The sequence below is a fragment of the Balaenoptera physalus genome, assembly GCF_965194825.1.
Source record: "Balaenoptera physalus genome assembly, chromosome: 14".
Taxonomy (NCBI): domain Eukaryota; kingdom Metazoa; phylum Chordata; class Mammalia; order Artiodactyla; family Balaenopteridae; genus Balaenoptera; species Balaenoptera physalus.
Window position 1 is genome coordinate 77,876,327 of NC_138893.1, and position 111,786 is coordinate 77,988,112.

Here is a 111,786-nt window from a genome sequence, read left to right on the forward strand (position 1 = left end):
ATCTGAAAGGCAGTGTTATGACAAGAGAGCAGTTTCAATGTGTTCTCTTTGCATTTCAGTGGAGCGATAGTTTATTTAAGATTGTGTTCAGAGAGATAGGTAAGCTGCTAAATGAAGAATGTGGTAGTGTCTCCCATCTCCCTCCACAAGCCTGACTTTCCCACCAAATTGTAGGTGGAGAAGCCGAAACCAAGAGCGTGAAGACCTGCTGAGCCTCTGACAAGTACTGACAGGTTCAAGGGACCAGGGAGAAAAAGAAATCCCAAACAGTGTGACATTTAATACATTCCCTCTGCCCAGCAGAGAAATGTGACCCCAAGACTAGCAGGCACCTAACAATCTCAACAACCAGAGAGGTCAATTTTCCTCCTAGAGGGAGGACTGATGGAGCAAGTAACCAGAAGAGTTCACTCCATTACTGTCCCATCTGGAGGTTGGTCTAGAAGAATTCTGTGGAAACACAAAGACTGGGAATTAAGCATCGATTTAGCAATCACAGTGAAAGCTCAAGTTTAAATGTACATTTTACACTTAAAAAAAAATGTGGGCTTCTCAGGTTCATATTCATAAATTTTACTTTTAAAAAATAAATTTTATTTCCCCAGTGGAGAAAATAGTTTTATTTCATTTTTTTCTTTTTAACTTTATAAAAATTTATGATCATTATAAAGAAGTTTGTGATGCAGAAAAGTATAACAAAATATAAATTCAGCAGTATTCCTATCACTTAAATGACCATCATTCTATATATTTCTCTATGCATAGACACACATGCACACTCTAAGATAATACATTTGCTATGCCAACACATTATCTTTCTACATTATTGCTTTTAATGGCTGCATAATAGTCATAGTGGAATGTTTCCATGATGAATTCCAGTAATGCCTTTTGTACTGACTATCTATCTTTTATCTATCTATCTATCTCTGAAATATACAAGAAATTGAATACCAAATCAAACTACTCTTTTTGTAGTCAGCTCTCAAAATTGTTGTCAGTCTATGTTTGTGTGTTTTTGCTTTTGTTCTCTGAAGTTGTTTGGGAAATGTTCAAATCTTTAAGAAAAGTTTAGATGCTAAGCAGATTGGAACCTGGGATAGAATAGCACAAGATTCTGGAGTTCATTTGGCCACTTATGTAAAACAAAACCCTTAGATGGAAAGGTGGGCAGGCAGGGCTTGAAAAAGTTCAGAAAGGTGGAGCTCCTCGCAGGCCCCCCTGCCCTTTTCTCTCTGATGCTGCCCCCTGGTGGTGGGCTATCAAGGTTGAGCCCTGCAACCTCCAGTCATGTCTGTCTTTTCGCCTCTTCCCCTTCCCTTGGGTTCTTGAAGGGCACTACTTAGGCAGGAGGAAGAAATATTAAAAAGGAGAGAAGCTTCCTTTTTAGTCATGTAGATTCTGAGTCTAATAAAATAGTTTTCGAATAAGGAGAAGAAATCCACCCTTTTTTACAGCATTCTTTCAAACCCCTCTTATTTCTCCCACCTCTCTCTCTCTCTCTCTCTCTCTCTCACACACACACACACACACACACACATTCACACGTACATACCAAAATCATATGATCATTTAGCTGTACCACATTCTCCCTATTGGTGGACATTCTGATTGCTCCGGGTTTTTCATTTTTATAAACTTATTTTAATGAACAACTCCGTACGCACATCTTTATACAGCTTGATAAATTAAAAAGCTCTTTCTCATGTCTTACTTACTTTGTGAGAGCAGAGGGGCTGCCATCAGAAGCTGGAAGAGCTATTTCCAAAGGGAATTCTTCCAGACCGGGGGCAACAATGACCAGGTGAAAACGGGTGGCACAAAGCGGCCAGAGGTCCACTTCTGCCAGAAGGCCCCACAGCCCAGGGCTCAGCCTCTGGGGACGCGGTGCTGTGTTAGCCCTTGGAGGGCGAGCAGAGCGGCGGCAGCAGCCATGAGGTGGAAGGGAGCAGCAACTGCTTTGGTGGCAGAAACCTTCAAACCACTCCTCAGAGAGCAGAGGCCTGGGGAGCAAACTCACTGAGTGGGAGAGGCATTACATGGCATCGTGCGTGAGCTCACCTGGCATATCACTAGGGATGACAAAAATAATCTAGGGAAGAGTCTGAACTAATAGGTGGAATAAGGCAATAAAATAAAATATGCATAATCACTTTTAATGCAATGGTTTTCAGAGGCCAGTTTAAGCTGCGGAGACATGGCCAAGAGCTATTGTGTATTGTGTATACTGCCTCATGGAAACCCCAAAACAACTTTACGTGGTGAAGCTTATTAGAATTCTAATTTTAGGAAGGGCAGGCATATGGGGCATGGAGTGTTTAAGTAACTTGCTCATGGCCATACAGCTAGTAAGTGCCAGGGTGTGGATTTGCACCCAGGTCTTGTGGAGGTCAAAATTCTCGCTCTTAATCCTTAGGTTATGCTGCTTGCTTTCCAAATAAATAACAATTCACTTGAGATGAAAATCAAGTAGAAATTGGCCAATCTTATCATCAATTCTTTATTTTTGTTTTGTCTCCATTATTCACTGAGAGAAGGAGTTACACTCATCTCATTTATCCGTTAGGTACCCATACAGTCATTTGCTTTTTCTTCTGGAGTTTCTGAAGTACTTGATGCATCTTTAGACCTGATATTTTGTTATATTTTTGGTTGATAATCTCTTAAGAAATAGCCTTTTAGATAATTTCACCATCATCTTTTATCTCTAAAGAATAACCCTGAACCATAGTAGGAAAGTTACAGTTACCCATAAAATAATCACTTTCAGGAAGGAATTTGACTCAGATTGGTGGATATCAGGAGCAATTCAGTTTTGATGAACAGCCTCCAGCATACTTGTCTCTTGTGATAAAACTTCCTCATGAAGTATGGCTGGATTCTTTTATCTCTTCTCCATGGTGTCTGTTCACCGTCTTTACCTCGATATTTACCTCTCCCCCTCTCAGCTACTGTCTTGTCTCTGAAGGAAGAAACACTGTGGGAACTTGACCACTTTTTCAAGGAAAGTCTTTGGGAATCACTCCTTGGGTAACTTCATCCTGACTGACCTCATTCTCTGATGCTGTGACTTTCATTTCTGTTTGCTGTTATCTATCAGCTTTGTTAACCTTAGTCTGGAGTTACCTCTCGTGATAACTTCTGAAAAGGTTTTTTTTGAATCACTAAAGGCAAGTAAATTAAACTTGAAGTGGAGAAAATCTTCATGCCTTCATGGCTTTCCAGAAATGGGTCATAGAATACAGAAGGAAGACCTAAAGCTTTAGCTTGGGTGACACTGATTACAGGGTTTGCACTACAAGATGACATCTGTGGAACTACTTGGCCTGGATTTACTTTACTTTGGCTATCTGTTTTTCCTGAAAAGAAATGAATTGAGATAATGGAGTTTACCTCAGGAGAGGTCATTTCTGCAGCAGAGAATGTGCAGAGCACTTCTTTCTGATGGGCTACAAACATAGGGCATCGTGAGCTCGTGTCAGCTCAGCCTTGCTCCAAACTATTCCCAATTCCTAAGACGTTTTGTCTTGGCTACTTTTTTCTAAAGATTTTCTTCCTTTGAATAGTGTTTGCCAGGGAACTTCACTGAGTTAGATCCTCTCCATAGATTTTCTGACAGCATTTGCTGGGGAGAATTTTGTGGCTCAAAGTATGCATTACTTGTTCCTCTCCTAAAGAATTGCTTGCAAGATTTTTATCCTGACTAATCATACGCTTGAAACTTTTTTTAATCTCCAGATGGCATTATTTGACTAGACTTACCTACTATTATTTGTGATGACTTTTGCTGAGAAATTTGTTCTTTATTTAAGGTTCTTTATTTGGTTTGGTAGCTTTACCCATGACAATGATAATTCTTTTGATATTTTGTGTTGAAGGGATCTAGTGATGAATACTAATGTGCCGCAAGGCATGTTCTCAGGAATATCACCCTGCAGAACCTCTTCAGTAAACCTGACTACTGACTGTTCTGAGGAATAATCCTAACAACCTCTGCCGTGGGGCTTGCCCTTAAACAACTGTTAAATTTCTCCAGATTTCAAGGTTTTCTTTCTTTCTTTTTTTTTAAATTAATTAATTTATTTTTGGCTGCGTTGGGTCTTTGTTGCTGTGCAGGCTTTCTCTAGTTGCAGCGAGCGGGGGCTACTCTTCGTTGCAGTGCACGGGTTTCTCATTGCAGTGGCTTCTCTTGTTGCGGAGCATGGGCTCTAGGAGTGCGGGCTTCAGTAGTTGTGGAGTGTTGGCTCAGTAGTTGTGGCTCACGGGCTTCGTTGCTCCTCAGCATGTGGGATCTTCCCGGACCAGGCTCGAACCCATGTCCCCTGCATTGGCAGGCAAATTCTTAACCACTGCACCACCAGGGAAGTCCCTCAAGGTTTTCTTAGTTTTATCATTTCTCATTGAGTCAACAAACCGTTCTTCAGATCCTGCCTCTTTTGAGGGTTTTATTCTAAACATCTTGACCTTTGGGCATTATTTTTCTATATGACCTTTCTGAACATCTATTCTGGCCAATCCTCTTGATAGAAACTTCTCTTTCTAAGGCCAGCAACTGATTTTTGAGGCATCTCATAAACACTGGTTTTATACACTGATTGCGACAGTGATGAATACTGAGGAATTTTTCCCCTGGTTAACTTTTCTCATGAAATTGCTTTCTATTGGCCATTATTCATGAGGATTTTCCTTAGCCAGGCTCATCTGCAGAATTTATCTCCCCTAGTGATAATTCTTGCAAAGTCTCTCCTCAGCTAGTTGTGTCCATGTAGTTCGTTTTTCAGACAAATGATCTGGAGGTAATTCATTCTGGCCCATTATGGTCTTCGAACATGTCCCCAGTGGTGACTTTTTTTGGGCTGTAGGGAATTATTGCAGTCTGGCTTAAAATAGACTTGTGTTTCATCATTAGGGGCAATGATTCCTGACCAGTTTCTCCCTTCTTGGCATTATGTATGTGGACTTTTCTTTTCTGGTGCCTCTTGTGGAGCAATTTTTGTCCCAATAACTGGTATCCGTGAACTGTATTTCTCCTGAAATTTTTGATTATTTCATTTCACTTTAGCTAAACTTATCTACAGGTGTAATATTTCTAGACAATATCTTTGGATGCTATCTTTTTAGTCCTGGAGGTCATCCTTTTTGACAATGGCAACCAACTTTTTTTTTTCTTTTCTAATAATTTCTTTGAGGTGGGAAGACCCAAGAAATCCCTGACACTAGGGTGTCAGGATGACTTCTGACCATGGCTTCCAAAAGTCTGCTTTCTGGGAACACTTAATGGGACTTTCTGCCATCTGTGACGTTCAGACTTGCCTTTTGTTGAAAGGCATCAGAAGAAGTTTCTTCTTGACAAATAGAACTCAAACATGAACACAGAAAGACCCAGAGAACTTTCCCTTTAGTAACATGAGACATGCAACAGGGTTCAGAGCTGTTCCTTGAGGAACTGTTGGCGCAAGCATTGAACTCTCTTCATACAAATCATAAATTTTAATCCTGCCCAGAAAATCACTCACCAGTTTTTCTTTGCTGACAAGCATCTTCTTTTTTTCTTTTTCTTTTTTAATTTATTTATTTTTATTTATTTATGGCTGTGTTGGGTCTTCGTTTCTGTGCGAGGGCTTTCTCCAGTTGTGGCAAGCGGGGGCCACTCTTCATCGTGGTGCGCAGGCCTCTCACTATCGCGGCCTCTCTTGTTGCGGAGCACAGGCTCCAGACGCACAGGCTCAGTAGTTGTGGCTCACGGGCCCAGTCACTCCGCGGCATGTGGGATCCTCCCAGACCAGGGCCCAAACCCGCGTCCCCTGCATTGGCAGGCAGACTCCCAACCACTGCGCCACCAGGGAAGCCCAAGCATCTTCTTATAACCACATTTTTAGTTGATTTAAGCCATTTCATTCTCAAATTCTGAAAATATCTGGTTGTGACATCACAGGTTTTGCATTTGTTCCCCCAAAGTCATTCTTCGTGTTCTCTTTCCAAAGATAGAAAAGTGAGATTTATCCACCCCACAGGATATTATTCAACCGTTTGAAAAATATTTACAATCTACATAAAAATATAACAATGATATTACTAGGTACTAGTTATTCAAAAGAATATTTTCACTGGATGGTATTACTCTGTCACTGGGAAGAGCTTTAGTGATGGACTTTACCACTTATATGGTTATCACAGTGTCCCTAAAGGGTCTAACATGAATTTTTGAAGTATCCTGTTTGGGATTTTAAATGTTTAGAGTGTTGGTTAATTTTGGCTGATAATCAAGACAATAAAATATGAATGAGTGAGCTTAAACGCATCTGGATGACAATGATCATTTGAAAGCTCTTTGAAGATTTGATTTCATCTGAGAGGTAAGAAAAAGACTGTAATTGACTTGAAGCAAAATATCCACGGACAGAGGAATTAAAATTCCTTCATTAGAAAGTGTTAGGCAGCACCGCCTGGCGGTCAAGTGTGTGGGCTCCTGACAGACAGACCCGACTGCCACTGCCTTGCTCTCTGACCTTGGGCCAGCCATCAACTTCTGAACCTAAATTGTTTCCTCATCCATAACATGGGGATTATTCAAGTATCCAACTTGTGGAGTGTTGTGAGACATAAATGAGGTAATGCAATTAAGCACTTAGCATAGTGCCTGGCTCATATTCAACATCCAACATAAGTCAGATATTATTATTGAAAATGAAGATCATGCTTTTAAACTATGTCCCTTTCTTTCTTTAAACATGTGTGGAGGAATGAACTTGAGTGGAAAGTGGGGATTTCCATATTCCCTTTTGAAGGGTACGGAAAGTCTGATGAGCACATACCCTTCGGGGGAAGATGTGCTCCATCCTAGACCCCAGCTCTTTGGGAGACACCCTGATTTTAAAGTCCCTTCAAAAGCAGACATTAGGGCTTCCCTGGTGGCGCAGTGGTTGAGAATCTGCCTGCCAATGCAGGGGACACGGGTTCGAGCCCTGGTCTGGGAAGATCCCACATGCCGTGGAGCAACTGGGCCCGTGCGCCACAACTACTGAGCCTGCGCGTCTGGAGCCTGTGCTCTGCAACAGGAGAGGCCGCGATAGTGAGAGGCCCGCGCACCGCGATGAAGAGTGGCCCCCACTTGCCACAACTAGAGAAAGCCCTTGCACAGAAACGAAGACCCAACACAGCAAAAATAAATAAAAAAAAAAAAAAAAAAAAAAAAAGCAGACATTATTTTGGGGTGAGTTTACTCAGCCCCTTAATTTCCCCCTAAACAAATAAAAGCTGGAAGCCGTTTTGGACTTCTCTCCCACTCACTGTAGATTCCTCTCAGATCCAGCCCTTTCCCTGCACCCTGAGCCTCTCTGGCAGTTCCTCACACACACCCTGCTTATGCTTCAGAGTCTTCACTCCTGTCTTCGTGCCTTTGCACGTGCCCTTCTGCTGCTCTGAAATGCTCTTTGTGGTGTCGTTCACCTGCCTTTGTTTACGCCGTCATCTCTCCCTGCACTGGCCCGTTACTGTGGTCATTGAACGTTTCCCATGCACTCAACACTGAATGCCTTACTGCTTCTGTCCATCACAGCTGCTCTTGATCGATAGACAGGATAAGTGAAGAAAGCTGCCAACCACAAGAGCTAGAGGGTGAGGAAAATAAGAGAGTCTTTCTTCAGTTGCTTGTCAGTTGCTCAGCAAGAGCAAAGCAAGCCTGGTCAGAGGTGAGACACATAATGTAAGCTTAGAGGGAGAGGCGAGAAAGACTAGAACCTGAGTGAAGGCATTCAGCTCCCTTTAGAAGGAATGTGTGCATCAGGAGGGGGCAGCACAAGCCCTGGCAGTGACCTCCAAGCATTGCCCTGCGTCGGAGGGGAGAGGGCTTGGTCATTTCACTTTGCCATTTTCAACCCCTGGGCCAGGCTAGCCCTGGGAAAGCCTGTGAGAGTCTGGTAACCAGTCATGACTTGGTCTGTCCTGGACTGCAGGGTAGAGCCATCTCAGCCGGGAGAGGACGAGGCTTCTGAGCCAAGTGCCCTTAACCCTTTGTTTCTGAGCCTGCTCTTCTGAGGACAGTGCTGGTGAGTGAGTTCAAGCCCTCCCTTTGGAACCAAAATGTTGGGATTTGAGCACTGGCTCTCCCCCTCCTAGCCACACGGGCTCAGGCAGGCTACCTAATGTCTTTGTGCCTCAGTTTCTTCACTGGTAAAATGGGGATAATAACAGTATGTATTTGCAAAACATATATCTGATAAGGGTTTAGTATCCAGAATATACATAAAGAACTTTACTATTTTTCATGTATGATTGGCAGAAAATAAAAGTAAAATAACTAGCTCAGCCTGGAGCCACAACTAAGGAGCCCACCTGCTGTAACTAAGACCCAGCACAACCAAAAAAAAAAAAACTAGCTCAGTGTAGCAAGAGTATAAAGAAATGGCCACTTTCATGTAGGAGTGTAAATTAGTCTAGACTTTCCAGATGACAACTTGGCAAAATTGATTGCAATTAAAAATAAAAGTTTATTTTAAAAATAAATAATAATAAATAAATAAAAGTTAAAATACGTTATGGGGATAATTGAAGATGTTTGAAAATGGACTGTACATAAGGTAAGCATTTTACAACTTTTAAATTTTTAAACTTTTAATTTTGAGATAATTATAGATTTACATGCAGTTGTATGAAATAATATAGAGAGATCTCATGTACAAATGGTAACATCTTGCAAAACTATGGAACTACTATGATACTGACATTGGTACAATTTACCAATCTGGTTCAGATTTCCCCTGTTTACTTGTACTTATTTGTATATGTGTGTGTTTAATTCTAAGCAATTTTTTTCAGATATGTAGCTTTGTGTATCCATCACCACAATCAAAATATGAAACAGTTCTATCATCACAAGAATTCCTCTTCTTGCCCTTTTATAACCACATCCATCTCCCTCCCTCCCCAACCCCTGTCCCTAAGCCTTGGCAATCACTAATCTAGTCTGCATCTCTGTAATTTTGTCATTTCAAGAATGTAATATAAGTGGATTCCTATAGCATGTAAAAACACTTAGCATAATTTCCTTCAGATTCATCCAAGTTGTTCATGTATCAATATTTCGCTCCTTTTTACTGCTGAGTAATATTCCATGATATGAATGTACCACAGTTGGTTTAACTATTCACCCACTGAAGAACACTTGGGTTACTTCCAGTTTTTGCCTATTATGAATAAAGCTTTTATAAACACTCACATAAAGTTTATATGTAAACATAAGTTTTAATTTTTCTGGGATATGTGCCCAAGAGTACAATTGCTGGGTTGTATGGCAATTAATTATATGCTTAGTTTCATAAGAAACTGCTAAACTATTTTCCAGAGTAACAGTATCACTTTACATTCCCACCAGCAAAGTATGAGTGACCTGGTTTCTCCTCATCCTTGCCATTGACATTCGGTATTGTCATTATCTTTTAACTTTAGCCATTATGACATATGTGTAGTGATATCATTGTGATTTTAATTTGCATTTCCCTAATGGTTACTGATGTTGAACATATGTTCATGTGCTTATTTGTCATGTGTCCATCCTCTTTGATGAAATGTCTATTCATTCCTGTCTTTTGCCCCCCAAATGCAAATTTTTTTTGATTTAGCAATCCATAGATATATCAGTGGAGATGTACTCAGATACGTGTACAAGAAAGTTCACTGTAACAATTTTTTAGTAATAAAACAACAACAAAAAAGTCAATGTAAAGAACATTGGTAGTGATTGATTAAATTATCACCGCCCAGTGGTATAATCCAAAATTGGGGCCAAATAATGTAACAAAGGCAAAAAAGCATGGAATCCTTTAAAGCAGGCAAAGGTTACACTTCCCTCACACAGATTGTGATGTCCAGGAGACAGCAGCTCCCAGATGGAGGACAAGCTACCTGGACTTCACCTTCCCACTGAGGTGCTGCAGATCCACCAAGGAGTCCACTGGGTCTTCTACAAAGCTGTTTGCTCTGTGTGGGGTTTTGGGATTCCTTGACCTTTTTCAGCTACTCCGGAAAGTCTGGCTGCATGCCTTCCCACCAGGTGCAAATTAGATGCAATGACCTCAGCACATGCCTGGAGTGCATTACTAAAGATGGAGCGGGTCAAGGTCACTCAAAGTTTCCCAGGGTTGCCCTCTGTAGTGGAGTCTGGCTCCATTTTTTTTTTTTTTTTTTAGTAAATTTATTTATTTATTTATTGGCTGCATTGGGTCTTCGTTGCTGCACGCGGGCTTTCTCTAGTTGCAGCGAGCGGGGGCTACTCTTCGTTGAGGTGCGCGGGCTTCTCATTGCGGTGCCTTCTCTTGTTGCGGAGCACGGCCTCTAGGTTCGCGGGCTTCTGTAGCTGTGGCTCGCCCGCTCTAGAGCGCAGGCTCAGTAGTTGTGGCGCACGGGCTTAGTTGCTCCGCAGCATGTGGGATCTTCCCAGACCAGGGCTAGAACCCATGTCCCCTGCACCGGCAGGTGGATTCCTAACCACTGCATCACCAGGGAAGCCGTACATTTAAAAAAATAAAATAAAATGTTCTTGCATCTCAGGTAGAAAAAAAAGAAAAAGAAAACACGTTGCCTTTTCATTACCACAGGAACTACCTCAAGTAAATGAGGAATCAATTATACAAATTATAGTATTTCACATTTCTTTGCCCATGAATGGTTTGTTCCTCCCAATCCCACTCCACCTTTTTTTTTTTTTTTGCCACATGGCACAGCTTGTGGGATCTTACTTCCCCGACCAGGGATTGAACCTGGGCCCTTGGCAGTGAAAGCGCCCAGTCTTAACCACTGGACTGCCAGGGAATTCCCCTGCTTCCCCCATTTAAAAAAAAAAATTATTTATTTATTTATTTATTTATGGCTGTGTTGGGTCTTCGTTTCTGTGCGAGGGCTTTCTCTAGTTGTGGCAAGTGGGGGCCGCTCTTCATCGCGGTGCGCAGGCCTCTCACTATCGTGGCCTCTCTTGTTGCGGAGCACAGGCTCCAGACGCGCAGGCTCAGTAGCTGTGGCGCACGGGCTTAGTTGCTCCGCGGCATGTGGGATCTTCCCAGACCAGGGCTCGAACCCGAGTCCCCTGCATTGGCAGGCGGATTCTCAACCACTGCGCCACCAGGGAAGCCCCTCCCCCATTTTTTATAAAAGAAAATGGCTACTGTAACCTGCGTTGGAAGATTTCACTTTCCTCTAGCACAGTGGTTCCCAAATTGAGGCAATTTTGTCTCCCAGGTGGGGTGACCAACAGTCCAAGTTTGCCCAGGTCTTTCCTGACTTTAGCACTGCAAGTCTGTGTCCTTGGAAACCTTCCAGTCCCAGGTAAACTGGGATCATGGGTCACCCTACCCCGAGGGGACATTTGTCAGTGTCTGGGGACATTTTTGATTTTTAAACTGGGGTATATGTGTGTGTACTACTGGCATCTTTTTTTTTTTTTTGAAGTGTAGTTGATTTACAATGTTGTATTAGTTTCTGTGCAGCAAAGTGATTCAAATATATATATATGTATATATATATATATCTGATTCTTTCGCATTATAGGTTATTACATGATACTGAATATAGGTCCGTGTGTTATACAGTAGGACCTTGTTGTTTATCTATTTTACATATAGTAGTGTGTATCTGTTAATCCCAAGCTCTTAATTTATCCCTCCCACCACTTTCCCTTTTGGTAACTGTAAGTTTGTTTTCTATGTCTGTGAGTCTGTTTATGTTCCGTAAATAAGTTCATTTGGGTCATATTTTATTTATTTATTTTTCTTTATTCTTTATTTTTAAAATTTAGTTATTTTATTTATTTATTTTTGGCTGCGTTGGGTCTTAGTTGCTGCACGCGGGCTTTCTCTAGTTGCGGTGAGTGGGGGCTAGTCTTCGTTGTGGTGCACGGGCTTCTCATTGCAGTGGCTTCTCTTGTTGCAGAACACGGCTCTAGGTGCATGGGCTTCAGTAGTTGTGGCACACGGGCTCAGTAATTGTGGCACACAGGGTTAGTTGCTCTGTGGCATGTGGGATCTTCCCGGACCAGGGCTCGAACCCATGTTCCCAGTGTTGGCAGGCAGATTCTTAACCGCTGTGCCACCAGGGAAGCCCCTGGGTCATATTTTAGATTCCACATATAAGTGATATCATCTGATATTTGTCTTTCTCTATCTGACTTAACTTCACTTAATCTCTAGGTCCATCCATGTTGCTGCAAATGGCATTATTTCATTCTTTTTTATGGCTGAGTAATATTCCACTGTGTGTGAGTGTATATATATATATATATATATATATATATATATATATATATATATATATACACCACATCTTCTTTATCCATTCATCTGTCATTGGACATTTAGGTTGCTTCCATGTCTTGGCTATTATAAATAGTGCTGCTATGAGCACTGGGGTGCATGTATCTTTTCAAATTAGAGTTTTCATCTTTCCAGATGTATGCCCAGGAGTGGGATTGCTGGATCATATGGTAGTTCTATTTTTAGTTTTTTAAGGAACCTTCGTACTCTTCTCCATAGTGGCTGCACCAATTTACATTCCCACCAACAGTGTAGGAGGGTTCCTTTTTCTCCACACCCTCTCCAGCATTTATTATTTGTAGACTTTTTGATAATGGCCATTCTGACCAGTGTGAAGTAATACCTCATTGTAGTTTTGATTTGCATTTCTCTAGTAGCATCCTGAATGCTACTAACATCTTACAACATACAAAACAGCTCATTACAACAAAGAATGTCCAAAATGTCTGTAGTGCTAAGGTTGTGAGAGTCTGCTCTAGCATTTGACTACTCTAAGTGTGGTCTTTGGACAGACGGCTTGGGCATGGTGGAGAAAACTGTTGGAAATGCAGAGTCTCAGATCCCCCCTGAATCTAGTAAATCAGAATCAGTGACATTCAACAAGCTCCCCAGGTGATTTGTATGCACATTAAGGCTTGAGAAGTGCTGTTTTTACACTTATTGTTTATTCGTTCTGATTGTCAGCGTGACTGTATGGTTTTCCACAGGCTCCAAGAGTTCTGATTAATTATAAGCACCAGTTTCTGAGGAGAGAGCATTTCCATCTCAGGAGAGACCTCGGCTAGCCAGCCACACCCATGAGACAGAGAGGATGTGCATTCCAAAGTTCTGAGCGTTTCCCTTAAGCTTGGCACATGTTGGGTACTGCATGTAGCAGCCTTGGATTGATTTATGTGTGTGAGTGTGGGGGAAGGCTGGGGGAGATTTCACCCTGAAGAGGGTAGTAGTGAGATCTTTGATATACTTGATCTGCCCATCCTAAGACCTAAACATATGGTTGGGGAAGACAAGCCCTTGTCATAGATATTCCATGTGGGCGGCAGCGCTTGCTGCAGCAGGGCCAACTTCATGAGCGTGCAACCTGTACAGTCACACAGGACCTGAATTTGGAAAGGCTGCACACTTGGTTTAATGCTCTGCTGTCATCATCTTAAAGCACATAATTTTGATCGAGGCAGCCCACATTCTCATTTCGCATTGGGCCCTGCATATTATGTAGCCAATCCTGAGCTAGTGGAATGGGTCAGGGGTCTGGAATTGCAACCTAACCCTTGTGCCAATCAAAACTGGCTAGCTCGTCATTTTCACATGTCTGCTATGAGTTGCGAGCCCTTATATAAGTTCATTCATTTACTTATTCAGCAAATATTTACTGGCCACTTCTTGTGCAGTGGACACTCTTTTAGGTGCTGGAGACACCAAAGTAAACAGACAAAATCCCTGCCCTCATGGAGCTCACATTCTCCTGAGGGGGACTGACAGGGAAGAGGGCATGAAATGTTGTGGGCTGCAGTACAAATAGGATGTATATATAGGAAATGTAGATAGGATGGCTGAAAAGGCCTCATTGAAAAGGCAACTTTTGAGTGAAGATCTAAATGAAGAGAGTGTCAACTTTAATAACAGAATAGACAGTTATTTTACCAGAAACATTATTTATTAGGGAATAGCAGAGGAATTGCAATTCAGATCATAAGCAAATCCAGAGAAGAAGGAAAGGGAACTTGCTTTTATAGAGAAAACGGGGGAATTGGGAGGGGCTGTGATAATCAAAGAGTCCATTGGAGGAAGCTGGGAGTCCAAAGTATGGAGGCTTCTCATTGGTTGTGTTACTACAGTCTCTTACTGGCTGGGCTGCCACTGGGTGGAGAGAAGTTTTATTCCCCCTGCTGGATAGTTAAGTAGAGGCACTTCAGTCGGAGATGTAGGCAAATTTTGTCTCTTCCTACTTGGAGCAATTGGTGATGCATGGAGGGGCATGAGAGCTCCCCCTACAGTCCTGTCCCAACTCCAACTTTGGCTGAGGTTTCTTTAATTCCACAAGAGAATCTGCAGAAATCCAGGGGTGTGGGGAGATGGGAGCTTTCCAAGTGGAGAGAAGAGAAAGCAAAAGTTCTGAGATTGAACCATGCCTGGCATGTTTGAAGAACAGGAGGTTGGCATAGCTGGCATGGAGAGAACAATACGGAGAGTAAAAAGGTGGTGGGGAATCACTCTTATAGTCTGGTAGGTCATGGTAGGGGCCTTAAATGTTTCTGTGACTGAGATGGGAAGCTGCTCATTAGACATGATCTGACTTAATGTTTTACCAAGATCATCCTGACTTTAAAGTTGAGGATAGACTAGAAAGGTCAAGGGCAGAAGAAGGGAGTTCAGTTAACAGGCTATTGTAATAATTTAGGCAAAAGATGATTGTAGCTTAGGCATTCAAGTGGTTGAATTCTGTCTTTATTTTAAATGGAAAGCCAACAGACCAGATTTAGGGCTAACAAAAAAAGAGTAGAGCCAAGGATGGCACCACGAGTTTTGACTGAGCAAATTTTTAAAAATGGTAGAAACTGATTCAGGGAGGATAGAAGGGATTCCATTTGGATTGCAGTTGACCCTTGAACAACATGGGTTCAAACTGCACAGGTCCACTTATATGCAGATATTTTTCAATAGCAAATACTACAGTACTACACAGTCAGTGGTTGGTTGAATCCGAGGGTATGGAGGAACCTTGGGTATGGATGGCCAACTATAAGTTATATGTGGATTAAGCCCTGTGTTGTTCAAGCATCAACTGTAGTTAGGTTTGAGATGTCCATTGGTTATCCAAGTAGAAATGTCAAACAGGCAGTCAAGTTCAAGGAAATCTTGATTAAAGATATAAATCTCAAGTCATCAGCATATAGATGATATTTGAATGAATACAGATAGAAAATAATTGAAAAAAATGTCAAACTTTTAACTTTTACTGTCATTGGAGCTGTTTCAAAAATAAGGACATGTGTAAACACTCCAAGAGGCCGGATTGCAAAATTCAGCTAAAGTTAAGATATGAACACATGAGATGGATGTGTTTTCACTGTCTAGTCTCCAAAAAAATGATAAAACAAAAGGAAAAAGTCTCATCAGTTTGGTTACTTATTTTTTTTTTTCTATAAGTGTATTTTATTTATTTATTTAGGTTGTGTTGGGTCTTCGTTGCTGCGCACGGGCTTTCTCTAGTTGTGGCAAATGGGAGCTACTCTTCGTTGCGGTGCGCGGGCTTCTCATTGTTGTGGCTTCTCTTGTTGCAGAGCATGGGCTCTTGGCACACAGGCTTCAGTAGCTGTGGCACGTGGGCTCAGTAGATGTGGCTTGTGGGCTCCAGAGCGCAGGCTTGAAGTTGTGGCACACAGGCCCTAGAGCACAGGCTCAGTAGTTGTGGTGCACAGGCTTAGTTGCTCCATGGCATGTGGGATCTTCCTGGACCAGGGCTCGAACCCGTGTCCCCCGCATTGGCAGGCGGATTCTTAACCACTGCACCACCAGGGAGGCCCTGGTTACTTATTTTAAATCCTTATTATGAGTTATTTTATCCTATAAGTAGTTCAAATCTTCACATGATTAAGGGGTTTTCATGGCTATCAGGACAGGTCTTGGGCTGGAGAGTCCCTGCAGACACCTCCTTCCACAGCCTCTCATATCTTGGTTTAATCCACATAGTTAATCATCTTCAAGTAAGAGCTCTTCTAGCTGGCCATCTTCTCAGCTTGCAGCTTTGAGAGAAGCATAATTAGAATCATCCACCTTCTATAACCTAGGGAGGAGATTTGGAGCCAGGATGCATTTCAGGAGCAATTTCATGCTGAAAAGCCTGGTAATTTATGTCTTGTGGAGTTTCAATGTTCCAGTCAACCTGGACAGATGGCTCTGAAGAATGAATCTGTTGAGGCATTCCTGGAATCATACTGGAAGTTCCTGGCAGGGATTCCTGCTTCAAGGCTTCCTTCTCAAGGGGTTTTGTGTTCTCCTGCATAAACATGGTCTTCTTTGTGGAACTCGCTACAGGTATCAGTGGCTAAATAGAAAACAGAAGAGAAAAAAGTCATTAGCAGAGACTAAACATACTGGGCATGGCAAGAATACAATATTGCCATTTTCATGCCCAAGACTGAACAAAACTGAAAAAGACCTAATCCAGCAAAGCATAAAACAAATCTGATTGGATCAAGATAATTCACCAATAATTTAACTGCCTGACAGAACAAAATTCAACACCTTTTAAAGGAAAGCTACACAATCTAGATGCCCTATAAAGTATCATCTACAATGTTTAGCATACAGGTAATAATTACTAGACATGTGAAGAAGTAGGAAAATGTGAACCATAATCTAGAGAAAAAGTATTTAATAGAAAGAGACCTCAAAATGACAAAGATGATGAGACTGGCAGGCAAGAACGTAAAACAGTGATTATAAATATTTTTTTAAATTGAAAGGAGAAAAATGGCCATAATGAGTGAAAAGATAGGGTATATCAGCAGAGAAAATGGAAATTATAGAAAGGAACCAGATAGAAATTCTAGAATTGAGAAAATATCTGAAATGAAAAAAATTCATTGAATTCCTAAATAGGATTGGACATTGCAGGAGAACAGATCAGTTAACTTGAAGACAGATCAATGGAAATTATCCAAACTGAAGCACAGAGGAAAAAAGATGGAAAAAATGAATGCAGTCTCAGTGACCTATGAGATGATATCAAGCGTCCATGTAATTGCAGTCCCTGGTGAGGTAGGAAGCTTGGAGCTTGAGCTCTACTGGCCATCTCTACCCCCATCTTTGTCCATTGTCCACTCAACAGTGGACCCTGTGGGGCACTGCAGCGAGCTCTGTGGAGTACTTGCCCACATGATCTTTAAGACCCTCTAACTCCAAAGTGCTATGAATCTATGCAGCAAATCTGTGTATTGTTTCCATAAAAACTTATTTCTAAAACATCTGTATGGCTCAGATCTTTATATCACAGGGATTGCTTTCAGACTTAGAAACAGAATAATGGTTTACTTACTCAAAGCTGCCTCTGCTTAATGAAGAGGAATCAATACAAGGGCAACTTTTGCCAGCTTTCTTCTAGGTCTGACTCAAATGTTATCTCCTCTGTGAGTCTCTTCTTGATTCCCATAATTAGGTATGATCTCTACCACACATAGTGCTCTGTTTCTACTCCCCTTTTGACACATCCACTGGACCAGCAGTATTCAATCTGGGGTACTAAAAGCAATGATGGTTTTAAGATATTAAGGAAAATCTTGCAAAGCTTTTAGTATAGGCGTAAAAGCCCATCAGCTAAATAAGCAGGCCTGCTGAAATCCTATGCAACCTATCCTGGGCCTATTTCAGATAAGTTTTACAGCTCTGGTGATGAAATCTAAAGATGACAGTAGCAAGGAAAAATTTGCTATTCACCTTGAGCCAACAAGAAACCAGAACTTAGAATCTCATCTTATTTGATGTACCTCCACCTCTTCGCCCTTTATCTAGCTCTTTCAGTTTATACTAGGAGAGCAACTTGCACTTGGATGATGTGGCTCCCCCTTGCCACATAAGCAATAAGCTTTGTTTTACATCACTGTCGGGTTTTCTCTATTTCCTTCTAACAAAGGGAATCGATTTCCATAACCACAATTTGCACATGAACTCTTTCCTAAAGCTGAGAACTTGCACATAGTGCAGGCATCAGGCTGGCTCTCATTTCCCATCTTCCCTTACAATCGCCGATTGTCTCACACTTGGCAAAAGAAGAACAAACCTTTTACTCATCCAAATCTTGCTAAGAAATACTGCTTCAGGGTATAAAACCTCCTGAGTGTAACACAAAGGGACAATTCAAAACGTTGATGTGAGCGAGGTGTTCTTTAACAAAGGCATCATAAAACCAGGGTAGAGTTTTGGGAGTCTTTCCCTGCCTTATATATTTATATTTCTATTAACAGTGAAGCATGGTGTTAGGAAAGGATTAGAGTGGGCAGCAAGGTGACGACGACAACTTTTGCTTAATGATCTCAAGTCTATCATCTCCCAACAAGTGTTCCAAGAATGAACTGTTCCTGAGGGAGAGTTCCTTCAACTACTATTTTCAGACTGTAGTAGGAAACTATCTTTCTTTTGATTTATTTATAAAACATCCAGACTTAAAAATATAAATCTATTAATTATGAGAAAATCTGAGAATATTGATATAAATGTACATAAGCTTAATATTTTCACCAAAGTTGGCTTTGAAACTAGCAAAAGCTAGTAAATTGTATAGGATGACATTAAAGATTTTCATGCACAGGACAGATAGTTAAAAAGATGCCAGATATCAAGTTCAATAAGTGAATTCACTCTCCAGGTGTCATGCACTTTGCAGAAAGCACAAAATGACACAAGGTGTTTTTCAGAAGACTGTGGCAAAAATTGTGCGGGATAAAAGATATGCTTGTCAGACGAATGAATACACAGTTGTTTCCAACTATTCTAAGTTAATAATTCATGACCGCTATTAGAGCAACACAGAGGAGACATCTGTGGCTTGATACATAAATAAATAGCATATATTAAATTAAATACTTAAGTAAATAGTATATAATAAATTAAATAATATACCTGAAGTATTAACCAAAACCATATTTGGTTTCTGAAAAATATTGAGTAATTTTTGAAAAGGATTCAAAGGATCTTGTATGGAAATATATTTGTTCCAAGTGACACATTAGATTTTTCTTAAAATCTGATTTTTTAAACCAGTAACATGTAATTTATTCCCTGACATCAAAAATGGAATTGCCTTTAAGCATTTTGTTTGTTCATTACAAGGATTTTATTGACAAGGATTGTCAATACGATTGATTTACATACAAACATATGAATATGGAGGGGAAAGTAGGCTTTGCGAGCCTCAGTGCACTTTGCACTGTGGTTGAGCTGTCTTGCAGATTTCCTGGTACCCACCACGGGATGACACTTTTCACACTTCTGTTGAATCTCACACTCTTCTTGCATCAGCATTTCTGTCACTCTGGTTTCTTTGAGGCTATTTTCATATTCTTCCTGCAGCTGGATCTTCTCTTGCCTATCCTGGGGCGATATGACAGAGTGGAATAAGGTCAGTCCTCAGAAGCAGGGACCCTCCCAGGACAGGCCCCGGGCCCTTCAGGCCTCCTGACTTTGCTCCTGTAACTAACTAGCTTCAACCTGCTAGTATCTCCAAACCCACCAACCCCACAACTTCTCTGAGTTGGATTCTCTCTTCAGCCCCCAGACTCCCTATACTTCAGGGATATCTGGGCCTAAGCCATCCTCAAAAGTGGAATAAACCATGACACTCCCCAAGCCAGCTCCAGAGTGGTGCCTTGGATTTCAAATTCCTCTGGGAAAGCTGAAAGCCCTCCCCAAGTCGACCCAGTGCACACACACACCTTTTCTTTTGCTATCGCCATTTTCTTGTAATGGTAAAGCCAGTGAGCCAGGTACTCTATGGGGTCACTGGGCTGAACCTTTGCCACCTCTGCCAGCGCCTGGGCCAGGCAATTTCCAAAGCACCTCTTCAGGTATTCGGTTTCCATCCTGGTGGGTTTGGAAAACGTCAAACAGGGTCACACTATTTTACAAATCTAATTGGACATAAAAAATAGACACATTCTAACCAACGCAGATTCATTTCAGGACAAATATGAGATGTTTCTGGAGCCCATCTTTCCCAAAAGAACCAATAAATACATAGGTACTTACCAATAGCTCTTAATTCAAATGGACTTTTTTCTAAAGCTCTCCAGCTCTCCAAGGTCAGTAAATAGGTCCCGGGGCGCATCAGGCTTGAAAGGAGCTTGATGGATTGGTGCTTAAAAGTGGCTAAGGCCTCCACTACATGACTCTACCCTTGAGTAGGGAGGAAATAACTGAGCAGGCAGGAGGGCCCAGGAGGGGCTCCAAGCACCCAGCAAGCTGCACTATTGTGAGGTTGGGAGCTACAGTCATCTGTGACGTAGATAAGACAGGCTTATCTATTTCACAACGGACCACTGAGAAGCCCTGAGGAGGAGAGGGAGGGAGAATGCCCAGCACTGTAGCTAGAAACGATTCCGTTTTCTATTGCTTAAGCAAGAAACTACTTTAGGTTGAGTTGAGCCCCTGGATTTACTCTTAATCAGATGTCATGAATTGGAGGGAATGAAGCCTGAGTTAAACCATAAGTTAGGAGTGGAGGTGTAGTGTAGCAGTAGGAATGTAGAATTTGAGATCAGACAGACCAAGTTCCAATCCTGGCTCTGCTTTTTATTAGCTGTGTGATCTTCAGCAACTTACTAAGTCTCTCTGAGCCTCAGTTTCCTGATCTGTGGAACAGAATAACAAAAATATGTCTCATAATTGTGAGGATTAAAAGAGATAATAAATACATGTGAAGCACATAGCCTGGCGCGTAGTAAATGTTTAATAAATATTAGCTGTTACAGTGGAAGATTGCGACATGAAATGGCCTAGCACCTAGCCTATTCCTGAACATCTCCATGTTCCTGAAGCTGACATATTTTAACTCCAAAAGAGCTAAATAATAAAGTGAACAATAAAGGCTTAGATCAATTCCTAACATTTTCTGGAGGCATTTTTCAGTTTAAGAAGGGAAAGATAAGTAGATAGATAGATAGATACGAATACAGAAAAAAAAAATTCCCAGCTCTTTCCACTGCAAACACCTAGAAGCAAAAACACCTCAGTAGCAATGAACACACAGAATTTGCTTTTTTAAAAAAACTGAGGCATAGTTGATTTACAATGTTGTGTTAATCTCTGATGTATGGCAAAGTGATTCAGTTATACATATATATGTATTCTTCTTTATGTTCTTTTCCATTATGGTTTATCACAGGATATCGAATATAGTTCCCTGTGCTATACAGTAGGACCTTGTTGTTTATCCATTCTATATATAACAGCTTGCATCTGCTAACCCCAAACTCCCAATCCATCCCTTCCCCACAGAATTTGCTTTTATTTATTTATTTTTAACATCTTTATTGGAGTATAATTGCTTTACAATGGTGTGTTAGTTTCTGCTTTATCACAAAGTGAATCAGCTATACATATACATCTATCCCCATATCCCCTCCCTCTTGCGTCTCCCTCCCACCCTCCCTATCCCACCCCTCCAGGTGCTCACAAAGCACAGAGCTGATCTCCCTGTGCTATGTGGCTGCTTCCCACTAGCTATCTATTTTACATTTGGTAGTGTATATATGTCCATGCCACTCTCTCACTTTGTCCCAGCTTACCCTTCCCCCTCCCTGTGTCCTCAAGTCCATTCTCTACATCTGCGTCTTTATTCCTGTCCTGCCCCTAGGTTCTTCAGAACCTTTTTTTTTTTAGATCCCATACATGTGTGTTAGCATATGGTATTTGTTTTTCTCTTTCTGACTTAACTTCACTCTGTATGACAGTCTCTAGGTCCATCCACCTCACTGCAAATAACTCAATTTCGTTCTTTTTATGGCTGAGTAATATTCCATTAGAATTTGCTTTTAAATAGGCTTCACCACTTAAAAAGAATCAAGGTTCCTTGGAGAAATGACTAATTCCAAGATCAGGGCAGGAAATGTCTAATAACCCTGGAATGTTTTGTTGTCCCAGAAAGGAAATGCTACAAAATAAAATGGTTGGGGACACAGAAGCCAGCTTGAAGGGGCTGCTACTAGCCAAATCTGGGGCAATTTGGCCTCCAAAATTAATAATGACTGTAATGGATTATAACCAATTGAGTAAAATAAGAATCCATGAGTCCATGTAGGAGTAAACAAGTGAATGGGAGAGCAGGCAAGTTCTTTCTTAAAGTAGAATGCCAACTAATAAATGTGGAAAGAATAATGGAGCTAAAGAAACATTTTGAAACCATCACAGTATAACTGAAGCAGCTATCAACAAGCACTAAAACTTGGTGAATATTTGACAAGGAATAGGATATTTATATATATTCTCAAAGTTTCTCCCCACAAATTATGGATTAATTCCAAAGTAAACATAGAAACTTTACAGTGGTGAAACCTGGCCGACACAATGTTAACCAATTGATCAAAGTAAACATCACCAATAAAGGGACAAAATAACATCATGTGTCTCCTGATGCGATGCACTTCTTAGTAGGACATAATACATTTCTGTAGATTCCTGCTCCAAATGCAAAACTAGAATCTGATTGAGGAAACATCACACAAAGCCAAATTGAGAGACAGTCTACAACTGGCCTGTACTCTTAAAAATGTCAAGATCATGAAAGACAAAAGAAGATGAGGCCAGGAGTTCCCTGGTGGCCTAGTGGTTAGTATTCGGTGCTGTGCTGTCCCTGCTGTGGCCTGGGTTTGATCCCTGGTCGGGGAACTGAGATCTGCAAGCTGTGCGGTGCGGCCAAAATATATAAAAAACAAACAAACAAACAAAAGATGAGGCCCCAGTCCAGATCAAAGGAGCCTAAACAGCCATCACAACTACATGCAACACATGATCCTGGGTTGGATCTGGAACAGAAAATAGAATTCTGTAAAGGACGTTGTTGGAAAAACTGAATGTGAATTGTAGATTACATAATAGAATTGTATCAGGGTTAAAATTCCCGGTTTTGGTAATTGAAATATGAGTAAGGAAGAAAATGTCCTTGTCCTTAGAAAATACAGTGTGGTAGGGCTGAATAATGACTTTCCAAAGTGTCCACATCCTAATACTTGGAATCTATGAAATATGTTAACCTTATATGGCAAAGGGGACTTTGCAGATGTGATTAAATTAAGCATTTTGCTTGGGGGAAATTTTACTGGATTATCCAGGTAGGCACAATGTAATCCAAGGGTCTTTATAAAAGGGACACAGTAAAGTCAGACAGGGTAGAAGGAGATGTGGTGATGGAAGCAGGGGGAGAAAAGGTGATGTGATTCAGGGCCATGAGCCAAGGAGTGTGGGTAGCCTCTAGAAGATGGAATAGGCAAGGAAATAGATTGTCTCCTAAAGCCTCCAGAAGGAGCCAGCCCTGCCGATACTTTGGTTTTAGCCCTGTAAGATTCATCTTCGATTTCAAACTTCAAAAACTGTAAGATAATAAATGTGTGTTTAAAGTCACTAAGTTTGGGGTAATGGTGGAGGGTGGGGATGGGATGTGTGGTGGCTCCTTCTGCCAATCTGTGGCCCACCTGAACCAATGCACCTGAATAAACTATCTTCCACACCCCTTCTACTCAAAGTGTGGTCCACTGTCAGCGGCACTGCTTCACCTGGAGGTTGTTGAAATGCAGATTCTCAGGTCCCACCTCAGACTTACAGATTGAGAGTCTGCATTTTAACAAAATCCCCAGGTGACACACAGTTACAGATGTCCTCTGCCTTTATCACAGTAGAACTACCCTTCCCAGAGGGTGGAATCACCAACTCTGCATTCCCAGGAAGCCTCTTCACTGCCTGGTCCTTGGTGGCGGCCACTCTGCAGTAGGTGTGGCAAACCCCTTCTGGAGAAAGCATCTGCACATTTTCAACAATGGTCTCAACAAAATACACTGACCTGACTGTCACTAAGACTTGATGTGAAAACAGCAGAGCCAGAAAAAAAGAGCCACCATGTGAATGAAGCCTGGAGAGGGAGGAGCCAAAGGGATGCATTTTATAGCCCACTCCCCGCCAAATCAGGCCACACTCACCAGTGAGGAGGGGTCTATTTTTCAGTTTCCCAGGGCTCCTCTGAGGGTCTGCTTATACTGGACCTCCTTGCTCATGGCCTTGCATTCAGTAAGCGGGGCGCTAAGTATAGGGATTGTCTTTGTTCCCACCACATCCTTAGTGCTGGGCACTCAGTACTTGCTCAGCAAATATTTCTTGACTTAAGCAGTGAGGGCTCTGATGCTTGAGGGCCCAGGCAAGAGCTCATGCTCCCTTCCGTTTGTCAGTGCCCACGCTGGCACTTACTAATTACCTCAACTAATGGTTAATGAGGCATCTCCTGCCCAGCACTGCCCCACATAAATTGAAACAGACCATGGGAAATGCTAGCTGAGGACTATGCACAAACCACTAGCCCAGGGAAGACTGCAAATGGCAAAGGCTAAAAGGCTTCCTGGAGGTGGGGGTACCTGTGCTTGTTCTGAAAGGAATGCCAACTAAAGAACGTCCCCAGCCAGCTGGCTATACTAGGCTTGAGTCATTAGCCACTGCAGTTGTTGAGTCACTAACACACCCTGGAAGGAGTTTAGGGTGGAGATCAGGAATGTGGAACTCTGCTCTCCGGGAAAATTGACAGAACAGACCTTCAAGTAGAAATTTTCAAGAGGAAATTTTATAAACCCAATTTCTTGCATCTTCCCATACTTAGAAAAGCACTAAAATAATTAAGCTATCTGTGCCTGGTGGCTAGCAGTGACCTTTTACCTAGATATGTGTTTGATTGCAGGTATCCCTTCTCCAAAAATCACATATATGCTGACCTCCCCCCTTACCTCTTCCAAGCAGAAGCAGTTTCTCAGAGTTGTCAGAGCAGCTGTCTCCAGGGCTAGAGTCCTCAGCTAAGTCCCCAAATAAAACTGAACTCACAGCTCTCAGATGTGCGATTTTTTTCAGTGGACAGGAACTAAGCAGAAGTCACCAGCAAATGCAAAGGTGCTAAGTTGGGAAAATACCAGGCCGCTCAGGTAGCTAGCCTCCTCTGGCGTAAGGCTGTGGGGCTTCACCTACAGGTAGTCTTTGCGGCTACTCCCCCCGCCACTCCCCCCACCCCGCGCAGGCCAGCCCTCTGCCCTTTCTCTCTCCCAGTGTGCGCCCACCTGCCGGCCCCGCTCGCTCGATTCCCCTTTTCAGCTGCCCCCTCCTCACAGCCTCTAGGTTGCACGTCTCTGTTCACCTACCCCGGTGTTCCCTGCTCTCCACCCGGCACCTTGCACACCCCGCGCGCCCCCTGCTCTCATCTGCTCGTCCTACCCCTCCCCGCTCCGCCCGCCTCTGCTCTCTGCAGCACCTCCTCCTCCGGGCCCCGCCTCCGATCAACCCCCGCCCGCGCGCCCCCTCCCACGATCCCCGCCGGGCGCAGTCGGCTCAGCTCTCCGCGGGCGCCCCTTCCTCTCTGCCCCCGGCCGTCTCCCGCACCTGGAGCGCGCACGCTCGTTGCCTAGCGACGGGACGCGACTCGCGGGTAGGTAGGCGCGTGCGTCAGCCGCCCGCATTTAGAACGCAGGCGCAGTCTGGGAAGAACGGCTCCTGGTGCTGGGCTGGGTTCCGGCGGACGGAGGCGGTTTTGACCGTTGGACCTTGCGAGTGGTGTAGGGCTCAGGCGACGTCCAGGCTCCAGAGGCGAGAGAGGGTTAGCTCAGCGCCAGACTCCGTGGACACCTCTGCGGCTGGGTCCTCCTCCTCGGTGGTGAGCGGCGCCGCGCCATTTGGAGGGGCAGGAGAGGCGGGCACCCTTCCGCGAACCCGGGATGGAAAACCAGCCGAAGCGCTCGGAATCCAGGGTTGCCAGATAAAATTCGGCGTACGCAGTTAAAAATGAATTTCACAGATTTTGTGCTTTTTAGCACAAATATAGTATAATACAAAATTAGTCCTTGTTTATCTGAAATTTAACTGGGCATCCTGTATTTTTTTTTTTTTTTTCATCCTGTATTTTTATTTGCAAAACTGGCAACCCTACCCGGTCCCTTCCTTTCCTACTCGGCCGGCTTTCTCCCAAGCATGAGCGAGGAACCGCCTTCTGTTTCTTCTGACAGTTTCTCCAGGCTTGAGGCAGCTGTTTCTGTGGGAAGGGGCTTTCTTATGTATGAGCCAAGATGCCTGTTGCTGTGTATGAAAAATAATATTCCTTACAACAGGCTTTTGAGATGGGTATTGTCGCTGTTTCATGGGCAGGAAACAAGCCAAGCGAGGTAACGAGTTTCACCTGGGTTCCGCTGTTAACGAGATGCAGCCTGCGTAGGTTTGAGACCAATCCTACTTGGGAGGTTTCTCCTTACGGACCACGGACCCTTCCCATGTGTTTGTTATCTTTCTGGAGTAGCAGCAGGAATCTGTTCCCTTTTTAATTGTTACTCTGTTTCAGATGACATTGAGATTTGTCTTTAGAGTATTATTGAAGAAGTACAATGAGGATACTGCGTTCCATACTCAGTTGTAATAATTCTTTTCTCTGTGTGGTTAAGACACACAGCTTGACAGGGAATTAGGTTCGTTTGTGCCGGTTTTTAGTTTGTTTTTATGACTACATTTATGTATACACACATACACATTCCTTTCCCCACTGCTGTTGCTAATACAAAAGACGGCATACTATACGCAAATTCTTCATCTTGCTTTTTTTCACTTCACATTGTGTTCTAGAGATCACTCCCAGTTTTGGAGATCTTCCTCATTCTCTTTTTATCTGCACAATAATTCATTGTGTAGCTGTATCTCATCAATCCTTTAATGATGAACATCTGGATGGGGTCCCAATTAGGCTATCCTTAGTAATAGTGCAAAACAACCCTGTGCATATATCACGCATGTTTTTGCAAGATAGGATCCCAGAAGTGAGATTGATCAGTCAAAGGGTAAATACATACGTAATTTTCTAGATAGTTACAAATTTTTCTCCATGGGGTTATGCCATTTTGTACTCTACCACCATCATATGAGAGAGAGTAGTATTGGGGTCTATGGATGAAACTCAGGAGGTCATTGTTTCTGAAATTTTGTGCAGAATGTTAGGTGGATTTGTCCAGGGACAGGTCTAGACACTGGCAGTCTGTTCCCTATAATTGCTCATGCCTGACGTGTAATAGGTACTCAATATATATTTGTTGAATAATGAGTACATTTCATCAGATTCTCAGAGGAGTCTGGATTCCATAAGGGTAATTCGAAGGTGATCAGTTTTTTCAAAGCACCTTAAATAGAGTAGTTACTGCATTTCCCTTTCTTTCTTTCTTTCTTTCTTTCTTCCTTCCTTCCTTCCTTCCTTCCTTCCTTCTTTTCTCTTTCTTTCTTTTTCCCTCCCTCCCTCCCTTCCTTCCTTCCTTCCTTCCTTCCTTCCTCCCTCCCTCCCTCCCTCCCTCCCTCCCCATCTCTCTCTCTCTGTCTGATCTGAGATGATTCCTGTCCATATTTGTAAATAAACTGGGACATTACTGAGAGAGTGGAGAAACTCATTCACTTGCCACCATGGAGAGCCAGCTGTGTCCACGCTGTAATTGAAACACGCTTTTTGAGGAGCTAGAGAAGTTTGTCCTCTAGCAGGAGGACAGACATGTGCATACACAGATAATTCTCAGATAGTGTGACAAGTACTGTGTGAGCTGCTTGGGGAAGGAGGAACGTCTTTGTGTTGCCTGGGAGACGGTTGTATTAGCCACAGCGGTGAGGAATTAGAGATGATTGATACCTTGCAGATGAGGAGATATTTTCCAAGCTGAGAGAAAGTGAGGGGGCCATTATGTGCAAAAGTCATGGAGATGGAAACATGCAAGGTGTGAGCAGCAGAATGGCAGGATGTTCTGTGTAGTTAGAGCCCAGAATATGTTAGAGGCAGAAACGATATCTAGAGGTGAGCCTGGAAACAGAATTGGGGCCAAAGCATGAGGAGCTTCATATGCTGTTCTTTGAAGGTTGAATTATTTTATTCTTTGGCCTTGAGATACTTGGATTTTTAAAAAATTTGAGGTGGTCTTTTGTGATATTTTCTAGAAACGACTCTCATGGCTCGGGAGGAGCATCTTAGTAAGTCACTTAGGGTAATGACTCTGGAATCAAGAGTTGGGTATGAATCCCTCTTCATTATACGCCACCTGTGTGATCCTGGGCTGTTCACTTATGCTCTTTGGGCCTGGGCGACCTCATCTGCACAGTGGGGCTAATGATACCATGTTCAGGTATGTTGTAAGGATTTAGTAAGACATGCATCACTTGCCATATAGTCGTCTCACCATCACTAATGACAGTAACCCTTTTCTGACTCTTGGACTCCAGGGTCCTTCAAGTTTTTGAAACTATTTTAGTTGTAGTGACTTCTGTGGAGGCTTTTTGGAAACTGCTAGAAGTGTCCTGGAGCCAGCTTGCTTGTGCCATCCCTGATGGCAGGTGCCCATGACTGGTGACAGGATGTAATGCTTTGTTGGCCTCACTGAACTCTACTTTGATTGTGCCTTCATTGAAAATTTCCTGCACTAATGCAAAACGTTTATCTTTTAGAGGTTTTTATTTAGCAGTTAGAAATGGAGTCGGCATATCTTCAAAAGAATCTTGGGACCTGTCTAACTCAAGGTCTTGCAGAAGTGGCAAGGATGCGCCCAGTGGATCCAATAGAATACTTAGCATTGTGGATTTACAAGTATAAGAACAATGTGACCGTGGAGCAACAAGTAAGTATGGATCTTCTTTTTTTATTTTTTATTGAAGTATAGTTGGTTTACAATGTTACGTTAGTTTCAGGTCTACAGCAAAGTGACTCAGTTATGCATATATGTGTGTGTGTGTGTGTATATATATATATATACACACACACACACACACATATTTTTTTTCAGATTTTTCCATATAGGTTATTACAAAATATTCAGTATAGTTCCCTGCACTGTACAGTAGGTCCTTGTTGTTTATTTTATATATAGTAGTGTGTATATGTTACTCCCAAATTTCTGATTTATCTCTCCCCTCCCAGCCTCTCCCTTTTGGTAACCGTAAGTTTGTTTTCTAAGTCTGTGAGTCTGTTTCTGTTTTGTTAATAAGTTCATTTGTATCATTTTTTAGATTCCACATATAACTGATATCATATAATATTTGTCTTTCTCTGTCTGACTTAATTCACTTAAAATGATAATCTCTAGGTCCATCCATGTTGCTACAAATGGCATTATTTCATTCATTTTTATGGCTGAGTAGTACTCCATTGTATATATGTACCACATCTTCTTTATCCATTCATCTGTCAGTGGACATTTAGGTTGCTTCCATGTCTTGGCAATTGTAAGTAGTGCTGCAGTGAACATTGGGGTGCATGTATCTTTTAGAATTATGTTTTTCTCTGGATATATACCCAGGAATGGGATTGAAGGATCATATGCACTCTATTTTTAGTTTTTTAAGGAACCTCCACACTGTTCTCCATAGTGACTGTACCAATTTACATTCCCACCAACAGTGTAGGAGGATTCCCTTTCCTCCACACCCTCTCCAGCATTTATTATTTATAAACTTTTTGAGGATGGCCATTCTGACTGGTGTGAGGTGATACCTCATTGTAGTTTTGATTTGCATTTCTCTAGTAATTAGTGATGCTGAGCATCTTTTCATGTGCCTTTGGCCATCTGTATGTCTTCTTTGGAGAAATGTCTATTTAGATCTTCTGCCCATTTTTTGATTGGGTTGTTTGTTTTTCTGATATTGAGCTATATGAGCTGTTCGTATAGTTTGGAGATAAATCCCTGTCGATTGCATCGTTTGCAAATATTTTCTCCCATTCCATAGGTTGTCTTTTTGTTTATGGCTTCCTTTGCTGTGCAAAAGCTTTTAAGTTTAATCAGGTCCCATTTGTTTATTTTTGTTTTTATTTCCATTACTCTAGGAGATGGATCCAAAAAAGGTATTGCTGTGATTTAGGTCAAAGAGTGTCCTGCCTATGTTTTGCTCTAGAAGTTTTATAGTATCCAGTCTTACATTTAACGCTTTAATCCATTTTGAGTTTATTTTTGTGTATGGTGCTAGAGAATGTTCTAATTTCATTCTTTTGCATGTAGCTGTCCAGTTTTCCCAGAACCACTTATTGAAGAGACTGTCTTTTCTCCATTAATTGACCATAGGTGCTTGGGTTTATTTCTGGGCTTTCTATCCTGTTCCGTTGTGGATCTTCTTTCATAAAATTAGGGGAGTGAAATAATTGGTCCAGCTTCTTTGCTTTTTAAAAAAAGTTCAATATTATCATTTCTTTCTATTATAAAAATAGTATGTTTATTATACAAAACTTGGATAACATGAAAAAGTAGAAAGAAGAAAATAAAGAAGACCTCTATTTAGATTCTTAGGTATTTTTAGGTATTCTAGTCTTTTTTCTACACATTTGCCTGGAGATATTTTTTTTTTACACAATTGTGACTGTATTTGCTGTGTAATTTTAATTTTGTGCTCTTTGTTGAAATAAAACACACATTTCCCCCAATTATTATACACTTTTCAAATGGATAGACTATAATTTGCTTAATCCTTTCCCTACTGTTGGAGATTAAGATGCTGTTAAGATTGTTTTTACAGATTGTTTTATCTGTAATTAGTCACATGATGTTGTTTTTTTTTTTTAAACCATGTTAGAGACAAGAGGAAATGGCCCAGTTGGAGCATGAAAGAGAATTAGCTGTGATGGAGCAGGAAATGATGGAGAGACTTAAAGCAGAGGAGCTCCTGTTTCAGCAGGTGAGACAAGAGAGTTCAGTGGTGGTTGGAACTAGTGGAGTCACCCTTGGTGTGGTGCAACCCAAGTGTTGAAAAACTCATCTCTTGTTGCTTATATGTAGCTTTCTTATATCTTCATCTTTATGTCTGTATGTGGCTTCTTTACTGGAGAAGAAGCAGTGGTGAGGTAGGAGGAAAACCCAGAGAGTCTGCTGTCACAGAAGCCAAAGGGACAGCGTCTCAATGAGACCTGAGTGGTCAGCCATGTCTGTGGCTGGTTGAGTGGGAACAGAACTGCCAAGTCCCATTTAAGGCCACTGGTGACCTTGGTGGGAGCAGCAAATGTGGGGTGGGGTAAAGCAGGGGAGATGGAGATGGTGAGTACAGGTAATGCTTTCAAGGAGATTTTCAGGGAAGGAGTTTTCTTTTGTTCATTTGTTTGGTTTTTTTAAGGAACAGAGTGGAGGGGAGTGGTTGATGTAAAGAAATAAAGGGAATGATTACTAGAGTCAACTTTTCATGGAGACCAGAGGAAATTGGCTCTGGAACACAGGTTGGGCAGGTGGAGGGGCCCTTCTTTGATTCTTTGATTCAAGGAAAGAGGAGAGTACGGCGTTAGGTACATGTGGTGTGTAGGTTTTGTGGCAAAAGTTGAAAGCAGTTTCTGTGTGACTATTTCTTTTTTATGAAGTAGGGACCATGATCATCTGCCCAGAATGAGGTGGTAAGGTAGGAGGTGTGGGGAGAGTGGGGAAGGTTTGAAACAGTGGCTTTGGAGAGGTAGAGTTGACCAAGGAAACTTAGCATCCCTCAGTAGCACTGAATTCCCTGAGACCAAGCAGTCATAATGGGGCCTTTTGGTTTGGTTTTGTGATGATGTGATTTTCTCCACCTAGGCCTGGATATTTGAGTGAGGATGTGGGGGAGACAGACCCTTTGACTGAAGTGAGTTTGGGTTAGCAGGATTGGGGAGCTAAAGATGTTGGTTTGAAAATGGTTGAAGAGGTGGGCCATGGAGTATAAACCAGAGAGGGGAAAGTTCTAGAGTGACTTCTGGACTAATTTAATTTATGGAGCTCTTCTAAACCAAGTTGGAGTCACCCTATACTTCTATCATATGGTACTTAACTCTAGAGTCTCAACTCCAGTTTACATATTATAAAAAGGGAAAGAAGCCTATTATTTGCATGTGTGGATAAAAAAGGAAAATGTAGACATAGAAACTAGCTTCTTTGTCTTGTCTCCCATCCTTGATACTGGAGTAGATCATTCTAGGCACCTTAGATGGATATGGCTATTCTAGGCACCTTTACTGCTTCTGAGTCTTCATTTTTCAGTCATTTGGCTTATTTTTGTGGGGGAGGTTGCACAGTGTTGAGTTGGATGTCAAATGACCGTCCAAATGGGCAAGTGTCCGCTGCAGTCGCCCCAACTTTGAGTGAGGATCTGCCCTGCCTCTTCCAGCTCCTAGAGCTGGCATCTGTCCCCTGTCTGTCAGAATAAGGAGAACTTCTCAGCAGTTCTCCTTCCCTAAGATAGTTAGATCACAGATATGGAGCTGTTTAATTTGCTTTGACTCATCTTCTTTACCTTACTTAAATAAAATTTGGCAATACTAGAACCCAAACATTTTTCTAGCTGTATCAGTATGAAGCCATCCCCTGTGCATCAAACCCTAAGCATTGTATTGGGGGTGGAAGACAGTGATATCCTGCAGAAGATGTGATGGCCCATTAAAGAAGTGGATTGGTGGGCAGAGATAGATGAGAGGAGGAGAAGGGACGAGTGGACCAACAGATGAAGAGAAAGAGAGAGGCCTCTCCGTGTCCCCCGAGTCAAGTGAGCTGGAAGGTCAGGACTCTGGTCACCTGCCTGTTGGTTGCAAGAGCAGGTGTCCTCATAATCAGTACCACTGAGTTGAAATTCCTTGAAATTTTAGGCATTCTTCAGCAAGCCTGGGTCCTTGTGAGCAGGGAAACATTTTTCTTGATGTTTTCTGCTTAAGAGTTCATTTTGGAAGTACTAGCTTTTGTATTTGTTTGAATGTTTTTCTAATGGTTTTACACATGTGTGAAGAAAGCGACTGGGTTTCGAACATTTCCTGAAAATGTTAAGAAAATGATTATGTTGACCAATGTGGTTGGTATTTAGCAACTGCACTTTGTGTTTTTGTTGAGAGATTAATTTCGCTTCCTCTACAAATATCTGAAAGTTGATTGAATGATAACGTTCCTGCATTTCGGCTACCTAGCCCATCACGTTTTTTTTTTTTAAATTAATTAATTAATTAATTAATTTTTGTCTGTATTGGGTCTTCGTTTCTGTGCGAGGGCTTTCTCTAGTTGCGGCAAGCGGGGGCCGCTCTTCATCGTGGTGCGCGGGCCTCTCACTATCGTGGCCTCTCCCGTTGCGGAGCACAGGCTCCAGACGCACAGGCTCAGTAGTTGTGGCTTACGGGCCTAGTTGCTCCGCGGCATGTGGGATCTTCCCAGACCAGGGCTCAAACCCGTGTCCCCTGCATTGGCAGGCAGATTCTCAACCACTGCGCCACCAGGGAAGCCCTATCACTTTTACCTTAGTGGGGATGATATAGGAATATGAAGAAATTACCTTAAACAGCCCTTTGTGAATAAATATTAATCACTGTTTATTATCTCTTTGTAAAAATGTATTTTTTTTTAAATGCGTTTAAAAATATAGTTTTAAAGTGCTGTTAATGGAATGAGCTTATATTAGGTTGTTTATGGGGTGGCACTGGACTGATGGTGAGAAATTATTTTCTAGCTGAGGTTGACAAACTCTTTCTGTAAAGGTGGATATTTTATGATTTTCAGGCCAAGAAGCAAAATTGAGGATATTATGTAGGGATCATGGTATACTATGTAGCTATAACAGGAGAGAAAATAAATTTCTACAAATGTTTTATTGATGAAGTAAAAATTAAAAAAAATCAAATACAATTTTTTCTGCAGTGTAGGCTTATTATTGAGAAGAATTACATTCCCTTTTTTAAAAATAATTAATTAATTAATTAATTTATTTTTGGCCGTGTTGGGTCTTCGTTTCTGTGCGAGGGCTTTCTCCAGTTGCGGCGAGCGGGGGCCACTCTTCATCGCGGTGCGCTGGCCTCTCACTGTCGCGGCCTCTCTTGTTGCGGAGCATGGGCTCCAGACGCACAGGCTCAGTAGTTGTGGCTCTACATTCCCTTTTTAAAGATAACGTTTCACTTAGTTGGAGTTCAAAGATAATGTTCCCTATCATCAAAATGTATTGAAAATATGTATCTGTTAATGCTGATCTATAATGAGATTTTATGTATGTCATCTTTGAAAAATGTCTTTTCCCTCATAGGTCCTGCCAAATATTGATATCAGTCCATGTGCCTATAGTTTTGAGTGTATTCATCTCTTGGAAGGCACTCGTAGAATTCTATTAGATTTTCCTCTTGATATTTGTCTTTTAGCCACTACCTGGTAGATTAATCCCTTCCAGTTGAAGGTTGGTGAAAACTTCTCAGTTACACAGTTAAATGGATTTTGAAATGTGGGAATTTCCTTTGCACTTACGTCGAGGCCTAAAAACACTCTGGAACTATAGTTTGAGCTTGGAAAATGTATCTGTCACAAATTTGTGTGGGAATGGAAATCTCGTTTCTGACAGCGCTGGGAGTGTATAAAGCAGCTTGACATTGTGATTCAGAAAATTAGTTATTGCTGAAATGACTTTCCTGCAGTGTAAGTTTTACATATGAGTGCTGTTTTGCCTTCTAGGCAACTTTTAGGTTAAATTGATTAAAAATCATTATTAAGTCTGCAGCGGAAGCTAATTTCCAAAGCTATTTAATGTTTGATAATTGTAGTTGAAAATGGTCTTCTCATTAAGAAAAACGTCAGTCTTGTCCCTGAGCTCAAAAATTCACAATAAAACATTACCACTGTTGAGCCGTGGAACTATGGGGTGGTAGGGCAAGTCAAGATATATTCAGCTTCTATTTCTGACAGAAATTCACAGAAATGATGCTTAAGTTCATAAGGGTAAATGAAGGTCACTGTTGACACCGTTACTGAACCAAACTTGGGTCTGCTCGCCCAACGCACAGCAAAGCCAAATCTATTGACAGTGGGTTGTAGTGAAGGAAAGTACAGAGTTTATTGCAGGGTGCCAAGCAAGGAAGTGGGAGACAAGCCTCAGATCCACTCCAACTGAGTCTTTGAGTGAGGGGTTTTCTTAAAGGGGAAGAGCAAAGAGGCTAGGATTAATCTTGTGATGTTTCTGTGACATTTCTTTTCTTTTTTTTTTAACTGAAGTATAGTTGATTTACAATATTGTGTTAGTTTCAGGTGTACAGCAAAGTGGTTATATATACATATATATGTATATATCTGTGTTCTTTTTTATTCTATTTTGTTATAGTTTATTACGAGATATTGAATATAGTTCCCTGTGCTGAACAGTAAATCCTTGTTGTTTATTTTATATATGGTAGTGTGCATCTGTTAATCCCCTACTCCCAGTTTAATCCCACCGCTTTGGTAACCATAAGTTTGTTTTCTATGTCTGTGAGTCTGTTTCTGTTTTTTTTCAGTTTCCACATATAAGTGATATCATATGATACTTGTCTTTCTCTGTCAGACTTACTTCACTTAGTATGATAATCTCTAGGTCCATCCATGTTGCTGCAGCACTTCTGTTATATTTCTTAGTCATTGATTTTTTTCAGTCAGTGATCGATTTTTTCAGTCATTTTGAACTCAACATTGACTCCTTTGGAAGTCAGGATGTCTCCAGTTTACAGTTCTCCAGCCAGGTGGTCCATGGCTTGGAGGGTCTGTTAGCTCATCTTGTCCTAGAGAAACAACCTGAGTTTGTACATTAATGATGATATCTATAATAGCAATTTTAGTACATTAACGATGCTATTGACAACAGCAATTTTAGTCATCTGACTGGTTGATTAGTGTTCAATTAGCACAGGATAGGGGTCAGAGGGGACAAGAAAGGGAATAAAGTTTTGGATAGAGAGATTAATCAGAAAATAAGGGAACTCAGCTTTAGGGGGGACTCAGTTTCAACACTGCTGGCTCAATAACACATGATAGAGTCAAATATTTTCTGCAGAGTAGCTGCTGTTGAATCATAAAATGAGAACTCATAGGTTTTAAACATTGTGTTTTCACCAACTTTGTAAATTTTGTCCAATTAAGCCTCTTTCTGTTCCATACACACTTTTATCACTGTTGGTTGTAACACATCTGAGCAGATGTCACATCTGGTTGTACTGAATTAATGTTCCTCAGCGTCTTTGAAGATGTTCTTGCCTGTAGTACTGTTCATGAAGACTGCTCACAGCAGTTGATTTTTCAGTCACTGCAAACTCAGCATTGAGTCCTTTGATAAACAGCAACTAAGCAGTGTTGGGAGCATTTGTCTACTCATCAAGAGCCAAGGAAAACCACTCAAAACCATTCGCCTTGTCTTTTTTTTTTTTTTTTAAATTTATTTATTTTATTTATTTATTTTTGGCTGTGTTGGGTCTTCATTGCTGGGCGTGGGCTTTCTCTAGTTGCGGCGAGCGGGGGCTACTTTCTGTCGCGGTGCACGGGCTTCTCATTGCGGTGGCTTCTCTTGTTGTGGAGCACAGGCTTTAGGCGCGTGAGCTTCAGTAGTTGTGGCACGTGGGCTCAGTAGTTGTGGCACGCGGCCTCTAGAGCGCAGGCTCAGTAGTTGTGGCGCACGGGATTAGTTGCTCCGCGGCATGTGGGATCTTCCCAGAGCAGGGCTCGAACCCGTGTCCCCTGCATTGGCAGGCGGATTCTTAACCACTGCGCCACCAAGGAAGCCCTACCTCGTCTTTAATTGACCATTGATTTTGCTCCCTGTGTAATCGACTCTTTGAGCAGCTGTTCTCACCAAAAGGATAATAATCTTAAGCTTATGTTTTTTCTGGACATTGAATTCTAACTTGTTTTAATTGAATCACCAATGATAAATGTATTTCTTTGCTTGGCTAACAAAAGAGCCACTTGGGATCTTACTTTCGTCGCACCCTCCTTTTTTTTTTTTTTTTTTAAATTTTTATTTATTTATTTATTTATTTATGGCTGTGTTGGGTCTTCGTTTCTTTGCGAGGGCTTTCTCTAGTTGCGGCAAGTGGGGGCCACTCTTCATCGCGGTGCGCGGGCCTCTCATTATCGCGGCCTCTCTTGTTGCGGAGCACAGGCTCCAGACGCGCAGGCTCAGTAATTGTGGCTCATGGGCCTAGTTGCTCTGCGGCATGTGGGATCTTCCCAGACCAGGGCTCGAACCCGTGTCCCCTGCATTGGCAGGCAGACTCTCAACCACTGCACCACCAGGGAAGCCCGCAGCCTCCTTTTCATTTTTAATTTTTGTGAAGAAATTATGCTCTCATGAAATAATTCTGTTTTAAATTTCTTAATATTTCTGACCTTTGCATTCATGTGAGTTGAGAAGATTGTGATGAGTCTTTACTCTGGTAATGCTGATATTTACTGTATTCTTTTAGTACAGTGTCGTTGCATGAGAAACACTGTCCTTTGCTGTTTAATCTGATAATAAAGTAACCCACACTCCACTGTGTCTTAAAAGGACAACATTCAAAATCCACTTCTTTTCTTGTTTTGTTATGATGGGTAATGCACTGATTTAAAAAAAAAAAAAAAAAGTCCCGGTATAGTGGTACCGTGGCACTCCAAACGCTGTGAGTTATAATGGTGTCACTGAACTTGTGGTGTGCTGAGCAGCAGTGCAAGGCAGTGAGAGTACCACCTGTGGTCTCTGTTGCATATCCTCAGCTGTGCTGTCATGGGGCAGAAGCAGTCACAGTAAGTAAGTGAGTGAGCGTGAGCATGGCAGTGTTTTAATAGAGCTTTATTCATAGACACTGACACTTGAATTTCATATAATTTTCATGTGCAATGAAATATTATTCTTTTGATATTATTCAACCATGAAAAATGTATAAAAGCCATTCTTCACTCGTGGGCTGTACAAAAACAGGAGTTGGGTCAGGCTTGGCCCAAGGAATTTAGTCTACCGACCCCTATTCTCGCGTGGCTAGAATATATGTTGAGTTGGGACCAAATATGTTGTTGATTATCTCTGGTTTCAGATAATATACTTAAAATGTTCTTATCTACTATTTTACAACCAAGGTTTGGCTATTTGAAGATCCATCTGTGCTTAAAGAGATTTTATCCAAAAAAAAAAAAAAAATCACTGCAGTCTCATTTGTAGCTTCAGGAAGAACAGAGAAAACGACTTGATTTTGTACAAACAGTGCTTTTCTAAAATTAGCAATTAAGGAAGCTTCCTTTTTAATTTTATACTTCAGGAAATATTTGTAAAAGCTAAAGTACTGGGTGGCTGTGACCATTTATTTTTGTAAGTTTCTGAAATTTAGGTGGGCATAAACTTAATTATCCTGGGACACTTCAGAGTAATAGAGTGAATTCCTTGCAATTGATCTGACTCTAATATGACTTATTTATTTCTAAATATTCAGCAACAGCTGGCGTTCCAGCTGGAGTTGGAAATGCAAGAAAAAGAGAGACAGAGAATAGAAGAACTGCAGAGAGCTCAAGAACAATTTGAGAAGGTAATTTGAAGTTTTATAAATGTTTGTTTTATTCAAAACCTCTGAGAATCCTCAAGCTGTTTCTTCCAGCTGTTATAGCAGGGGATTCATAGTCTAAAGACCTGCCAGGAAGGTCTAATGTTGCCAGGAAGCCCTGGTCAACATTTTAGTCACGAGATAGTTGTTCTTAATTATGGTAGCTGATACTGAAGGTGAAGTTCTTTGTAGTATTGGGGGTATTCTGATCTCTGAGACAATAGTTTGTTTCTTTTCTTCATGTTAGATGTATTATCAACAATCCTTTACATTTAAAACTATGTTTTGGGGACTTTCCTGGTGGCACAGTGGTTAAGAATCCGCCTGCCAATGCAGGGGACGTGGGTTCGATCCCTGGTCCAGGAAGATCCCACATGCGGTGGAGCAACTAAGCCCATGCGCCACAACTACTGAGCCTGCGCTCTAGAGCCCATGAGCCACACTGCTGAGCCCACACGCCGCAGCTGCTGAAGCCCACGCGCCTCGAGCCTGTGCTTCACGAGAGCAGCCACCACAATGAGAAGCCCGTGCACCGCAACGAAGAGTAACCCCTGCTTGCCGCAACTAAGGGAAGCCCGTGTGCAGCAACGAAGACCCAACGCAGCCAAAAATATGTATATTTATGTATGTTTTTATTTGGCTTTTTCATGTCTTTCTTTAAATAAACTATTCAGTAACTTATGTCAAAAAAGTCCATCTCCATTGACTGTGTCTGTGTTTTTTTTTAATAAGTTTATTTATTTTATTATTTTATTTTATTTTATTTTTTTGGCTGCGTTGGGTCTTCATTGCTGCGCGTGGGCTTTTCTCTGGTTGTGGTGCATGGGCTTCTCATTGCAGTGGCTTCTCTTGTTGGCGGAGCACGGGCTTCAGTAGTTGTGGCACTTGGACTCAGTAGTTGTGGTGCACGGGCTTAGTTGCTCCGCAGCATGTGGGATCTTGGACCAGGGCTCGAATCCCCTGCCTTGGCAGGCGGATTCTTAACCACTGTGCCACCAGGGAAGCCCCCAGACTGTGTCTGTCTTATGTCAAGCCTCCTGCTTGGCCATTGTTTCCTTGTGTCCGAAAAGTATGTGTCGTATAGACCAAACTTCTGCATGACTGAGTTATACTTTTCAACTGGATATTTCATATTGTTTCTTATAGCTAGTATCTGTTACTCAAATGTTACTCCTCTATTTATTCCGTAATTAAAATTTTAAAAAGAAGCAGGTTTTGTAGAAGATGTTTATTAATGGCTTAGATGAAAGCATCATTATTTAAAGCAATTTTAAAAAGTAGGAAAGGTAAATTAAATTTTTTTAAAAGATGAGATTTAATTAATTAGTTAATTACTTTTTTAACTCTTGAGGTAAATTCTTTTCTTCTCATCAATGTACTATGCTCATCATTCTATAATAAGAGATTAATCTATTAAGAATTGTTCTTTACAAAGTGAAATCGTTTAGTCCTGTTGTAGCCCAAGTGTCGGAAAACTACTTTTGTGAGTCAAAAGGATAAGATTTTAAAAGGATAAATTCAAATCTCTGTATATAGTTTTTTTTTTTTTTTTAATTAATTAATTAATTTTATTTTTGGCTGTGTTGGGTCTTCGTTTCTGTGCGCGGGCTTTCTCTAGTTGCGGCGAGCGGGGGCCACTCTTCATCGCGGTGCGCGGGCCTCTCATGTCGCGGCCTCTCTTGTTGCGGAGCATGGGCTCCAGACGCACAGGCTCAGTAGTTGTGGCTCATGGGCTTTGTTGCTCCGTGGCATGTGGGATCTTCCCAGACCAGGGCACGAACCTGTGTCCCCATAGTTTTAAAAAACACCGATGCTGATCTATTTTTGTCTGAATATGATAGGACACATGGATACCCATGCATGCACACACACGTAAATGCATACCCCCTTCCTCTTCAGTTAAGATTCCGTGATCGCAAAAGAAAGAAGAACCAGAATATATCAAGAAGACGGTGATCAAAATAATAAGAGAATTGAAAATATTTTTTATTGAGATGCCTGATAGCTATATGTGAGTGCTGGGAAGTCTGTGATTTATAGAAGGGATTGGCTCCAGAGGGTCCCATTCATGTTACTGTATGGCCATTACCAGACTGTGTGATCAGAGCCACAGTAACTTTAATAAGTCATATTCCTACTGGCTTATCACCCCCTCTCTTCCCTGCAACATACTGCTGCTTGACCCCTTGCTGAGAGACAAATTCATCCATGTCTTTTCGTCCTCACCTTTTTATGGCTTCAGAGACATAACTTAAACTATCATTTGCAAAAGGAAATTTATTGGAAGGATCCTGGGTTGAAGAAAGGGTTTTACAACTAAACTGTGAAGGGCTCTGGTTGAGTTGGGTCTTCCAGACCTTTGGGAGCAAGAGAATCAATGCTGCCAGGGCTCTTACCGCTGCTGTTGTCTCTCACTGTGGCCTGGTTTGCTGCACACGGGTGAGGATCACGGTCCTTAATAGTTCCTGGGTCTTGTAACATGGCTCCTACTGTCTGAGAGGAATAGATTCCTTTCTCTTGGGTTTCAGTTAAGAAAAGAATCTTGGGGAAGGATTCTGACTGGCTTAGTTTGTGTCAAGTATCCATCCCTTGGCTGGGGAACAGAGTCCTGTGAGAATATATGCTTTCCCACCAGAGCCATGTGGTTGTGGGATAAGACATGCCCAGGAGAAGGGAATGATCTTGAGAAAACCATATATGTACCATATATGTCCCCAATAATCAGGGTGACTGTATATATGGTCACAAGGTCACTAATCTTTGAACAGCTGAAATGAATCAGCTCAGGAGCAGTTAGGTCAGCCTGCTGCCTTAGAATGAAAAGATTGAGGCCACAGCAAGGTTTGACTTGGTTAGCAGAGTCTACATTTTCACGTTCAGAAAGGAGTCTCCCGTGTGTTCAGAGCATTAGAGAGGGCATTGTCCGGGTACTGTGGAGACGTGCCATGTGTTGGATAGTGCCTTGGGCCAGATTAATTCCCTCAGAAATATTTGCTTCTTTTTTACTATGTATAAAATTGTACATAACTGTCAGTTCTTTCAAAATCTCGTATTCTAAGAGTTTATTAAAATTTTTATTTTGTCACTTTTCAAATTTGCTAGTAATTTGGCTTCAGGGTTAGTGAAATAGTCTTTTTCATTTTTTAAAAAGTTCTATTTAATTATAGACAAAACATCGTAGTCACCTCTTAATAGAGTATTAAATGAGACTGTATCTGCAGTTTTGTATTCACATTGCTCCTTTAAGAGGGACAGCATTTTAGCTGTTAAATTGATCATAATGTAAAAATAAAATGCTTGAAAATTAAACATGGAATCAAAATGAAAAGTATATTCAAAGTATTTTTCTTCATTTTTATGTATTATAGGAGTTGAGAATGAGTATGGAAAATATAGCTAAGGGTGAAGATATTTCACATGGAGAGGTGAGAAGAAAAAGTTACTCTATGTTATGGGAAATGAATAAGTATCCTGGAATATAAAGCTTAATTTTGATGCATTAATAGCTAGATTTTTAATAAGGAGATTATCAAAACTGATAGTCCAAGTACATAGTCTACTAATAACAAGTCACAAATATGATGTGCTTTAAAGCAAAATCTCAAAGTGGGTAGAACTGGGAGATTCGGTTTGTTTTTGTATTTTTAAAAACCAGAATATTGTGAGATTATTGACCACATGATTACATGCAATGATATGTTTTAAATTTCTGATGTGTTTTTTTAAACACGTTTTTGCGTTTATTCCTGGAATTCTCTTGTCATTAACAGGTATTGGTTCGTTCCATTAATTGACAATGTTGAATTTTGATGTTGTAATACAGAAGTGTCTTAGAAAAACTGAAAGCAAATTAATGTATTAATCTCAAAATCATTTGAAAGTGAAAATGAACTCTATGATTGTAGGATGGAACCGACTCAGGCAAAACACTAGCTGAAATTAGTGATCGATACGGAGCGCCGAACTTGAGCAGAGTGGAAGAACTTGATGAACCGATGCTATCTGACGTGAGTATCCTTAGGAAAGTGTTTTGTGAAAAGCAGATTTTTTTTTTTTTACTTTGGGAGAGCCTAGTGTATCTCAGGCCAAGGTTGGATGGCAAAATGGGCCTTTTGTTTCCTAGAAAGAAAACCAGTGTTCTGGGTGCTGACTTATCCCTAATTGGCCTTCTGCCCTTCTGTGCACTGTGCTACTGGCCCTGAGGGTGAGGGCGGGCACTTGTCTGGCTCCACACAAATGTGTGGGCACTGATGGGGAGGTCACTGGGCATTAATGTGGAGGGAGCAGTGTGCCCTCCTGTGCAGAGGGTGATGTGTATATTTGGAAATGAGCCTTTGAAAATTTCAAAATCTCTTCAAAATATGTATTTAGAATCGTGGTGAAATACATAATCTTTAAATTAAATTTTGGGGGGCCAACATTTTGGTTCTCAGTAGCAAACCATGGAGCCAAGTAAATATCCTAATGAGAGTGCATGCTTTTAAAGTATATAAGTCCATTTGCTTATTTAATAAACATATAGTGTTTCCTATGCACCGCGTAAATTGTGCCCGATGCTTTTATGACCGAAAACAGGTCCATCTTGACCTTGTCTAGGGCAGAAACAGACAACTGGACAAGCAATTGATAGTCATTGTTAGAGTGAGCAGGTAATGTCTGGTCCAGAGCAGTATGCTTGGAGAGCGAGAGGAGGGGCTGTTGATAACTGAGGCCCATCAGCAGCTGTAACCCGGGACTGCCCTGGCAGAGGGCTGCACTGAGTCACCTGCATCAGTGGGCACTGACAAAGCAGGACAGCCACCCAGTTGAGGACCCTTGGTCAGGGAAGGCTTCCTGGAGGAAGTCAGCTTTGTCACTCAGTGGTGGGATGGGAGGCTGGGAAGGGGAGAAGAGAGAGTGGGAGACAGGGAGAGATCAGAGCTGAGGCAGTGGAGAGCAGGGGCCAGACCATGAAAGGACTTGTAATCTGTGCTCAGACGTTTATATTTTATCCTAAAGGTAGTGGAGGCCAACATGATCAGAACTGTGTTTTAGGAAGGCCATCTGGCTATAGCGTGTAGAAGAGAATGGAGTGATCGATTTGAGGAGACCCACCAGGAGGCTATTTGTAATCTACAGAGAGATGGCACTGATGGCCTGAAGTAGTGAGTGGTGTTTTTAAGAGCTGTTCAGAAAGTGGAGCTGGGAGAATTTGGTGCTAATCGGTCAGTGGATACATTTTTATTTAATGGCTGCTGTGTTTTGGTACCACGCAGGGAGCTAGAAAATACCAGTGAACAAAACAGATAGGGTTTTTGCCCTTTGGGGACCATGGGCCAGCGGGGAAGGTGGTCTGAGAGGACAGAGCAGGGAACCCTGACCTAGCCTGGGTGAGTCTTCCCCAGGAAATGACGTTTAAGGAATTAGCCTGAGATGAACCCAGTGGATGGAGAGAGCAAGATACTTTCAAGGAATGCAAATAGTCCAGTATTTTGGCTGAGTTGTATGGAGCTAGGAGAATGGTGTGATTTGAAGCTGGAGAAGTGGATAAAGGCCAGATCACACTGGGCTCTGTGTGTCCTCTTAAGGATTTTGGACTTAAGTGCAGTGGGAGTCATTGAAAGCGTTTATGTAAGGATTAGATATGTGTTTTTAGAAGGTGGAGAGAGGATCTGAGTGGACAGGAATGGAAACAGGAGACCACTTAGGAGGTTATCACAGTCATCCAGATGCAAGATGACCAGGGCTAGGACCAGACAGCAGAGATGGGGACAGCTGAGTAGATTTGATATCAGCTGGGAAGATAAGGGAGAGAAAGAAATCAAGGATAAAGCCCAGATTTCTGCCTTGGGCAACTGGACTCTTCACCATTTTTTGAGCTTTACCATTCGTTAAATTGAGGAACATATGAAGAGAAAGTAGGTTTTGTGAAAATGATGTCTTCAGTTGTGGACATGTTGATTTCAGGTCACTCTGAGGTATGCAGGTGAAAATGGCCAAAGACCCCTTGAAGTATGTTATGGGTCTGGAGGGAGGAGAGAGGTCCAGGCAGGAGAGATGAATTCAGCAGTCATCAGCATATATGCTAAGTGAATCTAGGAGAGTGAGTCAGGTTACCTGGCTCACATGAGAAATTTCAACATTTAAGGGATGCGTACAGGACCCCTGCAAGAAGGATACTGATAACAATAAGAGAGAATAGCAAGAGAAGTAGAAGAAAGGATGGGTTGATAAATACATTCAGAACACAGTTAAATTATTATTATATTGACTTTGGATTTTATTTGAAATAATCTGAAACTATCAAAAAGCTTCATTTACATAGTCACATAGAAGTTACCTAAGCTTTAATTTTCTGTGGCTTGTACATTTCACAGTTCTAGTTGTATTAAAGCATATTTACTTCTTGTTTTTAGGTTGCATTAAACATTGATCAAGATTTGTAGGATCAACCAACCAAAGAAAATAAATTTTTTCTTCTTTCAAGTTTCAAAATAGGAGGTCCCCAATTGTTTTTTTTCCTGCCAAACTTGAACTCTGATTTTCCTCCCTCTAAAGACAGCTTTATAAATGGGCTTCCAGAGTGGCCTTAAAATATTGTTTTGATTACTTGTATGACACCATTTTGATTACTTGTATGATGCCAGTGAGAGAACAGGAGAGAGTGTTTCCCAAAGCAACCAAAAGGGGCAAATGGGAGACGAGCTGAAAAGAATGTGTGCATCTATGTGAGAATAAGATTGCCTGAGTTGAAAGTTACTGGTTCTATGAGAAGTGAAAGAGGCTGCCACTGTGTAGAGCTCAGGAATCGTCAACATGCTTTAGATATGGTGGTTCCTCCTGGGAGTGCACTGCAAAGATTCCCCCAGTTTTCTGGGGAGTGATGCTTTGTAGTACCACTTTAATCCATGCTTATTGATGGGGCTGGGATGGGGAGGGATGCAAAGGTCCCAGGAACAGGGTAGCATTGTTTTTTCTGGAACAGTCACTGGGCAGAGGGCCTGTGCTACTGTTGAAAGGAAGATCTTAGTGGACACAGGCCATGCAAGGTGCTTCCTTCAGTGGATGCTGGGTGGTCTGTGGACCTTGACTGCACTCTTGGCCTCCTGGAGGTTTCAGGTCTAACTTTGAGCTTTAGGGAGAACTTTGCTTCTTTTATAAAATTCTTCCAAACCTAAGTCTATGTTATGAGTCCTTTCTGTTCCTTAAGGAATGGTGGAAGCATAAATGCCAGGAAGAGGCTTCTTTAAAAAAAAAAATTCTGTTTTTGGTTATAACATACCTTTCCCGAGGCAGTGAGAACAGAACAGCCTAGTTGCTTAAATGGGAAAAGAAAAAGGGAAAAAATAATGGGAAAAATATCTATTTAGTTAAAAGAAATGTTATATCAGTTCTGTACATTTTATAACAAGGTTTTTTTTTTAATTTTATAAATTTATTTATTTTTGGCTGCGTTGGGTCTTCATTGCTGCATGTGGGCTTTTCTCTAGTGTAGCGAGCAGGGGCTACTCTTCATTGTGGTGGGCAGGCTTCTCATTGTGGTGGCTTCTCTTGTTGCGGAGCATGGGCTCTAGGCGCGCGGGCTCAGTAGTTGTGGCACATGGGCTTAGTTGCTCCGCGACATGTGGGATCTTCCCGGACCAGGGCTCGAACACGTGTCCCCTGCATTGGCAGGCGGATTCTTAACCACTGCACCACCAGGGAAACCCAGTTCTGTACATTTTTTTTAAATACATCTTTATTGGAGTATAATTGCTTCACAATACCATGTTAGTTTCTGTTGCACAACAAAGCGAATCAGCCATAAGCATACACATGTCCCCAGCTCCCCTCCCTCTTGAGACTCCCTCTCATCCTCCCTATCCCACCCCTCTAGGTCACCGCAAAGGACCGAGCTGATCTTCCTGTGCTATGCTGCTGCTTCCCACCAGCCAACTATTTTACATTCAGTAGTGTATATACGTCGAAGCTACTCTCACTTCGCCCCAGCTACGCCCTCACACCCCATGTCCTCAAGTCCATTCTCTATGTCTACATCTTTATTTCTGCCCTGCAAAGGTTCATCAGTACCTTTTTTTTTTTTTATTCCATATATATGAATTAGCATACGGTATTTGTTTTTCTCCTTCTGACTTACTTCACTCTGTATGACAGACTCTAGGTCCATCCACCTCACTACAAATAATTTCGTTTCTTTTTATGGCTGAGTAATATTCCATTGTATATATGTGCCACATCTTCTTTATCCATTCATCTGTCGATGGACGTTTAGGTTGGTTCCATGTCCTGGCTATTGTAAATAGTGCTGCAATGAACATTGTGGTGCATGCCCCTTTTTGAGTTATGGTTTTCTCAGGGTATATGCCCAGTAGTGGGATTGCTGGGTCATATGGTAGTTCTATTTTTAGTTTTTTAAGGAACCTCCATACAGTTTTCCATAGTGGTTGTATCAATTTACATCCCCACCAATAGTGTAGGAGGTTTCCCTTTTCACCACACCGTTTCCAGCATTTATTGTTTCTAGCTTTTTTGATAATGGCCATTCTGACCAGTGTGAGGTGATACCTTTGATTTGCATTTCTCTAATAGTTAGTGATGTTGAGCATCTTTTCATGTGCCTCTTGGCCATCTGTATGTCTTCTTGGTGAAATGTCTATTTAGGTCTTCTGCCCATCTTTTTAACTGGATTGTTTGTTTTTTTGATATTGAGCTCCATGAGCTGTTTGTATATTTTAGAGATTAATCCTTTGTTGTTTCATTTGCAAATATTTTCTCCCATTCTGAGGGTTGTCTTTTTGTCTTGTTTATGGTTTCCTTTGCTGTGCAAAAGCTTTTAAGTTTAATTAAGTCCCATTTGTTTATTTTTGTTTTTATTTCCATTACTCTAGGAGGTGGGTCAAAAAAGGTCTTACTGTGGTTTATGTCAAAGAGTGATTTTTCCTTTGTTTTCCTCCAAGAGTTTTATAGTGTCTGGTCTTACATTTAGGTCTTTAATCCATTTTGAGTTTATTTTTGTGTATGGTGTTAGGTAGTGTTCTAATTTCTTTCTTTTACATGTAGCTGTCCAGTTTTCCCAACACAACTTATTGAAGAGGTTGTCTTTTCTCCATTGTATGTTCTTGCTCCTTTGTCATAAATTAGGTGCCCATATGTGCGTGGGTTTATCTCTGGGCATTCTATCCTGTACTGTTGATCTATATTTCTGTTTTTGTTCCAGTACCATACTGTGTTGATTACTGTAGCTTTGTGGTATAGTTTGAAGTCAGGGAGCCTGATTCCTCCAACTCCGTTTTTCTTTCTCAAGATTGCTTTGACTGTTCGGTGTCTTTTGTGTTTCCATACGAATTGTAAGTTTTTTTGTTTTAGTTCTGTGAAGAATGCCATTGGTAGTTTGATAGGGATTGCATTGAATCTGTAGATTGCTTTGGGCAGTGTAGCCATTTTCACAATATTGATTCTTCCAATCCAAGAACATGGTATATTTCTCCATCTGTTTATGTCATCTTTGATTTCTTTCATCAGTGTTTTATACTTTTCTGAGTACCAGTCTTTCGCCTCCTTAGGCTGGTTTATTCCTAGGTATTTTATTCTTTTTGTTACAGTGGTATATGGGAGTGTTTCCTTAATTTCTCTTTCTGATTTTTCGTTGGTGTATAGGAATGCAAGAGATTTCTGTGCATTAATTTTGTATCCTGCCACCTTACCAAATTATTGATTAGTTCTAGTAGTTTTCTGGTGGCATCTTTAAGATTTTCTATGTATAGTATCATGTCATCAGGAAATAGTGGCGATTTTACTTCTTTCCAGTTTGTATTCCTTTTATTTCTTTTTCTTCTCTGATTGCCGTGGCTAGGACTTCCAAAACTGTGTTGAATAAGAGTGGCAAGAGTGGACATCCTTGTCTTGTTCCTGATCCTAGTGGAAATGCTTTCAGTTTTTCACCATTGAGTATGATGCTTGCTGTGGGTTTGTCATATATGGCCTTTATTATGTTGAGGCAGTTTCCCTCTATGCCCATTTTCTGGAGAGTTTTTATCATAAATGGGTGTTGAATTTTGTCAAAAGCTTTTTTCTGCATCTATTGAGATGATCATATAGTTTTTATTCCTTAATTTGTTAATATGGTGTATCACATTGATTGATTTGCATATATTGAAGAATCCTTGCATCCCTGGGATAAATCCCACTTGATCATGGTGTATGATCCTTTCAGTGTGCTGTTGGATTCTGTTTGCTAGTGTTTTTCAGGATTTTTGCATCTATGTCCATCAGTGAAATCGGTCTATAATTTTCTTTTATTTGTTATATCTTTTTCTGGTTTTGGTATCAGGGTGATAGTGGCTTCACAGAATGAATTTGGGAGTGTTTCTCCCTCTGCAATTTTTTGGAAGAGTTTGAGAAGGATGGGTGTTAGCTGTTCTCTAAATGTTTGATAGAATTCGCCTGAAGCCATCTGGTCCTGGACTTTTGTTTGTTAGGAGATTTTTAATTACGGTTTCAATTTCATTACTTGTGATAGGTCTGTTTATATTTTCTAATTCTTCCTGGTTCAATCTTGGAAAGTTGTACCTTTCCAAGAATTTGTCCATTTCTTCATGGTTGTCCATTTTATTGGCGTATAGTTGTTTGTAGTAGTCTCTTATAATCCTTTGTATTTCTGCAGTGTCAGTTGTGATTTCTCCTTTTTCATTTGTGTCCTCTCCCATTTTTTCTTGATGAGTCTGCTTAAGGGTTTATCAGTTTTGTTTATCTTCTCAAAGAACCAGCTTTTAGTTTTATTGATCTTGGCTATTGTTTTCTTCGTTTCTATTTCATTTATTTCTGCTCTGATCTTTATGATTTCTTTCCTTCTACTGACTTTGGGTTTTTTTTGTTCTTCTTTCTCTAGTTGTTTTAAGTGTAGGGTTAGATTGTTTATTTGAGATTTTTCTTGTTTCTTGAGGTGAGATTGAATTGCTCTAAACTTCTCTCTTAGAACTGCTTTTGTTGCGTCCCATAGGTTTTGGGTCGTCGTGTTTTCATTGTCATTTGTTTCTATGTAGTTTTTTATTTCTTCTTTGATTTCTTCAGTGATGTCTTGGTTATTTAGTAGCACACTATTTAGCCTCCACGTATTTGTGTTTTTACAGTTTTTTTTTCCTGTAATTGATTTCCAATCTCATAGTGTTGTGGTCAGAAAGGATGCTTGATTTACTGAGGCTTGATTTGTGACCCAAGATGTGATCTCTCCTGGAGAATGTTCCATGTGCACTTGAGAAGAAAGTGTATTCTGCCACTTTTGGGTGGAATATTCTATAAATATCAATTAAATCTATCTGGTCTACTGTGTCATTTAAAGCTTGTGTTTCCTTATTTATTTTCTGTTTGGATGATCTGTCCATTGGTGTAAGTGGAATGTTAAAAGTCCCCTACTATTATTGTGTTACTGTCAATATCTCCTTTCGTGGTTGTTAGCATTTGCCCTATGTATTGAGGTGGTCCTATGTTGGGTGCATAAACATTTATAATTGTTATATCTTCTTCTTGGATTGATCCTTTGATCATTATGTAGTGTCCCTCCTTATCTCTTGTAATTGTCTTTATTTTAAAGTCTATTTTATCTGATATGAGTATTGCTACTCTAGCTTTCTTTTGATTTCCATTTGCATGGAATGTCTTTTTCCATTCCTTCACTTTCAGTCTGTATGTGTCCCTAGGTCTGAAGTGGGTCTCTTGTAGACAGCATATATATGGGTCTTGTTTTTGTATCCATTCAACCAGTCTGTCTTTTGGTTGGGGCATTTAATCCATTTACATTCAAGGTTATTATCAATATGTATGTTTCTTTTACCATTTTCTTAATTGTTTTGGGGTTTTTATTGTGGGTCTTTTTCTTCTCTTGTGTTTCCTGCTTAGAGAACTTTCTTTAGCATTTGTTGTAAAGCTGGTTTGGTGGTGCTGAATTCTCTTAGCTTTTGTTTGTCTGAAAAGCTTTTGACTTCTCCATCGAATCTGAATGAGATCCTTGCTCGGTAGAGTAATCTTGGCTGTAGGTTCTTCTCTTTCATCAGTTTAAGTATATCCTGCCACTCCCTTCTGGCCTGCAGAGTTTGCACTGAAAAATCAGCTGATAACCTTATGGGGATTCCTTTGTATGTTATTTGTTTTTCCCTTGCTGCTTTTAATATTTTTTCTTTGAATTTAATTTTTGTTAGTTTGATTAATATGTGTCTTGGTGTGTTTTTCCTAGGGTTTATCCTGTATGGGACTCTCTGTGCTTCCTGGACTTGGGTGACTATTTCCTTTCCCATATTAGGGAAGTTTTCAACTATAATCTCTTCAAATATTTTCTCAGACCCTTTCTTTTTCTCTTCTTCTTCTGGGACCCCTTAATTCAAATGTTGGTGCATTTAGTGTTGTCCCAGAGGTCTCTGAGATTGTCTTCAATTCTTTTCATTCTTTTTTCTTTATTCTGCTCCTTGGCAGTTATTTCCACCATATTGTCTTCCAGCTCATTTATTCGTTCTTCTGCCTCCGTTATTCTGTTATTGAGTCCTTCTAGTGTATTTTTCATTTCAGTATTGTATTGTTCATCTCTGTTTGTTCTTTAGTTCTTCTAGATCTTTGTTAAGATTTCTTGTATTGATTGTCTAGATTTCTTGTATTTTCTCAATCTGTGCTTCCATTCTGTTTCCGAGATTCTGGATCATCTTTACTGTCATTACTCTGAATTCTTTTTCAGGTAGATTGTCTATTTCCTCTTCATTTATTTAGTCTTGTAGGTTTTTACCTTGCTCCTTCATCTGTGACATTTTGTTTTGCCATCTCTCTTTTTTTTTTTAACGAGTGGGGTTGTGTTCCTGTCTTACTGGTTGTTTGGCCTGAGGCTTCCAACACTGGAGTTTGTAGGCTGTTGGGTAGAGCTGGGTCTTGGTGCTGAGATGAAGAACTCTGTGAGACCTCAGTCCTATGAATATTCCGTGGAGTCTGAGGTTCTCTGTTAGTCCAGTGGTTCAGACTTGGAGCTCCCACTTCAGGAGCTTCCGCCTGACCGTGGGCTCGTGAATCAAGATCCCGCAAGCTGTGTGGGGCAGCCAAAAAAAAAAAGAGAGCAATGACAAAGTAAAAAATAAAATTAGACTAGGAAACTAACAGATATGTTAGAAAGAATGTAAAAATAAAAATATAGATGAGTCAACGACCAGAAGGTACATCAGTACCACAACAGTAAAAAAGAGGAGGAAGGAAAAGAAAAAAAAAAACACACAACCAAGGGCAGGGGGGTGGGGGAAGGCCTTGGCTGTGGAGGGCGGGGCCTAAGCAAGGGCAAGGTTTGGGCAGTGGGTGGGGCCAGTGCTCAGGACCCACAGGGCTGGAAAAGGCCCTGGGGGCTGTGGGGGGTGGGGCTTAGGCTCAAGGCTCAAGGGACAGAAGGGACCCAGGCGTGCCCCCCCACCCCTGGTCTCGAGGGCAGGGGACCTCACCTGGGAACCCAGCAGGCTTCCTGGGCTCGAGTGGGCAGGGCAAATGCCCTCCTCTCCTCTCCTGCTCCTCTGGTCTGGGGTCTGGGAGGGCCCCTCCTGCCTTCCTCTCCTGATCCCCCCTGGGCTTCCCTCCTATGCCCCCAGGACCAATGCGGCCGGGGAGGTGGGGAGGGGGGCCTTGGAAGGCAGGGGACTGGCCTGGGATCTCCGCAGGCTCCCCGTGCCTGAGTGGGTGGGGCAATCGCTCCTCTCCTGCTCCTCCCAGAGGGTCCCTCCCACCTCCCTCTCCTGGTCTCCCTGCCTCTGTCCTATACCTCCAAGGACCCATGTGGCCTGGAGGGGTGTTTGGAGGGCGGGGGATTGGCCTGGGAGCTCAGCAGCTGTAGACTGGGCTTGGGCCCAGTCGCTGGGCCCAAGTGGGCAGGGCAGTGGCCCTCTGCTCCTCTCCCACTCCTCCTGAGGGCCCCTCCCGCCTGCCTCTCCTGATCTCCCTAGCCTCCCTCCTATGCCCCCAGGACCCGTGTGGCCTGGAGGGGGCTTTGGAGGCGGGGGAAGCAGCTTGGGAGCTCAGCAGACTCCCCGGCCTGAGTGGGCCAGGCAGTCGCCCTCTGCTCCTTTCCTGCTCTTCCCGGAGAGTCCCTCCCACCTGCCTTTCCTGATCTCCCCAGCCTCAGGGGTGCTGATCTTGTCTGGCGTCCACTTCTCCTCCCCCCTGGGTCCCCCTACGTCCTACCGGTTCACTCTGGGCTTCCTCCTGTCTCCTTGGGATTCAGAGTTCCCCACCAGCAGCCAGCAGGCACCCTAGTTGTGGGGAGACGCTAACTCCTTGTCTTCCTATACCGCCATCTTGACTCCTCTCCAGTTCTGTACATTTTTGAGAAAAAAGTCTCAGGTGCCCTGGAGAGATGACTTCTGTGTCAGTCAGTCTACCAGGCACTGTGCCCCCCACATGGATGCCCTGCATTCACTTCACCCAGGTAGGAGTGTCAAAGGCAGCAAGAGAGTATCCTTCAAGGCCTCAGCCTCAGCCTATGTGGTACCATTGTGGAGGGCTGGGTGTGGAAGGGAAGGTTCAGAGGGCATCTTGGGCTCAGCACAGCCCATGCTGGTCTGCAAAGGGTGCAGTCTGGCTCTGGGATTTGACAGCAAGAGTCTCTGAGTGTTAGCCAACACTCAGAGTGTTAGTCACTCTTGAAGCATTGTGGTTCTGGGCAGAGGGTAGTCTTGTGTGAAGAGCTCCCAGCCAGAACTAGGCATAAGTGAGGAGGTAGAATGGGGTAAGAAAGGAGATGAAACATGTTCAACTTCTGTCTGGAGAGAGAGCGCTCATGAGGATTTAGCTGGTGATCAGGGTGCCTGGGAAGAGGCTCCCATGCCCACAAGGAGATGACTCACAGATAGAGCAGATGCCCACTGCCTGCTGGGACTGGAGCAAGCCTGTTGTCTTTGGGCAGACACCTATGCTGAGTCTGGATCTAGGCCTTAGCGTTTTTTGCCAGTGGCAGCAAGACTTATTTTAGATGGCTCCTGTTCTGGTGGGCTTTTCTGTAGCTGGGTGACATCCTGGTCTTGGTTGAGGTATTCTGGATTTCCCTGTGGATCTGGTTCTTGTGGAAGGGAAGGATAACAAAAGAGGAGGAGGAAATGGATGAAAGAGTGGAGAGACCTAAAGGATCTAAACATAGGTAGTTAAACTACATCTCTCACTGCAAAAGGTGAGACAGAACAAACCATCAAAATACAGGTGCACCGAATAGACAGTTTTTAATGTATTTTTTGTTATTGAATGAAAGATTCTTTAAATTCTGTAGTACTTTACAATTTTCAAAAGTTTCACACAAATTATTTTGTATAATCCCATAATAACCCTTTTTAAAAAAATCCCCTACCCCTATATTGCCTCTCCCCACTGGTAGAACTAGTTTGTTCTCTGTATCTGTGAGTCTGCTTCTTTTTTGTTTTATTCACTAGTTTGTTGTATTTTTTTAGATTCCACACGTAAGTGATAACATACAGTTAAGTAGATGTTTTGGCTGAATCTTGAATGACCAAGTATTAATCTCACTGTTCAGCCAAAGTCAAGGCTGAAGTTATATGTTAACTTATGAGATACAACAATTTAAAAAACTACACTTTCATTAAAATTTTGGTAGTTTAATATTATGGTGCTGGAGCAGTAATTTCTCAACATTTTTAACTGCTGTGGAACTTTTGTGGTCACTGTGCCACACATTTGTGATACTATGGAAATGTTTATTCTCTGCTAAAATGGAGGAGATACTTTTCAATACTTTTTTTCTCTAGTATGTTTTTTTCTTTAGACTCTCTATTCTTTGTGTTTGATACTTTTGGGTACCTCATTTTTCTCCAATCCCATTTTCTTCTCTGTAGATGCTATATTTTTAATTTTGTTTGGATTGAAGATACTTTATCCTGGATATAGCTGTATATGATTTTTTGGGGGTGGTAACAGCTTTATTGAGAGAAAGTTCACACACACACAATCACCCATTTAAAGTTTACTATTCATTGGTTTTTAGTACATTCACAGATTTGTGCAACCATCACCACATCAGTTTTAGAACATTTTTGTAACCCCAAGAAGAAACTCCATACTCTTTAGTGGTCACCACCCACCGTCCTTCCCTCTAAACTCTAGGCAACCACTAATCTAGTTTTTCTGTATTATTGTACATCAGAAGACACAGTATCTGACCCACTATCGGTAAAGCTAAGATTAACCACTGGGTTAGAGTGATGACAGTCTGTGCTTTCCAAGCTTTTGTGGCTCCCCTTGCAACTCCAAAGTAATTTGTGTGGTGTTACAATATGACCGTCCAATTGTAATCATTTTAATACCAGTTGCTAATTTTTACCCACATCAAAATTTGCATTGGAGTTTGTGAAATGCATTTTGTTAATTCTATATTCATTTTATTTTTACATTTAGCATTCTTCTGAAAAGCTTTTCTTAATCATTGGGAATTACTGGGTTACTCTAAAATGTAATTCCTCCTGAAAAGCAAATGTTTCTTTTCCCTTAATTACTAATGTTAAAAGTAAGGAGTTTTTGAAGTAGTTATGAATAGTGACAGTTTTTCTTTTCTGGCTTTCTTTTAATTGATTGTCATTATGGACTCATGGTATTTCATTTAGTGTTTTTCATTCCATTACAATTTTTTTTTTTTTTTAAAGAGGGAAGACCTTTTTTTTTAAATTTATTTTTATTTATTTATTTATTTATTTATTTATTTATTTATTTATGGCTGTGTTGGGTCTTCGTTTCTGTGCGAGGGCTTTCTCTAGTTGCGGCAAGTGGGGGCCTCTCTTCATCACGGTGCGCGGGCCTCTCACTGTCGCGGCCTCCCTTGTTGCGGAGCGCAGGCTCCGCAATTGTGGCTCACGGGCCCAGTTGCTCCGCGGCATGCAGGATCCTCCCAGACCAGGGCTCGAACCCGTGTCCCCTGCATTGGCAGGCCGATTCTCAACCACTGCGCCACCAGGGAAGCCCCAATTATTTTTTATTGTCATAACCTTGGTAAGCGGGAGCTCCTTTATTCCTTATTTACAGTATTGTCATTACTCAGGACCCTGAATAACTGATAATATTCCCTATTCTACAGATGAAGAAACTGAGGCACAAAGAGAGGAGTTTTGTCTCATTTTATACAGTTGGTAAGTGACAGGGCTGACCTGGACTTAGCCTTTTTTGGGCCCCAAAGTCACAGTGACAGTATTTTCTGTCTCTTCACTATACGGCTTCTGGGTAGGGACAAGAAAATTGAAAGCAATAATTTAAAAAAAGATCTGAAGCAATTATATTTGTATAGATCAATGTTCATAGAGAATTAGGCTTTTTAAGTATATGTTTTATTTCTTACTGTGGTAAAACACACATAACATAAAATTTACCATTTTAACCATTTTAAAGTGTACAATTTAGTGGTATTAAGTACAGTCAACTATCACTGTACTTGTTGTGTAACCATCACCACTATCTAGTTCCAGGACTTCTTTATCATCCCAGATGGAGACTCCACACACATTAAGCAGTTACTCCCCATTTCCCCCTCCTCCCAGCCCCTGGCAACCACTAATCAGATTTCTGTCTATGAATTTACCTGTTCTGGAAATTTCAAATAAATGGAATCATAATATATGGCTTGGGTTCTGTCACTTCCATAATGATTTCAAAGTTCATCTAAGTTGTAGCATGTATCAGTACTTTTTTTGTTGCTGAATAATCATTTATTGTATTGATATACCACACTTATCCATTCATCAATTCATGGACACTGGGTGGTTTCTACCTTTTGGCTGTTGTGAATAATGCTGCTGTGAACATGTGTACACAAACTTTTATGTGGACATATGTTTTCAGTTCTTTTGAGTATATACCTAGGAGTGAGTCATACAGTAAATTCTATGTTGAAGTTTTTGAGGAACCGCCAAACTATTTTCCACAGTAGCTCACCATTTTACATTCCTACCAACAATATATCACCCCCACCCACACTTGGTGTTTTCCATTTTCTTTTTTTTGGCTGTGTTGGGTCTTCACTGCTGCACGCGGGCTTTCTCTAGTTGTGGCTACTCTTGATTGCGGTGCGTGGGCTTCTCATTGCGGTGGCTTCTCGTCATGGAGCATGAGCTCTAGGCATGCAGGCTTCAGTAGTTGCAGCATGCGAGCTCAGTAGTTGTGGTGCACGGGCTTCAGTAGTTGAGGTGTGTGGGCTCAGTAGTTGCGGTGCATGGGCTCTAGGGTGCATGGGCTTCAGTAGTTGTGCGTGGGCTCTAGAGCACAGGCTCAGTAGTTGTGGCACACGGGCTTAGTTGCTCCATGGCATGTGGGATCTTCCCGTACCAGGGATTGAACCCATGTCCCCTGCACTGGCAGGTGGATTCTTAACCATTGCACCACCAGGGAAGTCCTTTCCATTTCTTTTTCTTTTTCTTTTTCTTTTTTTGTGGCCATCCTAATGGGTGTGAAGTAGTATGTCAGTGTGGTTTGGTTTGCATTTCCCTAATGACTAACGACTTTAAGCATGTTGACATGTGCTTGTTGGCCATATGTACATCTTTTTTGGAGAAATGTTCATTCAGGTCCTTTGCCTATTTTTAATTTTTAAATTTGGTTGTTTGTCTTTTTGTTGTTGAGTTTTAAGGTTTTGGTTTTTTAAAATATATATTCTGGATTCTAGACCCTTACCATTTATATGATTTGCAAATATTTTCTCCCATTCTGTGATTTGTCATTTCACTCTCTTGATAGTGTCCTTTGATGCCCAAATGATTTTCATTTTCACGAAGTCCAGTTCATCTATGTTTTTCTTTTGTTACTTGTGCTTTTGGTGTCATATGTAAGAAGTCATTGCCAAATCCAAGGCCATAAAGATTTACATCTATAGTTTCTTTTAATTTTAGCTTTTATTTGGGTCTTTGATCTGTTTTGAGTTAATTTTTATATATGATATGAAGTAAGGGTCTGAGTTTCATCTTTTGCATTTGCCTATTCACTTATACCAGCATCTTTTGTTGAAGAGACTGTTCTTTCTCCATTGAATGGTCTTGGCACTCTGTTGAAATCAGTTGACCATAATGTATGGGTTTACCTCTGGACTGTCCGTTCTATTCAATTGATCTATATTACTATTTATATGCCAGTACTACCCTGTTTTGACTACTGTAGCTTTGTAATTTTTGTAAATTTTGAAATTGGGAAGTGTGCTTCCTCCAACTTTATTCTTTTTCAACATTGTTTTGGCTGTTAGGCCCCCTTGCAATTACATATGAATTTTAGGATTGGCTTTTTCATTTCTGCAAGAGAGGACATTGGGATTTTGATGGGGATTTCACTGACTCCTTAGATAGGTTGGGGTGTATTGCCATCTTAACAATGTTAAGTCTTCTAATTCATGAATGTGAAATGTTTTTGTTTATTTAAGTTTTCTTCATTTCTGTCAACAATGTTTTGTAGTTTTCAGTATACAAGTCTTGCTCCTCCTTAGTTAAATTTATTCCTAATTATTTTTAATGCTATTATAAATGGAATTATTTTCTTAATTTCCCTTTTACATTGTTCATTGCTTGTGTATTGAAATACAACTGGTTTTGTTTGTTTGTTGGTCTATTGTTGAATTCATTTATTAGCTTTAGTAGTTTTTTCTTTTTGTGATTCCTTAGAATTTTCTATACACAAGATCATGTGATTTGCAAAGAGAGATAATTTTACTTCTTCCTTCCAATTTAGGAACCTTTTTACTGTTTTTTATCCCCTCTAATTGCCCTGGCCAGAACTTTCAGTATAATGTTGAATAGAAGTGTTGAAAGCAGGAATCCTTGTCTTGTTCCTGATCTTAGGGAAAAAGCTTTCCATCTTTCACCATTAAGTATGATGTTACTGGGGTATTTCATACATTTTTTTTATCCAGTTGAGAAAGTTCCTCTGTATTCATGATTTGTTAAGTGGTCTTATCATGGTATGATCTTTTTTATGTGGTTCTAGAGTCAATTCACTAGTAATTTGTTGAGGATATTTGCATCCATATTCAAAACAGATTCTGGTCTGTAGTTTTTTTGTGATGTCTTTGTCTGGCTTTGGTATCAGGTTAATACTAGTTTCATAGAATAGGTTGGGAAGTATTCCTGTCTCTTTTGTTTTTGAAAGAGTTTATGAAGGATTGATATTTATTATTCTTTAATTGGTACAATTTTTAAAAATTGGTGTAATTCACCCATGAAGCCATCTAGGCCTGTACTTTAATTTGTTGGGAGCTATTTATTACTAATTCATTCTCTTTACTTCCAGGATTTTTGTTTCTTCTTGAGACAGTTTTTATAGTTTGTGTCTTTCTAGGAGTCTGTCCGTTTCATCCAGGTTATCTAATTTGGCAAACAGTTAATATACAATTATTTATAGTATTCCCTTATAATCCTTTATGGGGTGTGTATATCTTTTTAAGTTATGTTTTCATATTCTTTGAAAAATACCCAAAAGTGGATCATATAGTTTTATTTTATTTTTTGAGGAACCTCATACTGTTTTCCATAGCGGCTGCACCAATTTACATTCTCAAAAATAGCGCACTGAGGACCACTTTTCTCCACATCCTCACCAATGCTTGTTATTTCTTGTGTTTTTGATAAAAGCCATTCTAATGGGTGTGAAGTGATATCTCACTGTGGTTTTTATTTGCATTCCCTGATGAGCAGTCATGTTGAGCACCTTTTCATGTTGGCCATCTGTCTGTCTTCTTTGAAAAAATGTCTCTTTGGAGCCTCTGCCCATTTTTTTTTAAAATTAATTAATTAATTTATTTATGGCTGTGTTGGGTCTTCGTTTCTGTGCAAGGGCTTTCTCTAGTTGTGGCAAGCGGGGGCCACTCCTCATCGCGGTGCGTGGGCCTCTCACTATTGCGGCCTCTCTTGTTGCGGAGCACAGGCTCCAGACGCGCAGGCTCAGTAATTGTGGCTCACGGGCCCAGCTGTTGTTCCGCGGCATGTGGGATCTTCCCAGACCAGGGCTCGAACCTGTGTCCCCTGCATTGGCAGGCAGACTCTCAACCACTACGCCACCAGGGAAGCCCTGCCCATTTTTTAATTACTGTTTTTTGCCATTGAGTTGTATGAGTTCTTATCAGATATATGATTTTCAAATATTTTCTCCCATTTGGTAGGTTGCCTTTTCATTTTGTTGATGGTTTCTTTTGCTGTGCAGAAGCTTTTTAGTTTGATGTAGTCCCATTTGTTTATTTTCGCTCTTGTTGCCTTTGCTTTGGTGTCAAATTAAAAAAATAATTGCCAAGACTGATGTCAAGGAGCTTACCACTTTGTTCTAGGAGTTTTATGGTTTCAGGTCTTATGTTCTTTAATCAATTTTGAGTTAATTTTTGTGAGTGGTGTAAGATAGTGGTCCAGTTTCATTCTTTTGCATGTGGCTATCCAGTTTTCCCAGGACCGTTCATTGAAGAGGCTGTTCTTTCCAAGAAATATGTTAATATATAACACTCTGCTTTAAGATAATACCTACTTAATTTTATTTATTTACAAAAACTTTGCTGCTACATAGCTCTGTTCCCTCACTCCTCTTTTGTGCTATTATTATCATAGAAATAACATCTTACAATTTGTATACCCATTAACACAGATTTATAATTGTTGCTTTTAAATAATATAGGAGAAAAAATGTTACAAACAAAAATACATTTATATTGTCTTTTATATTTACCTACATAATTATGTTTATCAGTGCTCTTTATTTCTTCACAGAATTCAGATTACTGTCTAGTATCCTTTCATTTCTGCCTGAAGAATTCTCTTTAGCATTTCTTGCAGAGCAAGTCTGCTAGCAGTGAATTCTGTCAGCTTTGTTTACCTGGGAATGTCTTAATTTCTCATTCATTTCTTTTTTTGGGGGGGGGGTCTGCCTAACATTTATTTATTTATTTACATCTTTATTGGAGTATAATTGTTTTACAATGGTGTGTTAGTTTCTGCTTTATATCAAAGTGAATCAGCTATACATATACATATATCCCCATATCTCCTCCCTCCTGCGTCTCCCTCCCACCCTCCCTATCCCATCCCTCTAGGTGATCACAAAGCCCCAAGCTGATCTCCCTGTGCTATGCGGCTGCTTCCCACTAGCTATCTGTTTTACATTTGGTAGTGTATATATGTCCATGCCACTCTCTCACTTCGTCCCAGCTTACCCTTCCCTCTCATTCATTTCTGAAGGATGGTTTTGCTGGACATAGAAATATTGATTATCAGCATTTTCTTTCAGCATTTTGAATATGTCATCCCCACTGCCTTCTAGCCTCCAAGGTTTCTGATGAGGAATTAGCTGTTAATCTCATTGAGGATCCCTTGTATGTGAAGAGTTGCTTCTCTATTGCTGCTCCCAGGATTCACTCTTGGTCTTTGGATAGATTGACTATGATTTCTCTCAGTGTGCATCTTTTTGAATTTATCTTACCTGGAGTTCACTGAACTTCTTGGATATGTAGATTAATGTTTTCCATAAAATTTGGGAAGTTTGGAGCCATTATTTCCTCAAATACTTTTTTAGCTTCTGTCTCTCTTTCCTTCTGCAATTCGATTATGCACATGTTGGTATACTTGATGGTGTCCTATTTGCCTCTTAGGCTTTGTTATTTTATCTATATTTTTTCTTTCTGTGTCTCAGAGTGAATAATGTCAATTGACCTATCTTCATAATCATTGATTTATTCTTCTGCCAGCTCAAATCTGCTGTTGAGTTCCTCTCATGAATTTTTCATTCTAGTCATTGTATTTTTCAACTCCAGAATTTCTATTTGTTTTCTTTAGTTTTATGAATGGTTTATTTTAACTCTTTGAACATATTTAAAATAGTTGATTTAAGGTTTTTGTCTAATAAGCCCCATGCTTGGCCTTCCTCAGGAACAATTTCTTCCTTTTTTTTTTTTAATTAATTTCTATTGGAGTATGGTTGCTTCACAATGTCGTGTTAGCCTCCGCTGCACAACATGACGAATCAGCCATACACATACAGAGATCCCCTCCCTTTTGGGCTTCCCTCCCGTTTAGGTGACCACAGGGCACTAGGTGAGTTCCTTGTGCTCTACAGCATGTTCCCATCCGTTGTCCATTTTATACATAGTATCAATAATGTATATGTGTCAACCCCAGTCTCCCAATTCCTCCTACCCCACCCCTTTCCCTCTTGGTATCCATACATTTGTTCTCACATTGGTGTCTCTATTTCTGCTTTGCAACTAAGATCACCTATACCATTTTTCTAGATTCCACATATATGCGTTATTATACGATATTTGCTTTTCTCTTTCTGACTTACTTCACTCTGTATGGCACTCTCTAGGTCCATCCATGTCTCTACAAATGACCCAATTTCATTCCTTTTTATGGCTGAGTAATATTCCATTCTATATATATACCACATCTTCTTTATCCACTCCTCTGTCGATGGACATTTAGGTTGCTTCCATGTCCTGGCTATTGTAAATAGCATTGCTATGAACATTGGGATGCATGTGTTTTCTTTGAATTATTGTTTTCTCTGGGTATATGCCCAGTAGTGGGATTGCTGGGTCATATGGTAGTTCTATTTCAGTTTTTTAAGGAACCTCCATACTGTTTTCCATAGTGGTTGTATCAATTTACATTACCTCAGGGACAATTTCTAATAGTCCTTTCTTTTCCTGAATATGGGCCATACTTTCTTGTATCTTTGCATGCCTTGTAAGTTTTTGAAAACTGGATATTTTAAAATATATATATTGGCAATCCTGGAGAACAGATTCTATCCCCCTTCCCAGGATTTCTTATTATTGCTATTTGTTCTTCTTGTTGCTATTTGTTTGTTTAGTAACTTTTCTGAACTTTGTAATGTCTGCATGTTTTATCATATGTGGTCATTGAAGTCTGCTTGGATTGCTTAGTGGTCAGCCAGTGATTTGACAGAGATTTCCTTAGATGTCTGGAACCAATAGATCTTCCAGACTTTGTTGGTGGCATACATTCAATGCTTAGGCATGTATTGGGTTGACCAAAAAGTTCATTTGGGTTTTCCATAAGATGTTACAGAAAAACCCAAATGAACTTTTTGGCCAACGCAACAGTTTACAACTCTGCTTTAACCTTCACTTTCTGATTGTGTTGAGGCCTCCAGTTCAGCCAGAGATGAGAGCCTAGGGTCTTCTTGGGTCTTTCTCAACTGTGCACATAGCCTTAGGCATGTGTACAACCCTGCAAATATGTGTGGCCTTCTCAGTTCCTAGCAATATGCCAGAGATTTTGAAATCCCCTTATGGAATCTCATTCTCAAGCTTTTCCACTTAAGTTTTTGGTCATTTTGTTCTTTGTCCCAGCTGTTATCACTGTATCAGGCAGACATGATGTTAAAAAGTTGATGCTGATTTTTGTTGACAACACCTCTGGGAAAAAGGCTGGTTGCAATGGGTGAACTCTGAGTTATGTCAAATATAGTTTTTCAAGTGGGATTTTCCATGGAACTTCCAGACAAGTCAGATAATGACTGTTTTCTGGGAATTGGGCTTTAGAAGAGTTCCATCCTGATTCTGACTTTTTTATTGGCTAGCAGGTCACTGATTTTCATCATGGTTTCAACATGAAAGCCCTGTTGGTTTTCAAGGCTACCATAGACATGGGAGTAGGGGAATGGGACTAGAGAAAAGTAAATAGCCACAAAGCTCATGCTGTTCTTGAGATTCAGCTGTTTTTCTTGAATAAATATTCCCTGTATTGTTGCAAGCCTTTGGTTAATTTTAAGAGTTCTGAAAAAGTCGATATTGACAGTTTGCACCATTACTATCATTGCTTTTATGGAGGAGAGGATTTTTGGAGATCCTTATTCTACCATTTCTGCTGACATTATTTTACCTTCATTTTTAAATTATTTATTTTTATTCTTCTGCATCCTAGTGAGATAAGGCCAAATGGTACATTTCTTGCTAACATTAAATGAAATCTGCAATCATCTATCATGTAATGATATAAGACACAAGTCTTTGAATTTTGTATATAAATATATTTTCTGGATTTTTACCTTTGTTTTTGAAGGAGTTTTCCACTGCTTATAGAATTGTAGGTTGACAGTTTTTTCTCTTTCAGTATTTTAAAGATGATTCCTTGCTGTCTTCTCATTTGCATTGTTTTTGATAAGAAATATCATCCTTAACTGTTCCTATGTAATATGTCTGTTTTCTCTGATTTTAATATCTTTATCACTGGTTTTGAACAATTTGATTATAGTGTGCCTTGGTGTAGTTTCCTTCATGTTTTATATGCCTTAGGTTTGTTGAGTTCCTTGGCTTATAGGTTTTTATCAAATTTGAAAAAAAATTTAATCATTATTTCTTCAAGTATTTTTTCACTATCTTCTCTCCATTGGGTGAACTGAGCTCTCACTGATGCTTTAATTCCTTTTAATTTTTTTTCTCTCTGTGTTTCATTTTTGAAAGTTTCTGTTGCTGTATCTTCAAGTAAACTTATCTTTTTTTTTTCCTGCAATGTCAAATCTGCTGTTAATCTTGTCTGGTATATTTAGCATTTATATTTATTATTTTTAAAAATGTCATCCATCCTCTACTTAATATGTTCATTCTTTCCTCTAGCTTCTAAAACATAGAAGACAATTAGAATGACTGCTTTAATGTCTTTGGTTACTAATTCTGTCATTGTATTATTTCTGAGGCAGAGTTTCTTTCTCATTATAGGTCATTTGTTTTTCTCTACTTCTTTTTATGCCTGGTAATTTTTAATTAGATACGAATTTTATCTTCTTAGATGTTGGGTATTTTTATTCCTAAAATAAATATTTTCGAGTTTTGTTCCTAGGTCCAATTAAGTTACTTGGAAATAGTTTGATTTCTTTTCTGATCTTAGTTTTAAGAAGCTTTGTTAGGTGGGACTAAGGGAGCATTCAGTCTAGGGCTAATTTTGCCCTACAATTAAGGCAGCCGTCTCTGGGTGTATGCTACCCAATGCTGAGTGAATTATGAGAATTTCCACTTTGGCTGTGGGAAGATAAATTATTTTATTGTATTTTTATTTTTTTAGTAAATTTATTTATTTATTTTTGGCTGAGTTGGGTCTTTGTTGCTGCACGCAGGCTTTCTCTAGTTGCGGTGAGCAGGGGCCACTCTTCCTTGCGGTGCGCGGGCTTCTCGTGTGGTAGCTTCTCTTATTGCAGAGCACTGGCTCTAGGCACGCGGGCTTCAGTAGTTGTGACACGTGAGCTTCAGTAGTTGTGGCTCACGGGCTCTAGAGTGCAGGCTCAGTAGTTGTGGCCCATGGGGTTAGTTGCTCCGTGGCATGCGGGATCTTCCCGGACCAGGGCTTGAACCCATGTCCCCTGCATTGGCAGGCAGATTCTTAACCACTGCGCCACCAGGGAAGCCCTATTTTATTGTATTATTTTTTTTAATTTTTATTTACTTATTTATTTATTTATGGCTGTGGTGGGTCTTCGTTTCTGTGCGAGGGCTTTCTCTAGTTGCGGCAAGTGGGGGCCTCTCATTATCGCGGGCTCTCTTGTTGTGGAGCACAGGCTCCAGATGCACAGGCTCAGTAATTGTGGCTCACGGGCCTAGTTGCTCCGCGGCATGTGGGATCTTCCCAGACCAGGGCTTGAACCCGTGTCCCCTGCATTGGCAGGCAGATTCTCAACCACTGCGCCACCAGGGAAGCCCTTATTGTATTTTTAAAACCACTTTATTTTTCCAATGAAAATCTATTATTTTTTAAAAATTATTTATTTTATTTATTTAATTTTATAGGAGTAGAGTTGATTTATAATGTTGTTAGTTTCAGGTATACAGCAAAATGATTCAGTTTTACATATACATATATTCATTCTTTTTCAGATTCTTTTCTCATATAGTAAAACCACTTTATTGATGTGTGATTGACAGGAAGAGAAATTTTTCCTGGCTCTCTTTGAGCCATGGTAATGCCCTCTAATCACTTCAGGGGGTTCTTTCCTTAGCTTTGTGTCATTTCCTCATATACATGCATCTATCACTCAGCTGAAGACTCGAGGAGGACCCTCTGTAGGTACCTCTGTGCTCTCAGCTCCTTCTCCTTAAGTCGGGGAGACCAGCAGTCTTCGTATACATTCCACCTCCCTGCACTGTAGCTGGGCAGCACTCTCAAGGAAGTACACTGGGGCAATTGTAGGGAACACTTTAATTGTTTCTCATTTCCCAGGGGTTATTGTCCCTTGTTGCCGTACGTTCACTGTCTTGACAAGTATTGTTTCATGTATTTTGTCCTGGTTTTAATTGTTTCATGTGTAAGTCCTATCCCTTTTAGACCATCCTGGCTTAAAGCCAAAGATCAAACCCTATAGACTTTTTCTCATGGAAAACTATTCCTTTGCTATACTCAACTTTCCTAATTTCATGAAGTTTAATGCGATTATTTTCTGAGAAGAACTTCGGTGGTCCTGGAGGTACCTAATGACTTATATCTCTTATCCTGTTTGGAACCAGGCATAAAGGGCCAAATGCGAGTCAAAGAATCAACTTTACAAATGTTAAAACTTCCACAGAGAGTGCACTTTGGACACTGGGCCCAAACTGAGTATTTTATTCCTACTGGCTAGTCTCAGGAAAAGCATTCGGGGAGCTGCAGTTCTCTCTGTGTCAGGTGGAGAGCCCGGTCTGCTCTGCTTCTCAGAGGGGAGATGGAAGCATGGAGGGTCCTTGGTCGGTTCTGCTTGCTGAGACATTCAGGGGCAAGAGCTCAAAGGCCCGGTTGAGCCTGGGACCTTTACCCCAGACTAACTCATCCTTCTCTTGGGAGAAGCAAGAGAGGAGGGTGCAGAAATAGCCTGGCCTCCTCGTCTGCCGCACCATTCTTTTCTGGGAAATTATACTGTATTAGTCGTATTTTGGCCGAAAAAACTAAAAAACCCAGACTCAAATGGCTTTATAGATTGAATAACTTAATGTCTCCTACGAGAAGTGCAGAGAATGGGCAGGTCATAAACATGACAGATCAGGGCTCTAGCTCCCCCCCCTTGGCTCCGTCTTTCTCTTCTATTGGTTTCATCCTCGGGTTGCTCCTTGCATGGCTGCAGTAAATAAATCCAGGTGTTATATTCAGACACAACAGCATCTTGTGTAAGAAGTGGGGAGAGTCTTCCTGGGTGGTAGTATTTATATTCCTGGAGACTCCTCAGCAGACTTTTCCTGTCTCACTGATTGTGATTGCACTATATGCCTATCATCTCCAATCTCATTCCCAACAAAGATGAGTAGTCATCACCCAGAGTACTTACACTATCATCTTATTGATTCATTGGTTTAGATTCATTTATTCTCAATCTGCGTCAAAGAGACGTCACTAGTTACAGGGCTGGGCCAGGATGAGGCAAATGCGGTAAAAGTTTAAGTGCTGACTCTGTAATTACAGGAACCTGAGTGACTGCCTCTTAAATTTTGCCCCGTAGGCACTCTGTTTGCCTTGTCCTAGTCCTGCCCCTGCTAGTTACTGTGGGAAATAAGAATAAGGCATGACTTTTGCCCTTACAGAGCTTTTTTGTGGTTGAAAAGCGTAACTTGTGTGCACATATAATTTGAGGCAGTATGTATGAAGAACTATTAATTGTCACAAATAGGAGCTAAGAATTTAGAGGAGACTATGATTTGAGCAAGCTTTATGAAAGGGAGAACCTTGAAAAAAAACCTTAAAGGAGAGGTAAGTTTTGAACACGTGAAACCCATGGGGATGTGAAGGAAACTAGCCAAAGAGAGGGCTAGAGGGACTGTTAGGAGACAGATCATGGAGGCCTGGGCATCAGCCTCAAAGGTCTGGACTTGCGACACGGGAGTGATGTGTAGGAAGACCCGTGATGGCTTTTGAGGACTTTTTACAGTTTTCATTAAGGATGTGGAGGTGAAATTCAGATCATGTGGTTAAGGCGTGAATTTTGGTAAAGAAGGGAAAGATTGTAAAGCTATTCTTTGGAGAAATTTGGTGATGAAGAGGAAGTAGCTTGAGAATTTTACAAGGTTGAGAAGGAATTCTTTTTTGGGGAGAGATTAGGTTTTGTTTGTGTTTTTGGCAATAGGAATGTTGGGGAGTTGAGAGAGAGAGGCTAAAACTGTGGTTCAGGAGGGTTAGAGCAGGGTTCCAGAAGAACTGGGTGTGGAACAAAGTCACAGAGGGAGGAAAGCACTTTGGGAATTACTCTTTTCTGTCATCCAGGGGTGGGAAATATATAGAGATATTTTGAGGGAAGGGGATGAAATTTGGGACAGTGGTGCATTGCAGAATTTGCAACATATACCTCTGATCCTCTTGGTAAAGAAGGAGAGAAGGGCAGAGGTTGGTCAGGTACTTGAATGGGAATGGATGAATACAATAATTGTTGGACAGCTCTGTGGGCCCTAAGCTGAAATGAATTAAATGACTTAATTCATGTAAAGCTTTTGTAGCAGTGCCTGTCATTTAGTAGGCACTCAAGTAGTGAAGTTGTTACTACTACCATGTTATTACACGCTGGGTACTGGGCTAGGTAAGTAGAGACCTCATCAGAGCTCTTAAATCATGTTCTCCAATAGCCCGTAACAAACTCAGAGGTAGAGCAGTCAGTGGCTAATGGCGATGCCTTAGAGCTGAGGGTTGGTAGACTGTCACAAGACCGTGGGGTCTGGAGTCCAGCGAGAGCAGCAGTGGAGTGTGCGGCTCCCAGGCCCACTGTCAGCTGGATGACCGCACTGCGGCTCTAGGGCAAGAGGTGAGTGGCCTTGTTCAAAGCAAATTCCCGGCCAGGAACAGAGCAATAGTGGGAGGGAGATGGGGGCAGGGGGCCAAGGTAGGAGAGGAGAGAGCAAACAGCACAGCTCATGGTAGAGGATTTTGCAAAGATTTGGCCCAGCCAAGGAGTCAGTGTTTACCAAGGAGCTTGACTATAAATCAGGAACAGGACCAATGCCCATTGTCCAGCCTAAACACACACTATCAGGATTGGGGCAAGATAGAAGTGGGCTTGTGAGTGGGTGTTAAGGGCTCAGGTGTGAAGTTGGTGAAGGAGAGAGAAGGGGGCTAGCACTGAGCCCTTCTTAATGCTGAAGGCTCTACTGAGGGTTCATGGGATTGTTGATAGGAGCCTGTATTTGAATGTATTAGAGAAAGGAAGTTTCAGAAAGTCACTGTTCCGAGCTGTCCAGCTAATGTGCTGGAGCTGGCCTCATTGCCCAGTTCTGTGTGACATATTTAAACTGCTGAATGTATTTGTGTGTGCTAAGAATGTTACAAAAACAGCTGTGTCTGAAACATAGTTGACTTTATTTTCCTAGACACTCTCTCCCCTCTTCACCTCTGTAGTATCACAGGCGGCTTCATTACTGTCCAGGTGCCCAGTTTATCAGGTGGGAGTCTTCCTCGACCCTCTTGTGGTTATCATGCTTCTTGTCCAATACAAGGAGCCTGATACTCACTCCTCTTTTCTCTCATGTTCCGAAGCCACCGGTGATAGGTTTTTTAGCTCATCACCTTAGTGTCACTGTCGTCAGTCCCTTATCAGATTATAAAAGACCAGCTTGTTTAACACATTGTTCAGAATCATGTGCCGGGTACCTCCAGATTAAAGATGATAAGGGCTTATCCTAATTGCAATCAATGGCCTCCCCCCCCACTTTACCTGACTTACCTCGTTTCAGCAAGTCTCTCTAGGTTGGCTCCCCTCTGAGGACTTAGCTGGTCTCTGAGTGCACAGACTGGTGTGAGAGGTGCTCAGTGCCACTGCAAAGCTCTCCCCCGCACGGTGAGCAAGGGCACGGGCAAGAAGGTAAATCATGATGGAAGCAGCAAAGGACCAGTTGGTAGTTAGCGGTATGAACTTTTTACGTGGACAGAAATCGCTTAGAGCTTCATGGAAGTGAGAGATCAAAACATACAAAACACATAAAAAACAAAGAAGAAAGGTTCAGAATTGATTGTGGGTGGGTAGGGGGAGAAATGTGAGCAGAGAAATGAAGGCAGGAATGCCTGCAGGCTGCCTGAGGAATAGCAGATCCGTGCAGGGATGAAGTAGGAGGGAAGTTCAGAAAAGTTGATCTGGATCAGATTATGAAGCATATTAAAGTCCAAGCTAAGAAGTCTAGGCTGAGAGTGAGAACGGAAATGAGAAGTGTACATTGAAAAACTTTATTAGGAACAGGGCATGAGAAAGTGGTGTTATTTGGCAAAGAGATGTTTTAAGATGCTTAATTGGTGGTGTTTAGGATGGTTTTGGCTTAGGATGCTGTTGTCTTAGTTTAGGCTTCAGGTAATGAAGGTCGAGACCTGGGTTGTGGTAGTGGAAATCCATCAGTAACATGTATTGTGTACCTACTATGTGCTAAGAACTGTTCTAGGTTCTCGTGGGGAACATCTGTGCTAGACGTGGTTCCTACTCTCAAGTCACTCACAGTTTAGTGGGGAATGTAAAGCAAACAAGTGTAGACATGGCACATTCTGTAAGCCAACTTGGAAGCTGATTGTGTGGATATGAAGGACGTAGGAAGAGCCTGGGGCCTGGAGTAATGGTGGGGCCATTGAGGGCTTAGAGGGATCATGCAGGAGGTGTAGGTCAGGGGCAGGAAGGGATGCCTGGCAGCTGGGTATGTGGCAGGGTGTAAGAGAGAAGCTCAGAGCTTCTGCTGCTGCTCTCACTGACCCAGAGAATGGGATGGCAGGGACGCCCTTGTTTGGGGGACGCTAGAACTGACATAATTGATACATTTTTCAGAGCCATATAATTAATGAATATGAGATGATAACCTTATTCTCAAGTGTCATACCCATTAAAAAGATTCAAGTACAGACCACTGAAAACAAAAATAGAAACAAAAAGAACAAGTTTTAAATTTTTTGTGAAATTTAATTAAACCAAGAAATCAGGTATTAATACATTGAATCAAGTTTGTTTCGAATTGTGTATTAAATTGTAACTATTACTACTACCACTAGGTGTCACAAAGATTCCGTTTTTAAAGGCCCTACACCTCTTGAGGCTGTGGCTTTGAAACATTTCTTTTTGTACAGAAATACGGTTTTCTAGTATTAACAAGTATAATGAAATGCTACTTTAAAAATTTTTAATTATTATGCGATACCCCAAATATGCACAAGAATACACAGAATAATACAAGCAGTATCTTTTACCCCAACCCAGATCTAACAAATATAACTTTTTATCATATATTTGACAGTTAAAAAAAGACTAAAATCTTACAGTTGATGTTCTTTTTGTCCTCCTCCATCCCATTCCTCTCATTTCTTGCCCATGGATAACCATTACCTTGAGATCAGTAGCTGTACTTCCCAGGTACATCCCTGATGTTTTCACACAAATGCTAATTTATTTATTCAAAAATAGCATCAGTATTTTGGGGTGAGATTTTAACAGTGTTAAATGGTATCATACTATAGGTGTCATTCTGCAGCTTGCTTTTTTTCATTCATGTTATATTTTCAAGATTTATCCTTGCTGATTCATGAATATCTACTTCGTCTATTTTAACTTCTGTATAGTGTACTGTTGTACCTGTTCTTCTACAGGCAGCTGTTTAGACGATTTTAAATGCTTTATTTGTATACATATGTCTTTGTATGTACCTCTTTGTGCAAATGTGTGCCTTTGAGGAAATCTGATTGTCTGCACACTGTCCTTTGACTCTCAGTGACATGCTGTCCTGGTAAACCAAGGTCTGTCTGTCAGACCACCTTCCCAGAGAATGTATCACGGACCACATCCCTGGTATTCTGACACAATGTCCTGTTGAAACAGGTAAGGACGAAATGTGTGAGAGCTTCTCTGGGGCAGTGGTTCTGAAACTCGAGCATGCATCAGAACCTTCTGGAGGACTTTTTAGAATGCACCCCCAGTAAGGCAGTTAAGTCTGGGCTGGGGCTGGAGAATTTGCATTTTCCCTGATGATTAATGAGGTTACAGATCTTTTCATGTTTATTGCACAATGGGTTTGCTCTTCTGGGAGTTGCTTGTTCATATTGTTTGCTTATGTTTGTTATTGATTTATTTGTCTTTTTCTTATTGATTTTCTTTGTTGGTTGTATGTGTTGGGAAATCTCTCAGTTGATGGGTTGCCTTTTAACTTGGTTTATGGTGTTTATTGTTAGGCAGAAATGTTGTTTTATTTTAGTTAACTGTACCTTTTTTTCCATTCATGTTTTGTGCTTTTTTTGGTCTTTTGTTTAACAAATTAATGAAGCATTATTAATTCTGAAAAACTTATAAGATGCCCAGTCTGATTTAAGGATTATCTTTAAAAATTATTTCCATGTATTTTAACTTAGATTTTTTCAAATTAATTTCCTTCAAGTATAATCAGTAATCAAACCGACAATTTAAAAATCAGGCTAGGGACTTCCCTGGAGGTCCAGTGGTTAAGACTCTGTGCTTCCAATGCAGGGACGTGGATTTGATCCCTGGTTGGGGAACTGGGACCCCACATGCTGCACGGTGTGGCAAAAAAAAAATCAGGTTAAAGCATGATTTTACCAGTTATACTGAATAATAAAAACAATTCTAGTTTGTAACTTGTCCATTGATGATATTGCTGAAATGATATTTTAAGTGCTAAAAATGAGCTTATTGCCGTTTAAACTTACTACTTCCACCACTGCTAATACTTTTGGCCATTTTATTTGATGATTAAACAGTTTTTCCAAGGAGAAAGGGAGAAGAGCTTTGGAATCAGAGGACTCCAAAGTATAAGTTAGTGTAGGAGAAGTTACCAGGTAGGAGGGGTGTGGTGTGTGACTTCCAGGCTGGTGGCAGTTGGCTGATGCGATTTTCCATGTCACAAGAAATGCTTGCCTACTCCAGAATGTCCCCTGTGTGGCTACACTGGCCGGAGCAGCACCAACTAGATATTTATTTGCATCAACATGATTTTGAAATTCAGTTTTCTCTGATGTTACTGGCTCATTCATTCAAAAGGAAGAGAGCACTTACTATGCGCCAGGCATGGTATGCAAGATGCTTTGCAGTATGTCTACTCCCTTTGTAAGGCAGGGATTATCCTTATTTTACAGAGGCAGAAATGGAAGTTCAGAGAGTTTTTAAAGCTTCTGAGACTCGCACAGCTAATCATTGAGAGAGCAGAGATGCAAACCCACATTTCTCTGACTTTAGAACTTTCTTGCTACCACTGTGTTCTCTCAGTAACATTCTATCTGAGCCCACTGTTTGTAGGCATTATTAGCTATTCATACTTTAGTGTGACTACTTTGCTAAATATTAAGCAGGTTATTCTGCAGAACCATGAAACCTAGCTGAATTGGATATACTGTGGGAATAGATGAGCAGGTGGGCTGTCACTGGAGGCTTTGAACTTGGCCATAACACCTTCTTAGAGCCTGAAATACTGGTACCCAAGGCCAGACAGGAGGAGGTTCACTTGCTTTGTCCTTTTTCCTAGGGTAGTGCTTCTCAAATTTTAATTTCTTATAAATTAATGGGGGAGAGGGGATTCTGTTAAAGTGTTGATTCTAATTTCCGAGTCTAGGATGGAGCCCCACATTCTGCATTTCTCACAAGTGGGCAGGTGATGCTGAGGCTGCTCGTTAGGGAACCACACTGAATAACAAAGGCCAAAGTTATACTCAGAAGGTGTGTGTGGAGGAGAACGGACTGGAGAAGAAAGAAAATGTGTTTGGTAGGCACATGGGTCGCTGGAGGAGTTTGAGGGCCGAGCAGCAGTGCAGCAGTTTTAAGGAAGGTGATGGAGGCTGCCGCCTGGGTGGGGGATGATGGGGGAGGTGGGTGGTGGGCACTGTGCCTGCAGTGCCTTTAGTTCATGCTGTAGGTTCAGAGCCCAGGCTGAGCACAGTGTCACTTGCTCCATTATGGTGTCTGGTGATTCACTGGACATGGTGCTGCAGTACAAGTGATCCTTATGGCTCAGAAGCCAGCAAAAGCAGATCACACTGAGCGGTGGAAGTAGAGATGTGTTTGCTTCATTGTCCAAGGACCCTTTGGTGTAATTCTGGAGTATTCAATAGCAAGCTTTCTGCATTTGAGGCTGAGAAAGGCTTTTTTCCTGAGCTCTGGTAGCAGAAAGTATTACAGTAGCTGGCAGCAGCTAAATAAGTAACCACACTTTGTGGGTAATTACTTTTTTATTATCTTGAATTAGGAAAAAAATGAAGCATTTTTAACTGGCAGCACAGTGTGGGAAAAGGAGAGAATATTTGGAGTTGGAAGGACTGAGTTTGAGTATGGTGTGACTTACCAGTTGTGTAACCCAAAATAAATCACCGAATCTCTCTGGGCCTGGGCTTCCTCCTCTGTTAAATGGGGACAGTACCCTGCTGAGTCATTGTGAGAGCTGACTGAGCTGACACTTGCAGGGCTGCTTTGTAAACCGCAAGACTTTCTATATGTATTTATTAATATGGAAAATTGGCATCAGAGACATCAGAGACAGAGTAGGAATGGGAGGCTGCTTCCACATAGGTTTGTGGGGTTTTTTCACACAGGTTTTTTTTTTTTTTTTTTAATTGAAGTATAGTTGATTTACAGTGTTGTGCCAGTCTCTGCTGTATAGCAGAGTGACTTAGTTATACACATCTTTACATTCTTTTTTATATTCTTTTCCATTATGGTTTATCCCGGGAGATTGGATGTAGTTCCCTGTGCTATACAGTAGGACCTTGTTGTTTATCCATTCTAAATGTAATAGTTTGCATTCACAAAGGTTTTTAAAATCTGTTTTTAGCCCCCCAAATGAGATAATTTTATAGACATTTCAAAACATGAAATACTTCTGACCAAATTTTATTTATTTTTGTATTGGAGGGTCAGTTTGGCCTAAATTACCTAAATAATTATTTTAGTTTCTTATGCCATTTAAAATATTTAGACCTCAACAACACTATTCATTTATATAAAAATATTTTCTACAGTAAACAAGAGAAGGGCAAAATATCAAGAGAAGACTAAATCCAGATGACTTCATGACTGTAATTTTCTTTCTCTACAATTTTTGCCTCTAAAATGTTCACCCTCCCTGTTTGGGTGTTTGAGATGGGGATTTGTTTAGTGAAGAAACTGTATTCTGGGAAAAAGGTGACGACTTCTGTCTCTGCCATACCCTTTGGCTGTATTGTGAAACCGTAGGTCAACGATTTAACTCCATTAAGTAAATTGTGGACTGAGGTCATATAGTTCACTGTCAATCCATACACTTCCCAGATTTCCCACCAGTGTTGATGAGTTTATGGTGAGTTGACTTAGAGGGAAGGACATGATATTTTAAATTTTTATAAATGTAATAAGGTCAATTGGGATAACCTTCAGTTTTAATTTATTTTTTAAAATTTTTATCAGAGTATAGTTGCTTTACAATGTTGTGTTAGCTTCTACTGTACAGCAAAGTGAATCAGCTATACGTATACATATATCCCCTCTTTTTTGGATTTCCTTCCCATTTAGGTCACCACAGAGCACTGAGTAGAATTCCTTGTGCTATACAGTAGGTTCTCATTAGTTATCTGTTTTCTACATAGTATCAATAGTGTATATATTTAACCTTTCCTTGTGCTATACAGTAGGTTCTCATTAGGTATCTATTTTCTACATAATATCAAAAGTGTATATATTTAACCTTTCCTTGTGCTATACAGCAGGTTCTCATTAGGTATCTATTTTCTACATAGTATCAATAGTGTATATATATAACCTTCAGTTTTTAAAATAAAACTGATTTATAATGACTGGCTACGGCCATGATGATTCTATTTCAAGATGGAAGTTATGTGCATACGTGTAGTCTTTAGGGGTAAGCTGACAGATGTCTAGATACATCCTAGCTATCTTCTAAGTTTAGAGTTGAGAGGTGATGGCTAATTCCTTGAAACCATGTATAGTATATTTAACATTCATATTGATTGCTGTGAATTGATTCATAGATTTGACTCAATGTTTTTCTACTTTAAAAATACTAAGTCATTCTACAGCAAAGCTATTTTTAGCCCAGCAGAGAACTCCGTAGAAGCACTCTGAATTCGTGATTCCCTAACAACAATTGGGCTTGTGTAGTCCGCCCCTTCCTTCCCTCCACCAAGTTTACGCTGAGTTGGGAGATCAGCTGGCCAATCATATGCTGCTCTTCCATCCCACCCAACTTCCTGCTTTTTCCTCCGAAATTACTGGCTAATTTAAACACACCCATGTTGCCTCCATTTTTACTTCAGTTGGATATTTACCTTGGCGAGTGTGTTTGCTTACATAAAAAAGAGTAGTGTTTACTTCGTGATAACAAGAACCTTCAGAATATTGCTTTTTTTTAATATAGAATCACATATTTATAGAAATCCTTACAGAAATGGCCTTTTCAGGGTGTGGGGTTATTTTCATATTTTATATCTGTAAAGACTGCTTAAACTTTCTGGAGGCTCATTTAATTAATACATCCTGACCTGTTGAGTAAGACCTGGGGAATGACGTAAAGGCAGATACACTAGCGTTTGCAGGGTAGGAGACTGACACAGGTCCCTGAGAGCACCCAGTCCTCTCCAGAGCGCCAGCACGCACTCACCTCCTGGCAGGGTCTGACTCATCCTGGGAGCACACAGTGCTTGTGTTTATTGTCGTTACTCCTCTACTCTGGCATCCCATGCACTCATCCAGGTCAGACGCTTGGAAGTCATCCCTGAACCCTCCCACCCTTTTGCTTCCTACATCCAGTGAGGTGTCAAATCCCACTTCTGCTTTCCGCCTATGCCATGTAATCTCTCTGCCTCCGGGGCAGCCCTCTCTAGTCTGGTCACCATAGAACAATAGCAGCAGCTGGCAAAATGGTTTCTGTAAAAGTCTGCGTCTGATCATATGCCCCATCCATGCACATCTTTTGCTTGAAACCCTTCACCGGCTTCCCCTTGTCATCAAGAAAAAGTCTAAACTCCTTATAGGACCCACAGAGCCCTTCATGATCTGGCCTCTGCCACCACCTCTAGTCTCCTCTCTGACAGCGCCCAGCCCACGCCCCAGTGTCACTGAACCGCTTGAAAAATCATGAAGGCTTCACACTCTCTCTAGCTTGTGGGTCTCGGTAAATGTTCTTCCCGTTGCCTGGAACATTTTCTCCCAGTGTCTCCTGGAATATCTATGTTTGTCCTTACTGTGGAGGGCCTACCCTATTCCTGATATACAGTAGGTGTTTAGTTCATGTGCAAAGAAAGAATGTGTGGCGTGTGAGCATGGGAGGAGGGTGGATGCGTGGATCCCTGTGTAGCTGAGGTGGAGCCTGTCCTGGTCATGCTGCCCAGCTGCCTTCCTGCCACTGCTGAGACTGCACCCAGGAAGGCATGTTGCTTCCTCTCCATGTCTTGTCCCTAGCACAGTCTGGCTTGCAGAGAGCCAACAGCTAGCCTGGCCTTCTGGTGTAAGCCTAGACTCAAAGTAATTGTTCCTGCTAAGGCCAGGGGCTAGGCTGCCTGCTAGGGATTTGCCTTATTTGGCTGCAGAACTGCCTATTACTCCTCTTTGGAAATCCTGCTCTTTGATTGTCAGTTGACAGATTGTATGGTCTTCAGCCTGGGCTTTTAACTTCTCATAGATTTTTCTTCTACAGTGAAGACTCAAGAAGATAATTTTTTTTTTTTTAATCACCTGGTAGAGGTATTTTTTTTTTTTTGAAGTTTTAATTTATTGATTGATTGATTGCTTGACTGCTATGTTGGGTCTTCGTTTCTGTGCTAGGGCTTTCTCCAGTTGTGGCAAGCGGGGGCCACTCTTCATCGTGGTGCACGGGCCTCTCACCATCGCGACCTCTCTTGTTGCGGAGCACAGGCTCCAGACGTGCAGGCTCAGCAGTTGTGGCTCACGGGTCTAGTTGCTCCACGGCATGTGGGATCTTCCCAGACCAGGGCGCGAACCCGTGTCCCCTGCATTAGCAGGCAGACTCCCAACCACTGCGCCACCAGGGAAGCCCTGAAGATAATTTTTAATTTTGAAAGTGGTGACTTTTTTTCTGTGGCTTGGCAACCACTTATTATTATTTTTCATTTTCTGCTGCAAACTCCTTGATGGCAGGAATCGTGCTGGGTTTTGTTTTGCTGTTTGTATCTCCAGAGAATAGACTAGTGCCTGGGACATGACATAGTAGGTGCTCAGTAAATAATTCAGTGAGTAATGTGAATGAACATAAGAGTGAAGGAGCCAAGGTAAATATTTAGTTTAAAAAAATTTTTAGAACACTTTTTAAAAAAATAAATTTATTTATTTTATTTTTATCTGTGTTGGGTCTTCGTTGCTGCACGTGGGCTTTCTCTAGTTGTGGCGAGCGGGGGCTACTCTCTGTTGCCATGCACAGGCTTCTCATTGCAATGGCTTCTCTTGTTGTGGAGCATGGGGTCTAGGCGCATGGGGTTCAGTAGTTGTGGCACAAGGGCTCAGTAGTTGTGGCTCATGGGCTCTAGAGTGCAGGCTCAGTAGTTGTGGCACACGGGCTTAGTTGCTCCGCGGCATGTGGGATCTTCCCCGGGCCAGGGATTGAACCTGTGTCCCCTGCATTGGCAGGTGGATTTTTAACCACTGCGCCACCAGGGAAGTCCCTAGAACACTTCTGGATTTACGGAATTATTGCAAAGTTAGTACAGAGTTTCTGTGTATTCTGAACCCTGTTTCCCCTATTATTAGCATCTTACAGTGTTATTGGATCTCTTTCTGAGCTCTTCCCTCGGTGATCTTTCCAGTTTTTTCCCCACTCTGGGCCTCCCCTTTTTGGTCTTTTGTCCAGAACGCTGGGTTTCAGTTACCCCACTCTGCTGTACACTTTGTAGGCTAAGCCTGTATCTGAAGCCAATTGGCAGAAGATACACAGAGAAAAAACAACAGGGATTGGTTCCACTTTCTTGGGATCACAGCTTCTCCATTCAGAGAGAAAGTTTCCCCTCCCTCAGAATTTTAGTTGTCCGCGGGCCTCCACTGCCAATTTTGTCACCATGGAATTGTCTGGGGGCTGCGGCTCAAGAGAGTGGAAAAAAGAAAAAGAAACCCAAAGGATTTCCCTCCACTCTTGCAAACTTAGGAATCCCCGTTCCTGCTCTTGATCAAGTCAATAAAAGGGCCTCTCCCAGAGCTTTCTCTGTGTGGGCCCTGGCACCCACTTCTGAGTTTTGCACTGCCTTGGGTCTAGGATACAGGAAGGGGAAAAAAAGGGAACCTCACTGCCTTTTTGGTCTCTTCCCCTATTTGCCTACTACTGTTTACTTTTCAGAATCCTCAAACAGCTACTCCATGCATTCTGTCCAGATGTTATAGCTGCATTCAGTGGGAGAGACAGGGGGAGTGTGCTTATCATGCTTATTCCATCTTGTCTGGAACTAGAACTCGACAGGTTTAATTAACTCTCAAATTTTTATCTAAGTAACACATACAGGGGACTATACCTATATAGATATATGGATATATTTCCTTCAAGAGAAAATATACCAGTGTATGAACTATGCTCATCAACCTATGAGTGGAAGGATGTACTATATTATTTTTCTTTTCTGTATTTTCTAAAAATTTCCCACAGTTACCATAAATTACACCATAATAAAACTCAACTTTTTTTTTTAAAGAAGCCTAATACAATTGAACCTTGTAATTAGAACCTCACAGCACCATTTAATATGAAACATTTTGCTTTTATTTCAGTATGAGAAACCAGCCTAAGAAAGCCCAGAGGTTTGGGGATGTTGTATTGCTTTCTAGTTTTGGAAACATTTTGCTTATGCCAGTATCAGATACTGTTTTGATTGCTGTAGCTTTGTAGTAAGTTTTGAAATTTGGGAAATGTGAGTCCTCCGACCTCATTTTTCTTTTTCAAGATTGTTTTGGCTATTTGAGATCCTTTTCAATTCCGTATTAATTTTAAGATAAGCTTTTACATTTCTGCAAAAGAGGCCTCTGGGATTTTGATAGAGATTGCATTGAATCTGTAGATTGCTTTGGGTAGCATTGCCATCGTAACAGTTTGTTTTCCAACCCATGAATATGAGATGTCTTTCCATTTACTTAGGATTTTTAAAATTTATTTCAGCAATTTTTAGTAGTTTTCCAGTGTAAAAATCTTGAACCTCCTTAAATTTTTCTAATTATTTTATTCTTTCTGATGCTATTATAAATGGAATTGTTTTTTTTTTTAATTAATTTATTTGTTTTTGGCTGCATTGGGTCTTTGTTGCGGTGCGTGGGCTTCTCATTGGGGTGGCTTCTCTTTTTTTTTTTTAACATCTTTATTGAAGTATAATTGCTTTACAATGGTGTGTTAGTTTCTGCTGTATAAAAAAGTGAGTCAGCTATATGTATACATATATCCCCATATCCTGTCCCTCTTGCGTCTCCTTCCCACCCTCCCTATCCCACCCCTCTGTGAGGTGGCTTCTCTTGTTGCAGAGCACAGGCTCTAGGCTTATGGGCTTCGTAGTTGTGGCACACGGGCTTCAGTAGTTGTGGCTTGTGGGCTCTAGAGCACAGGCTCAGTAGTTGTGGTGCACAGGCTTAGTTGCTCCATGGCATGTGGGATCTTCCCAGACCATGGCTCGAACCCATGTCCCCTACATTGGCAGGCAGATTCTCAACCACTGCACCACCAGGGAAACCCTGGAATTGTTTTCTTAATTTCCTTTTCACATTGTTCATTGATCATGTATAGAAATACAACTGATTTTTGTGTGTTGATCATGTACCCCAAAGCTTTGCTGAATTAGTTTATAAGCTCTAATAGTTTACTTTTGTGTGGATTCCTTAGGATTTTCTATATGCAAGATCATGTTATCTGCAAATAGAGGTAGTTTTAGTTCTTTCTCTCCAATTTCAGTGCCTTTTATTTCTTTTTCCTGCCCATTTGCTCTGGCTAGAACTTCCAGTACAGTGTTGAATAGAAGTGGTGAAATGGGCATCCTTCTCTTGTTCCTGATCTTGGGGGGTGGGGGGGAAGCTTTCAGTTATTCACCTTTGAGTATAACGTGAGCTGTAGGTTTTCCATAAATGCCGTTTATCATGTTGAGGAAGTTCCTTCTAGTCCAAGTTTGTTTAGTGTTTTTATCATGTAAGACAGTTGGATTTTCCAGATGCTTTTCTTGTATCAAATGAGATGATCATGTGTTTTTTCCCCCTTCATTCTATCACTATAGTGTATTACACTGATTTTCATATTTTAGTCACCTTTGCATTCCTGGGATAAATCATCTTTGGTCATGATGTGTAATTCTCTTAATATGTTGCTGGAACTTGTTTGCTATTATTTTGTTGAGGACTCTTTCATCTATATTCATAAGGAAATACAGTATTGGTCTGTAGTTCTTTTCTGATGTCTTTGTCTGGCTTTGGTTTCAGTGTAATGCTGGCCAAATAGAATGAGTTAGGAAATGTTGCCTCCTCTTTTATTTTTTGGAAGAGTTTGAGAGGATTAGTATTAATTATTCTTTAATTAAGGATTTGGGGACTTTACCAGTGAAATCATCTGGATCTGGGCTTTTCATTATTGGAAGGTTTTTGATTGGTGATCCAATCTCTTGACTTGTTATAGTTCTTTTCAGATTTTCTATTTCTTTTTGAGTCAGTTTTTGTAGTTCATATGTTTCTAGAAATTTGTGCATTTCTTCTAGGTTATCTAATTGACTTAGAATTGTTCATGTATACTCTTATAATCCCTTTTATTTTCTTAAGGTCTGTACTAATGTCACCAACTTTATTTCTGCTTTTAATAATTTCAGTCTTCTCTTTGTTGTCTTTTGGTCCATTGAGCTCAATGTTTATCAATTTTGTTGATTTTTCAAAGAAGTAACTTTTCATTTTGTTGATTCTATTTTTTCCTAGTGTCTATTTCATTTATCTCTGTTCTAATTTCTATTATGTTATCCCTCTGCTAGCTTTGGGTTTAACATGTTCTTTTTTTCCTAGGCTTTTAAGGTGTAAAATTAAGTTATTGGTTTGGGATCTTTTAAAAAATATATAAGCATTTACAGCTATAAATTTCACTCTGAGCACTGCTTTTGCTGCATAACATAAATTTTATAATGTTTATTTTCCTTCATATCAATGTATTTTCTAATTTCATTTATAATTTCTTTTTGATTCATTTTTGAATCAAGATTGTGCAGGTTAATTTTCATGTTTTTGTGAATTTTCTAGTTTTCCTCCTGTTACTGATGTTTATCTTCATTCCATTGTGGTCAAAGAAGATACTTTGTATGAATTCAGTCTTTTCAAATTTATTGAGAGTTTTGTCACCTAATATATGGTCTATTCTGGAGAATGTTCCATGTGCGGTTGAGAAGAATCTATATTCTGTTTTCAGGGGGACTTTTCTATATGCATCAGTTAGGTCTAGTTGGTCTATAGTGTTGTTCAAGTCCTCTGTTTCCTTATTGATCTTCTGTATAATTATTCTGTCCATTATTGAAAATGGAATATTGAAATCTCCAACTATTTCTACCTTCAATTCTGTCAGTTTTTGCTCTATGTATTTTGGTGCTCTGTTGTTAGGTGTGTATATGTTTATATTGGTTGTATCTTCTCAATGGATTTATCCTTTTATCAATATATAAAGTCATTATTTTGTAACAATTTTTGACTTAAATTCTATTTTGTCTGATATTAGGTTAGCCATCCTAGCTCTCTTCTGGCTATTTGTGTAGAATATCTTTTTCCATCCTTTCACTTTCAATCTATTTGTGTATTTGGATCTAAAGTGAGTCTCTTATAACAGTATATAGTTGGATCATGTTTTGTTTTTAATACATTCTGCCTTTTAATTGTAGAGTTTAATTCATTTATATTTAAAATAATTGTGGATGAGAAAGGACTTCAGCCATTTTGCTGTTTCTTTTTCTGTATATACTTTAGGGTTTTTATTTTTCCTTAGTGCTTACCTTACTGGATTTTTTCCTTAGTGGATTACAGTTAACATCTTAAATTCATAGCAATCAAGTTTGAATTAATACCAACACAGTTTCAATAGTATACAGAGACACTGCTCAGCTGGTCTCCCCTGTCATGTTTATTGTCCCTGATTGCAACTTTATACATACTGTGTCCATTAACAAAGATTTATAATTGTTTTATACATTTGTCTTTTAAATACAAAAAGAGTTATGAAAGAAAAATCCAATAATACTACCTTTTATGTTTACCTGTGTACCTGTGTATGTACCATTGTTCTTTCTTTCTTCGTGTGGCTTTGAGTTACTGTCTACTGTCCTTTAATTTCAGCCCAAAAGCCTCCCTTTAGCATTCCATATAGGGCATGTCTACTGTGACAAACTCCCTCAGTTTTTATTTATCTGAATGTCTTAATTTCCCCTTCATTTTTGAAGGATAATTTTGTTGGATGTAGAATTCTTGGTTGACAGGTTTTCTATTTTTCCTTTCAATACTTTAAATATGTTATCTCATTGCCTTCTGGCTTCCACAGTTTCTGAAGAGAAATTGGCTGTTAATACTATAGAAGATTCCTTGTATGTCATGAGATGCCTCTCTTGCTGCTTTCAAGAATCTCTCTCTGTCTGTCCTTCAGAAGTTTGACTATAATGTGTGTCAGTGTGGATCTCTTTGATTTTATCCTGCTTAGATTTTGTTGAGAATCTTGAATCTGTAAATTTGAGTCTTTCACCAAATTTGGGAATTTTTTAGGCATTATTTCTTCAAGTATTCTTTCTGCCCTTTTCTCTCTCTCCTATCCCTGTGAGATTCCCATATGCATATGTTGTTAAACTTGATGGTATCCTACATGCTTCTCTGACTCTGTTCATTTTTCTTTATTCTTTCCTATTTCTGCTTCTCAAACTGAACAGTCTCAGTTGGCCTATCTTTATATTCACTGACTCTTTTGTCTGCCTGAATCTGCTGTTGAACCTCTTTAATGAATTCTTGATTTCTATTATTATACTTTTCAGCTTCAAAATTCCTAGTTGGTTCATTTTTATCATTTTTATCACTTTATTGATATTCTGTGTTTGGTGAGACACCATGCTGGCTTCCTTTAATTTTTTTGTCTGTGGTTCCTTTATACCTTTGAGAATATATGACAGTTGATTTTAAATCTTAGTCTAGTAAGTGCAATGCATGGGCTTCCTCAGGGACAGTTTCTATTAGTTTCTTTTTTTTCCTCCTTGCATATGGGCTATACTTTTTTGTTTCTTTGCATGCCTGGTAATTTTTTGTTGAAAAATGGACATTTTGAATATTATAATGTGGCAACTCTGGAATAAGATTCTCTTCTCCCTGGCATTTGCTGTTGCCATTTGTTGTGGGTCACTGTTGTTTGTTTAATACTTTTCTGAACTATTTTGTATTCTTTTGTTGTGTGTGGCCAATGAAGTCTGTGTTCCATTAACTTAGTGGTTAGCTAGTGTTTTGACAACGTTTCCTTATATACCTGGATCCTAGAAAAAAAGAAAATACTCTCCCAGTCTTTGCAGAGTGCCTCCATGTTAGGGAATTCTTCAGTGCTTAGTTAGGCCATCTACAACTCTGCCTTACCCTTGACTTCCTGTTTTTGGGACCCTGAAGTTCAGCCACAGGTGAGAACTTAGGGTCTTCTCAGGCCTATTCTGAGGATCTGTCTGGCTCTGGTCATGTTCTTGGCCTTCTTGATTCCCTGGTATACATGGTAGCTTTAAAAATCTCTTATTCCCCATATATCTCTTTCCCCAACCTCTTCCTTTCCAGGCTTTTGGTCTATTCTTGCTTGTCCCAAGTGTCATCCTTTGCCTCAGTCTGCTGTGGCCAACACTTTTGCCTTGAAATGCCTTCTGCAAATGCCATCTGGGAAGCTGCCTTTTCCTGTCAGATGGAACCTCCCATTTTCTTGCTTCTCTGCAGGGCTACTTACTGCTCTGAATCCCAGCTCCTGACCTCCCTGGCTTCCCAGCCCTCTACCTCCCTGCCCAGTTATCCCCACCCCTCAGGTGGAGTCAGAGCAGTATACAAACTCTAATTAATGCTGTGGCTTCTTGGCTGTGAAGTCTCCCCACCTGCCCCCCCAGAGCCTCCCTTTCTCTCTGCTGCCTTTTAAAATCCTGTAATTCCTTTGGGGTCTAGCTCAGGTTCTGCTTTTTCCACGAAGTCTCTCCACATTTCTTTCTTCCTTTTCAGAATAGCTGTTATATATGGGGTGCTTATTTGGACTTTTTACTGGATGAAGCTCACATAGTGCTGAAATTACCGAAAAATTTTTAAATGTACAGTCTGAGTCAGTTTTTTTTTAATTGAAGTATAGATTATTTACAATGTTATTAGTTTTAGCTGTACAACATAGTGATTCAATATTTTTATAGATTATGCTCCATTTAAAATTAGTATAAAATATTGGCTATATTCCCTGTGTCATAAATTACATCCTTGTATCTTATTTATTTTATACCTAGTAGTTTGTACCTCTTAATCTCCTTCTTCTATCTTGCCCCTCCCCCCTTCTCCCCACTGGTAGTGACTAGTTTGTTCTCTATATCTATGAGTCTGTTTCTGTTTTGTTATATTCATTTGTTTTATGTTTTAGATTCCACATATGTGTGAAAACATACAGTGTTTGTCTTTCTCTGTCTGACTTACTTCACTAAGGATGATACGCTCCAGATCCATCCATGTTGTTGAAAATGGCAGTTTCATTCTTCTTTATGGCTGAATAATATTCCATTGTGCATGTGTATGTATATATATATGTGTATATGTGTGTGTGTGTGTGTGTGTGTGTGTATAATATATATACACACACACCCCACATCGTTTTTTCTTTTTTTAAATTAATTAATTAATTAATTAACTGATTTTTGGCTGCTTTGGGTCTTTGTTGCTGTGCACAGGCTTTCTCTAGTTGTGGCGAGTGGGGGCTACTCTTCATTGTGGCGTGCAGGCTTCTCCTTGTGGTGGCTTCTCTTGTTGTGGAGCACGGGCTCTAGGCATGTGGGCTTCGGTAGTTGTGGCTCTTGGGCTCAGCAGTTGTGGCTTGTGGGCTCTAGAGCACAGGCTCAGTAGTTGTGGCACACGGCCTTAGTTGCTCCGGGATCTTCCCAGACCAGCACTCGAACCCGTGTCCCCTGCATTGGCAGGCGGATTCTTAACCACTGCACCACCAGGGAAGTCCCCACATCTTTTCTATTCATCTGTTGATGGACACGTAGGTTGCTTCCACATCTTGGCTATTGTAAATAATGCTGCTATAAATGTTAAGGTGCATATATCTTTTTGCATTAGTGTTTTTGTTTTCTTTGGATACATACCCAGGAGTAGAATTGCTGGATCATATGGTAGCTCTGTTTTCTTTCTTTTTTTCTTCCTTTCTTTCTTTTTTCTGAGGAACCTCCATACTGTTTTCCCTAGTGGCTGTACCAATTTACATTCCCACCAACAGTGTAGGAGGGCTCCCTTTTCTCCACACCCTCTCCAGCATTTGTTATTTGTAGACTTTTTAATGATGACCTTTCTGACTGGTGTGAGGTGGTACCTCATTGTAGTTTTGATTTGCACTTTTCTAATAATCAGCAGTGTTAGGCATCTTTTCAAGTGCCTGTTGGACATCTGTATGTCTTCTTTGGAAAAATGTCTATTCGGGTCTTCTGCCCATTTTTAAATCAGGTTGTTTGTTTTTTGGTTATTGAATTATAAGAGCTCTTTATATATTTTGGATATTAACCCCTTATCAAACATATCATTTGCAAATATCTTCTCCCATTCAGTAGATTGTCCTTTCATTTTGTTGATAGCTTCCTTTGATGTGCAAAAACTTTTGAATTTAATTAGGTTCCATTTGTTTATTTTTGCTTTTGTTTCCCTTGCCTGAGGAGACAGATCCAAAAAAATATTGTTAAGACTTATGTCAGAGAGTGTACTGCCTATGTTTTCTTCTAGGATTTTTATGGTTTTCAGTCTTACATTTAGGTCTTTAGTTCATTTTGAGTTTATTTTTGTATATGATGTGAGAAAATGTTCTAATTTCATTCTTTTACATGTAGCTGTGTTATGCAATCCCTATCAAAATACCTACAATGTTTTTCACAGAACTAGAACAAATAATCCTAAAATTTGTATGGAACCACAAAAGACCCCAAATAACAAAGGCAATCTTGAGAAGAAAGAACAAAGCTAGAGGTGTCATGCTCCCTGACTTCAGACTATACTACAAAGCTATAGTAATCAAAACAGTATGGTTATGGCACAAAAATAGACACATAGATCAGTGGAACAGAATAGAGAGCTCAGAAACAAACCCACACACATATGATCAATTAATCTATGACAAAGGAGGCAAAAATATACAATGTGGAAAAGACAGCCTCTTCAATAAGTGGTGTTGAGTCAGTTTTACCTTTTTTCATGAGTAAGTTATTTGTGTTCCAGGATGACATATGTGATAAAAGTTTGTGTTTAATGAGGGCAAAAGAAACAAATATTCCATGTGGTAATTATGCCATTTAAGTTAGGGGAGTTTCTCACCAAAGTTTAGAAATGTTTGCACTTAAACAGCGTTTAAGAGGTGGATGCACACTCCACTTCTGCATCAGAGTTTTAGGTCATCAAACTGCCCTTTCTTCTGCCTGTGGCATAGCCATCAGACATGGCAGTGCAGGGGCAGGCAAAGGGCACCATTGGCCAGCTGCTTTCCACTAGTTCTGCTGCCTCATGGTGTTACGTGGGATAAGGTGCCCTTAAGCTTATTCCTGAAACTGGTCAGTGTGGCTTACATATACTGTTCATTGGAAACATGGTTTTCCACTTGATATTTTACATTTAGAGATTCCTCAGGGGTAAATCTAACGGAAAGTGATATTTTCAAAGGCAAGTTTCTTCAGAGATTAGTCAGCAGAGTTTTAGAGTTGAAGGTTGCTACATGGAAGTGAGACCAACTCTGGGCCTTTGACACGTATTGGACTTAGGTAATCAGTGGGGCTGGGTCGGGGGACATTAGGACAATTCATGCGTAAGGGAGAACGGGACAGTCTTTGCGTAAGGGAGGCTTTGAGTTTATGATAGCAGATTAGGGCTATGTAGTTCTTGTAGGTTCAGCTCTCTAAGTAATTATGTCATTGCCAAGGTCTGCCAATTATATCTGAAGGGGGCAGATTGATGCTGCTGTTTTAACTCTTCGTTGAAGTGCTATTTCTTTTCTCTAACTGGGTAAAATTTATTACAAAAGGGAAATCTTTGGTCTAGTTCAGCATTGCCAGGCCCTTGCATTTTGTTTTTTTATAAAAGGATGCCAGTGATTAGTATCTTCTCCGCAGCATTATGGTAACACTAAATAATTAGAGAAGTTGAAAATATCCAGCCATTGGGGAATGAGTGGTTAAATAATTTACGGTATATCCTCATTGTGAGATACTAGTCAAGTGCTAAAAATGAGGTCTGCCTATATGTTGAGATGTAAAAAGTGGACCATAGTATATTGTGAAAAGCAAGATGCAAATAACATGTATACGGTGAGCTATTTTTATTTTTTCAGAAGAAAATCATGTACATGTACGTAGAAGGTGCTTAGGTAATATTTTATTAAACCCTTGTTGTGTGCTAGCACTATGCTCAATACTCAGCATACCCATGTGATCTCTTGTAGTTCTGACAGCAATGCTCTGAGGTAGGTAATTATTTAACCTGCTTTAAAGATGAGGAAACAGCAGCCTAGAGAGTGTAGGAAGCCTACCCCAGGGTACATAGTGGGTTAGAGGCAAAACAGGACTCCAGCCCTGAAGCCTGCACTCCCAACTACTGTGTTTTGTGCACTTCTTGTTAACATTTATTTGCTGAAAGAGCGTACGGTGGCCTAGTAGTTAGTAGGGATGTCATATGAGACTCATATAAGATGGATACTCAACTAGGTGCCTTCCAGATCCTTCCCTCACTCTGCATTTATGTCCAGGCTGCAGAAGCCTCCTGCATACATTTCTGAAAGTGTGGCTTCTCCGGACAGGACATTGTCCCCTCCACCCCACCCACTCCCCCACCCCCACCCCTGCCCCACGCCTCTTCGCCCCATGATGCTGTTATTCATTTTGGAATTCAGAGGGCAGTTAGGCTGCTTTGTTTTCTGGCTTCTTGCTAGCGCTAGGAATCTGCATGACTACTTGAAACTTCATCTTGCTCTTAAAGCACATTTAGAACATAATGGCTGTAGTTGTAAATGCTACGGTAACCTAGGTCTACAGTTCACATTAAACATTAGCTCATGTTGCCTCCAAGTTTGAAACCAGTGTACCCAGAAGAAATTTACAAAAGGACAGTGATGTTGAAATATTTTAAGTGCAAACAGGAGGATTCCTGTGTGTTGACAGGGACAAGGCTATGTTGTCTAAAGTCCCTGTTTGATTCCTCATTTTCCATCCCTTCCCAGTGGCCTTTTCCTCTTTGGACCTTCTGCAGTCTTGTGACTGAGCATTCTAGCTCCCTCCTTGTTAAATGCCTCTGATTAAATGTGTATATGTAAAATCTCTTACTTTATCCCAGAGGGCATCGCTTTAATATGGTATTAATTCCCTGGAGGGATAGTACTGCCACTGTTGACCAGTTGGAAAACTCAAGATTTGGAAAAAAAAGTTTTAAATGCTCATAAGTACAGAGGGGATTTGGTTGCCAGAACTGTTCGTTGGGGCAATTGTGTCCTCCCTTTTGCTTCCCACAGTCCAGTGCTTGATGCACAAGGTTTTGGTTGATTACTTTTTATTGCGTTCTAGTGGGAACCAGTTTCTCCACCCATTCTCACTCTCTGTGATCTCAATTCCCTATTGTTCCTTGGGCCTGAGGATGCAGCTAGACCTGAGAATGGGAGGGAATGAAGTGAAAGATGCTGTCATTTAGTGTAGGAATTGGTTCAGGATATAATCCTGTCCACTTCTTTTCCTGGTCAAAGCAAAAATAATGCAGGAGTCACGTGAGCAGGATGTTTATCAAGTGTATAGGACCAATATGTAGATGTTTAATTTATCATAAAAAGCTTTGGGAAACTGGACTCTGATGATTTTCCCATAATGAATCTGCCTCTCAAGAATCCTTTTCCAAAAGTCATTGTTCTCTGTAGCCCGTCCGGATACTTTTTTAACATCTTGCTTGTGAATGTGATTGCCAGCGTCTTAGAGAAGTTGACAGTTTCTGTGATTTCTATTAGCAGAAAAATGTGGGCTCAAAAGCTTTTCCTCTAAATGAATCTGTTGTGTAACATCCAAGCTGACTCAGAATATAGGTGCATACTCTTGCCCTGAGAAGGTAGAAGAAGGGGAAGAGCCCAATTCAGACGAGGTGTGGGCGAGGAGGCAGGGCGCCCAAGAGCAAAGGCACCCTGTGCTGTAATCTCAGCCTAAACCATATCTCTGGGAAGGAGTTTTTTGCTTCCTATTTGTATCCCTGAGTAACCACAGACCCCCACCTCCAACGTGGGATGTTAACCTTGGTGCACTGAGGAGATGAGCTGCAGAGCTAAAGCAGAGTCCCAGAGGAGCTTCAGTTATGCAGAACCTATACAACCTTCTTTGCCATACATTGACCACATGCTTAGGGCTTGGGAGATGAGAGCTAAGGGCTGAAATTCCTCAAGGTAAGAAGACCCTCCCCCCCCCAGGAAGTGGACTCCTCCAATTTTCTCACATGATTATGCAGGCACTTTCACTTTTCCATATATAGGAGTCACTCAGGAGCAAGCTCTGGCCAGTTGGAGGGAGTGACACATCCCTCTCCAGTCCCTCCCTTCTCATCCCTCCGCACCTTTACTCTCACGTGCGCTCGCAGGCACTTAGGCAGAAGTGAGCCCTGTGGCTCTGCGGAGACGAGCCTGTTGGGTTTAAAGAAGGAAACAAACAAACAGACAGAACCCTCAGGCCAAGTCCCAGCGTTACAATTGTTACCTTGAAGAAGCTGAGTGGAGCAGTGTGAAGAGATGAATGGACCGGTGGATGGCTTGTGTGACCATTCTCTAAGCGAGGAAGGGGCCTTCATGTTCACTTCGGAATCTGTAGGAGAGGGGCACCCGGGTAAGTAGGTGGTCCTGGTTGGATGGTTGACCTGTACCGGGGGGGTCGCTGTTACTGAAGGCCTGGAAGACGATGTGTGTCAGTAACTATAAGGGATCTTGGCAAGAACAATGTGCAGTATTTTTTTATTCTGTTAATTTGCAGTTTTGTAAAACAGTCACTTGTTATGCAAATAATAGATTGGAAGTTAACGAAGCCGAGGCTCTGTGCCGCAGTCCCCCACCAGCATCTCCTCACAGTGGGACTGTGACAGAGGACACACGGTTGGTTGGATAAACGTATCATATGTGTAAAATGTATCATCAGGTATTAACTCTATATATAGAGATTTTTTTTTGAGTAAAGCTTTATTATCAATGAGCAGCTTAAGTCAACAGAGAATGTTCCCTCAAGCAAGACCACGGGTCACTAAGTTTTGCATGTAAAGCATGTGCAGTTTAGAAATGAACGGCAGTGCGTTCTAAATAGGGGCTGAGACAGATCTCTGGAAGAAAATTCCAGCATTTTATTGGGTCTCTGAAAGGTAGGAGGACTGTGATGTGGGGAAACGAGAGAGGCTTCCGTGAAGACCACAATGGGAGCCTCAACTTTCTGGGACAGTGGTTCCCAGGCTTCAGGGTGCATCAGCGTCACCCCACGGGCTTGTTAGAACACAACGTGCTGGGCTCCACCCCCAGAGTTTCTGATTTAGTAGATCTTGGGTGAGGCTCAAGAATTCGCAGTCTTCAGAAGTTCCCAGGCGGTGCTGCTGCTGCTGCTGAGGGAGCCACACTTTCAGGACCACTGGTCTAGGAGGACCTTGGGGGCCAGACACACGGATTTATGTATTTAAGCACCTCTTCAAAATTCCCTGGAGTATTTGAAGTTCTTGGTAAATAATCATCACCAAGTCTAACTTTTTTCATCTTCCTCATCCTTGTTCTTTCTCAGAGAGCTTTAACTTTCATACATCGTAACCCAGCTTTAGATATCTCAGTGCACTGCTCCTTCCATATGCTTCAGCCACTGGTTCTCAGCTGGGGAGGGTGTGCCCTTTTCCTGCAAGGGCATTTTGTAGTGTCTGGAACATTTTGGCTGTCACAGCTGTCGGGGGGCGGGGTGGGCGTGGGGTGAAACTGGCATTTAGTGGATAGAGGCCAGGTGTGCTTCTAAACACCCTGAATGCACAAGACCATCCCCCACAAAGAAGACATTTTCCAGCCCCAAAGGTCAGTATTGCTGTTGAGAAATCTTGGCTTAAACTGAGTTTTGTATGTAACTTAGCTCAGTTCAATGTAAATAGCATCTTTACTTCTGCACGACTTTATGAAGTTTCTAGGTTTACTGTACTCATAATCTCAGATCCATTGCTATGTCTAACATATTCTGGACAGCTCCATGGCGTATGAAAGCCATATACAGGTTAGGAGATGGCCATAGATAGGATTTGCTCCATGTGGAGGAGGTGGGTGCTTTGTCACACAGTGGCCAGTGGTCCCATTGTACACACAACAATGAGCTCAATGGACAGAGAGTGAAAATTCCAGCCAATCAGTTGGCTGTTCTGTCTACTTAATGGCAGCCCTTCAGTTTGTCTGATTCTCCTTGCGCTTGCCACTGTAAATTAGCTGTTCACGTTAAGACAGTTTCCTTGGTGGCTTTCTGCTTGTCATTCCAGTGCTGAATTCCTCTCCATCAGAAAGATAAAATTAATGCTTCTTTTTCAACTTCCAAGAAAACCAACTATTGGCTATCTTAAGACTACTAAGTGATATTGATAGAAATTTCGAAAGCCTCAAGAAACAGTTCAGAAAGGACCTCCTAAGGCATTATCTTAGTCTGTGAAGCTGTCTTAATACCCTTGCTCAACTCCAGCTTTATCCCTAATATCCCTTATCCTATTTCCCTGTGTGCCTTGGAAACATGTGACCTGTGTCGTCTAAACGAGCAGAGTCATCCATGGTCATTGTGTGAGTGGCTCCTAGGAGGCCTGATGGCTGGGTCTAAAGTGGATATTTGAGCAGCAGGAGGCCGTGATTGGTAGGGGGCTGCAGAGGCACGGACTCAGGCAAACCTAGATTTATAACCGGGATCTGCAGGAAGATCGAAAAACTCAAATATATGTTTAGTAGCAGTTTCTGAGGAAAGATTAGAGAATTCACCTTCAGGTTAACTAACATTTTAACTACAGAACTTAATGGGCATTTTCAAAAGCAGAAATGCTTGATTCTGGACCTGCATTCTTAATTTAAAAATTTAAAAAATGACAGGAGGGGCACAAGGAAATTTTGGAGGTGATGGATGTTTATTAAACCTTGACTGTGGTGATGGTAACACAAGTATGTACATATGACCAAACTTACCAAATTACATACATTAATTATATGCAGATTTTTATATGCCAATTATACCCCAATAAAGCTGGAAAAAAACTTATTAATTTACTAAGAGCAGACTCTATGGGTATTTTTGAACACTAAATGAGATGTAATATGTATAAATAGATGTCACTTTTTTTCCTGAACTTGTGAACATAACGCCAGAGCAAGAGTGGATTTTTCCACAGTGTCTACATACTCGACCACGGGGAGTCTTTTTTAAAAAATTTATTGATTTGTTTTTATTTTGGGCTGCGTTGGGTCTTCATTGCTGCGCGCGGGCTTTCTCTAGTTGCGGCGAGTGGGGGCTACTCTTCGTTGCGTTGCACGGGCTTCTCATTGTTGTGGCTTCTCTTGTTGTGGAGCACGGGCTCTAGGCGCGTGGGCTTCAGTAGTTGTGGCTCGCGGGCTCTAGAGTGCAGGCTCAGTAGTTGTGACGCACGGGCTTAGTTGCTCCGCAGCATGTGGGATCTTCCCGGGCCAGGGATCAAACCTGTGTCCCCTGCACTGGCAGGCGGATTCTTAACCACTGCGCCACCAGGGAAGCCCTAGACCATAGAGAGTCTTTAAGGCAAATCGTAGAATAAGATGAAATGCCAGCTCATGTTGAACTCTTTGTCAGTCCCACCTTGATTGAGGAGGTCAAACCCAGCTGTTAGGATATCTGGTTTTCAGGAGGCTGAGTGACGGTGGGAAGGATCTGAGAGCTGCTTGTGGAAGTATTCTGCAAAACAGCAGTGGCAGTAATGTGCAGAGGTTCTCTTACAGGATTCTTACAGGTGTAGTCCCAGAACCGGGTGTGGTATTTTCTACACAGCGCACTGCATCTTATGGAACCAGCGGTACAATGTGTCTGTCCCATCCTAGTCTGCCTCTTGGCACCTAATCTTACTGATGTCATCAGTTAGTGTTTTAACTTCTGTTTCTAGGACTTTTCTAGATGTTAGAATTAAAGGGAATATGCTGAGGAATGAGATACTTTTTAGTTAGAAGAATATGCGTGCGTGCGTGTGTGTGTGTGAATTGCTTTTTGGGGGGGATTTCTATGACTTTATATAATATACATCATCCAATATTAAGGCAGAAGTGGGAAGAAATAAAAATTTCGAAAAAATTATAATTTCTTATATTTAAAAAGTGTCCTCTTAGGTAGATTTGATATGTAAACTGACGAAATAGCTAATTATTTTAACATTTCAGTTTGCTAGGCTTCATATTCCTGTGATTCTTACACACGTTCATTCTTGTCCAGATAAGATCTGTGACCAGATCAGCGATGCAGTGCTGGATGCGCATCTCAAGCAGGACCCCAGTGCCAAGGTGGCCTGCGGTAAGAAACGCTGATCCCTCCTGCTGGAGACCTGAGTGGGCTGAGCTTGAAACCTTTGCCTGTGTTGAAGCTTTCAGCGTAGCAGAGAGCCGGGGACTTCAGAGCCTGGAGGGCTCCAGGGGTGATAGGTCTAGCCCCCTCACTTTACTGAGGGAGATCTTGGGTGCAGCTTAATCAGGGTCTTGGCCAAGGTAATGGGGTAGGGGTCCCGGCGTGGAGATTAGAGCCCCGATCTCCTCACGGTCAGCACCCTGTCCTTTCTGCTGCACAGACCCACCCTTCCCTCTCCAGGGCCACCCTAGCCCCCAGAATGAGCACTGTGGGGACCTGTGCCCCTCTGAGGGTGGACTTCGCCCTGACATCTTTACAAATAACCTGCCTTGATTCTCTGCTCAGGACCCCACACCTAAAGCCTGCAGTGGAGTTTTAGCAGTAAGGGGGCAGGAGAGGCCTCACGTATGTTGGCTGCATTCTACATTCTTTATGACCGCATACAGCCAGTGTCTCATTCTAATCCACACAGCAGTCTTATGATTATCTTCATCCAACAGCTGAGGCTGAATAAGTAGTTCAAGGTCAGGCAAGTATGCAATAATAAGTGCGAGGTATGAAAACTCAGGTGTGACCAATTCTTTCCGAACCGCAGTTCTCCGGGTGGCCTGTGAAGATGGTCAGCACTTGTGCCAGGATTTACTCTCCTTATTAGCGTCATGATTTTTCCTTCTGGAGTCCATTCCTTGTGCGGTTCCTTGCGTGTCTCTTTCTCAGCACTGTGAGAGGTCCAGGTGTGGAGCCCCCTTCGCCAGCACGTGGCCACTAACCTGTCTCCTTCCCTTCAGAGACGGTGTGTAAGACGGGCATGGTGCTGCTGTGCGGGGAGATCACCTCCATGGCCATGGTGGACTACCAGCGGGTGGTGCGGGACACCATCAAGCACATCGGCTACGACGACTCGGCCAAGGGTGAGGCCAGGGCCCCCAGGGCTGAGTCCCGCCTGAGGCTCTCCGTCTCCTGGAAGAGCAGATACCTCCCGGGGGAAGAACGCTCCTAGGCCCGCCTGCCAGGGTCCAGGGCTCACAGCCTCTGGCACAACAGTGTGGCAGCTCAGGCGGATCAGCCCCTGTCCAGCCGTGGCTGACTCTGGTCTTGTTTATGGTCCTGCCATCTCGGAAGAGGAAGAAGCTCCCAGTACAAGGAGCTGCCCTCTGTTGGGGACGTGTCCTCTGCCGGGCTCTGGGGCTGGTCTCTGTGTGCATCTTCCTACCTAACTGTTCGAGGAACTCTGCTCTGCTCCTTATGCAGATGAGGAAGTTGAAGCTTCCATATGTCAGTAACTTGTGTAAGGTGACACGGTCAGTAAGTGGCTGCCCCACCCCCCCGGTTGGGACTCCTGCACTTTCTACTAAGTTATGCTGCTTCCCCACACAGACAAAGAAGGTGACTCAGTCCAGAACGGGTGCCAAAAGCAGGCAGAGGAGACAGGCTGGCCCAGGGTAGCTCCAGTGCCAGGCAGCGTGGGAGCCTACAAGCCAGCGAAGGGACCCAGGCCCTGGCGGGAGTTGAGGAGGAGCCCTGTGATGGGGTGGGGGTGAGAGCTGGAGAGAACTGAGGGCCCTGAAGCAGACTCCCACACCTGGGACTGGGCAGGCTGGGAAGGGGCCCAGCCTGGAGGGTGTGAAAGGACAGGGTGCGAGGGCCAGATCCTAGGGCCAGTGTGCACTACGTTCTACTTATTGGTTGTTTGGGCTGACGTGTGGCATCTTTGTGGGTCAGGGCAGGCTGGGGTGACGTGCACGCATCTCCGTAAGTGAGAGAGGCTCTCTCTGCGTGCGGGCGCGGACACGCAGAAGCTCAGTGCAGCCACCTCCTGGCTCGCCCAAAGGGCTCACTTGAGCACACGAAAGCTTTGGGGGTGTATCAAGAATCGCTGGGAGGAAACCAGTGAGTACAGGTTGGTTCTCCCAGCCAGCATGCGGGGTGTCCGCGGAGGAGACGCGTCGTCCCAGAGCAGCAGCCTCCGGATGTTACCACGCAGAGCCTTCGCCCTGTTCTACCAGGAAGAGCCGACTTGTTTATGTACATTTAGACCTTATTCAAGAGCGAACCTTGCTCTGCGTTAGGCAGCAGGAACGTTTCGCCGGAGGTATAACGTCCCCTGGAAAGGGAGGAGCGGGAGCGAGCCCCCCTCTGCCTGTCAGTGCGCCTGCGCCAAGCGGGCCAGCAGGCTGCGGGCTGGGCTGCAGTCACAAGGCCCTAGGCTAGTGGCTCCCCCTGCTCTTTGCTGCACAGTTGCTGGGCTCACTGCCCTTTCCAAGCCCTCCTCCTCTCCCCTTAGTCCCCTGAACTCTGTTCTCCTGAATCACTTGGAGCCTTTAATTTTCAGCGCTAAGAAGATTTATTATTTAGACCCGGAGTGATGAGTTGAGTCCTTGGCAGCTAAAGATTGTACCCTAAAGGTTGTTCCTTGGTTTGTGCCTTCAGAAACCTGCACTGCAAACAGGGGCTGCAGAGGACAGAGGTGGCCTGATGGCTCCTGAGTGGGGGCACTGCCTGGCATTAGTGATACAGTACGAGGTGCCCGGCGGCCAGTCGGAGGCAGAGTGTGCAGTGAAGAGCTGCGGGGGTGGGGGGGACCGTCCAAGGACGTTTTCGGAGAGCTAGATGGACTTGTGGAGGGGGATGGGAGGCAGAGGAGGAGAATCCTAGGCAGAGAGCCCTAGTGGAGGTGGAAAAGGAGGTCATGTTTAAGGCTAAGCCTGAGTTCCTGTTGGCTGAGAGCTCTCAGCTGGGAAGGCCTGGCTGGAGCTGAGCAGTTTCCGGTTTACTTCCTTTGGCGGTAGGTCCCCTCTTGAAGCATGAACATAAACAATAGATTGAACCTAGGCTTTTTTGTGGTTTTGTTTGTTTTAATAAGCCCATTCTGGCCACATGGGTAGGAGGACAGACTGGAAAGGGTGACAGTCATCTTGTCACTGATACGTGTCCCTGTGGTGCGGCCTCTGCGTTTTAGCTCCTCACTTGTGTCCATCCTGTAGCTGAGCCCAGTGAGGACGAGTGTCGGGGAGATTGTGCTGTCTGCCCGGCGGCTCCCTCTCAGGGCTCCTTGGCCTGGGCTGCTGCTACCCAAGACTCCATGTCCCAGGCCCCAGCCCGCTGTCCCCACCCTGGGGGGGACCGGCCTCCATCTCTGTGCTTGAGCTTTGGGGATGGCCTGAAGGGGCCTCGGCCTCCAGAGGTGTGGTTTTTGCATTTTGCTCCAGGCCTCAGGCACATCTCGGGCTCAGGGGACTCTGGCTCTGGGAGTGTCTCTGGATAGTTCACATGCACCGTATTGTTCAGTATATTTGATGCTTGGGTTTGGCGTATGCCTGGGCTTCTGAGCGGCAGTGTTGAAAGGGCCCTTGATGTTCATTCAGTGCAGTGATTTTCCACCTGGGTCCTGGGAGGTGCCTCTGGGAGAGGCAAAGGGGGCAGGGCCGTGAGTCACCCACCTGCCCTTCAGCCAGGGCAACTGTAGCTGTTATTTGGTCTTCATACTGCTGCTCTGTGTAGGATATATATTTTTAATCAAGGTGTAATTTAATACACTGTGGAGGATTTTTTTTGACTAAAGAGTTGCACGTGATAGGATGGGAAGGATACTGACGTTCCCCGTCCTGGGCCTCAGCTCTGGGCCCAGACGGATGGTAGAGAGACCACCCACGCCGCTAAATGCCCTGTCGTGCGCCGAGCAGTCCCCCAGGAGCTCCAGCCTCCCTCTGCTCAGGCCTGCTCTCCTTGTGCCTAGGCTTTGACTTCAAGACCTGCAACGTGCTGGTGGCTTTGGAGCAGCAGTCCCCGGATATTGCCCAGTGTGTCCATCTGGACAGAAACGAAGAGGATGTCGGTGCCGGAGATCAGGTCACTAAACGCTGAGCGTTGGCCCTGCGTCAGGACGGCAGTGCAGTGTGCTCTGTGTGAGGGGCTAGCCGGGGAAGTTCATGCGTAATGGACTGAATGCACTGTGGGGTAGACCCCCCCGCCCCCATGCCTGGAGTGAGTCACCCCTTCTTCAGGGTAGCGACTTGAGGGCAGGGAGGGCTGGGGGACACCCGGTGTGGGCTTGTCTCCCCTTCTAGAGTGTTGAGTTCGGGGACCACGTCTTCCCCTCCACGAGTGCCCAGTGCAAAAGTTGCATACCCGCGAGGATGGAGGGCCAGTGGGGCTTTAGGTTTGAGGAGCGTTGTAGCCTGTGGTCTGAAGCAGGTGTCCGCTGCAGGGCCTGATGTTCGGCTACGCCACAGATGAGACGGAGGAGTGCATGCCCCTCACCATCATCCTGGCGCACAGACTCAATGCCCGCATGGCGGAACTGCGGCGCTCGGGGCAGCTCCCCTGGCTGCGGCCCGACTCCAAGACGCAGGTGAGCCCCTGCCCTCCACCCCCCCGTGGGGCTCCAGACACGTGCCTCAAACACCACCCCCCTCCCTCTTGATTCTGATCGTTGTTAAGATCCAAATGTTCCGTCTGGGCATTCAAAGAATTGTTGATTCTGAAAAGAACTATTTATTTCAAAAATCTTCAGCTCCAGATCTTTTCTCCCCTGCCCCCAACATTTTATTATGAAAAATTTCAAAAAACACAGAAAAATGCAAAGAGCAGTTCTAGGTTTTCAGTGGGGGGGCTTTCTTAGTATAAGTTGACTCTAGTAATATGATTCCCCAATTCCTGCCACAAACCTCCTCTGTAACAGTTTTCAGACTTTCCGTCGCTGCCTATCAGGTCTCCACATCTTGAGCAAACCTTGAACACACCGTGAACAAGTACCGTCTGCAGCTCGCTATGGCCCTTTTGCTTTGTTTCTCATGAAAAGGCTTTGCCGATTCTGACTCTCTGTGGCAAGCCGCCCTGGCCCTTGTGCTCCCTGCGGTGATGAAATCCGCACCGAAGTCTGCATTTGAAGGCCGGTTGTGATGCAAGTGTTGCCACACGCAGAGGCGGCCTGTCTGCCTTCTCTCCCCACATCCTGACGGCCCTGATGGCCCCTTTCCTCAAGGCTTCCTTCCCCAGCTCTTCTTCCACACTCCAGCGGGGTCTTGGCACTTCCTCTTCCACGCTCTTTCCTCCTGCCCACGCTTGTGAATCCAGCTTTCACCTCTGCACACTCCACTTCCAAATCTTCCACCTGCAGGTCTAACTGAATCACCAGCCCCATTTCTCATTCACCCTGCAAACACGCGGGCCCCGGGAGCTCTCCTCAGCTGAAGGAGTGCGATGGAGCCCACCTTTCCCCGGCCCTGTCTGTCTCCACTCTACCTGGGCTCCCGTTTTCCCTCTAGCGCATCCCTTCCGCTCCAGCCCCATTTCCCAGGCCAGGCCCAGGAACAGTGCTGTGTCCTCCCAAAGGTTCTCCCTCCCTGGAAACTTCAGTTAATTCCTTTTGGGCTTCACTTTTAATTTCCTTGTATCTGCTCAGAATTGTCTGCAACTTTCTGCTTCCTTCCTACTTGTTCTGGTATTTAACGCCTTGTATGGTCTTCCAGCTTTACCTTCTTCTGTCCCCACCCCCAGTCCTTGCTTAAACCATATCCTTTCACTCATGTTCCCCTTTTTTTCTTGGTGCTTTGCACCTGTGCTCCCACACTTCGCCTTCCTTGGAAGCTTTCTCTGGTCCCCGCCTGTCCGTCAGTGGCCAGCGTGGTTCCCACCTCCTCATGATCTTCCCTGACCGCCCTCAGGTGGGACCTCCTCTTGACCCCGCACTTGGAATTTGGCTCACGTGGTTTTATAGCTCAGCGCGGTGCACGCGACTCTGTCCCGTTACTCCAGCTTCACAGAGGTGCATCCTTCTCACCCCAAGTGTAAGGCCACACAAGGCAGAAGTTGCAGATCGGCTGTACCTGGGGCAAGGGAGTACCTCTGTGGCCTAAAAGAAACCCTCCCTTGGGACTTCTGGTGTTACCCACATGACCCCCATGGTGAGAAGTGGAATCCTGAGTGTCCCTCAGGTGTTCTTTGAGGCTGTGGGCAGGAGAGCTAAAATGTGTAGATTGTGATGGTACCAAAAGAAAAGAGGCCTCCCCGTCCTGTGCCAGAGCTGTGCTGTGATGGGAAGCAGGTTGGCGATTCACAGAAAAGGAAGTCCTAGAGCAGGGATGGGAGGAAGTAAGTGGAGTGACTTGGGTTTCCTTCTGGCTGCCTGAGGGTAAGGACTGGAGGGTCCACCTACTGGACCCGCTGAAGTAGGAAAGGCCTCCTGTATTTGCTTAGTAATAGAAGGTTTCTGAGTCCAGAAGGCAGTGAGGGAGGGAGGGGAGGATGGGCTCTTCCAGGCTTTCCCTTCTTGCAAGGAGACACTGAATTCTCTTACAAGTGCTACCTTGGATACCAAAGTCGGCCTCACTCCCCTGCCGCAGGCAGGCCCTGAGCCAGCGGGCATCAGAGAGGGTGCGGGGGGTCTGCTGACGGAGCCGCTCCCTGAGGCCCTCGGCCGGCCTCCGCGAGGCTGCTGCGCCGGAACGGGCACCCTGCCAGGAACAGTGTCTGGGCCTTCTCCTCTATACCTTACTGGTAAAGGATTTTCATCATCTACCCAGAGTGTTGACTGTGAACAGGATGAACCTTTCCACCTGAACAAATTCTTGCTGCTGATACTGAGAACTGAGTGGCAGTACGGATGGCTATTTTTGTACCTGGCCAGAGTTGTGTTTTCCACGGTGTACTTTTCCCCACATCTTGCTGACGTGATGAGATAAGAGCGATGCTTGGGGCCCTTTGCTCTGCCACAGCTCTGCTTGGGGTTTGTGGCAGAGCAGGGGAGTCCGGTAGCAGTGGAGATGGGCCTCAGCAGCTGCGCGGGATAGGAGCCTTCTCCTGAGGCCAGATGCAGCAGGTCTGGTCCCAGAGCCGCCACAGGGCCTCCCCTCTGGAGCCCGCCAAGCCCTCAACTCCAGCTCCCTGTCACAGGGCCCTGTGTGCATGCAGCCCGGCATTAAAGGGCTGCTCTCAGAGCACAGGGGTGTGCCTCTGCCCATCTCACCAGGATCAGGCATCGTGGGGTCAGGGCTCTTTCTCTTCCTTCTTCTGGATCCCACCCTATGGCTCTTTGGACCAGGCAGGACATAGAGTTTGATACACGTCCCGTGTTTGATGGATATCTGAGGGGCCTTTGGGCAGGCCGGGACCTCGCCTCAGGCATAGCCCCAGGAGCCACTGTTGGCTGCCCTGTGGTCCCGTCAAGGCCCTTGGGGTGGGGAGCAGTCACGTGCCTGCCGGCCAGCGTCCCTACCAGACCGTCCAGCATAGCTGCGCTCCTGCAGGCGCACAGCCCCTCTGGGCACTGCCCTTGTGGGTCCACGCTGCCTCAGGTAGCGACGGGACCTGTGGCTCCAGCCTTGAGGGTCTTGGGTGACGACCTTGTGCTGGGCAGAGCCGCGGGCACCAGGCCGCACAGCGCAAGGTCACAGCCCGCCTTTGCTGGCTGTGTGATCTTGACCAGAGTATTTATGTTCTGGAACCTCAGCTTTCTTGTCTTTAAAGTGGGGCTGTTAACAGCTGCTCACAGCTTTTGGCATGGCTTGTCGCGTACAGTACACACTCAGTCAATTGCTGGCTTCTCTTTTCTTTTCCCAGCCTCATCTGCCATCCTCACCATCCCTTTCCCTCTCGCTCTGTAAGCCCAGGGTGCCCAGGCTGCTCTCCTTCGTCACCGGACAGATCAGGCTGTGATGTCGGGCTCTCGCACTCCCTGATGTGTTGGTAGAGGACAGAGTGCAAAAGCATTTTCTCTGTGCTGCTCTGGGCGTGACACAAGCTTTGGGGGCAGGCAGAGCAGTGTTTGGCTCTTGGGCTTTTCACTGACTGGCGTGTGACTTCAGGGAAGTTGTTTCACTTCTCAGAGCCTGGTCTTTCTCATTTGTAAAGTGGAGACAGGAATGCTGATCTTGCTGGGATGGTTTAAATATTCATCAATAATACATAGAGTGGGCACAGAACTGACCCACGCTGGAGGGAGTGAACCCCAGCTCTGTCCCTGTGGCCTGCCCTGCGAGGCAGCTGCAGGCAGGATCCTTCCCTCCACGCGCTCTCTGCTTTTCCTTGCTTTTGTCCAAACACACAGAGGCTGGTAACCCAGAGCTTGCTGCTGCTCCCTCTAGCTCAGTCTCCCTGGCTCGAGTCCCTCTCACCCTGTCCCTCCAGCAGGCAAGGCCCCTGGCCCCATATGCTGCCAGAGCTCCTCCACTGAGGGGGCCGGGGCAGTGGGCATGTGGCCTGTGGACTCCTGTGTTCCTTGGTGGGAGCTGGGGTGTCTTGGTCCTGGGCCACGGAGGGTCAAGACCGGGCTTTGGCAGAGGGACATTTGCTGGCACCCAGAAGCCTCTGAGGTAGGAGGAGTGGAGTCTAGTGGGTCACAGAGCGGAAACTCTGTGACACCTGAGTCTCCAAGTGGCACTGATTGTGGTCACAGGTGGGAATAGCTTGTGCCTCATGCCCAGTCATCTCACAGCGCCAGGCAGTTATTCAGTTTAAGAACGTGTCAGATGAACTTTCCTGAAGGCCCTTTGAGGACAGGAGGTCCCTCTGGCTCCTGGGAGCCCTGCCTGCCTTCTGGGCACCTGCGCCTGGCAGCGATGTGTCCTCAGCTCAGGGCAGGGCCTCACGACGTTTCCTCCCTCGCTGCCTCCCGCCAGGTGACAGTGCAGTACACGCAGGACAGCGGCGCGGTCATCCCCGTGCGCATCCACACCATCGTCATCTCCGTGCAGCACAACGAAGACATAACGCTGGAGGACATGCGCAGGGCCCTGAAGGAGCAGGTGATCAGGGCCGTGGTGCCGGCCCAGTACCTGGACGAGGACACCATCTACCACCTGCAGCCCAGCGGGCGGTTTGTCATCGGAGGCCCCCAGGTGCGTCCTCGGCTCTGAATGAGGCCCTGACTTTGCTTACCTCCCTGAGTGCAAAGGCCACAGGAGGGTGGTGGCTTTGTGTGGCTCGGCCAGGTAGGTCTGGCCCTGGACGAAATGTGAAGTCAGCTCGTTCTGTGAAGCCTGCTGTGCGCCCTTGAGTACAGGAGGAATTGGGGACATGTCCCCAGGAGGCTCCCCCTCAGTGCTGCCTGGCCCTCCCCCCTCGAGACGTCTCATACGTGTCCAGCTGCCACCTGACCCTGCCTGGGGCTAACTCACCATCATGGGCACTGAGCTTGCCTGGGTGGTGCTTCCTGGGTCTTGGCCACACGTGACCTGCAGCTCTCGTGGGCACCAAGGTGGGGCTGTGTTTTAGATGGGGACACGGGGCTGCCCCTTTCTCCTGTGCAGCCGGCGTGAGCAGTTGGAGAGTTCCCTAGCCCCTCCGAGAGGCCGCTGACCAGTGCCGCGGCACCTCCCTGTGGACATGTTGCCACAAAGTGGAGCCCCCAGGTTGGGTCCTATAGCCAAAGTAGCGCAGAAACCCAGGGTGAAAGGAAGGCACAGCTCACTGTGTTTTCCTGCTGGACTTCTCAGGGCCTTGGCATGCTGCTGTGAACTGTGGATCTCTAAGCGGGGTAGGGGGGGATGGTATAGTATGCAGACTTTCCCCGCATCATTTAACATAGAAACATAGAGACCCCCCCCCGCCCCCAAACGTCTTTGTTGACAGAGATGCACAGAGCAGACACTTGAGGAAATGGGCAACTTAACGTTTGCCGGGTGGCACCAGCCGGGGCACAGCCCGGGGTGTATTTGTCACAGCGCGGTTTCCTCCTGCACTTGGATTTCTCCATTATGATTAACTCCTACAAACAAAGACTTCACGAGCGGGCTGTGACCCCAGCTGGCCCATCTTTTGCCCTTTCTGACGAGGCTCTGACAGGTGACCTGACTTCTGTGACTAGTCAGTGATTAAACTGGGATTAGAGCCCGGGGTTTCTGGCTGACTCGCAGCCAAGGGGTCTTTGGAACGTGTGTCCCCAGAAGCTTCAGGGACCGCCTGCAAGTTGTGGTCCAGCGGCCACTGCAGTGCTTTGGCCGCCCCCTCCTCCCACATCCTCCCTCTGTGTCTTCCTTTCCCTCTGCAGGGGGATGCGGGCGTCACTGGCCGTAAGATCATTGTGGACACCTACGGCGGCTGGGGGGCGCACGGCGGGGGCGCCTTCTCCGGGAAGGACTACACCAAGGTGGACCGCTCGGCCGCGTACGCTGCCCGCTGGGTGGCCAAGTCCCTGGTGAAGGCGGGGCTCTGCCGGAGAGTGCTTGTGCAGGTGGGTCGGACCCCACGCCGCTCGGACCCCCAGGTCTACCCTGAGTAAGGGCACCCTGGCCTAGGGGAAGGCCCACACTTTGCCAGAGGATGCGACTCTGTGTGTGTCGTGTTGGGCTCTGTGGCCGGTGCCCTGCAAACCTGGGAGTGGGAAAATAAGTCTTCAGGCAGCGAGGCACGTACAGAAACCTCCCACCGTGAAGATGGCAGGGATTTCTAGGCAGATGGGGGGCTGTGGGAACGTGTTGGGCAGGGCGTGTGTGGTTTTAGCGTCCCCTCCCTGAGGATGTCAGGGTCTCTGCAAGGGGCCCGTCCTTGACCCTGGACTCTTCTGGAAGGTGTCCTATGCCATTGGTGTGGCCGAGCCACTGTCCATTTCCATCTTCACCTACGGAACCTCCCAGAAGACAGAGAAAGAGCTGCTGGATGTGGTCAACAAGAACTTTGACCTTCGGCCTGGCGTCATCGTCAGGTAAAAGGACCGCCCCCTCTGTTGGGCAGGACCCTCTTCCCTCACCTGGCGCTCAGCTCATTGGAAAGGGAAGCAGAAGGAAGGATGTTCAGCCTCCAGGAAGCAGGAGGGGCTTCAGGCTCTTGGTCCAGCACAGTGCAAACCCCAAATACAGGATGTCTGGTTTTCAGGTTGAAGGCGGCTGGGTTGGGTCCCTGCTGGCCCAGCAGACACTGACCGCAGGGGGGCCATCTTTGAGCAGGTGGGGGATCTTAGGAAAATAATAATGAGGCCCGTTGGCTGGGAATTTAGTCGGCAAGTCCAGCCCCACCTGCTCTCGTTTCTGCTGCCAACCCTGCTGCCTGGAGCTTGGCAGTGTTGATGTCGGTCTGGGCCAGGTGAGTGGAGTGGAGAGTAGGCCAGAGTTCAAATCCTTGGTTCCTGGTGCATTTGTGTGATCAGTCGGGCTGTCCCTGAACCCTGAGCCTGTTTCCTAAGCACCATTGGCAGTCACCTCGTAAGACGTGGCATGGCAGAGACAGAACACTTAACGGGCAGTTGTTCTCGGGTGGGTAACACCACCCACACAGACCGTCGTAGTCTCTTAATCGCTCCTGTGCCCAAATTCAGAGAAGGAAACTCTGCTCCTTTTCCATTAGAAATGACCTTTTTTTCTGCTGAACATGCAGGGACTTGGATTTGAAGAAGCCCATCTACCAGAAGACGGCATGCTATGGCCATTTCGGAAGAAGCGAGTTCCCCTGGGAAGTTCCGAAAAAGCTTGTGTTTTAGTGCCGGTGGGACCGGGCCTGGCCGCACCGTGGAGGCATCTGGGTGGAACAGAGCCGTGTTCCTCTTCTCTAGGACCCCAACTCTCAGATCTCCCGGACCCCAGGCTGGGCCTTGCCCACCCACTGCCGCCCCCCTGGCAAAGCCAGGCCCCTCTGATTTAGCAGGAGGAGGGGGCCTCCTGGTGCCAGGCTCAGATCTCCTCGTGAGGATAGTCACGAGGTTCCCCTGCCTCTCCCTCAGACCAAGGCGATGCGAATTTAGTGGAAATCCCACCCGTGTCGGCAGTCAATCCCCTCGCTCACCTTCCCCCACGGCCTGGACGCTGACCAGCCCCTGCCTCCCTGGCGTGTGCCGAGGGCAGCACACGGCACAGATCTCAGGGCTCCGTGTGGGCCTGGGTGTGCCGGGGCTGCCCCTCACGTCTGCGGCCGTGCGGTCAGCGTCCTGAGCCCAGGCCTTCCAGAGGCCCTCCCAGGCTGGGCTTGTGGTAGGGGTGAGAGCGTCTAGTGTGTAAGGGACCGAGCTACTCACTGATCTCATTTCTTCTTCACTGCAACACAGTGAGGTGACACCCTGTGTTACCTGCATGTATAGATGGGGAAGCCGAAGTAGCTTTCACAGGGCCCCACAGCTGCGTGGGTCAGGGCCTAGATGTGAGAGCGGGAGCCCATACACCGTGTCTCCCACCGCCAGCCCCCCCACCATCTCATGCCAGAGACAGGTCTGAGCAATGACCAAGCGGATTGAGATGAGGCTGTGACCTCTGTCCTGAAGACCTGAGGTTGCTGGGAATTAGGGGATTAACCCCTTGGGGAGCCCTGGGCCATGATCTGCAGAGTCAGGACAGAACCAGAGGGGTGTTTCCTTTGCCTCTTTCATTTCAGAAGGCAGTTCGGGGTGCGCTGGCTATCCTGGCCCACGGGGCTGGGCTGGAGTTGGGAATTAAGAGGCAACGGTATAATCCCAGCCCCTGACCACTCAGGGACATGCAGGGCTGGACCTGTGGCCCCCGGGGGTAAGGGTCCAAGGCCAGTCCTGTCCCACTGGGCTTCCTAGAGCAGGAGCAGGAGCTTGTCCCGTAAACAAGGGATGGAACCCTGTGTCCTCCACGGCTTTCTCTCTCTCTGGCCCCTTTGTAACCCCTGCAGTCTGAGTGCTGTTGGAATAAGTGGGTGAGCCCTTCAGACCCCCCTTCCAGAGAGGACAGCCCTAAGGCCCGAATATCAAATGTTAAGTGGTGACTCAAGTGGCAGGGCTTGACCCCTAACGGGAGATAAGTCAGTCAGGATGTCATGAGATTTCTGCCTTTACCAGGCAGCCTCTGGGGGCAGCTCTACCCCTGAGGTCCTGGGTGGTCCTTGGCGCACCAGGGTCTTGGAAGCTGCACATTCCCCAGCCTTTCCATCTGTGGCTGGCACCCACTCCCCCAACCCCCTTCCTCAACCTGGGCCTCTGACAGCTGCACTTCTACCTTCTCCCCAGCTCCCCAGACCACAGGCTCAGGTAGGGGCCTCCATGGGCTTCCGGAGAACGCTGGGGACTGGGCTTCTTTCTGGGGCACCCGGTGCTGGATCTGGCTGGGAGACGCAGCCCAGGAAGCCTCATCTGGGTGGCAGATGGCCGGCAGCTGGGCTCTAGGCCTGAAGCACAAAGACCCTTGGCTTTCTCTTCCCCTCGGGGAAAAGGCAGCTGTTCAGGGCAGAAAAAGAAGCCCAGATCTCCATAAAAACCTAGAGCTGGTGTGTGATACGGAAGCTCAAGTCTCTCTCAGGGCTCCAGGTCACCCAGGAAGCCTTGAGTTTCTTTCGGGAGAGGGAGGCTCAGCTTTGCAAGTGGCTGAGTTCCTCTAACTTGGGCCATATTCAAAGTGAAAATTCAGAATTTTATACTTTCCCCACCCGCTGGAGAAACAAGGTTTTTTTGGTAAACACTGTTTATATGAAACTAGAGTCTTTATTTGTTAATATAGTTCCTGCTAAACCGGTGAATAAAAACTCAAGGAGCAACTACTCTATGCTTAGTTTTTGTCTGCAACCCCCTAGAAACTCCCCCTCCAAGTAACATTACCTGATCCCCACCCCGCAGCGAAGCAGGTGTCCTACCCTCAGGGTTTCCCAGCCAGGGTCCCTCCGATCCCGTGCATGCGGGGCCCAGCCAGCACTGGTTAAGGCGTCTCATGCCACCTCCTGCGTCATCACTGTATCACCGTATTCATTCTGCAGCACGCTGCCCAGAGGTAGGCATTCGTAGCAAACCCACGTCACACGTGGAGACCCTGAGGCCCAAAGTGGGATGGGAGTGTGGCCGAGGGCAGCTGGCTGGCAGGTGGCTTCAGAGTGTGCCCCCTCCATCATGTTGCGTTTGTGCCCCTTGTCCTCGCCTGGTTCCTTCTGTTGCCCCTCCCTGCGTGTTGTCTACAGTAAGCCTGGCACGAGGCCGGCGCTCGGGCAGCCAGGCAGCTGGTTCAGTGACTGAAGTGAGGTGAGTGAATGAAGGGGGTTGGTTGGCAGAGAGACGAGCCAGGCCTTCAGTGGCTGCACGTTTCCCTTCACACGTCTCGTGAGGAGAGTTAACAGACCATCGTTTGGATGAGAGATTGTTCTCTCAGGAGCCCCCGGAGAGGTCGTCCTGGGGCGTGGTCAGAGCAGGCGTTGGGGAGGGGATCAGCTCTGGGGAAACGTCCTGATCAGGCCGAGGAGGGGGAGACTGCGGAAAGAGGTTTCTGGTAACACCCCGACACAAGACAGGCTGACCAGGGCGCCAGGAAGGACAGACCTGGGAGTGTGGCAGAGAGAGGAGACCTGTGCTCTAGAGGCTACTGCCTGGGCTGTGCAATGACTACATTTCCTAGAAAATAATACACATAACACATATAAATAAAAAGATGCATGTGAGCCGTGTTAGGATATGTGCCCGGGAGGGAAGGTGGTAGAAGAATGGCTCTGTGGGCATCCAAGGCCGAATAATTAGTGAAAGCAAGGAGGGGAAGCCCCTTCTGGGCCATGAAGTTCCCAAGTGTCAAAGTGTCAGGGAAATGAAATAGCAAAGGAGACGGGAAGGGAGCGGCCGGGGGCAGGGGCGAGGGGAAGCCAGGAGAGTTGGGGTGGGAGTGGGGAGCGTCCTTGGGAGCTAAGTGAAGATGAGCGCGGGTCGCCGACGTGGAATGACACCTGCGGCTTACGTGACATGAGGCCTCGGAGTGCCCAGGGACTTCAGCCACATGGAGGTTGTCGGTGACCTGGGGAAAGGAGACTCCTTAAAATGTAAATGTGGCCGTGTTTCCCACCCCAGTTGTAATCCTTGAGTACCTCTAATACACCAGGTGTTAGCTGTTAGTGCCCCACGTGCCTGCCCACTACCCATCTGTCTGCCCTCATTATGGGCTCTCCCACCCACCCCACTCCAGACTCCCTGGCTTCTTTGGCTTCACCAAACAGGCCCCACTCACTCCTGCCCCAGGACCTTTGCAAATGCCATTCTTTCTTCTTCTGTCTTTGGATGGATGCTCTGTCTCATCCTGTAGGTTTCAGGTGAAATTTCTGTGTTTCTGAAAAACCCCTTCCTTGGTAACCTCCCCTTTCTACTCCCATTTTTTGTTTCTTGTTCAGTGTGTATAATGTGTAAATATGTTATTTCCTTGTTTAACCTTGGGGCCCAAACCCCTCGTGTCTCCTTCTATACCCACCCACCCTCTCGTCTCTTCACAGGTGGTTCCTCTGAACCCTTCCAGTCTCAGTTTACTAATCACCCTCCAGAAAGACTCTCCCAAACATCCTCCATAAATGATGGCCATCTTACTCTGGTCCTGGGCCATCAAAAGCTGTAATTCCTTGTGGATGGCAGTGCTTGCTTGTTCATGCCTGTCGCATCCATAGGACTCAGAATTCTTTTCATTTTTTATTTATTTATTTATTTATTTATTTTTGGCTGCGTTGGGTCTTTGTTGCTGTGTGCAGGCTTTCTCTAGTTGCGGTGAGCGGGGGCTACTCTTTGTTGCAGTGTGTGGCGGTGGCTTCTCTTGTTGCAGAGCATGGGCTCTAGACACATGGGCTTCAGGAGTTGTGGCTTGCGGGCTCTGGAGCGCAGGCTCAGTAGTTGTGGCACACAGGTTTAGTTGCTCCGCGGCATGTGGGATCTTCCGGGACCAGAGCTCAAACCCGTGTCCCCTGCATTGGTAGGCGGATTCTTAGCCACTGCGCCACCAGGGAAGCCCCGGACTCAGAATGCTTGAGGTCTTGCCTTGGCTGCTTTGTTTGCCATTTCATACCTGGCTCCAGTGCAGGGCCTGGCACAGAGTAGGTGCTCGATGTAGTCATATCAGAATGAATCCTAGGTGTGCCCATCTCTCCTGCTCCCTGAGCTCCCCTTATCAAAGAGCTTCTGCAGGCGCTGAGAATCCTGCTTGCCCTCCGGTGGGTTCTGTGCCAGGCTCAGGTGCCCAGAGATGTAGATGTAGATTACCATCCTTCATCAGAGTTGTGTGGGGTTTTTTTGTTTGTTTTTTGGTCTTTGGGGTTTTTTTTGTATGTATGTGTGTGTGTTTTAGCACTTGTTAAGAAGTAGCACTGTAACTGAGGAGTCATACAGCAGTCACTTGGCAATTTAATGTTTCAACACTGGAAGTGAACATGGAATGAATGACACAATATGACAAATCCCATTTCCCACAGAGGGTCCAGGGGAAGGTGACATCAGATGGGGAGGCACTCGGAGGCGGGTATCGAGGAAGGGGAGTTGGGAGTTTGGTCTGAGAGTTGGTGGTGGATGGAGGGGTGGGGGAATGAGAGGCGATTGGGAGAAACAGCAGCCCAGCAGTAGGTGGCTGGGGTGAAAGGCTTGGAAATGGAAACTTCAGGAGACATTTTGGCCTGGGACAAATTCCCCAGAGCAGATGTGACCCGGGCACAGTGTAAGAAGCAGTGACACAGTAGTCAAGATATGGAAACAACCTAAGTGTCCACCAATGGAAGAATAAATCAAGAAGATGTGTTGTGTATATACAGCGGAATATCACTCATGAGCAAGAAGGAAATCCTGCCATTTGCAACAACATGGATGAACCTGGAGGGCATTATGCTGAGTGAGGTAAGTCGGAGGAAGACACACACTGTATGACATCACTTAAGTGTGGGATCTACAAAAGCCGAACTCACAGAAGAGAGTAGAATGGTGGTTACTGTTTTTTCTGGAAATTTAAATGCCATGTTTGTCAGGTTTGACCCTTGGGTCAGAGGTGCCATCAAGATAGGGAGGGAGTGCTTTGCTCCCAGACCTATGGGTCAGGTGGCCACACCCTGTCCTGAGGAGGGCAGGAGGGCAAGGTCGGTGTGGGCTGACCGGATCACGGTGGTCGGGGGGAGGGAGACTCTCAGGAAGCCCACGTCTGTTCTTGGCCTCCTAAGAGCAGGGCTCCCCCCTTGCTGCCAAGGCGGAGGGGGCTACCTCTAGGGTGTTTTGTGGAGCTCCCAAAAGATGGTCCTGGGACACAGGGGCTGGGAGGAGCCCTCGTCCTGCACAAGCAGAGGCTGCAGCTGCTGAGGCAATCGTGGCAGCCTAAGAGGACCATTCAGATCCCCAGGTTACAGAGGAGGAAACTGAGGCTCAGGCGGGTGAGGCCACTTCTGAGGATCCCCACTCAGTAAAGGGCAGACCCTGTCCCCGGGCAGGATGGGAACCACGGGTGTGGCAGCATGATTCCCCTTCCCTTCATCGGGAGAAGCAGCTGGATCCTGTCCTCACCCAGCACCGGGCCTCGTCCTGCTGCTCTGGAGGGGTGTGAGGACCCTCGGAGCTGTGCGTGTTCTCCAGCAGGAGGGGCAGCCCCTAGGGGAGGAGTAGGAGACCCCCTTCCCCTCGGCCCTGGACCCGCCCCTCACCTCCAGGGCCCCTGACCCCAACCGCTGTGCCCACCTCCCTCCTCCCAACAGGAGGTTGGATGGCTTGTTCTAGTCTCAACTCTGGGCTGAGGGATCCCCTAAGACAGTCCCAGGCGGAGCACCTGGCCAAGCTGACCCTGCCCCCTCCCCCTCCCCTCCTCCAGGGCTGCTCCAACCCCCCAAGAGGCACTGTGGGTCCATCCATCTCCCCGCACAGAACTCTGAAAGGCAGCTCTGAACATTCTCCCTTTAAAAAAAAAAACGAAAGAAGGAAGGAAGACAGAAAGGAAGGAAGGGAAGAAAGGAAGAAAGAAGGAGAAGGGAAGGGAGGGAGGGAGGAAAGAAAGGAAAGAAAAGGATGGAAGGGAAGAAAGGAAAGAAAAGGAATATCACCTTGTAATTAGCTCTGATTTTGGCATCAAACATCCCGAGGTTATGAGTTCTAAGATATTTCATTTGTTTTGACCTCATTTCTATTTCTCTGCTTTCCTTGTGTTTCATTTTCCAT

The 111,786-nt window shown here is 43.5% G+C and overlaps 3 protein-coding genes across 16 annotated transcripts; 2 read left to right on the forward strand and 1 right to left on the reverse strand.

The window, feature by feature from the left end:
- Positions 1 to 10,190: 10,190 nt before the first annotated feature.
- DYDC2 (DPY30 domain containing 2) lies at positions 10,191 to 25,462 on the reverse strand. 10 transcript variants are annotated; one of them, XM_082425784.1, is made up of 6 exons: positions 25,425 to 25,457; positions 24,782 to 24,944; positions 20,049 to 20,650; positions 19,736 to 19,883; positions 19,269 to 19,394; positions 10,191 to 16,350 (listed from the first exon to the last, which is right to left on the reverse strand). In XM_082425784.1, the coding sequence occupies exons 4-6, from the start codon at positions 19,880 to 19,882 to the stop codon at positions 16,090 to 16,092; spliced, it is 534 nt and encodes a 177-aa protein (XP_082281910.1). In that variant the 5' UTR covers position 19,883; positions 20,049 to 20,650; positions 24,782 to 24,944; positions 25,425 to 25,457; the 3' UTR covers positions 10,191 to 16,089. The 10 variants fall into 10 exon arrangements, with proteins under 10 accessions (XP_082281910.1, XP_082281909.1, XP_082281911.1 ...); XM_082425783.1 differs by lacking the exon at positions 25,425 to 25,457 and adding an exon at positions 25,106 to 25,214; XM_082425785.1 differs by lacking the exon at positions 25,425 to 25,457 and having other exon boundaries at positions 20,049 to 20,195; positions 20,622 to 20,650; positions 24,782 to 25,075.
- A 58-nt stretch (positions 25,463 to 25,520) lies between these two features.
- Positions 25,521 to 90,111, forward strand: DYDC1 (DPY30 domain containing 1). Of its 5 annotated transcripts, none has more exons than XM_082425776.1 (7): positions 25,521 to 25,695; positions 28,500 to 28,669; positions 30,612 to 30,713; positions 38,215 to 38,307; positions 41,691 to 41,747; positions 42,228 to 42,329; positions 55,388 to 59,051. In XM_082425776.1, exons 2-7 carry the CDS (start codon positions 28,523 to 28,525, stop codon positions 55,445 to 55,447), a joined length of 561 nt encoding a protein of 186 aa, XP_082281902.1. In that variant the 5' UTR covers positions 25,521 to 25,695; positions 28,500 to 28,522; the 3' UTR covers positions 55,448 to 59,051. The 5 variants fall into 5 exon arrangements, with proteins under 5 accessions (XP_082281902.1, XP_082281906.1, XP_082281905.1 ...); XM_082425778.1 differs by lacking the exon at positions 55,388 to 59,051 and adding an exon at positions 70,961 to 90,111 and having other exon boundaries at positions 25,524 to 25,695; XM_082425777.1 differs by lacking the exon at positions 55,388 to 59,051 and adding an exon at positions 44,718 to 44,798 and having other exon boundaries at positions 25,525 to 25,695.
- MAT1A (methionine adenosyltransferase 1A) lies at positions 89,928 to 107,411 on the forward strand. The gene is made up of 9 exons (XM_082425723.1): positions 89,928 to 90,251; positions 93,861 to 93,938; positions 94,778 to 94,900; positions 97,726 to 97,838; positions 98,197 to 98,340; positions 102,608 to 102,826; positions 103,978 to 104,160; positions 104,498 to 104,631; positions 105,300 to 107,411. The coding sequence occupies exons 1-9, from the start codon at positions 90,158 to 90,160 to the stop codon at positions 105,400 to 105,402; spliced, it is 1,191 nt and encodes a 396-aa protein (XP_082281849.1). The 5' UTR covers positions 89,928 to 90,157; the 3' UTR covers positions 105,403 to 107,411.
- Positions 107,412 to 111,786: the final 4,375 nt, after the last annotated feature.

What these genes read in the sequence shown, in the direction of transcription:
- MAT1A (XM_082425723.1), top strand. Translation starts at nt 90,158, where the DNA reads ATGAATGGACCGGTGGATGGCTTGTGTGACCATTCTCTAAGCGAGGAA. An exon ending in GCCGGAGAGTGCTTGTGCAG is followed by an intron (nt 104,161 to 104,497) that starts GTGGGTCGGACC and finishes CTCTTCTGGAAG; the next exon opens with GTGTCCTATGCCATTGGTGT. An exon ending in CGGCCTGGCGTCATCGTCAG is followed by an intron (nt 104,632 to 105,299) that starts GTAAAAGGACCG and finishes CTGAACATGCAG; the next exon opens with GGACTTGGATTTGAAGAAGC.
- DYDC2 (XM_082425789.1), bottom strand. Translation starts at nt 19,882, where the DNA reads ATGGAAACCGAATACCTGAAGAGGTGCTTTGGAAATTGCCTGGCCCAG. An exon ending in TGGCGATAGCAAAAGAAAAG is followed by an intron (nt 19,395 to 19,735) that starts GTGTGTGTGTGC and finishes ATATCGCCCCAG; the next exon opens with GATAGGCAAGAGAAGATCCA. An exon ending in GTGAAAAGTGTCATCCCGTG is followed by an intron (nt 16,351 to 19,268) that starts GTGGGTACCAGG and finishes TTTTCTATTTAG; the next exon opens with CCACTGATACCTGTAGCGAG.
- DYDC1 (XM_082425776.1), top strand. Translation starts at nt 28,523, where the DNA reads ATGGAGTCGGCATATCTTCAAAAGAATCTTGGGACCTGTCTAACTCAA. An exon ending in AAGATATTTCACATGGAGAG is followed by an intron (nt 41,748 to 42,227) that starts GTGAGAAGAAAA and finishes CTATGATTGTAG; the next exon opens with GATGGAACCGACTCAGGCAA. An exon ending in ATGAACCGATGCTATCTGAC is followed by an intron (nt 42,330 to 55,387) that starts GTGAGTATCCTT and finishes CCTATTCTACAG; the next exon opens with ATGAAGAAACTGAGGCACAA.